Below are 144,179 nucleotides of genomic sequence, written 5' to 3'. Positions count from 1 at the left end.
TACTAGCCTCTGCTCCGGGGTGATGGCTTGCCGCATGCAGGTATCCTGCCTGCTAATATAAGGGATCAGCAAAGCCAGCAGATGGTGAAAAACGGGGTCCGTCATCCTGAGATAATTCCTGAAATCCTCAGGATTATTCTCACGAATCTCATGGAGCAAAGGCATATGTGAAAAATGCTCACGCTGGAGCAGCCAATTGTTCGTCCATGAACTCCTCCTCGCCCTGTTCATGGACTGGGCTCGGGTTAAAGTATGAACCCCAACACCAAGCCCCCTTACAGCACGAACTTGAGAACGAGTACGTCCACTCTCCATGGCTTCAAAATGGTCTGCTGGTCAAACAAGCTTAACCGAACGCACTGAAGAACAGAAAGACCTATGAAGAATGACCTGAAAAACAGGAATGAGCGGACCAGAAGCGCCTGAGAACAGGTACGAACTGAGCCACACGCACTGAAAAGCAGATACAAACCTCACGGGCACAGACTGAACCGCAGAAAATGAACAAATTAAGCTGAAGTCAGAAAAGCGCGAATTGTCTCTAAACAAACTTCTACTAACACGAGATTAGCAGAAGGAGCCCAAAGGGTGCCGTACTGGGTCTTGGACTTCCTTTTTCTAGTCCTGTCGTACGTGCTGGACGTCATCGCGTTAGCAATCGCCGGACTTTCGGAGTGTCCATGTGTGGCCAATTCCGTTTGTTAGAAAGTCCGCCGGACTATCCACCGGATTGTTTGCCGGACTAAGTCTGCCAGACAATTCGATCGCGTGTACGCGGCATTAGGGCTCCTTCACATGGACGTGTCCGTGTACGGAACCCGCTCTGCTCAGTGGGGGATCGCTCTGTCAATCCCCACTGAGTAGGAAGATGACAGGTCTGTCTCTGCAATGGACAGTGTATTTTTTCACACTGACCTGAAGATCTCTTCTCTCCTGCTGCTGGCATCACTCTGGAAACCTCTAGTCAGGATATGAAGTGTAGTGCAGTTAGTTAAATTTTGCATAGGACAGGAGCCAGCACTACAGAGCAGGCATCGGCTTTTGTGGCTCTTGCTCCCTACTACACCTCCAAATTAACAAGTAGTCCCTCTGCAATACACTCTGTTTGATGCTCTGGGATGGCTGGTCAGCAAGCCCAGACTGCGATCTATTGGTTGCTGACCCCCACCTTACATTGAATACGAAAATACATCCATCAATTTGAGACTTTTAAGATATCACATGTAAATTAGTACTGTATAAAAACGTAATTATTTTATTTTACAGGAGGTATATATAATAAATGAATGTACATCATTTTACACTGAAAAATATTTAGCAAAGAATCAATTTTTTACCAATAAATATTTAGGTGTTTACATATAATATTAATTTGTATTTTCCATGATAAACTCATTTGTATACATCTTAGTTCAAGATAACTTTGTTACAGTTTTGCTGGAAGACTGAATATTTAGCTACGCGTTTCGATTGTACAGATATGTGCAGTCCAATACATTAAAGTGAAGTTCCACCCAATTTTGAGAGGTGGTCTTAAACTAAAGACCACCTCTCCAACCCTCGTTTTTGGATATTTTAAAACAATGTTTTACTTTATAACTTACCTTTTTTTGGAAGTACTAAGAGTACTTCTGATCCAGCCAGGCCATGGCCGAGGACGTCACATCCTCTTCTGCGGCGAGCCCCCTGTTGTTTTCTGGGACATGTGTGTTTATCCCAGAATACAAGCTGGCCATTCACAAAGTGCTGCACCCGATCCGATGGCAGGACCGGCCTCGGGGGGCCAACATCGCGGGCTCCCTGGACAGGTAAGTGTCCTTATTTAAAGTCAGCAGCTACAGTGTTTGCAGCTGCTGACTTTAAATAAAAAATAAATTTCAGCTGCAACACCGCTTTAATGTACAACTGTTTAGTCGCAGGGCCTTTCTAAATAGACCATTTAGTCTATATCCAATCAGGTATTACCTTGCACTAAATAGTTGGTAACTTTATTAGAGAATGTACAATCAGCATGTAATATTTGAGGGTTGCCAACCTGTAGGTTATAAGGGAATGATACAGAAATTGGAAAAGCTTAATCGATATTTGTAGTTTGTGTGTGGTCTGATTTTTTTTTATTTACCTGTATTGTTTCATTAATGCCCAAATAATCCAAGTTATCAGTGTAACTTTCCATTCAGAATAATAATCATTTAAAAGTAGTAGGTTACCTTGCAATGGTGGGAAACAATTTCAATATACTGTGCAAAATTTGCTGGTGTACTGCACATAAAGATTGTATTACTATTTTCCACTAGATGGCAGTGTTGGATCCTTCATGAAAATGCATTTGACTGAGTACTAGTTTATCAATCCTTCAACATGAATTCAGCTCTGTTGATTTGGGTAATCATATTTTTGATACCAAGTGTTTTTACTGTAGGCACTTGACTTATTAAATGTTTTAATGCACTTGAATCAAAAATAAATCAATGCTCACAATGAGGCTTTTTATTTTTATTAAATTTTTTGCAGTGACTTGCATTAACTAGGCGAATGGTAATGTCTTTTAGGAGTGGATTTACACTTTTTTTGTGCATGTTTTTTATGTATTTTTACATGTGTTCAATAATTATGTTACCCGTGTACTGCTTTAGTCATCAATAGGCCTTATAATAGGCTAAGCCCATATTTTACAAAAAAAAAAAAAAAAAAAAATTCACATACATTTGAGACCAACATTTTTTTATTATTTTGTGGCAAATCAACCTGCAAAGTATTGCACTCACAATCATTACTTCACAGGTGCAATGCCAGGCTTCTGTAGACTGTTCCTTTCGTCTAATCAGTGTTGCCAACCTACCAAGCTGAAATTTACTGGCGCAACACCCATAAATTAATGGCATGGCCACGTTTTTACTGGCATTTCAAAAAGTTCCAAAATTGCAGTTTTAAGTGCTAATTTCGGTATTTAATCTACAAACGACTGTAATATAAAGTTAGTAATGTGATTTCAAGTAGATATGAAAGCAAACAAAACATGTTCTTAATATAGAAAGGCAGGTTATTATCATTTTTTTGTCACCTATGGGGGGAGAGAGAGACACACACAGACACAGCCTTTGCCCCCCTCCCCCAACAGAGACACAGCCTTTGCCCCCTTTACGGATAGACACAGCCTTTGCCCCTCACAGATAGAAACAGCCTTTGCCCCCAACAGCAAAAGACCCTCAGGCTGCAGTGCCCAGCAAACAGACTGCTACCCCCTCCCGGCTCAGGGAAGACAAGATATGGTCACATATGAAAACGACTGACTCTGACAGCACTGCAGCAGTTCAGCACAGATGACTTCCATGAAAGTGACAGTCACCAGGCAGACCTGGTCTCCAGCAGCCCACTCTTCCTGGCTCAGGGACAAGAGGGAAAGAATGAGCACACAATGACGCTGAATTTGATTTGCAGCAGGCAGCACAGATGATAAATAGATCACCTCCTACAGTCTCTCTCCACCTCGGCCCAGGGCTTTGTTTTGAACTGTGTCTCCACCTGAGAGCTTTGAGTCTGCAAGCTTGCCTTGCTTGTGTGCCTGGTCTGTTCATTGCCGTGGCTGGTCCGACAGTCTCCATCCCACAGACAGCATAATAGTCTGCCAGCTACTTACTGTCTCCACCGTTAAGTCCCCTCCGCTCTACCCACTCGGCTGATGGTGCAGGTAGGGGCACAGTGCTGTGGTGGTGTGAATCCCTGACTCCTCACAAGCTCTATCAGCCATAGTGTGGTGGGCCAGGTTTAGGTCTCCTGCCCACAGCCCGTTCCACGGATATACTGTCGAGACGTGCCGCCATCCACTCAAATATGGAGCCAGGTGGCGACATTATGTCACTTGCTCACTGCGCATGCGCCTGCCCAGCCGAAAAAGACTGATCGTTTACTATGCAGCCTTCAGAGCGGCGGAGCATACGCAGTATAATTGTTGGCCCACAGCTATGTTTTTTATGGGCACCACTGCCCGTAATGGGCAGCCCCAAAATGGGATGAAAATTATGGGCAGCCCGCAAATTAATGGGCGGTTGGCAACACTGAGTCTAATGTCTACACTGAGATATAGGCTTTCCATTTGAGAGCTGGAGGAACCATCAATGGATTATGGTGATCACAGCACTAATATTCCATTGCAAACTACCAGTCCATTTTCCACAGGGGAAGGTGAAGGCCTCTTGATTAGTGATGGCCGAACGGTTCGCCCGGCGGTCGTTTCGCGGCGAATTTCCGACATTCGCGGTCCGCACGTTCGAACGCCTTTTTCCGTCGTTCGCCGCGGCGGACTTACGTGTTTAATGTATACAAGAGCTTTAACCTTTGGTGACACGTTTATCATGTGATACAGGACAGCCAATTGAGACATGACAGCACATGGACACTTGTACATTCCCCCTAACCTATAAATACACCCGATCCGGTGGCCATTTTACATTCTTTCTTCTGTTAAGATAGGGACAGGTTCCTGTGTGGAGTAGGGAGAGATAAACCACTAGCTATTTGGTACACAAAAGTTCTTTTCAGGACTGGTATAGGTGTTAGGTGTTGATAGGTTTGCTGTGCTGCTGATTCTTGCAGCAGCCTGAGTGTCTTTTGTTAGTTTAGAGAAAGGGAAAGGACGGTGTATGCTACAGGGACAGCCAGATTAGTCTTTCATCATCATCATCATCATCATCATCATTAGCTGTTACTATCAAGGTCCACAAAAGAGCTGTTCCAGTAACCACTAATCGTTCTCTTTTTTTGCCAATTTGTATAGGGACAGGAAGGAAGCAGTGTTGTCAGGCAGTGAGGGTAATTTTAAAGACTTGCTGTTATTATTAGTTCCACAAAGGTTCTTTTCAGGACTGGTATCAGTGGTACAGTAATAGGCTTGTACATGTATAATATTCTTTCTTCCAAATATAGAAAGGATATTATACTTGACTGCTGCCCTTCTGCTGCAGTCTGCTAAACATTCACAACTCACTTGTTCCACAAAAGTTCTTATAAGGACTGGTAACTTGGTATAGGGTGCTACGGTACATAGGCTTGAGTGCGGTACAGTCTGCTGTTCTGTAAGGACCGCTATCGGTCCACAATAGATAGGGTTGACGTGCACCACTGCTGACCGCTGCCCTATACTGCAGCAGTCCTTCAGCGGTATAGGGACTGACGTACAGTCTGCTAATCACTAACACACAACCTGCTTGTTCCACAAAAGTTCTTATAAGGACTGGTAACTTGGTATAGGGTGCTACGGTACATAGGCTTGAGTGCGGTACAGTCTGCTGTTCTGTAAGGACCGCTATCGGTCCACAATAGATAGGGTTGACGTGCACCACTGCTGACCGCTGCCCTATACTGCAGCAGTCCTTCAGCGGTATAGGGACTGACGTACAGTCTGCTAAACACTAATACACAACCTGCTTGGTCCACAAAAGTTCTTATAAGGACTGGTAACTTGGTATAGGGTGCTACGGTACATAGGCTTGAGTGCGGTACAGTCTGCTGTTCTGTAAGGACCGCTATCGGTCCACAATAGATAGGGTTGACGTGCACCACTGCTGACCGCTGCCCTATACTGCAGCAGTCCTTCAGCGGTATAGGGACTGACGTACAGTCTGCTAAACACTAATACACAACCTGCTTGGTCCACAAAAGTTCTTATAAGGACTAGTAACTTGGTATAGGGTGCTACGGTACATAGGCTTGAGTGCGGTACAGTCTGCTGTTCTGTAAGGACCGCTATCGGTCCACAATAGATAGGGTTGACGTGCACCACTGCTGACCGCTCACCTATACTGCAGCAGTCCTTCAGCGGTATAGGGACTGACGTACAGTCTGCTAATCACTAACACACAACCTGCTTGTTCCACAAAAGTTCTTATAAGGACTGGTAACTTGGTATAGGGTGCTACGGTACATAGGCTTGAGTGCGGTACAGTCTGCTGTTCTGTAAGGACCGCTATCGGTCCACAATAGATAGGGTTGACGTGCACCACTGCTGACCGCTGCCCTATACTGCAGCAGTCCTTCAGCGGTATAGGGACTGACGTACAGTCTGCTAAACACTAATACACAACCTGCTTGGTCCACAAAAGTTCTTATAAGGACTGGTAACTTGGTATAGGGTGCTACGGTACATAGGCTTGAGTGCGGTACAGTCTGCTGTTCTGTAAGGACCGCTATCGGTCCACAATAGATAGGGTTGACGTGCACCACTGCTGACCGCTGCCCTATACTGCAGCAGTCTTTCAGCGGTATAGGGACTGACGTACAGTCTGCTAAACACTAATACACAACCTGCTTGGTCCACAAAAGTTCTTATAAGGACTGGTAACTTGGTATAGGGTGCTACGGTACATAGGCTTGAGTGCGATACAGTCTGCTGTTCTGTAAGGACCGCTATCGGTCCACAATAGATAGGGTTGACGTGCACCACTGCTGACCGCTCACCTATACTGCAGCAGTCCTTCAGCGGTATAGGGACTGACGTACAGTCTGCTAAACACTAATACACAACCTGCTTGGTCCACAAAAGTTCTTATAAGGACTGGTAACTTGGTATAGGGTGCTACGGTACATAGGCTTGAGTGCGGTACAGTCTGCTGTTCTGTAAGGACCGCTATAGGTCCACAATAGATAGGGTTGACGTGCACCACTGCTGACCGCTCACCTATACTGCAGCAGTCCTTCAGCGGTATAGGGACTAAGAGTTTTGTCACAGGGTCATTTAAAAAATGACATGCAGAGGAAGAGGCAGGCCCTTCCGCAGGGGTGGTAGGGGTAGGGCAGGAGCAACAGGCTTGAGCCAAAGTGGGAAGTTGCAGAAGGTGCGTTCAATTACTTTAAAGGATGCACCAGACTTGGTTGAGTGGCTCGCTCAGCCTTACTCTTCTGCACCCTCCTCATCCTCTCGATCTGCACCCTCTTCTTCACTCTCTGCTATGTGCACCCCCAAAGACACTACCACCAACAACACGACCACCACCACCACCACCACATACCTTCCGCTTGAGTCACTGGAATTATATTCCGATCCATATCAAGAGGACATTTCTGATGCGCAGCCACTCTTGGTATTGGATCAGGAAGAGGAGGTAGCAACAAGCGCTACTCAGCAGTCTGACGCCAGTACCCAGATCAGCCCAAGGAGGAGGTTGGTCCCCGGTGTTGCTGCCTACTCCGAGATCTCTACTTATAGCGGTGGGGAAGGTGACGTTGATGATGACGTGTCTAGTGATGTCACGTGGGTGCCCACAAGAGAGGAAGAGGAGGGGAGTTCAGAGGGAGATATGGACCAGCAGATAGGGAGGAGAAGCAGCAATGACTTACATTGCACAGCAGGGACAAAGCAGACTGCAAATGTATCAGGAGCGAGTCATCGACCATGTACGGTCACATCTGGCGCTCCCAGGACACCGGCACATGGCTCCGCAGTGTGGGCTTTTTTTAACGTGTCCGCTGCTGACAATAGCGTTGCCATCTGCAATCTTTGCAGTCAACGCGTTAGTCGCGGTAAGCCCAATACTCACCTAGGGACGACCGCCTTAAGAAGGCACATGAGCAGCCATCACCGAGCCCAGTGGGAGCAACGGAACACACAAAGCCACACTGCAGGCTCTCACCGTCCAGCCTCGTCTTCTACTTCTCCTTCTCCTCTCTCCTCACAATTGTCCTCCACTCCACCTTCCATCACGCCAAGCTCACATTTTTCTGCAAAAAGGCAGGCTTCCGTGGGCCTAATGTTTGAGCGTAAAAAAATGATGATGCCGGATAACCCTCTTGCCCAACGGTTGGCGGCTGGCTTGTCAGAACTCATAGCCCGCCAACTACTGCCATATAAACTGGTGGACTCGGAGGCCTTTCGCAAATTTGTGGCCATTGGAACACCACAATGGAAGGTCCCAGGAAGGAAGTATTTCTCAGAGAAGGGCATCCCAGAGCTATATGGCCATGTTCAGCGGCAAGTGAATGTATCTCTGGCACACAGTGTCGGTGCCAAGATACATCTGACCACAGACACGTGGTCTAGCAAACACGGGCAGGGAAGGTATATCAGTTTTACTGCCCACTGGGTGAACCTTCTGACGGCCGTCAAGCATGTAACCCGTGGCACCCGTGTAGATTTGGTTTTACCGCCACGGATTGCATGCAGGCCTGACTCTTCTTCTCCTCCTCCTACTCCATCCTCCTCCCTCTCCTCCTCAGCTGCCTCCTCCTTTTCCGCTGCTAGCGTCTCTTCCACTGCACCGCCCAAGCTCCCCAGAACCTATTCCACATGCCAGGTGAGACGTTGCCATGCCGTGCTGCGTCTGTTGTGCCTGGAAGCAAAGAGCCACACTGGCCCGGCACTCCTTTCAGCTTTGCGTTCACAGGCAGATGAGTGGCTAACACCGCTCAATTTGACAGTTGGTAAAGTGGTGTGTGACAACGGTGCCAATCTGCTTAGCGCATTGAAACAGGGCAAAATCACGCACGTGCCGTGCATGGCACACGTCTTAAACTTGGTCGTGCAGCGATTCCTTGTCAAATACCCTGGGGTCCAGGACATCTTGCGGCAGGCAAGGAAAATCTCGGCCCATTTCAGAAGATCTTACACGGCCATGGCTCGCCTTGCTGACATTCAGCGGCGACACCATCTGCCGGTCAGACGTCTTATTTGCGATTGCCCGACGCGATGGAACTCAACCTTCTATATGCTTGATAGGCTGCTCCAGCAGAAACGTGCAGTTAACGTCTACCTGTATGAACTCTGCGAAAGAAACGGTTCTGGGGAGCTGGGTTTTTTTTCACCGCGCCAGTGGCTGCTCATGCGCGACACATGCAGACTTCTGCGGCCATTTGAGGAGATCACCAAACTGGTCAGTCGCAGCCATGGCGCCATCAGTGACATGGTACCTTATGCCTTCTTTCTGGAGCGTGCATTGCGTCGTGTCATTGATCAGGCTGTGGAGGAGCAGGAGCGGGAAGATGAGGAAGTCGCAATGCTGGATGAATTCCCAGGGGGGGCTACTCTATCTGAGACAAGTCAACAACAGGAGTCTGATGAGGAGTCAGAGGAGGATGGTGCCGGGGCGGATGAGCAGGAGCAAGAAGAGCATGCTTTAAACCTTTCTGGGATCCCTGTTGTGCGAGGATGGGGAGAGGAGAATGAAGAGGACGACATTATCCTGGATGATGAGCAGGAGCCAGGCCACCACACCGCTTCCACTTTAGTGCAAATGGGGGCCTTCATGCTCCAGTGTTTTAATAGGGACCCCCGTATAAAAAGCATGAGGGTCAAGGACCAGTACTGGGTGGCAACGTACTTAGACCCCCGGTACAAACACAAAATGGCGGAAATGTTACCGCCGTCGCAGAGGGCTGTCAGAATGCAGCACTTCCAGGCCTTGCTTCGAGAAATGCTGCATTCTGCTTTTGCGTGCGCTGGCAGAGGAGCAATTCCCACTCCCAGAGAAGGATTTGCGGGTACCAATCCAACAGCGCCTGCAAGAAGAGGCCGGTTTGAAGATGTGTTGGTGACTTCGGATATGAGGTCATTCTTTCAGCCGACCCATCGACAGGTGTCATCCGGATCCAGCATCAGGGAACGCCTAGACCGTCAGGTGTCCGACTACATTGGGTTAACGGCCGATGTGGACGCTCTGAGGAGTGATGAACCCCTAGACTACTGGGTGGGCAGGCTTGACCTCTGGCCAGAGCTTGCCCAATTTGCAATCGAACTGTTGGCTTGCCCCTCATCCAGTGTCCTGTCCGAAAGGACGTTCAGCGCAGCAGGGGGGATTGTGACCGATAAGCGTACTCGCCTAGCTCACCACAGTGTTAACTACCTCACATTTCTAAAAATGAATGAGGCATGGATCTCGGAGGAATTCAACACATGTGACCAGTAGACCATGTATATGTCTATAAACTATTTTTTTAATCAAGCACACAGACCTTCTTAATTCATTTGGCTCACTTCCTTGACCCAAAAAAGCACACCGTACTATATGCCCCTACCCTCCTCTTTGAAGAGGTTGAGCGGTGTCATATTTCTACTGGGGCTGCTTATGATATCCCTGTGCTGTGCTGACTTCCTCCTGGGGGTTCTTATTATGAAGGGATCACACTATCCCTGTGCTGTGCTGACTTCCTCCTGGGGGTTCTTATTATGAGGGGATCACACCATCCCTGTGCTGTGCTGACTTCCTCCTGGGGCTGCTTACGGTGCTGCTGTCAGTGCTGTATGTCACGGTGCTGCTGTCAGCGCTGTATGTCACGGTGCTGCTGTCAGCGCTGTATGTCACGGTGCTGCTGTCAGCGCTGTATGTCACGGTGCTGCTGTCAGCGCTGTATGTCACGGTGCTGCTGTCAGCGCTGTATGTCACGGTGCTGCTGTCAGCGCTGTATGTCACGGTGCTGCTGTCAGCGCTGTATGTCACGGTGCTGCTGTCAGCGCTGTATGTCACGGTGCTGCTGTCAGCGCTGTATGTCACGGTGCTGCTGTCAGTGCTCTGTATTACGGTGCTGCTGTCAGATGCCTCTATCACGGTGCATGTGTCATTCCGGTATGTCACGCTGCTGGTGATCATCTCCTGCACCCTCTTCTTTGCCTACCCTGGTCCCTGACCTTCCCTCTCCTCCATTGCCTTCATTAACTCCATAGTCCTGAATTGTTAGAACAATTTCCCAAATAAAATAAAAATGCTTGTAGTTATCGATCCCAAATTCACCTCATACATGTATTATGTCATTGTCCAGATGGTGGGACTACGTTTTACCCCCTAATAATTACCACGTGGCCGCAAATTCGACATGAAGGTTTGCAAAGTTCGCCTCCCATTGAAGTCAATGGGGCCCGCGGCGAACGGTCGGTTTCGCGAACGTTTGGGTCCGTTCGCATTTCGCGTTCGCGAAACGTCCCGTCGGAAGTTCGTCCATCACTACTCTTGATACCCTCCCTAGGGAAAGAGAGCCTTGACTGATGGGGACCTGACAAGGGGAACGATTGGTTGGAACATGGGATGGGATGAGATGGGATGGGATGGGATGAGCCGGGGCTCAGGAAATCATGTGCCCCAGGGAATTCTGGGTCTTTCGGAAGAATCGTTGGAAGAGCTGCCCACTCTCCCACCTCCTTTTTTTCTATGTTATGGTATGTCACAGCTTGCTGCGGTTTTCTTGACCTTGCCAGTAGTTAAAGTTGCTGTAATGGGCTATGACCTTGATGGAAAATTGGAAGTAGGCGGTCTGTCTAGCACTTATGGTAAGGACAGGCCCCACTTCCCTCTTTTGGTTAAGTGCTCACAGTACGACTGTGACTGGCATGAGTTAAATATCTTCACATGTTATGTGTTGGAATTTAATGAAGCTATGGCCTTGCCCTTTCCAACCCAATGGTCGTATGTGTCTTATTTAATGGGGTGAAGGGCAAGGGTGGTGAGGGATTTGATCCCTTTGTGTTACGTAAATTGGGACCTAAGCCCATTGCGCCTCAGCAGTCATGAGACTTGTAGTTCATTCATTCACAGATCTTTGACTGCACAGCTTTACGAATTTCAAAAGAGACAGTGGTTGAGGGGGAAAAGAATTCTTGCATGCTGTCATGGGGTTGTGGGGGCTTTGGGGTTTTGCATTACACCCTAAATATCGGTATCCCATGGTTCAAAGAGTTTGAGTTAGACTTTGATGTTTCATCAACTGTATTACACAACAGAGGAATTATAAATGTTCTAAAAATCTGACACCACCTTGGTGCATCACTAAAGGAAGTAAATAGTAATATACTGCATGCATTATATAGAAAACATGTGGATTGTTTTAAGTGGCAAGGTAAAATAACAACAGACCATTCAACCTGTACATGCCATAGGTACTATTTGTTTGTTTTTTTGAACAGACTTGCTGTTCACATAATACGCCTCCCCATTTTATGTGCAACTGTTAATGTCAGCAATTTAGCAACAAAAGGTTTAATTTCATTAAATCCAGATGAAGAATATCAAATACAACCCGAGACTGCAATAAAATACAAAGTATGAACTGTTTTGTGCTGATACAGCTATTAATAAGAACAAATCTAGAAGAAGACATTAAGGGCCGGTTCACACAGGGGGCGACACGAGGTGACACGACTTGCCGTGCCGCGATCTGACAAGTCGCCCCTGTTCTGTACAATGGAACCGTTCTGAGAGGAGCGACTCGAGACGCTCCGACTCAGAAAAAAGGTTCCTGTACTACTTTTGGGCGACCTCGGGGCGACTTGCATTGACTTCTATACAGAAGTCATTTGCAAGTCGCCGCTGAGGTCGCGGCGAGGGAAAAGTCGGTGTCGCCTCGCATCGCCCCCTGTGTGAACCGGCCCTTAGAAAACAAAAGTGCAAAGTGTTCATTGGCTGTGGCGGAATGGACAGGACTAGCAAATCTTAATTATACACATTCACAGCAGCCACATATACAGCCCTCCCATCAGAAGTCATGATGCTCTCTCCCTACCAGACACAGCAATCAATGCATTCTTTTACCTGAATGCAGCCATGTATAGATAGATACAGACCTTTGCAATCAAATTAGCAAAATATATGTTCATAGGTCAGGCTGCCTGTCAGCAAAGTCTATTTAGCAGTTTTACAAGTTATTTGTGACCTGTGTGGCTGTAATACTAAGCAGCCAACTGAAACAGATTTGCACAGTTCTACATCAGAATAATCACTGGAGATGAGGCTGATTTTTAACTTGTAGCATCTGCACAATTTCATCTGAAATTTAAATACGGCTTTTTATTGCCATAGGTTCATCAGTCTAGTGTGGAACAATGTAAGCATGTATATGTAATTCCTAGCAGATCCCTGTGGAAGCTGAAAATCACTGTAGGAGGCACCACTACTGCATTGTATGCTGCCAGCTTCCAGGGTCAAGTGCTGAGCGGCTGCCTTGCTGCATAGTGATGCTTAACACTCACTGAAAATAAGGCAAAGCGTTCTGTGAATGGTGTCTGAGTCAAGCGAGTGAACCTCTGTGTTCACTATGCAGAAGCCGCTCGGCATAGGACCCAAAAACAAGTGGCTAACACTAGAGTAGCGGTGTCTATTACAGTGATTTGATTTCCAGCTTTCACAGCGATCGTTCAAGTATGCCACATACTGTACATACTTACATTGATCCAAGCTGGACCTAAACTTTGGGTCGAAGAAGTGACCAGGGGAAAGTTTTATTCTGTTTTAACAAACAAATTATAAATAGTAACAACAGATTGTAGCTACTTACGTATATGGTAACGTGTAAAGTGCAATAACTTTCATATACTGTTGGTAGTTGCTTGTGTTCAGTGGAACACTATAATAACTAAATAACAGATCAACTTGTCCAGGAATATGTCAGATTAAACAAAGTAGCCCGTAGTTCAAGAAGATTCTCACATCTTTTCTGTGCCACTTAGCACATGAAGAGAGAAGTGCTTTTTTATACTAGAAGACATAAAATAGATATTGCAGGATGGTGTAATAGCTTATTTAACCACTTCAATACAGGGCACTTAAACACCTTCCTGCCCAGACCAATTTTGAGCTTTCAGCGCTGTCGCACTTTGAATGACAATTACGCGGTCATGCTACACTGTACCCAAATGAAATTTTTATCATTTTTTTTCCACAAATAGAGCTTTCTTTTGGTGGTATTTGATCACCTCTACGGTTTTTATTTTTTGCGCTACAAATGTTTTTTTTTGTTTTCAGTTTCAAAACTTTGTAAATAAGTACGTTTTCTCCTTCACTGATGGGCACTGATGGGGCTACACTGATGGGCACTGATAAGGCAGCACTGATGGGCACCAATGTGGCACCAATGAAGTGGCACTGATATGTGGCACTGATGGGCGACACGGATAGGCGACACGGATGGGCGACACGGACGGACACTGATAGGTGGCACAAATTGGCACTGATAGCTGGCACGGATTGGCATGGATGGGCGGCACAGATGGGCATGGATAGGCGGCACAGATGGGCATGGATAGGCGGCACAGATGGGCATGGATAGGCGGCACAGGTGGGCACTGATAGGCGGCACAGGTGGGCACTCATAGGCGGCACAGGTGGGCACTCATAGGCGGCATTGGTGTTATACTATAGTAATGGATGCCAATCAGTGCCAAACAATAATGCATGCCAATCAGTGATGCCCATTGTGGGCACTGATTGGCATCCATTATGGGCACTGATTGGCACCCATTGTGCTGACTGGCATCCCTGGTGGTCTAGGGAGGATTACCTTTTCCCTGGTGGTCTATGGCGTCCCTGGTGGTCCAGTGTGGGCATCCTTGGGGGGGCTGTGCTGATAATCGATCAGCACAGACCCCCCCTGTCAGAGGAGCAGCCGATCGGCTCTCCTCTACTCGCGTCTGACAGATGCGAGTGAGGGAAAGCCGATCACCGGCTCTTCCCATTTACACTGTGATCAGCCGTGATTGGACACGGCTGATCATGTGGTAAAGAGTCTCCGTCGGAGACTCTTTACCGAGATCGTAGTTGCCGGGTGTCAGACTGACACCCCGCAACAACGATCGCCGCGATGTGCGCCCCCGGGGGCGCGCAGCGGCTCATAATCCTGATCACGTCATATGACGTCCGGTCAGGATTATGCAACCACTTTGCAGCCGTCAATTGCCTATAGGGCGGGCGGCAAGTGGTTAATACAAAATGGAAACTTTGAAATTCTACCGAGAAGCAAATCCCCTCAAAATGGCAGGACTTTTCAGGCATAGACTGTGAAACTTACAACACACGTGTAAAAAAAATATATAATCACTTTATTATAACAATTTATCAAAAATGTATACACTTAATAAAACAAAGTACAAAAATGTATTTGCCTCTAAACTTATTCAAAAAATCGAAAATAGTTCTTATCATGTATAAATGTGATCCATATAATCACATATGCACAAATAACTAGAACAGTACTCTGCATATGATGTGTCCTACCCGTTACGGAATTTTCTCCTTCTTCAGGGATCCATCATTTGTGCAGCTCTGTATTAATCAAAGATTTAATCTACAATAATAAATAAAAAATACATATGTACATGTATGTAGATCTTCTTGACATATATGGGGAAGAAAACCAACATAACAAAATTCGTAATATCATACAAAAATCCTGGCATCTCCTATCTATGGACTCCAGTTTGAGCAGATTCGTATCTGAAAAACCACTGATTACTTTCAAGCGGGCCACGGCGATAAAGAATCGCATTGTACAAAGTGAATTTGAGGGGGAAAATCACGGTGATCCTTGTAAAATCAAAGGCACGTACACATGTGGGGGTTGTACTTTTTGCCAATATATATATGTGGGCCCCACGTGCGTACTGCCAGATGGTGAAAGGTTTAAAGCAGCCCATTTTGCTAATTGCAAAACTAAGGGGGTAGTCAATTTATTGATGTGTGACTGTGGCTCATTTTATGTAGGAAAAACAAGGGTTGAACTACATTCACGCTTGTCCAAACATATTTGGAACATGAAAAAAGCCATCCCTGACCTCCCATTGGGCAGACATGTCCTATCATTACATAACAGCATTTTTCCCAAAATAAAATGCTTAGTCCTGGATCGAGTGCACCCAAGTAATAGAAGGGGGGGGGGACTGGAATAAGATTCTTTTGCAAAAATAATTAAAATGGATTTTCCAATTAAAAGCTACGGTTTTTCCAGGTCTCAATGAAGCTGTCAATTACAAACCTTTTCTGGAGGGTTTTGTATCTGGGGAATAGAGAAGTAACTCAATCATGTCTGCGGTAGGTTTCCCCTTCTCTCCCTTTTTTTTTTGTCATTTTTTTTAATAAGGACGCGATCCCGGCACGCAGGGGGGCCGATCTGTGCAGATGCTTTGCGTGGATGCGATCACTATAGACCCATGCGTCTTTCTGCCGGACCGGCCCCTTTTTTTTGGTAGCAGCCACGGTGTATCACTGGGAAGTACAACTGTTCCATCAAGGGTTAATTTGGTGGTTTGGAGGATCATCCACGGGTGACAACCCTGGGAGGGTGACCGGGGAGGTTTTTTTGTCGGTGATCTTTGGGAGTGAGTGGCAGGTGCCGGCCGTTCGTCCTTATCCGATTTGCATGGGGCACTATGGGGGATGTAGTTTGACAGACATGGCTCTCCCCCATATACATTCTGTGTGCGCTTTGGACGCCGAGGCTGCGCATGCGTGCCGGTGGGAGCGTGACGCATGATGTCACTCCTCCCGCACGGCCATTGACAGTGTGGGCGAGGGGGTGGCGAGGTGCGCCGCCCACTCGGGGGACCGCCCCTGTATATGTTAGGATCAACAGGTGGGAACAACAAGTGTTGCCCCCACCTGATGGGAGGGGTGGTGGTGATCATTTATAAATGGATGGCTGGACGTCAGAGATTAGGTGGTGTAGTGGGTAGGACTCTTGCCTAGCAGTAAAAAGGGTTTAAATCCCAACAATGACACTACCTGCCTGGAGTTTGCATGTTCTCTCTGTGCCTGCGTGGGTTTCCTCCAGGTACTCCGGTTTCCTCCACACTCCAAAGACATGCTGGTAGGTTAATTGGCTTCTGTGTAAATTGTATGAATGTGAGTTAGGGACCTTAGATTGTAAGCTCCTTGAGGGTAGGGACTGATGTGAATGTACAATGTATATGTAAAGTGCTGCATAAATTGATGGCGCTATGTAAGTACCTTAAATAATAATAAAGGAATGACAATAACATGCACCGCAGTAGAAAAAGTGCTCCCTAATGGAATCACCACAAACGAATAAATTAGCTCCTTACCAGCTGCTCTGATCCCACAAGGAGACCTTTAGACAAATGGCTGCATAGCAGCCATATGCACCACGATCTTGCATGCAAAGCTTCCATAATCTCCTAAACCAAAATAGACTCCATGGAGAAAATTTAAGTACAGAGGAAAATCCACAGTGTAGTAATTTACCAAGATTATGATAAAATCACATTTACAATTTTGAAGGAATTACACAGCATGTGTTACAAACAACTAAAGTGGTCAGGCCGACTAGTGGAATAACATCACGTGTGAGGCCCTTTCCATTGCGTTTCTCTGTAACCAGCATCATCTGGGGATATGAGGCTCTCAGTCTCATATCCCCAGAATATCTTGCCTTAGGAGATCATGGAACCTTTGCATGCAAGATCATGGTGTACATAGCTGCTATGCAGCAAGGTGTCTGAAGGCCTCCTTGTGGGATCAGAGCAGCTTTTAAGGAGCTCAGTTGTTTTTGCTGATTCCTTTTAAGAGCACGTTTTCTTCAGTGGTGCACTTTATCCTCATTCCTTAACTATTGATGTTTAGAAAATCTGAGCACCTATATATATATATATATATATATATATATATATATATATATATTTATACTGTATATGTATATATTTTGATAATGTCTTTTTTTGCACATTTTATATGGCCTTTATTTGCACAGATAGTTCATCATATGTTTAACACACTTTTATTGTGTCTCTTATGTGATTTATTAACTTGTACCTAGTGCAAGGATAGAACACTTTTAATTATTGTTTGGTTGGATCTACTCCACAGTGCCTGACCCCAGTGGCATTGGTCATGAGCGGCTGTGAGATGGAGTCAGACTGCACTATTCAAATGTTCTGAGTAAGAATGAGCTCCGGCGTGTTCACACAGCCCATGTGCAGAGCCTGCCAGCAAGTCGGCACTGCGCTGCGCTAATCACAGGCAGTGAGACATTGTCCCGATGTGCGGCTGCAGAGATCGGGAAATGTCTCACTGCCTGTGATTAGCGCAGCGCAGTTCCAACTTCCTGGCAGCCTCTGCATGTGGGTTGTGCGAACACGCCGGAGCACAGCCTTAGTTCTGAGTACAAGTATCCTTTGTGAGTGTATACATTTATTTGAAATGTTTTTCATTAATGCTACTACACTATGCAATGACTACTTCATGTTTTCTTTTATTCTGTTGCAGTGCTACTTTAAAGCAGCTGAGGGGGAATTTATGGATAAAGCTTCCCAATTATCATAAATCAGTCTCACTACTCCTGTGTGATAGAATTGATCAATGTTCTTGTGCAGTAGGTTGTGTGGTAATATATACAACAAATAAAAATGCGCAACCAATAAAACCAAAAAAACTCTGCATATATAAATGCAAATGTGTGCTGTGATTAAATGAAAACAATATTAAGCACTGCAGTCCAAAAAGTGCTTGACCCCATGCAAACAACAAGGATGAACTTCTCAGGAGAACAAACGATTTATCTGTTCATCAAAAAAGTAAGGCAAAACAGCGCAGCTTACCAGATGTGATGGATCTCAAATTATAGAAATCAGACAGTTACACACAGGAGGGATCACTTGGCCAAAGACGGTGTATCCACAGGCTCTTCCAATAGCGGGATCCTTCCTCCTATATCGGCTTTCCTCTCCTGTGATATTACTCACGGAGCCTTTAGCATGATATACTCCACCATGGGATATATTATGAAATGGAAAGAAGAAGCTTCATGGTGCAGTACTTGACTTAAAAGGTATTTATTCTTAAAAAATTGTAGGCACTGACATCCAAACAAAACGGTATTCAGTGTATTCAAACCAGCCGTGGCTCAAGCCAGCCAGCTGGTGCATGGTCACGTCAAGACCTATGATGAACAGAAAAATAGTTTGTTCTCATGAGAAGTTTGTCCTTGTTGTTTGCATCTGGTCAAGCACTTTTTGGACTACATTGTTTAACCACTTTCAGACCGGACCATTTTGCTGGTCAATGACCAGAGGTCTTTTTACAATTTGGCACTGCGCTGCTTTAACTGGTAATTGCGTGGTCATGCAATGTTGTACCCAAACAAAATTTGCGTCCTTTTTTCCCCACAGCTTTCTTTTAAAGGTATTTGACTGACTCTGCGATTTTTATTTTTTGCGATATAAATGTAAAAAGACCACAAATTTTGTAAAAAAATTATATTTTCTACTTTTTGTTATTAGAAAAATCCAATAAACTCAATTTTAGTCATACATTTAGGCCAAAATGTATTCAGCCACATGTCTTTGGTAAAAAAAAAGTCAATAACTGTATATTTATTGGTTTGCGCAAAAGTTGTCACATCTACAAACTAAGGTACGTTTTCTGGAATTTACGCAGCTTTTAGTTTATGACTGCCTATCTCATTTCTCGAGGTGCTAAAATGGCAGGGCAGTACAAAACCCCCCCCAAATGACCCCATTTTGGAAAGTAGACACCCTAAGGAAATTGATAAGAGGCATGTTGAGCCCATTGAATATTTTATTTTTTCGCCTTTAGCGATTGAATAATGACAAAAAATTTTTTTTTTTTTTACACAAAGTTGTCACTAAATGATATATTGCTCACACATGCCATGGTTATATGTGGAATTGTACCCCAAAATACATTCTGCTGCTTCTCCTGAGTACGGGGATACCACATGTGGTCGACTTTTTGGAAGCCTAGCCGCGTACGGGGCCCCAAAAACCAAGCACCGCCTTCAGGATTTCTAAGGGCGTACATTTGTAATTTCACTCCTCACTACCTATCACAGTTTTGAAGGCCATAAAATGCCAAGATGGCACAAAACACCCACAAATGACCCCATTTTAGAAAGTAGACACCCCAAGCTATTTGCTGAGAGGCATGTTGAGTCCATGGAATATTTTATATTTTGCCGCAAGTTGTGGGAAAATTACAAACTTTTATTTATTTTTATTTTTTTTCACAAAGTTGTCACTAAATGATATATTGCTCACACATGCTATGGGCATATGTGAAATGACACCCCAAAATAAATTCTGTTGCTTCTCCTGAGTACGGGGATACCACATGTGTGAGATTTTTTGGGAGCCTAGCTGCGTACGGGGCCCCGAAAGCCAAGAACCGCCTTCAGGCTTTCTAAGGGCGTACATTTTTGAGTTCACTCCTCACTACCTGTTACAGTTTTGAAGGCCATAAAATGCCAAGATGGCACAAAACCCCCACAAATGACCCCATTTTAGAAAGTAGACACCCCAAGCTATTTGCTGAGAGGCATGTTGAGTCCATGGAATATTTTATATTTTGCTGCAAGTTGCGGGAATATTACAAACTTTTTTTTTTTTTATTTATTTTTTCACAAAGTTGTCACTAAATGATATATTGTCCACGCATGCCATGGGCATATGTGAAATGACACCCCAAAATAAATTCTGCTGCTTCTCCTGAGTACGGGGATACCACATATGTGGGACTTTTTGGGAGCCTAGCTGCGTACGGGGCCCCGAAAACCAAGCACCGCCTTCAGGCTTTCTAAGGGCGTAAAATTTTGACTTCACTCCTCACTACCTATTACAGTTTTGAAGGCCATAAAATGCCAAGATGGCACAAACCCCCCCCAAATGACCCCATTTTGGAAAGTAGACACCCCTAAATTTAGGGGTACACTAGTGAGACTCACAGGTAAAAAAGCACCTAGGCTGTCAGCGACTGTATCAAAACGCTACAAAAAAAAACTGTTAGCGATCGCAGGGATCAGGCCTGACTCTGCGAACGCTGCAGTTATGTGTGTTGTGTTTTGTAAGTGACAGTGATCGATCGATACTGCACTTGGGTGGGCTGGTCTGGGCTTGGCGGAGGGGCTAAACGCAGGTGCTAGCAGGTATCTGGGCTGATCCCGCTAACAATGCGTTTTGGGAAACCTAAACTGCTGGCGACGCTAATATAGATCTGATCAGATACTATATTACTAAGGGAGGTGTATGCTTTGCGCGTGGGTGTTAGCGGCACTGGCACTAACCTGACGCTGCCTGGGGCGACGCAGACCTTATCTGACCCTCAAACTTATATCACCCGCCAGGTGATCAGGGGGTTAAACCTTTATTAGATAATAATGGCGGGTGCCCTGAAACTATAAAAAAATAACTAACCAACCAGCGTCACCTGTAACAGTTATATGGTGATCACTGGTGAAAGGGTTAACTAGGGGGCAATCAGGGGGCTTTATGCGGTAGTATATGGGGGTCCCTGGCGCTATAAAAAGCTGCGGCGAACCTAAATACCTACCTGCCTAACTAGCGTCACCTGTGACACTAATACAGCGATCAGAAAAAGGATCGCTTATTAGGCTGGGTTCACACTGGAGCGATGCGGGAACGCCACAAATCTGCGGCGGGTTCCCGCATCACACTGCCCTATGCGAACTGCTGGGAGTGTCAGTGAAATGTTAATGACACCCCCAGATCAGTTCGCATATCGCAGTGCGATCTGCAAACTCGGACAGAAATCGGATCGCATGGTGTGAACACCCATGCGATCCGATTCTGCTGCGGACCAAAAAAAGGGTCCTGTGCGAGTTTGCGGCGGGTGCGGCGGGTGCGACGCGAATTCAGCCATACTATCTGTATGGCTGAACTCGAATCGCACAGAGATCGGATGTGATTTGCACTGCAGTGCGGTGCGAATCACATCTGTTCTCATAAACCGCTGCAATGTGAACCCAGCCTTAGTGACACTGGTGACGGGGGGTGATCACGGGGTTAAACCTTTATTGGGGGGGTTAGGGGGGTACCTTAGAACTAAAGGGGGCTAACCCTAACTGCCCTAACAGTTATTACAGTCACAAATGACACCAATGCAAAAAAAAAATGCAATTGGTGTCACTGTGACTGGGGGTGCAGGGGTGATTGGGGGGGTGATCGGGGGGTGAAGGGGGGGTGAGAGTGTGCCTGGCATGTTCTACTGTATTGTGTAGTGTTGGTGCAACTCACCGATCCTCTCTCCTCGGTGCCGGAACGAAAAATATCGACACGGAGGAGAGATTACATCACTTCCTCTGCCTGTGTTTACATTACAGGAGAGGAAGTGATGTCACGCTTCACTTCCATTCGTCAGGAGCGATCGCGAGGGGGTGGCCATGAACGAATGGCCGCCCCCTCATCCCGGATCGCTCCTGAACGGATACCGACCGGGCCCCCCACCCGCGGGAAGGCAGGGACGTACATGTATGCCCATATGCCTGCCCGTGCCATTCTGTCGACGTACATCGTCGTGCGGCGGTCGGCAAGTGGTTAATATTGTTTTCCTTTAATCACAGCACACGTTTGCATTTATATATATGCAGAGTTTTTTTGGTTTTATTGGTTGCGCATTTTTGTTTGTTGTATACACTTATTAACCGAATATTCCGTTTTTTTTTAGATGCAGCACCAGGTTTTTCATATAAAATTCATAGATTTGGCTTTAGCGCAGATATTCTGCTATACATACTGTGTGATTTTATACCCATAGGTTACATGATGCAAAGTGTAGCGAAAGCCATGTCCCACTTCCCAACAATGCACATCAGTCGCCTGTCTGATTTAGGCTGCGGTATAGAGGAGCTCTCTTATTTATATAAACTGCTGTGTCTGACTCCTGTAATTCATGGTAATAATAGTTTGTAATTACAGTGGAGACCTGGGGCATGTTATGTAAAATTTAAATCTTCTATAATATTCCCCCTCTTTGCATGGGGTAAACACACATTTCTTTATCGTACATCATGGGACATAGAGCAGCCATAATAACTAACTGGGTTATACGCTACCTATTGGTGAATGGACACTGGTAAATCAATCAAGAAGTCCTTCCCTATATAACCCTATACGGAAGTACCTAGGTTTTTTTCGCCAGTGTCTGTTAGGTACATGGTCACTGATGTGGAGCATACCTGGAGGTCTGGACAGTTCATTTAGAATCATTGATTTCAAACAGGTCTATTTGAAAAAGCTATCAGCCAATATGGATGGTACCCAAGCCTCACTGGAAGGAGAGAAGATTCTTTCTGAGGTTTTGCCTGTAATGCAGCCTTATGGCGCTGGACCCTGTGTAATGGAAACCTGTGCAGTGTTTGTTCTGACCAAGGTGCTTTCCTGCAGGGTGTCTATACAGGTCTTGGGGAGTGGACCCCAGATTAAGGGGGACCCAGTCTCTGAAGGTCTTTTATGACAGAGCTTGCCGTGATGGGTGAAGATTGAACTGTTATGCTCAGAGTCCTGCAGCATGAATGGTAAGTCTACAAAAAAAAAAAGAGAGAGAGATCTGACTGTCTGTTCTCCCATTGGCCACTGGGGGAAATGTGCTGTTTAATCATGCTGTGTACTTTTTAAGCCTCGTACACAGGATCGGATTTTCGTCTGGGAATTGTGTGATGACGGACTGTTTGCCTAAAATCTGATCAGACAATTGTTGGCCAACTTTCCCCCAACGAATGTTGGATGGCAGGCTAGTAAATGTTCGGCGGACAATGGTCTGTTGTCAGATTTTGGTATCGTGTGTACGCAAGTCCGTCACACAAAAAGTCCAAAGTACAAACACGCATGCTCGGAAGCAAGGATAAGCCAAAGGTGGTCGGTCTTGTAAATTATCATTCGTAATAGAGAATTAACATTTGTGACACACCAAATTATGAAATCTCGAAATGCAGCACACAATTCTCTTCTTCTTTACTGGGATAATAATGAAGCTGCTTTGCTGGTGATACTGATGGGGTTATTGCAAACAAATTTTCAAAGGCTTTTTTTTTCTAGTGATATCAAGAATAATATTATTATGCTTGTTATTTATTTTTGGTGCAAGTTACCACAACACCATTATCCCATAGTTTTTAAGATCAAAGATACAACTATGTTGTTGTCCCTTGTTAATTTTACATTGTATTATTTAAAATGTAACTGCCTACTCCCAAATTGTCATTTGAAGTAAAACACATAGCCAAGTTGTCATTAACGGATGTGAAGGGTACTCATTGGAAAACATGGGGTGCGACTTGTCTGGTGACCTTGCAGTTCCAAGTCGCAGGACGGGTCGCACGGGTATGGAAGAGGCCTTAGGCTGTTGAAGCAGCATAGAGGCTGCATTGGATGCCTGTGTACTTGGCTAAACCTGACTATAACTAGTATGGGCCCAGGTGCGGTTGAGCATTTGCAGCTTAGTATACATGCTTACTTGCATAGAACACAAACCTGCATAGGCACATGCTCGCAGAGGGCCCTGCCCCATGACCCCCGTGCCCCCAAGTGGGTGGTGCTCAGCATTCAGCCCCCAAGGCTGAACGCGATGGTGCGTCTGTGTGGACGCATGTTGCATAAATGCAGGTTTTTCTAAGTATATGTTTGTATAGACGTGTGGGCATAAATGTGTATGCATGTTGCATAGATATACGTGTTTTGCTTGGATGCATGTTTGCAAAAGCACATGGTGCATAGACACATGTTTGCATAGATACATGTGGCATAATATAAGTTGCATAAACACGTTTCATAAATGCATGTTTGCTTTTTCTGTAAATGCAGGTCTCCATGGGCACATATTGAGTAAGTGTATGTTTGCATGGACACGTGCTTTAATGTTTTTGCCTAAACACATATTTGCTTAACCACTTGACCACTGGGCACTTAAACCCCCTTCCTAACCAGACCAATTTTCAGCTTTTGGTGCTCTCACATTTTGTAAAACAATTACTCAGTCATACAACACTGTAGCCAAATTAATTTTTTGTCCTTTTTTTCACATAAATGGAGCTTTCTTTTGGTGGTATTTAATCACCGTTGGGTTTTTTTTTTTTTGCGCTATAAAAGAAAAAAGACTGAAAATTCTGTAAAAAAAATTAATTTTTCTTTGTTTCTGTTAAACAAAATTAGCAAATTTGTAATTTTTCTTCATACATTTTGGCCAACATTTATACTGCTATATAACTTTGGTAAAAGTACCGTATATACTCGAGTATAAGCCGAGATTTTCAGCCTCTTTTTTGAGGCTGAAAGTGCCCCCCTCGGCTTATACTCGAGTCATCGCTGTCTGTCTGCCCGATCAGCGTGTCGAGCAGACAGACAGCGGCCATTCTAGGATTCAAAGGCCGCGCCTCCGTCGGTGATAGGCGGAACACTGAATTTCCCAGCAGTCTGTGTTCCGCCTATCACGGACATCCTCTCATCCTCGTCCGTAGTATGAGGATGAGCGGACGTCCATGATAGGCGGACCACTGACTGCTGGGAAATTGAGTGTTCCGCCTATCACGGACATCCGATAGGCGGAACACTCAATTTCCCAGCAGTCAGTGGGAAATTGAGTGTTCCGCCTATCACCGACGGAGGCGCGGCTTTTGAATCCTAGAATGGCCGCCGACGAAGAGCTGAAGGACGGAGGCTCGGCTCGGGACGGGCCGGGACGGGACGCAGGCTGGACGGGACGCAGGCTGGACGGGACGCAGGCTGGACGGGACACAGGCTGGACGGACGCAGGCTGGACGGACACAGGCTGGACGGACACAGGCAGGCTGGACACAGGTAGGCTGCACACACACACACACACACACACACACACACACACACACACGGATGCATGCACACACACACACACAGGGATGGATGGACACACACACACACGGATGCATGGACACACACACACACACACACACACACACACACACGGATGCATGGACACACACACACACACACACACGGATGCATGGACACACACACACACACACGGATGCATGGACACACACAGGGATGGATGGACCCACAGGGATGGACGGACACACAGGGATGGACAGGCATGTCTCACCCTCGGCTTATACACGAGTCAATAATTTTTTCCAGTTTTTTGGGGGTAAATTGGGGGCCTCGGCTTATATTCGGGTCGGCCTATACTCGAGTATATACGGTAAGTACAAATTGTTGTATATTATTTGTTATAGGGTCCACAAGCTATGGTGCCAATATCTGAAAATTTATCACACCTTAAGTACTGACGGCCTATCTCATTTCTTGAGACCCTAACATGCCAGAAAAGTACAAATACCCCCCAAATGACTCTTTTTTCGAAAGAAGACATTCCAAGGTATTTAGAAAGATGCATGGTGAGTTTTTTGAAGTTGTAATTTTTTCCCACAATTCTTTGAAAAATAAAGATAATTTTTTTAACAAAATGTTCATATTAGCAGGTTATTTCTCACACACAGCATATGCATACCACAAATTACCACCCAAAACACATTCTAATATTACTCCCAAGTATGGCGATACCACATGTGTGAGACTTTTACACAGGGTGGTCACATACAGAGGCCCAACATGCAGGGAGCACCTTCATGCATTCTGGAGCACCCAGGCCAATTCTGACATTTCTCTCCTACATGTAAAAATGATCATTTATTTTCTAGAAAATTACATAGAACCCCAATATATATATATATATATATATATATATATATATATATATATATATATAAAATATATTTTCTTTAGCAGAGACCCTAGAGCAGGGATATGCAATTAGCGGACCTCCAGCTGTTGCAGAACTACAAGTCCCATGAGGCATAGCAAGACTCTGACAGCCACAAGCATGACACCCAGAGGCATGATGGGACTTGTAGTTTTGCAACAGCTGGAGGTCCGCTAAATGCATATCCCTGCCCTAGAGAATACTATGGCGGTCATTGCAATTTTTTATCTCGCACGGTATTTGCACAGCAATTTTTCAAACATGTTTTTTTTTTGTAAAAAAAAAAAACAGTTTTGTGCTTTACAAGAAAACAAAACAGTAAAGTTAGCCCAATGTTTTGCATAATGTGAAAGATGAGTTTTGCTTCGTTTTTTAAAAGAAAGTATAAATATGCTACATATTTAAAATTTTAAAAATGATAGTTAGCCGTCAGTCACGGTTGAGTATAGACCTCATTGCATCCACAGTCTGTTCCGGTTTTGACTGATGGCTCACTATCAGAATGATTGCAGAGGAAATGGGATTTACCAAATCAATTGTTCATGAAATCGTGACTCAGCATCCAAAGAGCCACTACGCAGGCTCTAGTAGCCATCCCACTTGAAGACTTCCAGGGATGCTATGAAGAATGGGAAAAATGGCTGGGAGCGTGGTGCATACTCACAAGGAGTACTGATGTACACAATGTTTAATTGTAAAATTTTTCAATAAAATCATTTTTAAAATATCACACTTTTTGCTTTCTGGACACACCTCGTATTTACATTGCGATAAGCTATAGACCAATGTAAGTATGCAATTTAGTCTAGTCTTTAGTTTCTTTGTTTTTTTTTTTTTAAATCAGACTAATCTTTATTAGGATTTTTAAAACAGTTTACAATAATACAAAACAACACCCGATCTCACCCATCCATGGGTACACTGCACAGAAAGTTATAGTTTACTGCAAATAAAAATAGACTACAGCAAGACATACTGTATAAGACTTACAGGCTCAGACACTAGGTTTGCCATTCTTCTCTGAAGATATTGTGGGCTCCTACCGACAGTGGTGTGTTGGGAGAGGATATCTACTCAATAGCTATGGTAATATTAATTATATTAATTCATAATATCAATTAGCTGGTCTAATATTATATGTGGCGGTGCTAATACCTGAACCTTCAACTCTTTCCACAATCTCATACATTTTTGGGGTGGGCGCCCCTGCATTACTAAGTTAATTTTCTCTAAGTAACATGGAGTTAGCCTGTTCTACCCATAATTGTCTAGTCAGAGGGTGTGGGAATAACAAATTGTGTGTCACAAACTTACATGCTATAAATAATGGTCTAGACCAGGGGTCTCAAAACTTTCTAAAGAAAGGGGCCAGTTTATTGTTCTTCAGACTGTAGGGGAACAGGAATTTGACCAGCAGGGATGGAAATTTTCCTGGTGTCAGTGGGAGTAAACATCACCACATTTGGTATTGGGAAAGGAATAGTACACCATTGTTGATATCATTGGAAGCAATAGTGCCCCATTGTTGGTGTCAGCAGGAAAAATGGTACCTCATTGTTGAAGTCAGTTGGCAGAATGCCTCGTATCAGTGGGAGAAATAGTGCCCCAAATGCCAGAAAAAGGCAAGCAAAGGGCCGCATACGAACCCTGGCCACAGTTTGGAGACCACTGGTCTAGACAATGTAACAATGATGGCTGGCTGATATTGTTCCTCATCTAGCATCCCAAATATACATGGTAGAGGATCAAGAGGATGAATTCTATGAAAAATAGTTGACATGGGGGTTGATTTACTAAAACTAGAGGGAACAAAATCTGGTACAGATCAGGTGATATCGAACCAATACCTTGGTAATTTAGGAGAGCTCCACAACATATGGATAGTGGAGTTTTAAGGGGAAGCTTGGATTTGGGATGCTACACTTATTGGTTAACTAAATAGATTGTAGTGCAAGCTTTTGAGGCATGCCGATGTGCAGAGAAAGGCCAGAATGCCTCAAAAGCATGCACTGCAATCTATTTAGATAGCCAAAAAATTGTATCATCAGCCCAGATCCAAACGTTTGTCGATGGCTAAAATAGTACAACACTATGCTACTAATTTAATTAATTAAATCTTAATTTAATAATTCTGACCTTATACACATTTATACCTGTCCAAAATACTAATATGGCATACATGTTTGTCCTCATCTCAGCCTGAGACACAATGACTAGTGAGTCATTCCCCAGCCAGCCAGTAGAAAGCTGGTATTCGCTTCCTCTTTTGTGTACACACTTCCTACGTTTTCCTTAAAGACAATCTGTCTCATCAGAGCTTAAGCCCATGTGTGCCTAATTTCCTATTAGTCAGGCAATTGTTCAGCTGCCTTGTAGGGTAGCTATATTTAGACTTATGATTTATTTTCATTATATTTGTATAATTCATATGTTTGCTGGTTTTGATTCCAACCTAGGAGCATTCATGGGTCCTAAGACTAAAGAGAAAGCTGTGCGTAGACTATGCAAACTCAAAGGACAGATTGAGGCTGCCAGGAAAAGCCTGGCTGATCTGCTGATATACTCAGGAAAAAGGTGTTTCCTACAAAACTGCTGACTGTTCTGGCCAGTCTAACATGGCCAAGAGTAGCAATGGCCGTAACAATAATAGGAATGAGGGAAGTGCAGGGGTTTGATGGGACTTGGAGCTATCCTGTGTCTGTTCTTTGGATTACTTAGAAGCAAGCTGATCATTTTGTCGTGATGATGTTGACAGAGCTCCAATAATAACACTTAACAAATTGTCATTCTTTAGCATACTTTAGTTATTATTATTTTTTTTACAAGAAATACAAATAAAAAAGGTGGGTGCCCACATTATTCTTATCCATTGAACTCCAGGCAGATACAAAAGTACTATTTATTGCAGTTATGATACATTAAACAAATTATGGATTTTTGAAAAGTACAATAAGTACATGGATCTGGTCCATGTGGTCTTTGAATTGTTTGTCTGCATAATTTGTATTCTTGGGGGTGCCATATTTATTTAACAGAATGCTTGTTCTTACATTCTTGTACTTACATCCTTGTTTCATGTTTCCCCTTATTGTCAATAGTCTCCTGCCACCCAAGATAAAGATGCCAAAGCACACCTAACCTTTCACCCTGCCCTACCCTATGGTTACAAAGAAAAATTTAACTTGTTCTTGAGAGCTATTGACCATTCTATTGGATTTCTGTATGCTTCAAACACTCAGTTAGGTTACCAAACGTACATTTTTATTTCATTTATCCTTTAACCCGGTTTGTGATTTGATACAAACTAAGAAAATTACATCTATACTGAATTCAAAAGTTTTTTTCATTATTGATATATCATTTTAAACTCTAATTTAGTTGGAAAATTATAAAACCATCCTAGGCACTTAGAATGGGCAGTGTTATAAACAAGATAAAATATCTTGTATCCTCTCAGTCGTTTCACATATATTATATATATATATATATATATAGAATAACTGGTTTTGTTATCATAGAGTGCCACATTCCTATATAAGCAATACAGGTAATAAACTGGCTTTTAACCAATTAGCCTGCATAAGATTAACGAGCATCTCTCTGGTCTCAGATTGTAGTACATGAATCTGTCAATGACCTTGCCTTGTACTCAGGATTTAAATGTCCCATTGTATTCTTATCTCTCCTATCTTCAGGCCACATAACACAAATTCATAAATTTACTAGCAGCCATTCGTCAGCTCCTGACAAGGACACATTGGCTTATTCAGCCTAAATGCCCAAATAGCTAATCATTCCTGGAACCTTGTAGTGGGAAGCATTATACTCAGGAGCTAATACATGTTTTTGAACTATAAGACAAAAGTGTCTGCGTTGCCCATAGCCACAAATCACTCTCCAGCTGCCATTTTTCTAGCATTAGTTAGAAAAACTGGTTGGTGGGGGGGATTATGGTGTGGGGTTGTTTTTCAGGGGTTGGACTTGGCCCCTTAGCTCCTGTGAAGGGAAATCTTAAGCGTCAGAATACCAAGACATTCTGGACAATTTCATGCTCCCAACTTTGTGGGAACAGTTTGAGGATGGCCCTTCCTGTTCCAACATGACTGCGCACCAGTGCACAAAGCAAGGTCAATAAAGACAAGGATGAGCGAATTTGGGGTGGAGGAACTTGACTGGCCTGCACAGTCCTGATCTCAACCCGATAGAACACTTTTGGGATGAATTCAAGCAGAGACTGCGAGCCAGGACTTCTCATCCAACATCAGTGCCTGAATGTGACCACATATATGACATATAACTTTAGTATAAAATATTTATACTGCTTTAATTGAATTACAGTCCATAGAACAGGTACTGAACTACATATAATGAAATTTCCTTCATTGTTTACCCATTCAGAGTATGAGGCAAGTTCATACTACATACTATATTAACAATATTTATCGTAAATCATGGAACACAGAGCAACCATAATAATAACTATAGGAAAAGTAATAGTTTCGCTAACAATGAACCCACCAGTGAACAACCGGTGCATAAAAAATGTGATATAATTGCATAAATGTGACCAAAAATTAATCGCACAAAATTGATAAAGAGATTAAAAACGTGTAGTGACAAAATTTGAGTAAATGTGCAAATCAAAGAAGGATCACAAAATGTGAAAGTAAGGTCCAAAAAGTCTCTAATTTGTGATATGAACAATTATGGAAACTAATATAGGGGATAAATGTGCAGTCTTCCTTCACCAATAAGTGCTGTACACCGTAAAGATTTCACGCTTACCAGAAGGCAAGCAACAAAAGCTTGCGGCTAAATGCCCAGCCAGGGCCTTTATCCAGGGGGATCCGGGGTAAGCAAGTAGAGCGTCAGACATAGTAACACATGTCTCCTCCTCCTCGCCGGACGGAGACGCGTGTTCTTGTGTCTGACACAGGTATTTCCTTCTTTCCCATAATAATAACTATATGGATTATACGCCACCTACTGGTGAATGAACACTGGCAGATACTCCAACACTAAGTCCTCCCCTATATAACCCCTCCTACACAGAAAGGACCTCAGTTCTGCAACAAGTTGGGACAGGTTACGTCCGGTGCGAGGGTCCCACTGGCAATAGGGGTAGATGCACTGGTAGCGCCTTAAGGACCAGTTCTCCCTTATTTTACACTTTCCCTCTGTTTTTATTTCTGCCACATGTTTTGCGAATAATCCAGAAGGGGGTAACACTGATAATAATGTTAGCCAAATTAGCCCAGGAGGGCTTGGTACAGGTCCCTCCCATCTTTTTTTGGATATTCATTGCTTTGGTAAAAATCTGAGGTCCTTCCTATGTAGGAGGGGTTATATGGGGAGGACTTCCTGTTTGACTATCTGCCAGTGTCCATTCACCAGTAGGTGGCGTATAACCCATACAGTCATTATTATGGTTGCTCTGTGTCCTGTGATGTACTCCAAGAAAATGATTTTACAGGTAAGTATGACGAGAAAATCAGATTTTCATAAAGTATTCATTTATAGACCTTATTTTTAAAAATGGAGTGACACAATTTTAAAACATTTTGCTGACTACAGTGAGCCATTCCACTAATCCATGCCTGAGTAATGTTGATGAATGCCTAGGGCAGTACCCTAATGAATTAGAAGGTGCAACTGGCAGTGATCCTTGACTCCTCAACCACTGCATTGTTATTACTTTAAATAAGTCCTGTCAGGGATATTAATATTTTGAACTAGCATTAACCATTAAATGCCACCTTTTTCCCATTTGCTCAGAGATCCCTTGATTCTGGGCCCAGTAAACAGAGGTCCCAATTTCAGCAATGACTTGGAACTCTTGTTCTTTCATCATCAATAAACAATGAGTGTACCACAGTGGCAAATAATGTGTGCTTGTGTTGGTTTGTGGGATGAAGAGGCTTATACCTATTGGAATGAATATTCATCTTTGTAGCTAGTCAATCGTGAATGAGGTTACTGACAAGAACTCTCACATTTCACTGGTCTTTGTACAATTGCATTATTAGCTGGCAGTATACAGGATAACAAAACCCTGTGTGGAGGAAATATCAGAAGTACCATGGCTATCTTAAAGGGACTATGTCACCAAAATAAAACTGCACAAAAGTGGGTTCCCTGGAGGCGGACGGGTGCCTCCTTTTTTTTTTTTTTTACCACACTGTAGGATGTCCTTTCTAGTTCTGTTTGACATACACCTTATAGTGTAAAAATTGAGTATGGCATTGATGTGCTTTGCCCACATCGACACATCTTCTGGATAATAATATTTATTGTTATTATAGCATATGTGAACCCTTGCCTTGTAAAATAAACCATTCAGTTTGAAATAAAAATGAATGGCAAAACATTTCTATATAGATATAAAGAAAATGATATATACGTTTTTATTTTTTCTTGTTTTTTTTTTATAAGTGATCACTTGATCTCAGTTCTCGGGTACATAAGAGGCTCAGAGAGCTGGGGTGGAAATACAGCAGCACACTGATCTTCCCAGTGAATGGATGTGCAGGCGTGCATGTCAGCACAAGTCAGATCATTGAAGGACAGGCAGGATATGCTCACAGCACAGCCAGAAAACTGACCATAATGGGATGGATGTGCTCTCATGCCTAGCATGGTTAGCTTGAAATTGGAAAGCAGGGGGACTGGCAGGATCACCAGGGATTTCACAGGAAGGAAGAAACAAAAACAGAACAGGATACTTTTTAACATAGGTACATGGTACAATAGACACACATCAGGAATATGAAATGTTGTAATAATGTTGTCTAATATATATATTAGAGAAGCCATTCTCCTGGGGTTCCTCCAGGATGCTAGGGGTTCCTTGAGCTGTGGCTGATGAACCACCTATTTGATGATGCTTACAGAACATGATGCTAAATATCTTTTTAGCTGGCTTTAAGGGTGACATTTAGCTGAGCACCACTTTAAAGCGGGAGTCCGCCGGGACTCCGCGTTTTTTTTTTTTAAAAGCCAGCAGCTACAAATACTGCAGCTGCTCACTTTTAAAATAGTGACACTTGCCTGTCCAGCGCGCCCGCGATGTCGGCACCCGAAGCCGATCTCTCGATCGTCTTTCGGGTGCTGCTGCCGCCATCTTGGGTATGGGAATCAGGAAGTGGAGCCTTTCGGCTTCATTTCCCGGTTCCCTACTGCGCATGCGCGAGTCGCGCTGCGCAATAAGGATGGACCCGCTGCCTCTGGGATCTGTATGTTTCCCAGCAGGCAGCGGGGGGACTTTCGGAAAGGGGCGTAATCTACGCTCCTTTCCGCAGAGAGCTATCCAGGAAGTGGGTGCAGATACCTGTACTGTACAGGTACCTGCACCCCCTCCCCCCTGAAAGGTGCCAATTGTGGCGACGGAGGGGGGGAGGGTTCCGATGAGCGGAAGGTCCACTTTAGGGTGGACCTCCGCTTTAAGGGGGACATTCTTCCTATTGACCACCAATATAAGCATTGTTCCTATTGAGCCCTGATGAATTGGTTTTAGTAAGGGTTCCTAATTATTTTTGGGGTTAAAAGGTTGAGAAAGCCTGTATTAGAGAGAGAGAAAGAGAAAGAGATCCTTTGGTGTATCCACTCAAACCTATTTGCCTCAGAGATTGGTATTCTAGAGTGTGACATCAAAAGACATATCTTTACTTTTTTCAACAAGCTCTTCTGTCGTTTTTTAGAGAAATGAGTTCCCTTCTTTCTCATTATACACACTAAATAGCCTCTGTCTAATACACTTTTTTCTTATATCTTCTGTAGCTCTTGTCCTTTCTTCAGTATTTTTTTTTCTCATTGATTCCCTTTTTTTGTTGTGTGTGCTGATCCTTTTGAGGAAATTTGCCTAGAGCGAGAGAACCTGATCAGACTTTAAGGCCCCTTTCACACGGGCGGATCAGTAATGATCCGCCCCGTGATGATCCGCTCGCTCAGCGGGGATCGCTCCATTGTCACACTGTGCGGGGACCGCCCTGTCAGATCTCCGCTCTCCTCTATGGGGATCGGATGCGCACGGACCGTCTGTCCGTGTTCATCCGATCCGCTCTGCAGACGGATAGAAAAATAGGATTTTCCTCTGTCTGCAGAATCGGACAGTAGCGGAGGCGGACGAAATCAGGTGTCTGCGGATGTTCATCCGCAGACACCCGCTATCCCATAGGGATGAATGTATGCCCGTATTTCATCCGCAAACGGATGGATGAAATACGGACATATCGTCCGCATGTGTGAAAGGGGCCTTAGAGGTCATCCAGTGAAGGTGAGCGCGATGTTCCATGGGTAAAAGTGATCTTATTTATGATCAAGCACCAGTGATATAATTTCCATACACACGATTTGTACTCTATTCCACTGTATTTTTTGGTGGATGTGGTTTTAATTTGTAAAAGGGAAAGTCCTTCAGAATTACTCCATGATTTGAGATATCGCTATTGTACTGTATATCTTCATGAATATTATTTGTTGGCAGCATCTGAGTCTATTTTTTTTTTTATATGATATGGCTATTTACTTTATTTCATATATTACTTTGTGCAATTGGTTGGCTGAAATCACATTAGACAGAGCAGATAGACAGGGCTTGACTAAACCATTTTTTCCTCAGGAATACAGGAATACAGTACATGATTTGTTCCCTCCAGTTATTTTTGTTTTCACTGAAAGCTCCCCATTAATATTTATTTAATCAAAAGCTTATAAAATATTTTCAAATTTTGTAGAAAGTATAACCAGACATGTTATAGTGAGTTGGGCCAAAGGACCAAAAAGGCCCCCACAGAAGCAATGTGATGCACAGTAGAGTCTTCCTTAAACAGTAGGTATCAACATGTCTTAATTCCCTCACAAATATCAAACATAAGGTTGCGCCTTGTTTTAGTGCCGCAGATAAAAGCCAGATGGAAGGCATGTATATTGACAAATTCTACATTGATGGTAAATCTTATATTTGGAAAACCTACCCTTTTTTTTGAACATATCTGAAGCAGTGTTTTTTTTTTCTTCTTCTTCTTAAATCCATAAGAAGTAGAACATTCTCAGACAAGACCTACATCTTGCAGTATGGAGCATTGTTTGGTCCCATATACCGTATATGATGACAAAAACACATAAAAAATGTTTAAGTTGGTTCTACACACGCAATGTTCTCTTCACTGTATATTTATCAGTGAGCCATTTATGTTAAAGGTGCAATAAAAATACAGGTACCCTATATCATATATTCTGGACATACCCTGCTATATTTTCCTATTGGTATGACTTAAAGGCCTTGCTGTCATGATTGCTGGAATCTACTATATCCATTGGATCCCATCATTCACCTCTTAGGTCTCCCTCTGAAGGAAGTCCCTAAACACCATAGAAAACTGACACATACAGTGCCTTGAAAAATTATTCATACGCCTTGAAATTTCCTACATTTTGTCATGTTACAACCTGAAATGTAAATGTATTTTGTAGAGATTTCATGTGATAGACCAAAACAAAGTGGCACATAATTGTGAAGTGGAAGGAAAATAGATGGTTTTCAATTTTTTTTACAAATAAATATGAAAAGTGTGGCATGCATTTGTATTCAGCCCCCTTTACTCTGATACCCCTAACTAAAATCCAGTGGCACCAATTGCCTTCAGAAGTCGACTTAATTCATAAATAGAGTCCACCTGTGTGTAATTTAATCTCAGTATAAATACAGCTGTTCGGTGAAGCCCTTGGAGGTTTGTTGGAGAACCTTAGTAAACAAACAGCATCATGAAGGCCAAGGAACACTCCAGACAGGCCAGGGATAAAGTTGTGGAGATGTTTAAAGCAGGGTTAGGTTATAAAAAAATATCCCAAGCTTTGAACATCTCACCGGGTTCTGGTCAATCCATCATCTGAAAATGGAAAGAGTATGGCACAACTACAAACCTACCAAGATGTGGCCGTCCACCTAAACTGACAGGTCGGGCAAGCAAAGCATTAATCAGAGAAGCAGCCAAGAGGCCTATGGTAACTCTGGGGGAGTGGCAAGAAGAAAGCTATTGTTGAAAGAAAGCCATAATAAATCCTGTTTGCAATTAGCGCGAAGCCATGTGGGGGACACAGCAAACATGTGGAAGAAGGCGCTCTGGTCAGATGAGACCAAAATTTTATTTTTTATTTATGTGTGGTGGAAAACTAACACTACACATCACCCTAAACACACCATCCACACTGTGAAACATGGTGGTGGTAGCATCATGTTGTGGGAATGCTTTTCTTTAGCAGGGACAGGGAAGCTGGTCAGAGTTGATGGGAAGATGGATGGAGCCAAATACAGGACAATCTTAGAAGAAAACATGTTAAAGTCTGCAAAAGACTTGAGACTGGGGCGGAGGTTCCCCTTCCAGCAGGACAATGACCCTAAACATACAGTCAGAGCTAAAATGGAATGGTTTAGATCAAAGCATATTCCTGTGTTAGAATGGCCCAGTCAAAGTACAGACCTAAATCCGATTGAGAATCTGTGGCAAGATTTGAAAATTGCAGTTCAGACACTCTCCATCCACTCTGACAGAGCTTGAGCTATTTTGCAAAGAAGAATGGGCAAAAATGTGGTTCTTTTCACATATTTATTTGTAAAAAATGTTGAAACCGGTTTATCATTTTCCTTACACTTCACAACTATGTGTCACTTTGTGTTGATCTAACACATAAAATCTCAATAAAATACATTCACATTTTTGGTTTTAACATGACAAAATGTAGAAAATTTCAAGGGGTGTGAATACTTTTTCAAGGCACTGTATACTGACTGTGAGTGATTGCCTCATAGCTATAGATTGGAAATGTCCTGCTCCGCCTACGTTCTAGGAATTTTATGCTAGAATCAATGAGATCAAGCTGGCGGCTAGATAATATGCTTGATAAATATAATGAAATCTGGCTGCTCTGGAATACTCATACTGCTCAGAACTAATTAGCCATCAATAGGGCAGCCTTCCCCCTTACCTTTCCTTTCTCTATTTTGTGGAGGGGCATGCTGCTTTTTCTTTGGGACTGTAAGGCAGTTATCTGCTTTGAATTTTTTGCAAATATTTTGGACATGATGGGACGAGACCTAGCTATCGATTATGATTCCTTAGCTTAGTGTCGTGTGTCCTCCTGGGCTCTCTCTCTGGGTCTGCTGGCCAGCACTGCATAGTATCGCACAATATTGTATACCCTTGTTTTTGATAGGTATGCTGTATTTACAGTTCTTAATTATGTATGCTCTGCACCTTTGATATTTTGGATATTAGGAGAGCCTGGTGGGCTGAGTCAACCCCTTGCTTCTTGTTTTGGGAAACCCAACAGTGAGATTTCTCTTCCATAACTCCTTACTATAGACAACATTTTTTATATGTTCCTGTCCAACTTTTCATGCTCTTGTATTCTTCGGCAGATACATTTATCAGTGTAATAAACAAAGAAGCTCCTCAGCACTCTTACCCCTCAGTCAAGCATAATAGATGTAATTAACACCTAACACTAATAAAAGGTGCCTACAAACTAGGGGCCCAACACTCATCATGAGTATCAACACTGGCAGGGCCGTCTTTAATATAGATTGGACCCTGGGCAAAATTTTTCTTGCCCCCCCCCCCATGCAATTTTCCTCTCCACCTACCCTGAGACATACAATAAATAGCAGCTTGACTTAAAATCAGTTTTCCATATCAGATCAGGCAGCAATTGCGATTGGTTGCCAGCAGTTACAGAATATCATTACTGCTTACTGACTAGTTGCTAGAGATTACAGCACACATTACGGCTCACTGATTAGTTGCTAGAGGTTACAGCACATTACCTCCTCACAGCAGGGGAGCATGATATACATAGGAATGCCGCCTCTATTTACATATCAATGCCGCCAGCCGCAGCTATTTATTCAGTATTGTCCCTGCTATTTACATATGAATGACGGTTATTTACATGTAAACACAGGGTCTGCAGGTGAGTGACGGCTACAGCGCGGATCTCCTTTGCCGGGACTACGTCTATTGACGTAGTCCCGTGCACGAGCGGCCTGCGCGCCCCCTGAGGGACCCGATCCCGACCCCTTATCACGTGATCAGCTGTCAGCCAATGACAGCTGATCATGTGATATAACGGAGCCGGTAATCGGCTATTATTCCTGAGGAGAAAAAAAAAAGCCGATCACCGGCGGCCGTGATCGGGACATCAGTCCCGATCATGGCCAGCCCTGCCAGTGCCCACCTGACCCCTGCCAGTGCCCACCTGCCCCCTCATAACTATACATGATAAAAAATTAGTGCCCCCCGTCAGTGCCACCCAGCAGTGCCCATAGTGCCACCCAGCAGTGCCCACAGTGCCACCCAGCAGTGCCCACAGTGCCACCCAGCAGTGCCACCCAGCAGTGCCCACAGTGCCACCCAGCAGTGCCCACAATCTGCCTCAACAAAGGTTCTGCACCCCAGTGCCACATATCCGTGCCCATCAGTGTCATCTACCAGTGCCCATCAGTGCCCAGCAGTGCCGCCCATCAGTGCCCAGCAGTGCCACCTATCAGTGCCACCTATTAGTGCCCATCAGTCCCATCTATCAGTGGTACCTATCAGTGCCCATCCGTGCCACCCATCCGTGCCACCCATCTGTGCCACCCATCCGTGCCATCTTATCTGTGCCCATCTTTGCCCATCAGTGCCGCCTTATCTGTGCCCATCGGTGCCACCTTATCTGTGCCTATTAGTGCCGCCTTAACTATGCCTATCAGTGCCCACCAGTGCAGCCTATCAGTGCCCACCAATGCAGCCCATCAGTGCCCACCAGTGCAGCCTATCAGTGCCGCCTCATCAGCGCACTTCAATGAAGGAGAAAAATGACCTGTTTGCAAAATTTTATAACAAACTATTAAACATGATTTTTTTTTTTTTGCATCTTTTTTTGTTTGTTTAGCAAAAAATAAAACTCCCAGCTGTGATTAAATACCACCAAAAGAAAGCTCCATTTATGGGAAAAAAATTATAAAAATTTCATTTGGGTACAGTGTTGTATGCCCGCACAATTGTCATTCAAAGTGCATCAGCGCTGAAAGCTGAAAATTGGTCTGAGACTGAGGGGGGTTTAAGTGCCCAGTAAGCAAGTGGTTAAGGAGAATTTGTCTCCCATATACAGTATACTCACCTCTACCTTGCTCTCCTGTCATCACAAAATGCCTGGAGTTCCAGGTATGGGGGAGGGGAGGGGGGGCACAAGACAACTTGGCATGATGCAGTGCACAGTTCTTACCATAAAGTAGGTGAATATTCAAGATTTTGAGTTGTCCCTGGAACAGGAGGTGGATTTTAATCATTTTAAGAGGACATGTTTTCTGGGCACAAATATCTGAGAGGGCAATACTGTTTTATCTACAGAACAGGAGGCAAAAGGAAAATCTTCCAATTGAGACACAGGTAACTGTAAAACTTGGCAGGGATATTCATGTTTCCATACTATATCCTAAACTAAAAAATACCAAGTTTTAGCTTTACGTATACTTTAATTCTCCAGCATAAGTTCCTCAAAAATGATATTGTTTCCGAGTGGACATAGCATTTAAATAGGGGGATACCAACATGAAATATGTCAAACCCCATGCAAACTATTTTTTGAATTGCTGTGTACTTATATAAGTATAATTCAAATCTTTTTTAACATCTGTAAAACGGAATACCTTAGAAAGGAAATGCATCTTACACAACTATATCACAATACATGCACAAAAAACTTATCATCACCTTAGAATTTATTCATGTTGTTGTGTACTGGCATTTAGGTCTTTACTGCACTTCAGATCCTGTGTGTCATTGATCCCCCTCCCACTGTTGGGATTCAATGGCAGGAATTCTGCATCCCCTCCTATACTTCCTCAGGAAAAATATGAAGAAGGAACTTGATCCCAGGGTATTCAGTGTGGGACAGTGTACGGAAGAGACAACTCTGCTCCAAATATGGTTCAAGAGTTCCAGCACAACCTCTGCCTTCTCTATCCCAATGCTGTCTAGGATCTTGAGTTGGCTTTACATGAACAGGGACCATGCTCATTCACATCACAAAGCTGATGGTATTATTGTGGACTTGGCTACCTGGATTGAACTCTCAGAATCTGGATCCCAGTGGGAAAAATGTCTGTATATCTGATGGGTAAGCATTGATTACTACGTGGCCTCCACTTAATGTATGTTCCTGAACTGGTGCTTCATTCTAGGAAAATAAAACTCCAGCTAAATCTGCATTTCCGGGAAAACAGATACTTTGCACAGTCTTTGGTTTTTCATATGTGGAATAACTGAGCATTGCAGAGTGTTTAGTATAATTAAATGCTGCCGTTATATGTTTCAGAAGTAGACTTCATCCGCACTCATTACTGTAATTGCAAAGTATAATTGTCAGTACTTTTTCTAGTTATTACAAGAGTCATTATGACATGCACAAACTTCTCTTGGCCTTATGTAGGCATGTATCTTGAATCTTTATTTATAATCTGGATGAAAAAAAAAAAAAATCTAAGGACTTGAAAGATATGAAGCAACATACTTGAAGATTTTAAGGAGTGTATAGACTATCAAAATGGGGCTGTTGTATGTTTCAGATCCAGACATTGTCTGTGCTCATTATCTTTATATAATTGCCATGTATTATTGTTATTATGTCTGGTTATTTCAAGAGCCATTGTGAAATATGTAAGCTTCTCTTGACCGTATTTAAGTATCTTCTTTTGTCATTTGAATGATAGAACAAGAAAACTATTATTATTATTGTTTAACTACCTCAATACAGGGCACTTTCACCCCCTTCCTGCACAGACCATATTTTGCAAAAAAAAAAGACTGGAAATTCGGGGAAATTTTTTTTTTTTCTTCGTTTCTGTCGGTAAATTTTGTAAATTAGTATTAGTAAATTAGTAAAAGTAATTTTTCTCCTTCACTGATGTGTGCTGATGAGGCTGTACTGGTGGGCACTGATAGGCTGATAGGCTGCACTGATGGGCATTGATGGGCTTTATTGATGGGCAGCACTGACTGGCATCACTAATGGGCACTGATTGCTGGTACTGGTGGACACTGATTGCTGGCACTTCTGGTGCTTTACTGTAATCAGGGCACTGATCAGTGTCTTGATTACATCTCTTGCTGTCCCCTGCGAGGAGATGCCATTGATTGGCTCTCCTTGCCACTCACACTGTCATTGTGAGGCGATGAGAGACAATTACCGGCACTTCTGCATATACATGTGACTGGCTGTGATTGGACACAGGCGGTCACATGGTTAAAGAGCCACGTCAGCAACACAGTGCGGCTGCAAGCGCTGCCCTTTGCGCGCCTCTGGGGGCATGCGGTAGAGGCCATTCGGGTATGCCGTCATATAACATCCACCCAGAACAAGAGTCGCACCGTCCCTCTATCAGTTGACGTGGGCGGGCGGCAAATGGTTAAAGTACGACTAATAGCGAAACTTTTTAAAAAATTTTTTGGATAGGTAGGGTTATAACCCCTGTCAGTTCCTTTTTGCCATCTGTGTCACGTTAGAAAGATATCACTTTACTTCCTGTCCCAAAGTCAAAGCAGGAAGTAAGAGAAATCCCAAAAAATGAAGGAAAACCTTGGTTGTCAATAGGGCCACAAGAACTAGTGTCACTATTGGAAGATTTCCCTTCTAATACTATTTTGGTGACATCCCGAATTGGATTTTATTTCAGTTTCACTTTCGGTGATAACGGTTACCAGGACAAATAGGGAGGGTAAAACTCGCTAATGGGGACACTGCAAAAAAATTGAACAGGTGTTCTAATTTGCCTCCCCTCGTTATAAAACTAAAAGACGTTTTGCCTTTAGGTATAAAGTGAAAGGTGCTAATCATAAGAAGTATATTTTGAAATGATGCACCTCTTGTAAAATATTTATACAAGATATTGAAACCAAAAAACAAAAGTGTAATATATTGCAGCTTACCAATCCTTAAATGTGGTGGGTGGCTGCATATTTTTATTTTTTTTGAGACTTTTTTTTTTTAACCTATTAACACACTTCCTGTCTTAGGGTGACTCCTGTATCTATGGAGGAGCAATGGAGTCACCCTTGGACAGCAGCGATGTCTGGAGAGGGTAGTGTTAACGGGGATACAGACAGATTGAAATTCAGCTCTGCCCCGAGCCCCCCCCCCCCTTTTTCCAATTAGAGCCTCTGGGTTCTAAAAAAAATAAAATCCCCATTGGAATCCATTTGTCCAGCGTCCTGCATGTAGATTAGGAGCTGGGCACATGGATTAGGGGGGCGATGCCCCTGCGCCCTGTATGGACAGGCCGCCACTGCAGAGCACCCTTAGGTTAGATAAGTATACACAGCTTTCTTTTACAGGGCAGTTAGTATGGGGCTTCAAATGGGGTTGGGAGCAGGTTTAAAACTGAACTTCACCCAAAAGGGGAAGTTCTGCTTTTTTGCGTCCCCCCTCCCCCTTTAATTGGCTCTTTTCTGAGGAGTAGGGGGAGGTACCTGCTCCCACTTCCAGTCTGATTGCTACAGCAATCCATCTGGGTCAATGCAGAGAAGACAGTGATTATTGCTAGTGGCTATAGCAGCCACTGGTGATAATCGGAAGCAAATCCGTCAGACTGGTTGTACCCAAGCTTGGTGCTGGGAGCAACCAGAGCAAAAATGTATTATTTCTAGATAATAAACAGATAAATGAAATGAAAAGCAGTCTTAAACCAGAGGAAGAGCTTGACTTTTATCATGCAAAGTAAATGGACATTGGCCAAGTTAAGGGTCTTTTGAAAGTTTGTAGAAGGGCAATAAGTCTAAAAGTTGAGAATTGAAAATCAGATGTCGTAAGCTGTGCACAATATTCCTTGTTGCAGGAATAACTGGTTGCAGGCAAACTGTAATGTTTCCTGTGCAGAAGCACACACTCCCTTCCCTGCCTCAAGTGACAAGATAATTATGTTGAGTGTCCAGCTGGAGATGGGGCTTGGGCAAAGAATACCAAATATCAAACTCAGCTGTCATTGTGAATTCCTGGCTCACCTCCACCTTCCCTCTACACCTTTTTGTAGGCCACCGGCTATGATGGACATCATCACTGATGTCCATCATGGCTGACCAACAGGAAGGTGCAGAGGACTGGAGAAGATGGGCTAAAGAGTGACCACAGAAGCTGTGGTTGATATTTGCACAATAGAGTACTCAGGTTTCAGGAATACCCAGGTAACTCTGAAAGAGCATTTTGTGTGGACTTGGAAGGTAAGGTGAGCACTTTACAGCGGTTTATTGGAGAGCTTTTTTCTTCCTATTAGCTCAATAAAACATTTTCATAGTCCCCAAACCCTAGAAAGCCTCGTTTTCTATACCGTAAAATTGCCAAAAAAAAAGCCAACAGCTCTACGTAACCCGAAAAGAAATGGTTCTGTAATTTTAGTTTGCGTTGGTGGTATGAGTCATTGATTCTGGATACACAGTTGGCTACCAGTAGTATAATGAAATTGTTTGCGCAGCTATACCAACTATTGTAAAATTATACTTAAAGCCTTTAAATGTATGTTGACAGTAATGACATGTACTTTCTGTTTTAATAAGTCAATGCTGCATAAAACAATGGTAAAGGTCAAAGGGGGCAGAGATTTTAGCTACAGATGGAATGTTGCACAAAACTTTAAACATGGTGAGCAAAGGTTAATTTATTGCAGACTGGCATGTGCTTTCATTAGTATGTGGGGAATAGTTTACAGATGTGTGGGAGGTCTACAGCCAAACTTGTCCCCATCCAATCAAATAATACTTGTAGTTACTGTATACTTATTTATGTATGGTATAGCATAAACATAAGATGACTATAGAGATAAAAAGTGTCTAAAAAAAAAAAAATTCAGATCCTATAATAGTTGTTAAACGTGTGCATCTGGGTGTCAAAATCATATCTATTTTTTAAGGCTGAGCATAAATGTTTCCATTATGTTCAGTATCGGTGCCGATACAAAGCATTTGCACAAGTACTCCTACTTGTGCAAATGCTCCGCTACCTGAAACCGATACCTTTTTTGGTGCAATTTGAGGCCATAAAAAATCAATGGGTTTAAATGAAACTGCTAAGAATTGCATGCGATTTCAACAGAAATGCGTGCGATTCCTGTCCCAATCATTTACGGTTTACCTCACTGCTCCTGTGTGATCCCAGGCATGTCATAGTAACTTCAGCCTGGGTCCACCCAGGAGCGGTGTGGGAAAGCACTTGCGATGTGGACAGGAATTGTTCAAATTGCATGCGGTTCTTTGCAGTGATTTGAGCCCATTCATTTTGTATGGGCTTGAATCGCATTGCAAATGTATCGGTAATCAGTAGTCTCCATTGTTATGCATTCAGGAAAAGACTTTGCCAGCCCACCTGAAATATGAGCACCTCCTACATTAGTAAAAAAAAAGAAAAACTGTACTAAAATTACCACGACCAGTGATCTCAAAGAAACTCACAGGTGAAGTTACATAGCTAACTGCAAAATATTTCAGTCTATCCTTGCCTAATTTCTTGGTTGTTGTTGCATGCCTTTGCTACTGTGGAATACACAGGAGGAACAGGCATATTCAGGCGGAAAATCAACTGCTCCAGGCTTCTTATTGGTTTGGTACACTGTAGCTTGGTGGCATAATCTCAGCTCCCATAGTACTTCTCTATTTGGGGTACTACAACTACTCACTACCATCAATCTCCAACAGTTTTCTGATCACTCAACACATTTGCCTTCCTGCAGTCCACACCACAATATCTCCTTTGAATGACCTCTGTTTTTTAAGTCTTTGTAACCTCACCCAATCAAGGTGTAGGATTTTTCCTGAGCTGGAGTAATTCCTAAAAGAAGCATTCACCACACCATACCTGAATGTAACAGTGAACTCCAGCCCTTTATTAGACTGTTATAATTGGAATTACACAGCATGTAGGTAGACATTTTTACCATGTCATGGATTCATTTTATTACATAAAGTATTAATGAACTATGTGTGCTTATCTGAAATAAGGAGATGTTAAAATTGTTGTAATGGGTTACAGCTAAAGATGGAAAGGCCTGGAAAAAACCTGAAAAATTTGAAAAAAAACAAGGCATTTTTCCAAAGCTTTTTTTTGTTTTTTTACGACAAATAGAAAAAAATATAAAACATGTTCCTTTGCAGGGATCAGTAATATGTCTTTGACATGATAGCAAACTATATAACATATAAAGTCTTAACTTATTGCAAGCAAATCCTGGAATGCATTTCAATTAACACCGTACTTTCAGTTCTCAAACAAAATAAATATGCATTTCTGCCACTAGGGGGCGCTGCAAGGGAAAGGCTCCAGATTAGTTTTCTTGTTAGCTCCATTTTTTTACCACCTACAGTTCGGTGATTGTTCGGATACAGTAGATGATAGTTTCTGTCCTCTCATGCCTTTATTGACAGGTACGAGGGTACGGTTGTCTGAAAAATGTGTTTATCGTAATTAACCTTTAAATGATTCCTATTAATGTTCTCCAACATCACAGCATAATTTTTCCCTATAGTCTGGTCAGTAAATTGTTTCTTCTTTCCCCCCTTTCAGTAAAAAGGTGAGACCAACAGCTAGAGTTTGGAAACATTTCCACAGTGCAATTTCTGCTGAGAGCAAAGCTGCAATTTGCAAATTATTATTATTTATTTTATTTCAGGTGCTTATATAGCGCCATCAATTTACACAGCGCTTTACATGTACATTGAACATTCACATCAGTCCCTGCCCTCAAGGAGCTTACAACCTAAGGTCCCTAACACATTCATACATACTAGGTCCCATTTAGACAGGATCCGATTAACTTACCAGCATGTCTTTAGATTATTATACAGGAATTATATAGCGCCAACAGTTTGATTAGCACTTTACAAAATGACGGCAGACATTACAGTTAAAATACAATTTGATACAAGAGGAATCAGAGGGCCCTGCTCATTAGAGCTCACAATCTAATACATAGTGATACAAAAAGTAATAACTGTGGGGGGGGTGAGCCGATGAGCTGATGGAGAAAGTAAAAACAGTGTATTAGTTAGAAGCAGGATAGGCTTCTTTAAAGAGAATGGTTTTCAGGGATTGTCTAAAGATGGATAGATTAGGAGATATTTGGACAAATTGGGGTAGGGAGCTGCATAGGGTGGGAGAAGTTTGGGAGAAGTCCTGGAGGTGAGCATGGGAGGAGGATATTTGGATGATATTTTGAGACTAGGCTAGTGATGTAGCTGGGAGCAGAGTTGTGGATGGCTTTGTAAGTTGTTGTTAGTACTTTGAATTTTATTTGTTGGGTGAGCGTAAGCCAGTGGAGGGATTGGCAGAGAGGGGTAATAGACACTGAATGGTTAGGAAGGTGGATGAGTCTGGCAGCAGCATTCATTATGGACTGAAGGGGGGATAGTCTATGTAAAGGTAAGCCAATGAGGAGGGAGTTGCATTAGCCGAGGCGAGAGGTGACCAGGGAATGAATTAGAAGCGTTGTGGTATCATTGGTTAAAAAGGGACGTATTCTGGAGACATTGCCGAGGTTGAGGTAGCATATTTTGGACAGGGATTGGATGTGAGCCTGAAAGGACAGTTCTGAGTCCAGGGTTACCACTAGTACCCTGGCATGTGGGGACGGACTGATAGATGTGCCTTTTGATCTTGACAGAGAAGTCAGGGGAAGAGGCACGTGGGGGGAGGAAATATTATGAGCTTGGTTTAGGATAGATTGAGTTTGAAGAAGTGGTGTGACATCCGGTCTGATACGTCTGTTAGTAAATCAGTGATGCCTGATGATATTGTGAGAAGAAATATTATTTTCCAAATGCTACAAGGATGACAAAACACATCCTTGCATGCCAGAAGTGCCCTAAAGACACAAAAAAAATCATTTTTGGTATTATATGATGAGGGTCATAATGAAAGTGCGATCAGCTTTTCCCTTCAGAGTTCTTGATCCAAAAACACTCTTTCTGCTGCTTCTGGATCATCACAAAGTGTTTCTTCACCAGCATCTTCACAGTAAGGAAGTGTTACAAACCACACCCTCCCAAAAATACACAACCCCTTTATTTATAGATAAAATTACACCTAAAAATCAGGAGAAAATGATCAAGCACCTGCAAGAACAACATATACTTCTGGGTCAGCATTATCAAGAACTGGAAATGCATATTGGCAGGAAGGTTTTACATTATTATGAGGGAATTGGGTGGTTGTCTGTTCTCATGTATAGGTGAAATGTTCTTAACATAAACAATCCTTGTTATTCCATTTGTAATAAAAAAATATTTAAAAAGCAATTTACTTTATTTACTGAATAAGCTGAACTTTTATTTGAGCATAATGCTTTTTTATACATTGCATTTCACTTTCCCAGTGTGACAAAATGACTTTCAATTTGTAAAACTACCCCACACTGAATTATTTTTCAATTCTTCCAAAAATATAATTTTTTTTCAGAACAAAACAGGGAATCTTTATTTTATTTTTCCCCATGACTTAAACATTTCTGAAAATTTTACATCTCTAGTTACAGCTAGTACATTACTATTTCTCTTTAACTTGTTCAGATCCACGCTATAGCCGAATGACAGCTACAGCGCGGATCTGCTTTGCCGGGAGGCTGTCAAGCTGGCCACGCCCCCCTGAAGGGGGAGCGCACTGTGATCACCAAAGTCAATGAGACTGGGGTGATCACAGATCCGAGTAAGGGACCAATCCTGGCCCCTTACCACATGATCGTCAGCCAATGACAGTTGTTCACGTGATGTAAACAGAAGATCGGTAATCATTTCTATTTTCTTCTCACGCTGACAGAGTGATCGCTGGTTTCTGTTTGCAGGGACATCGGTCCCAAAGAAGAAAAGGCCAAGCTGCCTCATATGTGCCCACAAGTACCGCCTGCCAGTGGCACCTGCCAGTGCCAAAAATCAGTGCCCACAGTGCCCCCAATTAGTGCCCACAGTAGTAAGTGCTAGCAATCAGTGCCCACAAGTGCCACCTATCAATGCCCACCATTGGTGTCACAAATCAATGCCCCCAATTAGTGCCAATTAGCAGTGCTGCCTGTCAGTGTCACCTACCAGTGCCGATCGGTGCCCATCACTGCCACCCATCAGTGCCCATCACTGCCAGCTATCAGTGCCACCTATGCCCTTCAGTACCACCCATCAGTGCCCACCAATGCCACCCATCCGTTTTCATACATAAACATGCAATAACAAAAAATGGATGTAAATTGCCTTTCATTGGCGTGTGATGACATGCATTTTTATGCACCTTGGCATACATTTTAACCACTTGCCACCCTGCAACAGTGATTGTGCCTCTTCCAGGTTAGGAGCGCGCAGCACTCTCCTCTTCTGATCGCTGTGTCCAGGGGACACAGCTAATTACTATTAACACTAACCGGGTATCATGTGATTGCTATGAATAGTCATTGCGATCACATGATAACAATATAAACAACCTGTCATAAAAAGCTTTCCATTCTTGAACTGCTTTCTTATGCCCTATACACACTGTCAGACTTTCCGAAGGAAAATGTGCGATCGGACCATGTTGTCGGAAAATCAGATCGTGTGTGGGCTCGATCTGACTTTTTCCGTCTGAATTTCTGACACACAAAGTTTGAGAGCAGAATCTAAAATTTTCCGACAGCGAAATCCGATCATTTAAATTCCAATCGTGTATGGGGCATTATTGTTGTGATCTGTGATTGGCCCACAGCAATCACATGGCACCTGGCTACCTCTACCATGTGATTAGCTGTAGCAAATCATAGATCACAACTATAAGCAAGCTGTTTACTAATGCATTATAATTGGATGCGTGAAAGGAAAAAAAATTCTGTGGCCGGAACTTTGCTTTAAAGAGTACCTGAACAATATGGGAGAAGTCAAAGATCACTGGGCACAGTGTGGCCTCCTCACACCTGATTTAAACCTCTTACTGCCATACTAACATGTCACAATCATGTGCATTGCACAGCAATCATGGGTTTAAATCGGGTGATTAAGAGCCAACATATTGCCTCCTTTCCTCCTGCCAAACACACTTGGATCACTTTTTAAAGGAGCAGCAGTGTCGGCTGTACTTGTGAATAAGCCCTTAGTTGTATTCGACAGCGGCACCCTTAGCACTCACCTTGCGGTTGAGTCACGGTTTTACCGATTCCCCCCCCCCCCCATCCCCACCCCTCTTAGCTGCTGAGGCAGCAGTCAAAGGTGTACACATACCACAGCAGGACTTAAGCCCCCTTTTGCTTTTGGTGGGTGCTACTGCCTGCCAAACGCGACCCATTCAAGTTAATGGGGGCCACTCTACAAGCACCCCGCAACTGCATGCTTCTGCGGGGCCCAAGGAGTTAAAGCAGGTGGTGAGAAAGAAACAAAACACTGCCTGCTTTAATCCCTTGTTTGTTGTACTGTACAAGGTTGCAGGGCTCTTGCAGAGTGGCCTTATTCACTTAAATGGGTCATGCTTGGAGGGTGCTACATCTAACAACCAACAGGGCATATAACTCCTGCTGCGGCTGCGACATGTGTACACCCCTGGCCAGGGATTGTGTTTGGGATGAACTGAAGAAACTTTACCTAAGCTCAACTGGTCTGTTAACACATAGATTTCTGAGGGCTGGTGCTTATGGCTGGAGTGTGTGTTCCCAAGGCATCTATCCATAGAAAAAATTATCTGGCAAAACGGGACTTTACAAGTACCAAATTCTTTATTAGGTTACATTAAAAGCGGCACAAAATAGCTAACATGTTTTGGCCATGACAGCCTTCTTCAAAGTGGTTGGGGCAGGGGTGAACATGCCTTAACTATGGGGTTTTACCACCCCCCCTCCAAACTGAAAATGTAAATGGACCCTTACTGTTCTGAGTGCAGTGCACCTGCAACTTTCCTGGATTAGCTGTGCTTTTCCCTTTAGACTTCTATTATATCCTGCAGGTGTGGTGCACTTTCTGAAAGCCCATCAAAATTCCTGCTTTCAGAAAGTGCAGCACACCCACAGAACATAATAGAAGTCTATGGCTAAGCACAGCAAACCCGCAGGAAAGCAGCAGGTACACTGCACTGCATCCAGAGGTGTGGGGTTAACCATCAGTGTGAAAGCAGCCCTATATTATTATGCCCATTGTATTGCTTTACACTGACCTGAAGATCTCTTCTCTCCTGCGGCTGGCACCACTCTGGAAACCACTATCCAGGATAAGAGGTGAAGTGCAGTTGGTATCACTCCACATAGGACAGGAGCCAGCACTTAAAGAGGAGGCATCGGCTTATGCGACTCTTGCTCTCTACTACAGCTCCAACTTTACAAGTAGTCCCTCTGCATTGCATTGTTTGATGCTCTGGGATTGCGGGTCAGCAAACCCAGACTGCGATCTACCAATAACCTGTCATCTACAGGTTGTTGACCCCCACCCTGTATTATTGTCATAGTTTTAGAATAGAACTTCCAAAAAGCTCAGAAGTGTGTTCAGGTGTCTTTAATCTTTTAAGTCATATACATAGTGTACTTCAAAAATAATGTAGAAGATAAATAGAAAGAGGTAAATAGGAACAAAAAAATGATGATCATAATAATCCTATTTAGGTCATTTTCAGTACTCCAGTTTTATGCCGTCTCATAAAGTTATAGTACATTGTAGAGATAGCTGTTCTTTCTGTGACAGAAGCAGGGGTCAGATGAGTTAACAGTTGTTTAACAGACAATCAACTCAGATATAATTTTCAGGAACTGGCTCAGGACATACTTATTTAATTGGATTATTATCTGTAAAAGTATCAGACTGCCTTAAACAGGAAAACACAGAGGAAATATAAACACTGATAATCAGCTTCATGCTGAATACCCCAAAGAGCCATCGGGGTCAGTAAGAGTTCTACCTTCAATCTGACTTCATGTTGGTTTGTTTCATTCATGTTGGTGTGTGATTCTGAATGTATTGGAGCCAGAGACAGTCAGGCAACAAGCAATTTCAAAAGCAGATCAGTAATATTTTACCAAATATTTATTTTGGGTGTAATGGAGGTGAGGGCCAAAGAGCCCAACCTAATAGGTTGCATACAAAACATTTTTTTAAAATGTAAACCAGAGAGTTAGCAATTTAAATGAGTAAATGAGCTGGAAGAAACTGTCACAAGCAAAAAAAACTGGAATTCAAGAGTCTGTTTCCATTACTTGCAGGTGTATCCATAAAAGCAAGCTTAAAGTGGAGCTCCACCCAAATGGGGAAGCTCCGCTTGTATGTGTCCTCCCCCCCTCCAGTGCCACATTTGGCACCTTGTGGGGGGGGGGGAGCGGGTACCTGGTTTTGACAGGTACCCGCTACCACTTCCTGCTGAGTTTGCCGAGACAAACCCAACCAGAAGTCTGGTTCTCGTGGCAGCCAGCCCATTGAGAAAGCACAGCGCGATTCACACATATGCAGTAGGAAACCAGCTGTGAAGCCACAAGGCTTCACTGCCGGTTTCCATTACCCAAGATAGCAGCATCAGCACCCGAGAGCCGATTCAAGAATCGGCTTGGGAGAGGACACCGCAGGATGCCTGGACAGGTAAGTGTCCTCATAGTAAAAGTCAGCCACTACAGTATATGCTGACTTTTAATTTTTTGGTGGGGGGGATGAAGCTCTGCTTTAATGATATTCTCCTGCATACACAGTCCGAGTCTAGCAAGCAGTAACTATATGGGTTGGAAGAGACACAGGAAGGCAAAGGTCCTCTGACAAAGATGAATTAGAACACCTGTCAGGTTTTATTGCTCTCTGAACGCCTGTTAGGGAGATTCATCCTCTCTAGGGATGAGCCTGATGTTCGAGTCGAAAGAAAGATTTGGGGTGTTCGTGGCAAATTCGAAAGCTGCGGAACACCCTTTAAAAGTCTATTGGGGAAACTAAAAGTGCTAATTTTAAAGGCTTATATGCATGGTATTGTCATAAAAAGTGTTTGAGGACCTGGGTCCTGCCCAGGTCCCCAAACACAAATGTTTCAATGCAAAAAAAAGTTTTAAAAACAATTGTTTTTTTTGGGATTTTAATAATGCTTAAAGTGAAACAATAAAAGTGAAATTTAAATTTTGTACCTGGGGGTGTCTATAGTATGCCTGTAAAGTGGCACATGTTTCCCGTGTTTTGAACAGTCCCTGCACAAAATTACATTTCTATAGGAAAAAAAATCTTTTAAAACTACTCGTGTTTGTCAGTCCCGGCAATACAGATAAAAGAAGTCATTGAAAAAACAGCATCGGATTCCCCCAGTCCATTACCAGTCCCTGTGGGTCTGATATGAATATTAAGGGGAACCCCAAACCAAAAAAAAATACATGGGGGCCCCCCAAACCAGGCCCTTTAGGTCTAGTATGTATATTAAGGGGAACCCTGTGCCAATTTTTTTTTTTTAAATGGCGTGGGGTCCCCCTCAAAATCCATACCAGACCCTTATCCGAGCACGCAACCTGGCAGGCCGCAGGAAAAGAGCGGGGGACAAGAGAGTGGCCCCCCTCCTGAACCATACCAGGCCACATGCCCTCAACATGGGGAGGTTGCCTTTGGGTAGTCCCCCAAAGCACCTTGTCCCCATGTTGATGGGGATAAGGGCCTCAACCCCGCAACCCTTGCCCCGGTGGTTGTGGGGGTCTGTGGGTGGGGGGCTTATCGGAATCTGGAAGCCCCCTTTAACAAGGGAACTCCCAGATCCCGGCCTCCCCCCCATGTTAAATGGTAACGGGTACAAAAGTACCCCAAACATTTCACAAAAAAGTGTCAAAATGGTAAAAATTACAAGGCACGGCTTACAAAAAAATAAAAATGTCCCACAAAGTCGTCTTCTTTCTTCTTCTCTTGCTCCCCTGACGGACTGAAAAAGAAAGAAAACCCGCAATGACCTGCCTCCATGGGAAGCTCCCGCCGTATGATGCATCTTCGCTTTGACAGTTCTTTTATAACTGAGGGCAGGGCTGCATGTGACGTTCCCGGGTGACCCTATCCCCTCTGATGCACAGGGACTTCCCTATGGCTTTCCCGGGCCTCAGAGGGGTGCAGGGTCACCCGTTTACGTAAGTCTATTGTTCCCCCCCTCTTTTCCTGCAGCCTGCCAAGTTGCATGCTTGGATAAGGGTCTGGTATGGGTTTTTAGGGGGACCCCCATGCCATTTTTTTTACATTTTGGCGCAGGGTTCCCCTTAAAATCCATACCAGACCTGAAGGGCCTGGTATGGAGTTTGGGAGGACCCCAACGCATTTTTTTTTTAAATTTTGGTTCGTGTTTCCCCTTAATATTCATACCAGACCCAAAGGGACTGGTAATGGACTGGGGGGATCCCATGACTTTTTTTCAATGACTTATTTTATCTGCATTTCTGGGACTGACAATTCATTATAGCCGCGAGTAGTTTTAAATTACTTTTTTTCCTTTAGAAATTTAATTTTGTGCAGGGACTGTTGTAAACACGGGAAACATGTGCCACTTTACAGACATACTATAGACACTCCCAGGTATGAAATTTAAAGGAATATTTCACTTTTATTGTTTCACTTTAAGCATTAAAATCACTGCTCCGGAAAAAACATTTAAAACTTTTTTTTGCATTGATACATTTCTCCTGGGGCAGGATCCAGGTCCTCAAACACTTTTTATGAAAATAACTTGCATATAAGCCTTTAAAATGAGCACTTTTGATTATTCATGTTCGTGTCCCATAGACTTTAACAGTGTTCACGTGTTGGAACAAATTTTTGACTTATCCCTAATCCTCTCTATTTGTCCTGTTTACCATTATAAATGAAAGTGAAATTAAAAGGAAATCACAAATTTTGGGTTGTCCCCAGAAAAGTAGTAGAGGGGAAATCTTCCAATGGGAACACTAGTACTGGTAACCTGGGGAGCCCCAAGAGATTCCCTTAATTTGCAGGAATTTCTTCTCGCTTCCTGTTCTGTCCAGGACAGGAAATGAAATCTCCCCAATGGGACACAGATGGCAAAAAATAAACTGACAGGTGTTATGACCCTTCTTTAGGGCTTATGTACACTAGAGATTATAAACTTGAGTTTAGGAGCTTTTGGCATTTTTTTATGCTAAAGCTCCTAAACACAGCTCTATAAAAGCCTATGTATCCGTGTACACATAGGCTTTTACATGAGTTTAGAAGCTGCTGCAGTTAGGGGAGGTTCAACCTCCCTTAACTTCCCTCTCCTGAACGCAGAAGAATCATGTTCAAGATAGGAGCGTTTTGACCACCGACCTTGTTTTTTGCATTTTCCCATGGCTGGCGGTCAACCTAGTCTGTGTGTACCTGAGCCCTTTTTTGCCTATAGTTCAGCTTAAGGCTGGGTTCAGATTGGAGCACGGAGCGACTCACAGCAGGGGTCTGGTGCATCCCCATTCACCCGTTTCAGGTTCGAGTTCAGCCCAAATTTTTGGCTGAATTCAGACCTGAAACAGACCAAAAGACGCACAGGACTCCTGTACAAATTGCACCGGAGATATGTGAACTGACTCCATAGAGAGCCGGTCACAATCCCCTGCTATGCAAATTGGATGCAGTGAAACCCACATCCAATTCGCAACAGTGTGAACCCAGCCTTAAAGTGGGAACTTATTCAGGAGCATTACACAGACTTGTGGAATGGTTGATTTCATCAATTGTATTAGGTTATTTTATCAAGTCTAGCATTTTCATTGTCTATGTGTCTGGGGGGCACAAAGACAGGAGAAGAGATTGATTTAATAAGACTTGATTATATTCCTGCCTGGTTCAGCCTGATTTATGAATGCCTCCATAATAACGAAAGCTGCCCTTGTTAACCGTCTCAAAAAGCTATTTGCTCTGGCTGTAATGCTGATCCCGTTGCTCCAGTACTTTGAAGAGTCACAAACTTTAACCATGTATGTAGAGTAATAGCTCTGACCTATGTTTTTGCATAGTTACTTACTCTATGCCGCGTTACTTAGAATGCGTTGCATCAGAACGACGGCCATGTAACTAGCATTATCAGAAGAAGGTCAGCAATGGCATCTTGTATACTTGTCTCAGTGCAAAACTATTTTTTAAAATTCCTAGTCTGGTCACAGCGTGCAGTGTTCTGTATGTGGCATCTATGTGAGCACAGGACTTCTGAGAAAAGGGAAGTGAAGGCATATAGAAAGATGCTTATAATAGTGTTTAATAGAGCATCTTTCTTTTCCTTTGACTGGACTTTAGTTTCACCATTTTGTTTTGATGACATCCTGGAATTAATCTATTTCCTGCTTCTCCCTTCCCTTAGTGTCACCAAGGCCTTAGTGTGCTGCCCCGGCTGGAAACAGGAAGGGCGAGTGTGTACAGCTGGTAAGTAATGCAAATCTTAAAAAGTGAGCAGAATAATCTGAGAAGATAGGATGCCACTAGCAATGATGACAAGAAACAAATTGTTCTGGGCCACTGTGCACTCTCCAGTCAATCTCGGTGTTCTCTTTCAGAACAAAGTATGTTGATATGAACTAGTAATATACTGTATAGTTCAGTGGGATGTGAGTTTTAGTAATACCAGCAGATCTAAAGCTAATGCAATTGTCATCATAAAGGTGATGTCTTCATAAAAGAAAAATCCATCCAAAACCAGAAGGATGTGATCAAGCTGAATTATTTGCTATCTTCTCTTAGGAAGGTGGTAAAACCCTCTCCTATACCCAGTGAAGTGAACAGCCTCAGATGATACATGGAGGTGAAACAAATCTCCCTACATAAGTTTTACATGCATATCAGCTTTCTACACTCTTTAGAAAGTGCAGATCGTGTTACAAATCGTTCTTCCTCTTCCAGCAGTGGGTGTGGAGCCTGGGTTTACACTGTGTGAGAGCAGATTGGAGAAAGAGCGCCAACCCCCCCCCCCAAGGCATAGGAACAAAGGAACATGACGAGTTGCAGTGTGAATACTTAATTTTTAGCTGCTTTTATCTAATGTGCCAGAGAGCTTGTCAGAAGTTGTCATGCTGATAACTGAGGAACGAAGCAGCAGAAAGACAGAGCACTTACAGCTTTGGAGAGAGATAAGTAAACACTACAGATACAGTATATGTGCCTAGGTTAGATTTTTTTTTTTACTACCACTTTTAACTACAAAGTTCCTAGTTTTATCCTCTTGTCTATTCTGCTACAGTGTACATGAGATGTGATGCAGCAGTAGAAGTGAGAAAGTGAAACTCACTTACGGTAGCTTCATAAAGACTACATGGGAATGGGGGAGGACAAACTGGCCAAATATATGTTAACTTGTAAGTTATGTGCAGCTGAATTCCAGGCATAGATTTTCTTGCATAGCTATATTGGTCCATCTATGTACCTATGGGACCGCCGTGTAAGCAGGGAATAACTGTAGTAGTTACTGCTACTACAGTGATTGCAGCTGTCTTATGGTCCTGTACCCAGGCCCTTTCTTGTTGCATAGTAAATACAGGGGGTTGCTCACTCGGCAGGAGCCATTTACAGAATACCTTGCATTTTTCTTCATTAATGCAAAGAGTTCTTTGATTGGAGGAGGTATAGATGTTGACACTGCCTTGTCTCTTGGCCCTGTCCAATCAGAGAATGCCTTGCATTCCCAATGCTTTCTGTGAATAGCACCTGTGCCAAGCAAGCAAACCCCTGTTATTACTATGCAGCAGGCAGCCCCTGGGCACGGGACCCAGAAGACAGCAGTGACTACTGTAGTAGCGGTAACTACAGGAATACTACAGGTATGGCAAATGCATACTTACAATTCAATTCAACTTTAGCTCATAGGGGTTATAACCTTCCCTTGCTCTATCCTACTTTAAATGTTCTCCTTTACGAAGCATATTTCTGTTGCTGTATATTGATTAAAGCTCAACTTCAGCCAAAACCTTTTTTTTTTTTTTTGGTATAGAGTGGTGGATGGTTGAAAATGCTGTTATTACGGTCAATGATTTCACTGGAGGAGTGGAGGAACTTTTCTGTTACAGACAGTATCATCTTAACTAGTGGCCTAATATAGTCTGCCAGCAAGCATAAACTTAGTGCTAGGCTTTGTTTTACAAAGATTTTTATTGTTGTCCAGTTAAACCAACAGAGCCAACAATTGGACAGCTACAATGCAAAGTGATCATATGCAAGCTTGAAGGACATACTGTACATAACCAAGGAACAATGCCTTACGGTATTAAGAGAAAAAAAAAAGAGAAGAAAATACAAGCCAATGTAAAGATTTCAATAGCACAGAGACATCAAACCACATGTTAGGATATAAATTGGTAAAAGCAGACAATGCAATGCTCAAAATCAGTGTAGGTCCTTTGCAGGCTTGTAATAAAATCCACAATGGGTGCTCTGGCTCTGATGCTCCCTCTCTCACACTGGTACAGGCATAAATACAAAGAATAGACGTGGCAACTCCAAAGGTCTATGTTGCTGCTTTAATGGTGCATATAAAAAGTGAGTAAAAACGTACAGGGGCTCACTCGTTCTGGCTTACAGGTCTTTATCACAGCTGTGATCAAGGCTTATAAGCCGGAACACATGAGCCCCTGTATGTTTTTGCTCACTTTGTTATGCACCAATAAAGAAGCAACAAGGATCTTGCCAGCTCTATTGTTTGTAATTAGGATATATATTAACATAAACCATAAAGTATTAGACCTAAAGCATGCTCTATTGTCATAAATGAGAAATGCACATATCAGAACCGTCCAGACCAGGCCAAGGCCTGGCAGCCAGATAACCATTTTAGTTAAGCAATAAATAAGAAGGCAGAAGGAGGGGGGAAAAAAGAGGAAACAGGATAAAGAAAAGAAAGAGGGAGAAGGAAAGGAGAGGAGTCGTCCCAGGAATCTGCGACAAGGGACCACTAGATTGACAAAAGTGTATTGTTGAACCAAGATGGCTATGTGTGGGCAATCCAGGGTTGCCAAACCCAAATAAATTTCTCATGGGTATCTGATAATATGGCTGTCAATTTCTCATTGCCCATAGTGTCATTCATATGTTATTAGACAGCTTTGAAGCTAAGAGTTGAGATTTTCCAACCACTCACAATGGTCAATTTAGTTGCAGTAAAGAGGTGCAAGGCCAGTTGTCATTCAGGGCAAAGCAGTTCAGTGATCGGTTTGCAAAGAAGAGCTTTGTATGGATTAAGATCAGTGTGATACAAAGTGCGAAGAAATGCATAGACCATGACCCAAAGTCTGCACACCGTCTGGGAAGACTACCAAATGTGTGTCAACATTCCCACTTGTGAGCATCCTCAGAAATAAAGCCTGGGAATAGGCGAGAATAAAGCAAGCCAGCCTAGCCGGTATATAGTACCATCTGTATAGGATTGTGTAGGCATTTTTCAATATAAGTACATTCTTAGAGCTCTTAGATGGTGCCAAGATCATGATCTGTTAATCCTCTGGATCCAGCTGCACCCCCATTTCATTTTCCCACTGAAGATGGCATGGTCTCAGTGGGGGCCTTCTGAAAGATATTATTGAGGAATAATGAAATTAGGCCAGGAAACAACATCAGAGTCAATATCCTGAATAAAGTAGGAATATTAGTGTGGTAAAGTCCCTCATAGGTCAGGGGGAGCCGAATTCCCAAGTATGGCAGAGAATTGAGCCACTGGGAAGGAACGGCTCCCTTCAAATCAGCCAGTCTGGAAGGTGAAAGATTGACTGACATTGTCTCAGCCCTTGTACACACGGTCGGATATTCTGACGGAATGTGTCCTATCGGACCGTTTTGTCGGATATTCCGACTGTGTGTGGTCTCCATCGGACTGTTTCCATCGGAATATCCGACGGACCAACTTTTCCAACTTGCCGGTAAAATTTTCTGACAAAATGCTCCGATCGGACATACTCCGATTATGTGTAGCCTACTCCGACGGACAAAGTGCCATGCATGCTCAGATCAAATTCCTAGACCAAAGCTATTGGCTACTAGCCTGAACGTAGTCCCGTCGTAACGAAATAACGTCATCACGTTATGTACAATCGGACCGTGTGTATGCAACAGTTTCGGACAAAATCCGTCGGACAAAATCCATCGGACAAAATCCAACGGATTTCGTTGTCAGAATGTCCGACCGTGTGTACAAGGGCTTAGACTTGTCAGGATGAATGCAAAGTCCCAAGAGTGAAGCAAAAGTATCTAACAGGGATAGCAAATTTGGTAGGGAAACTCTTGGAGACGTCAGGGTCATGTCATCAGCAAAAAAAAAATATTTTATAAGAAGAGCCCGCTACGTCGATACCTGTGATGTCCAAATGAATACGAACTGGGTTCTAAGGCCAAGATAGATAAAAGCGGGGGAAGCAGAATGCCTTGTCAGATGCCCCTACGGATAGGAAAGATAGACAATTAAAAACCGTAATATTTAAATTTAGCTTGGGGAGGGTATCATATAACACCGCTATCCAGCTTAAAAAGGGGGACCCAAACCCATGATGATAGAGGTTTGTCATAAGACAAGGCCACCATAAAGTGTCAAGCGCCTTATTTATATCGAGTGATAGGAGCATCATATCTTGGGACAAAGCCAACCTGGTCTTTAAGTCAATGAGTAATGCAATAAGTAATGCGGTTGTTAACAATTTTGGGAGAATTTTAATGTCAATATTAATAAGAGAAATTGACCTAAAGTTGGCCCATGAAGAATGGTGGCGATCAGGTTTAGAAAGCATCACAATGTTGGTAGTCAATAAATTTGGGGTCAGCGGGACTGCTAGGCTTTCTAATTAGAAAGCTCACTCGGTAGCTTGTGGCTTCACACCCGGATGCCCACTGTGTATGTGCGAGCGGCGCTGTGGTCTGTGACCTGGCACAGAAGTCTTCTAGGATCTGTCATGTGTCCCAGAAGACTTCGGGAAGGAGAACTTCTGATCGCCTAGGTGACTGGAATGGAAGTGGGAGCAGGTACCTATCAAATTCGAGTACCTGCTTCCCCCCCCCCTCCCCAAAAGCTCTGTTTCACAAACAGGAGCTGGGTAGGAGGCCTTAAAGCAGAAGTTCCGCCTTTGGGTGGAACTCTGTTTTAACCATAAGCATACATACAAAGCCGAATACAGGGCAATCTTAGAAGAAAACCTGTTAGAGTCTGAAAAAGACTTGAGACTAGGGCAAAGGTTCACCTTCCAGCAGGACGATGACCCTAAACGTACAGCCAAAACTACAATGGAATGGTTTAGATAAAAGCAAATTCATGTTTTAGAATGGCCCAGTCAAAGTCCAGATCTGAATCCAATTAAGAATCTGTGGCAAGACTTGAAAATTGCTGTTCAGATGCTCTCCATCCAATCTGACAGAGCTTGAGATATTTTTCAAAGAAGAATGGGCAAAAATGTCACTCTCTAGATTTGCAAAGCTAGTAGAGACATACCCAAAAAGACTTGCAGCTGTAATTGCAGAGAAAGGTGGTTCTACAAAGTATTGACTGGGGGGGTGCTGAATACAAATGCATGCCACACTTTACACATATTTATTTGTAAAAAAATGTTGAAAACCATTAATGATTTTCCTTCCACTTCAAATTTATGCACCACTTTGTGTTGGTCTATCACATAAAAGCCCAATAAAATACATTTACCTTTTTAGGTTGTAACACAACAAAATGTAGAACATTTCAAGGGGTATGAATACTTTTTCAAGGGACTGTAGATGCACACTAGTATGGAAACAATTTGAGCATGTGATCTCAAAAGATTCTCTCTCTATTTACTTCCTCCCTCTGGGGTTTCTAACCCAGCCAGACAGAGACAGAAAGCGATATACATAAAAACCTCTGTGACATTAAGCAGCACAGCCACAGACAGCAGAAGACAGTAGATCAATACAAATATAGAATATCTCTTTATACCCTTGTCAACTTAATGTAGTGTTTTGAGTCTCTTAGGGCTGGCAGTAGGGAAATCTTTGCTCTTTAGAGTGCAGGCCTACCTAGTAGTAGAAAACAAGACTCCAAGGTTAGCTGGAACATAAGGTGCTATAGTGTGACCTAACACTGAAGTCCCAAGCAATAAAGTAAGCAGCTGACTCAGTCCACCAGATCCAATTTATAACTGTAAATGTCTTTGTGTTTTTTGATACTCAGTATTTTTAAAGAATGGAGGTTAAAATGAAAAGTAATAACCGAATTATAGACAGTAAGACATGTTTGTTTATTTGATTTATCATTTGTCTGCTATTTTGCTTTATATCACAGTATTGCTTATGCAGGAATGTGTTTATAATAATGTGTATTGCTTGCTCTTAGCTATCTGTGAGGGAGCGGATGAATGCAAGAAAGATGAAGTCTGTATTAGACCAGGAGTTTGTCGCTGTAAGCCAGGATTCTTCGGAGCTGATTGCAATTCACGTGAGTACAGCCACTTCCTTAAGAGGGAAGTTATAACGGGTTGGGACAATTTCTTTCTAATGTTTTTATGTTTGTTATAGTACATCTTTAATTACCTTATTTACATGAACGTTTTCTTACAAAATAACCTGCAGAGAGCACCCACGACACTGATGCACCGTGCATTATGTGTTGTCTACAGAAGTTGTTTGCTTTCAAACTGTCTCTCTCCAATTGAACTATTCAATGGAAGTGTACAGATCAAAGAAAGAAGGAACTGATACAGTCAGCTGAAAGGTAGAGATAAATCATTTAGCTCTCTGTGCAGTTTGCGTATGGAAAGACTGTTTTCAACAATGAAAATATAAACCAAATCTATATGTAAAAAGGTACAGAGATGCAGGTAGGTCATGGCAGACAATTAAGAGGAAACTGTGGTGATTAAAGTAAGCCTCTTTATGGAGAAACATGGAGTAAACAAAATAAAATAAAACACAAAAGAGCGCATAATAGGAATGGCCAAGCCTGAATAAATCTTCAGAAATCCATACATGTTATTTCAAGTCAATGAATGGTATCAGATGTCAATTAGATTGGAGGACATGGAGAACACCAGCAGCATCTGCATTTCTCATCCAGAAGCAGGATCTGGGCAACCCTTAACCCCTAACTTGGGGGATGTCTGCCACCTACTGGACAACTTGATATGCCATTGTGTACTCATTCCATGTAAGTGCATTTGTTTTTACCTTATATGTTGGTATATAAATAAATATAAAATCCATCGTTTTAATCAAAATAATACCTGGTTACCCAGCCCTGAAAGTACATGACGTTATTTGTGGAGCACTTCCCTGTCTTCCAGTTAAAGATCTCTTTAAAGCCACTTTTGCATAAGGAACTTGTGCAGATATAAAGAGCTCTGCAGCCACCTCCCAACCGTGTTCTCATAGCTGAAGCATAGGTAGTGTTGGAGCTCACCATTAAGCCCCCCACCCCTTATCAAAACAAACACACATTTCATCAGTGGGAAAGTCAGCCTCAATTGCAAAAAGGAATGTGCAGGAGGCAGAAAGAGATGGGCAAAATTTGGGACTATTGGGAGGTGCTAGAGCTTTGTCTATCAGAAAAGCTCCAAATTTGGCCATGACTGTTTAAATTGTTTACCATTTGCCCTTACATTAAGCCTGCTTTAAAGCCGAACTAAACTGTATCTGATCACGGCAAAGTGAAAATGCTATTTAATTCATTTTTAATAGATATTCAAAACAAACTCACCCATCAATCCACTGTTGAGAAATGACCTTACAAACCACACCCTAGCGTTTCTAACATTGGCCATCTTGAGTAAGGGCAGATGATTCATGTAGCATTTACTTCCTGGGATCTGTCTTACCTTAGCTCCGGCATGGAGGCAGGAGGTTGTGCTGAAGGAAAAAAAGTGCCCATGAAGATTCATGGGATGTATGACATAATTTTGGCCTAAGCCAGAAACCAGGAAGTAACTGAAGAAATTTAAAAAACAAGAGTTGAAACAAGTAAATATAATATCCCTTTCTATCTACAGTATTTACTAATGCTAGCAACATAAGCATTAAAAATTGTTAATATTGATTAAGAGAGTTTAGCTCTACTTTAATGTATGAAGATCAATTGACATGTTGTGAATGTGCCCTGAATCATATATTATTGGCTTTCTTTTTTATAAACCAATCACATCACTGTCGCATGAGGTACATACAGAATGCTTAGGAATAATGTAAAAGAGCTAAAACTGGCTCAGAGAAAATTTGAATCTAACAAATTATGTTTCCTTTGCACTGTTTGAAAGATGAAGTAAACTAGAATATCCACCATTATGAATTTGAGTATATAGTTAAGTCTAAAGCAGCACACAGAAATCAATAATTGTATGGCCATTTATAGGCCACTTTTACATAAATTGTGCTCAGTCTAAAAAATCTACTTTAAACAGTAGAACGCTTTACAACAATTTTTGAGCCCTCCATTCAATTATTAACCAACTGCACATTCTGCATGTCTCAGTGACAGTCGGGTAGGGAGTTGAGGTGCTTTCCCCTGCAAGAGAGCAAGTCCAGGTCTACATGCTAATGGAAGGAAAACCCATCACTTATATTTATTGTAAATGGCCCCTATGTCCAACAGGGCTTTGGTGCAGCTGCACAGCGAGCATAAATGGCATGCCTACCCCTGCTACAGTCTCCAAAAATTATAACTATACATACGTTTCAAGCCAAGTGGTTATGTTGCCCATCAGCAACATACATTTGTAGTAAAAATCACCTTGGTTATTTTCTATAAAGCTTTTACAAGCAGGGTCTCTCTAAGCCTCTTGTTTTATATTGTACTGTAACTGTAATTGGGATAGCTTTCCCTTTAATGTATAAAACTTGCTATACGTGCTATATAGATCCTGTATAGTAATACAAATAATTTGGCTATTATTAATTAAAAGTGAAAAAATAACGTCTTTCCTCTTCTTTTTTTTTTTTAGCTTGTCCTGACCAGTATTGGGGTTCAGACTGTAAAAAGAGGTGTTCCTGCTATCCCAATGGGAAATGTAATGGAGTGAACGGACAATGTATCTGCTATCCAAATCGCTGGGGTCTGGATTGTCAGCATACCTGCCACTGCAACCAACGGGGAACTTGTGACCCTGTCACTGGAACATGTCAATGTGAGCCAGGCTGGTGGGCCCAGCATTGCACTAAGCAATGTTTATGTAACTTGGAAAGTTCTCACTGTAACCAGACGAATGGTCAGTGTGTATGCAACAGCGGATGGTGGGGCCAGAGATGCAGTATAAAATGTAACTGCAACAAATCACCTTGTTTGCAAACCAAAGGAACCTGCAAATGTCGAGAAGGATGGCATGGTACCAGATGTGAATTCCCCTGTGACTGTGTGCATGGGAAATGCAGCCCAATCAATGGTGAATGTGATTGTTACATCGGCTACCAAGGAAAGAGGTGTGCAGAACCTTGCTCTCCTGGAACTTATGGACCTAAATGTGAAAAGAGGTGAGTCCTGTGAGTAAGCCTGAAGCACCACATAGACCTCCAAAAGAGCTGCGATGTTAGGTAGGAAAGATTCCACCTGATGCATAATTATATATTTGAAGCCCAGGAGTACACAGGATAGGCACCCACCAATTCCATCTCTTTACTGTGATGGTGAGCAATTGACTGTCAGAAATTTCCAACCAATGCATTTTAACCATCTTGATAGTGGCAGTCTGTTATATCTAAGGGAAGACATACTGCCTGTGCAGCCCGGGGCAATTGTTTTGAGGCTTGAAAAGGTAACAGGATTTTAAAGGAATTCTACTGGGCTCCTGCTAGAGTGAGACCCTCTTTTCCACCACTAATCATCTGGGATCTGTTCCAAGGAGGATGCTTTACAATTTAAAGCCTAGTTGAAGTTTGTTTTGGACAGAGTGAAAAGTTTAAAGCCTATGTCAGGTTTAATTGCTGTCTGTGTTGCCATTGATGAGCTTTTTCCTCACTTCCTGCCCCCGTCTCTCCAAAAAGAAATACAAAATCTCTCCAAAAAGAAATACAAACATCAATACGCATACTTTATTTCTTAGTAGAACAGGGAAACTCTGCCGGGTTTTCATTGATGTCTGTCTTACTACTGGGAGGCCTTCTTCTTGCTGCTGTCCCAATGACATAGGTAACAGGCTGTTAATGGGACAGGAATTCAAAAGAATGCTGTCCATTGAGTATACAGACTGTAGACTGGAGTTAGGCTTTTAAGAGCTGTGTCTTTGGCTTTGCTAGAGTGTTGGTGATGTCAGCTAGAGCAAATGGATTAATAATGACATGTAGCAAGCAAGGCTGCTCATAAGGCAGTACAGCCGGCCCTCTTGTAGTGGCCCAGCCCCCATCTGCTCAAAAAGGGGGGCCTGGGCACCTGCTGAGAAGGAAGGCCAGCTGTATTACCTTATTTCTGACACTTGCGGCTCTTTTGAATCCCACTCCAGTAATGCCGGCTTTTACTCCTCTTTCTCCCTCCAGCCGCCCTGCAAGAGGCATCAGTTCTTGGATCTGCTTCACCTTCCATCTGCTCTCTCCCCCCTATGTGCCCCTCTCCCCTGCAGTGTTGACAGCTTCCCTCCTCTCCTTTCTGTGGGACACAGGGTGATAAGAGCAGGTGAGGGACTGGCAAATATGTCATATTTACCTGTCGCTTCCTTTCCCAAATGAACACAGTGAGCGATTTGTACCAATCACTCTTGTGTTCCATCAGTGAAGCATAGTAAACCGTGTGTGATTAGGAAACCTCAGAGTGCTGCAGAAGCAGAGGTTGCAGAGAAAGGGAGGACTGATGAATCTATGTCCTCAGTCCCTTTCTCTGTACCAATCACTCTTGTGTTCCATCAGTGAAGCATAGTAAACCGTGTGTGATTAGGAAACCTCAGAGTGCTGCAGAAGCAGAGGTTGCAGAGAAAGGGAGGACTGATGAATCTATGTCCTCAGTCCCTTTCTCTGTCTCAAATGGGAGACATCAGGGTTCTGTTTATATCCCTGATATTTCACCAAAGACCCCCCCCCCCCCCCCCCAGCTCACTATGATTGTGGGTGCTTGCAGAGCAGCACTATTCAGTTGAATGAGTATTGATTGACAAGGGTATAAATTCTGCGATGCATAGCATTGTGGCCATGAAATTTAATATTATATATATCATTTGATATTTTCTGATGGCAGGGCGGCCCTGTCGGATAGGCTGTACAGTTCCCTGTGATTTATAAAAGTGGGCCTGGTGAAAAGCATCTATGTATGAAGATTGTACTTTAAGAGCCTTCGGAGTTTCTGGACTGGACAGACTTTTAGTGGCACACTTGTAAAGAGACATGCACTTACAATCGGTAACAAAACTAAGCTTAATGAAAGTGTAATGATTAGTTCCAAAATGAGAGTTACAGAAGACTCACTACACTCTGCAAAGTCAATTTTTAGGGTTACTGTCCACTTGTATTGATCAATTGTCACCTAACAAAGGTGTTAGCCTCTCAGAGATGTTTGGCAACCCTTGTTCATTTATATTCAGCCCTTGCTGTATCTGCCCCTGGTTGAGGTCACAGGTTAAAACTTTCTACAAAATAGTTATAATATGCCACAAAATGAGCAATTACATTTCCAAGAGCAATGTTGTAAGTAGAAAAGACATCAGAAAACAATATCTCCCGAAATATGCAAATGTATTAAATCTTTTCTTTAGTTGTGGAAGATGTAAACAAGGACAGACATGTTCCCCAATGGATGGCTCTTGCTCATCATGCGAACCTGGCTGGAATGGTACAAGATGTGATACGCCCTGTTTGCCTGGATATTATGGGGAGAACTGTGCACAGAGCTGCCCGAAATGCCAAGGAAATGAAGCGTGCAGCCCAGGGACAGGGACCTGTCAGAACTGTGATCCTGGGAAGATGGGACCCCGGTATGTCTTTTAACTGAACACAGCAACAGGTAACCTACTGTACTTATACAGCTCCAGAGGCATAAATGCAGATGATGGTCCCCCGTTTCAGAGTTATTATAGAACCCCTTGCAGGATTGCCTTACCAAATTCAAAATGCCAGGAATATAAAGGAGGGGCAAGAAGTGAGCATGGCTAATCTGAAATGGCATATTCCTAGTGGATGTGTCACATCTCAGCCATGACCCAAATTTAGGCTCCCTTGCCCTGAACAGCCAGAAGCATATTTTTACCACTGTGCCCAGCAGATGCATTCATTTGGCCTTCTAATTAACACCCCTCTGGTGGAATCACCTTTTCTGTATAAAACATTTACTTGCTTTTCTGGTCCTCACCCAGCTTAGAATATGGTGATAATGGAGTTGATTTACTTAAGGCAAGTAGGCTTTTCACTTTCCAAGAGAAAGAGCCTTAGTGAAAGAGACGAGGTTCTGATGACTTCTATAATCCAATCTTGCGCAAGCAATTTTTTTTTCTTGTATGTGATTGGGTATTGTTTCAAAATTGAATTTTCACCGCACTCGTTAAGCTAAGGAAAATTTCTCTTGCAGAAGTATTCTCTGCACATTTTCCAGTGATCCTTCATCTCCTATTTTCTTGTCCATGGAACTACATGCATTGCTCAAGTGGAAGAAAATGTGGTGGGCATGTTACCTTCTGAATCGTTGCCTCCTTACTTAGAGGTTGATGGCATGAATATGTACTGTTCTAGTGAGCCTGTAATAGACGACCAGCAGGCCTCTTCTGAGTGCACCCTGACAGTAAAATAAAAGGGCCGGGCTGTACCTTGGAACAATGATTCTTCTTCTTCTTGTTTACCCAGCTTCCTTGCTACAAAGGCTCGTGCTATTCGAAATCAGTAAAGCTGGCCATAAACCAGTAGAATTGTATTGTTTTGAAAATTAGTATTTTTTAAATGTTTGCGTTTCTAATGGTTAGCAAGGTCAAATAGATGATTGTTTACGACTATAACAATGAGAAAATTTGAAGCGGCAGGATGAAAATTTGTTTTCGTTTCTATTTTGAACAAACACAGTTTTAACCATGATTGTGATTTAAGCTATGGAAAAACTGTAGGCGCATGTGTGAGTCCAGGTGCAGAGAACAGAAATATATTGTAATTTGAAGTTCAGCAATACACAACAAGCCTGAAGGGAAGACAACAACTGGGAGCAATCACAAGGTGTAACAGCAAAGTGTCTGTAGCAGAAGATCACAGGTCTGCCGACAGCGAGGAGCTGAAGTGGTCTGTAGCTTCCAGGTAGGATAGAGTGTTTTGCACTTTTCCTACTCCTTAGGAACCCCTCCCTGATGCTAAGCACCATCTCTGACAGATGGATGACTTGTCACTACTCTAGCCACATGCGAAATGCACACCAAGCCCGGGAGCCAGGGTCCTAAATAGACTCTGCCTGACCCAAGATGGCTATTAGAGTCACATGGAGTGCCAGCATCCAACCAGATAGCTGCTCCCTGTGACCCAGGAAACCATAGAGGAACTAGATTCCTCTTGACTTCCTCACCCCCTGCAATGCTGCTGCGGTTGAGCACCACCTACAGTGGAGAAAATAGACTGCACCTACCTACACACATGCGGTAGGCAAAAAAGGAACCCATTTATTATGTCTGAGATTCCATTCAAGTAGCAGATCTGGATAAAGTTTTAAAGGCATTCAAACTAAATTAGTTGACCCAATCGTGACAAGATAAAATGCTCTGAAGAATATGCTTTCAGAATCTGGAACAAAACATCAAATGAAATTCTACTGGTGTATGACCTTCATACTGTATGGATAAATCATAATGTGTAATTATGCCTCTGAACAGACCATAATAGAGTTGTATAAATGTATAATAAATTCTGTATGTAAGAAAACTGGAGGACTATATTTTCATGAACACTTCATATAACTAGTATATTGGACCTCATTGATGCGAGGCATAATTGCTAATAAATTTAAAGTGCAGCGCTCATAAAGCAAAATCAAAACAATCTCTCCATGATGATATGGAAGTTTTCCACATCATGCACAGATTTATATGAAGATTATCTCACCTAGATTTTATGGTTGAGTTATATTTTTTGCATGGACATTTTAAGATAGCTATACAGACTGGGCTTTTCTTATCTTTGTTTTACTTTAGTTTTATGAGCACTACACTTTAATTTGGTTTATGTGTTTTTACAATTTTTGTATCTAATGGTGTGCTAGCTGATAGTTTTTAGATTTCACCCTTTAGTGCAATTTTTTAATAATTGCTAATCACTAAGCCACAATGCAACTAATAATTGCAGATGTCAAGTGTTTTTAAAGCAACACTCTTTTTTAATGACAATATTTGTCTAAAGGAATGTATAATAATTGCAGTGCATTTTAAAGGTGTGAATTCAGCTGCCCAGAGGGAAGTTATGGGGAGAGATGCCAGCATCTGTGTCCACTGTGCATTCATGGGAGCTGTGACCCAGTAACAGGGGACTGTGTCTGTGATTTGGGGCACTGGAGACAGAGGTAAGAGACCAATTGTTCATACAAATCAAGTTAGGATGTTTGTAGACAGGTACTGTTAGTCTTCCCACCTGTAGGTGCTATTATTGCATGGGAAGGGGAATTAGTCCCTTACAGTGTCTAGAGAAAGGAAGGAAGTCTGGCACTGAACTATCGAGACTTCTTGGGTGAGGGAACCTTTTAATTAAGGAACCCCACATAATTTTGTTGTGATTCTGGTGAGTGTATGGTAGGCAGAGGAACTCCCTTGTAAGTAGGGTTGCCACCTCATCCCTTTAAACTCAAACACATATGAATTACACAGGTTCTGTGGTTGATTTAACCTCCCTGGTGGTATGATTATGTCGGATTTTAGGTGCTGAAAGCGGTACAATTATTTTGCATGGAAATTTGGCGTTTTATATTGTAGGCCTGTAATTCTTAGGAATAACTCAATTAAATCTGTCCAAACTAGACATCCCGGGTATGATAAAGTTTGAAAAATGAAATCATAAATTATAATATAATAAATAACTATAAATAATTATACCAAATAATAATATAATAATAGTAAAAATTATTCAATAATGTAATCAAATCAAAAACACTGAAATTTACTCAGTTGCAGAATTGTCACTGTCATTACATGTCAGTGTCTGATGACGGATCTCCCCACAAATCACTATCTTTCAATTCTGCAAGTGATTCTAATTTATTATTGCTGTTTTCTAGCTGATCTAAAACCACTTTTGATGTAACGGGACAGTTTTGGTTGCTATGGACAATCTCCAGTTTCCAGGCAGAAAGAACAGTTTTTATAATATAAAACTACATGCAGGGCACTGGACAAACCACTAGGGACAAAAGGGATGTGAAATAATTTCACACAGCAATGTAATCTGTAAGATTACAGTGTACTGTATGTATTGTGTGTGTTTCACTTTTTGAATTTGGCGCCCTTTTCCGTTCCCATGCGTCGCAACGCTCGCAGGGAACGGAGCCAGGCTCCGCGATGAATCAAGCGGAGGACAAACAGCTCACACTGCGGGGATCGCAGGATCCAGGGGACAAGGTAAGTAAGCTCTTCTTGGATCCTGCGATGCGATCCCGAGTCTGACACAGGGTTACCGCTTTTGGTTCTGAAATTTCACCCTGAGCCAGACTCGGGAATACTGCCAGGGAGATTAAGGTGGAAATTAAACTAAGTGCCTTATCTGCATTAAATTAGCCTCCGAACCTGTGTAATTCAAATGTGTCCGGGTTTAAAGGGATGAGGTGGCAACCCTACCGGTGAGTGATAATGCTTAGAACAGGGCGGGTTCCAGACAAAGAGGGATAGCTCAGGGAAGGCTCCTTCAATTCATACAGTCCGCTGAGTGGTGTAGAGCCAGTGCAGCTTGCAGGAACATCTCTGCCTAGTCAAAGAAAGGGACCCTTCCCCCAGTAACAGAAGCCATCCCCTGGTAACATATACTGTAACCACTAACATTTTATATTATCTAAATTGCTTATATCGGTACTGAAGAAAAATTTATCTGTTGCTGCAACTAACTGTGCAAGATTTATATAAAATACATCAGTATGGTGCAAACTGTGCATAAGAATTTCCTCCCAATACAAGATTCCTATCTTGAGCCCCGCCTACACTTTTACAAGTTCTTGGCTTTATGTTTTGTTAATGCAGATCTCCAGGCAAATATAAAATGCACAAATTAATGAACTTCTGTTTTCATTAAAACATCAGTAATTTTTTGTTTCAAAATAATGCAGCATAATGACCTAAATTTTACTTGGTAGCATCCTCTTGTAATCCCTGTACAGCAGAAGGAGCCAGTCAATTGTGTTGCAGGGCAAATGCTCTAACAAAGGACATGCTGATAAGGAGAGATTAGAGTGGCAGAGAAATGATCAGCCTGCTGCTTCTCCTTTCACCGTTTAGTCACAGGCTGGTGAAAAGAGCAAGATCAGTAATGCCGCGTACACACAGTCACATTTTCTGAAATGTTCAATGGGAGCTTGTTGGCGGAAATTCCAACCGTGTGTAGGCTCCATCGGACATTTTCAGTTGGAATTTCCAACAAACAGAATTTGAGATCTGGATCTCAAAATTTCTGACAACAAAATCCATTGTCGGAAATTTTGATCATGTGTACACAATTCCGATGCACAAAGTTCCACACATACTCAGAATCAAGCAGAAGAGCCGCATTGGCTATTAAACTTCAATTTTCTCGTCTCATCGTACGTCATCACGTTCTTAACGTTCGGAATTTCCAACAATATTGTGTGACTGTGTGTTTGCAAGACAAGTTTGAGCCAACATCCGTCGGGAAAAAATCCCATGGATTTTGTTGTCGGAATATGCGATCGCGTGTACGCGGCATTAGAGTAACTTAATTACAGTAGTCGGGTCTCTTGCCCTGCCGGACATGGCAGTTCTGTGTAGAGGTGTGTAAATCTCAGGACTGGATAGACAAAATACAAATTCTTTTGGCCGATAAAACAGCTCACACATTTGTATCTATCTGCACTTGGCGATTTGGCCAAAATTTAGCTTTACCATAAAACCTTTTTTTTTACCTAAATACCACAATATTTCTGGTCATAAATGGGCACACAATATCAATTTTTTTTAGCCATTTTCACATTTTAACTATGGGCCCATTGATTTTCCAGTAACATTACTTATGACACAGAAGTGATACTTTTTGTTGTTTTTTTTTTTTTTGGACAAACAAAGCTTTTTGTTCTGTGCTTTTGTCTTCCAAAATGATTTACATTTGTATATTTCAGATGCAAAATTAATAATAATAAAAGAAAAGAAAAAAAAGAAAACGTGCTTTCTATCCAGTTTGAAGTGTGACAGTTTTGCAAAGTGTTACTATATAGATACAAGTGCAGCAGAGAATGAAATAAATAGCAAAACACTACCTGAGGACAGTAGTGAGAAGGCTTTCACAGAAAACGTGATTCTACTATCTTGGTTGATAGTGATGGACGAACTTCCGACGGGACGTTTCGCGAACGCGGACCGCGAACGCGGCCGATAGTTCGTGAACCGTAACGTTCGCGGCGGGCCCCATTGACTTCAATGGGAGGTGAACTTTGCAAACCTACAGGTCAAATTTGCAGCCACAAAATAATTACTAGCTGTGCAAACATAGTCCCACCACATGGCCAATGACATAACACATGTATGAGGTGAATCTGGGATCGACAACTACAAGCATTCTTTTTTTATATATGTGAAATTGTTGTGACAATTCAGGACTGTGGAGCGCATGAAGGCAATGGAGGAGAGGGAAGGTCAGGGTAGGCAAAGAAGAGGGTGCAGGAGATGATCACCAGCAGCGTGACATACAGCAATGACACCTGCACCGTGATAGAGTGATCTGACACCAGCACCGTGATAGAGAGCATTGACATCAGCAGCGTGATATACAGCACTGACACCAGCACCGTGATATACAGCACTGACACCTGCACCGTAAGCAGCCCCAGGAGGAAGTCAGCATAGCACAGGGATGGTTGGAGCCCCTCATAATGAGCATAGCAGAGGGATGGTGGGAGCCCCTCATAATATGCACAGCAGAGGTACAGCCCCAGGAGGAAGTCAGCACAGCACAGGGATGGTGGGAGCCCCTCATAATAAGCAACCCCAGGAGGAAGTCAGCACAGCACAGGGATGGTGGGAGCCCCTCATAATAAGCAGCCCCAGGAGGAAGTCAGCACAGCACAGGGATGGTGGGAGCCCATCATAATGAGCATAGCACAGGGATGATGGGAGCCCCTCATAATATGCACAGCAGAGGTACAGCCCCAGGAGGAAGTCAGCACAGCACAGGGATGGTGGTAGCCCCTCATAATAAGCAGCCCCAGGAGGAAGTCAGTACAGCACAGGGATGGTGGGAGCCCCTCATAATAAGCAGCCCCAGTAGAAATATGACACCGCTCAACCTCTTCAAACAGGAGGGTATGGGAATATAGTATGGTGTGCTTTTTTTGGACAAGGAAGTAAGCCAAATGAAGAAAGAAGGTCTGTGTGCTCGATTAAAAAAATTGTTTCTAGACATATACATGGTCTACTGGTCAAATGTGTTGAATTCCTCCGAGATCCATGCCTCATTCATTTTTAGAAATGTGAGGTAGTTAACACTGTCGTGAGCTAGGCGAGTACGCTTATCGGTCACGATCCCCCTTGCTGCGCTGAACGTCCTTTAAGACAGGACTCTGGACGAGGGGCAAGCCAACAGTACGATTGCAAATTGGGCAAGCTCTGGCCAGAGGTCAAGCCTGCCCACCCAGTAGTCCAGGGGTTCATCACTCCTCAGAGCGTCCACATCGGCCGTTAACCCGATGTAGTAGGACACCTGACGGTCTAGGCGTTCCCTGATGCTGGATCCGGATGACACCTGTCGATGGGTCGGCTGAAAGAATGACCTCATATCCGAAGTCACAAACACATCTTCAAACCGGCCTCTTCTTGCAGGCGCTGTTGGATTGGTACCCGCAACTCCTTCTCTGGGAGTGGGAATTGCTCCTCTGCCAGCGCACGCAAAAGCAGAATGCAGCATTTCTCGAAGCAAGGCCTGGAAGTGCTCCATTCTGCCAGCCCTCTATGACGGCGGTAACATTTCCACCATTTTGTGTTTGTACCGGGGGTCTAAGTACGTTGCCACCCAGTATTGGTCCTTGACCCTTATGCTTTTTATGCGGGGGTCCCTATTAAAACACTGGAGGCCCCCATTTGCACTAAACTGGAAGCAGTGTGGTGGCCTAGCTCCTGCTCATCATCCAGGATAATGTCATCCTCTTCATTCTCCTCTCTCCATCCACGCACAACAACAGGGATCCCAGAAAGGTTTAAAGCATGCTCTTCTTGCTCCTCCTCATCCGCCCCGGCACCATCCTCCTCTGACTCCTCTTCAGACTCCTGTTGTTTACTTGTCTGAGATAGAGTAGCCCCCCCTGGGAATTCATCCAGCATTGCGACTTCCTCATTTTCCCGCTCCTGCTCCTCCACAGCTTGATCAATGACACAACGCAATGCACGCTCCATAAAGAAGGCATAAGGTACCATGTCACTAATGGCGCCATGGCTGCGACTGACCAGTTTGGTGATCTCCTCAAATGGGCGCAGAAGTCTGCATGTGTCGCGCATGAGCAGCCACTGGCGCGGTGAAAAAAAACCCAGCTCCCCAGAACCTGTTCTGCCGCAGAGTTCATACAGGTAGACGTTAACTGCGCGTTTCTGCTGGAGCAGCCTATCAAGCATATAGAAGGTTGAGTTCCATCGTGTCAGGGCAATCGCAAATAAGACGTCTGACCGGCAGATGGTGTCGCTGCTGAATGTCAGCAAGGCGAGCCATGGCCGTGTAAGATCTTCTGAAATGGGCCGAGATTTTCCTTGCCTGTCGCAAAAGATGTCCTGGACCCCAGGGTATTTGGCAACGAATCGCTGCACGACCAAGTTTAAGACATGTGCCATGCATGGCACGTGCGTAATTTTGCCCTGTTTCAATGCCCTAAGCAGATTGGCACCGTTGTCACACACTACTTTACCAACTGTCAAATTGAGCGGCGTTAGCCACTGATCTGCCTGTGAACGCAAAGCTAAAAGGAGTGCCGGGCCAGTGTGGCTCTTGGCTTCCAGGCACAACAGACGCAGCACGGCATGGCAACGTCTCACCTGGCATGTCGAATAGGTTCTGGGGAGCTTGGGCGGCGCAGCGGAAGAGACGCTAGCAGCGGAAAAGGAGGAGTCAGCCGAGGAGGAGAGGGAGGAGGATGGAGTAGGAGGAGACGAAGAGACAGGCCTGCATGCAATCCATGGTGGTAAAACCAAATCTACACGGGTGCCACGGGTTACATGCTTGACGGCCGTCAGAAGGTTCACCCAGTGGGCAGTAAAAGTGATATACCTTCCCTGCCCGTGTTTGCTAGACCACGTGTCTGTGGTCAGATGTATCTTGGCACCGACACTGTGTGCCAGAGATACATTCACTTGCCGCTGAACATGGCCATATAGCTCTGGGATGCCCTTCTGTGAGAAATACTTCCTTCCTGGGACCTTCCATTGGGGTGTTCCAATGGCCACAAATTTGCGAAAGGCCTCCGAGTCCACCAGTTTATATGGCAGTAGTTGGCGGGCTATGAGTTCTGACAAGCCAGCCGTCAACAGTTGGGCAAGAGGGTTATCCGGCGTCATCATTTTTTTACGCTCGAACATTAGGCCCACGGAAGCCTGCCTTTTTGCAGAAAAACGTGAGCTTGGCGTGATGGAAGGTGGAGTGGAGGACAATTGTGAGGAGAGAGGAGAAGTAGAAGACGAGGCTGGACGGTGAGAGCCTGGAGTGTGGCTTTGTGTGTTCCGTTGCTCCCACTGGGCTCGGTGATGGCTGCTCATGTGCCTTCTTAAGGCGGTCGTTCCTAGGTGAGTGTTGGGCTTACCGCGACTAATGCATTGACTGCAAAGATTGCAGATGGCAACGCTATTGTCAGCAGCGGACGCGTTAAAAAAAGCCCACACTGCGGAGCCATGTGCCCTTGTCCTGGGAGCGCCAGATGTGACCGTACATGGTCGATGACTCGCTCCTGATATATTTTCAGTCTGCTTTGTCCCTCCTGTGCAATGTAAGTTATTCCTGCTTCTCCTCCCTATCTGCTGGTCCATATCTCCCTCTGAACTCCCCTCCTCTTCCTATCTTGTGGGCACCCACGTGACATCACTAGACACGCCATCATCAACGTCACCTTACCCACCGCTATAAGTAGAGATCTCGGAATAGGCAGCAACAGCGGGGACCAACCTCCTCCTTGGGCTGATCTGGGTACTGTCGTCAGACTGCTGAGTGGCGGTTGCTGCTACCTCCTCTTCCTGATCCAATACCAAGAGTGGCTGCGCATCAGAAATGTCTTGATATGGATCGGAAAATAATTCCTGTGACTCAAGCGGAAGGTATGTGGTGGTGGTGGTGTTGTTGGTGGTAGTGTCTTTGGGGGTGCACATAGCAGAGAGTGAAGAAGAGGGTGCAGATCGAGAGGATGTGGAGGGTGCAGAAGAGTAAGGCTGAGTGAGCCACTCAACCAAGTCTGGTGCGTCCTTTAACCACTTTCAGACCGGACCATTTTGCTGGTAAATGACCAGAGGTCTTTTTACAATTTGGCACTGCGCTGCTTTAACTGGTAATTGCGCGGTCATGCAATGTTGTACCCAAACAAAATTTGCGTCCTTTTCTTCCCACAAATAGAGCTTTCTTTTGATGGTATTTGATTGCCTCTGCGATTTTTATTTTTTGCGATATAAATGTAAAAAGACCGCAAATTTTGAAAAAAAATGATATTTTCTACTTTTTGTTATTAGAAAAATCCAATAAACTCAATTTTAGTCATACATTTAGGCCAAAATGTATTCAGCCACATGTCTTTGGTAAAAAAAAAGTCAATAATTGTATATTTATTGGTTTGCGCAAAAGTTGTCACATCTACAAACTAAGGTACGTTTTCTGGAATTTACGCAGCTTTTAGTTTACGACTGCCTATCTCATTTCTTGAGGTGCTAAAATGGCAGGGCAGTACAAAACCCCCCCAAATGACCCCATTTTGGAAAGTAGACACCCTAAGGAAATTGATAAGTGGCATGTTGAGCCCATTGAATATTTTATTTTTTTGCCTCAAGCGATTGAATAATGACAAAAAAAATTTTTTTTTTTTTTTTTACACAAAGTTGTCACTAAATGATATATTGCTCACACATGCTATGGGCATATGTGAAATGACACCCCAAAATAAATTCTGCTGCTTCTCCTGAGTACGGGGATACCACATATGTGGGACTTTTTGGGAGCCTAGCCGCGTACGGGGCCCTGAAAACCAAGCACCGCCTTCAGGCTTTCTAAGGGCGTAAATTTTTGATTTCACTTCTCACTACCTATTACAGTTTTGAAGGCCATAAAATGCCAAGATGGCACAAAACCCCCACAAATGACCCCATTTTAGAAAGTAGACACCCCAAGCTATTTGCTGAGAGGCATTTTGAGTCCATGGAATATTTTATATTTTGCCACAAGTTGCGGGAAAATTACAAACTTAAATTTTTTTTAATTTTTTTTTCACAAAGTTGTCACTAAATGATATATTGCTCACACATGCTATGGGCATATGTGAAATGACACCCCAAAATAAATTCTGCTGCTTCTCCTGAGTACGGGAATACCACATATGTGGGACTTTTTGGGAGCCTAGCCACGTACGGGGCCCCGAAAACCAAGCACCGCCTTCAGGCTTTCTAAGGGCGTTACAGTTTTGAAGGCCATAAAATGCCAAGATGGCATGACCCCATTTTGGAAAGTAGACACCCCTAAATTTAGGGGTACACTAGTGAGACTAGGTAATAAATGGTGGGTGCCCTGAAACTATAAAAAAATAACTAACCAGCCAGCGTCACCTGTAACAGTTATATGGTGATCACTGGTGAAAGGGTTAACTAGGGGGCAATCAGGGGGCTTTATGCGGTAGTATATGGGGGTCCCTGGCGCTATAAAAAGCTGCGGCGAACCTAAATACCTACCTGCCTAACTAGCGTCACCTGTGACACTAATACAGCGATCAGAAAAACGATCGCTTATTAGGCTGGGTTCACACTGGAGCGATGCGGGAACGCCATGAATCCGCGGCGGGTTCCCGCATTACATGCCTCCCGGCGGCAGTTCACACTGCCCTATGCGAACTGCTGGGAGTGTCAGTGAAATGTTAATGACACCCCCAGATCAGTTCGCATATCGCAGTGCGATCTGCAAACTCGGATCGCATGGTGTGAACACCCATGCGATCCGATTCTGCTGCGGACCAAAAAAAGGGTCCCGTGCGAGTTTGCGGCGGGTGCGGCGGGTGCGACACGAATTCAGCCATACTATCTGTATGGCTGAACTCGAATCGCACAGAGATCGGATGCGATTTGCACTGCAGTGCGGTGCGAATCACATCCGTTCTCATAAACCGCTGCAATGTGAACCCAGCCTTAGTGACACTGGCGACGGGGGGTGATCACGGGGTTAAACCTTTATTGGGGGAGTTAGGGGGGTACCTTAGAACTAAAGGGGGCTAACCCTAACTGCCCTAACAGTTATTACAGTCACAAATGACACCCGCCGGGTGATCAGGGGGTTAAACCTTTATTAGGTAATAAATGGCGGGTGCCCTGAAACTATAAAAAAATAACTAACCAACCAGCGTCACCTGTAACAGTTATATGGTGATCACTGGTGAAAGGGTTAACTAGGGGGCAATCAGGGGGCTTTATGCGATAGTATATGGGGGTCCCTGGCGCTATAAAAAGCTGCGGTGAACCTAAATACCTACCTGCCTAACTAGCGTCACCTGTGACACTAATACAGCGATCAGAAAAACGATCGCTTATTAGGCTGGGTTCACACTGGAGCGATGCGGGAACGCCACGAATCCGCGGCGGGTTCCCGCATCGCATGCCTCCCGGCGGCAGTTCACACTGCCCTATGCGAACTGCTGGGAGTGTCAGTGAAATGTTAATGACACCCCCAGATCAGTTCGCATATCGCAGTGCGATCTGCAAACTCGGATCGCATGGTGTGAACACCCATGCAATCCGATTCTGCTGCGGGCCAAAAAAAGGGTCCCGTGCGAATTTGCGGCGGGTGCGATGCGAATTTAGCCATACTATCTGTATGGCTGAACTCGAATCGCACAGAGATCGGATGTGATTTGCACTGCAGTGCGGTGCGAATCACATTCGTTCTCATAAACCACTGCAATGTGAACCCAGCCTTAGTGACACTGGCGACGGGGGGTGATCACGGGGTTAAACCTTTATTGGGGGGGTTAGGGGGGCACCCTAGAGCTAAAGGGGGCTAACCCTAACTGCCCTAACAGTTATTACAGTCACAAATGACACCAATGCAAAAAAAAAAAAAAAATGCAATTGGTGTCACTGTGACTGGGGGGGGCAGGGGTGATTGGGGGGTGATCGGGGGGGTGAAAAGTGTGCCTGGCGTGTTCTACTGTAAGTGTAGTGTTGGGTGCAACTCACCGATCCTCTCTCCTCCGTGCCGGAACGAAAAAGACCGACACGAGGAGAGATCACATCACTTCCTCTCCTGTGTTTACATTACAGGAGAGGAAGTGATGTCACGAAGGATTTCTATTCGTCGGGAGCGATCGCGAGGGGGTGGCCATGAATGAATGGCCGTCCCCTCGTCCGGGATCGCTCCCAAACGAATACCGACCGCCGCAGGCACCGGGCGGGGGCCCGATCGGGCCCCCGACCCGCGGGAAGGCACGGACGTACATGTACGCCAATATGCCTGCCCGTGCCATTCTGTCGACGTACATCGTCGTGCGGCGGTCGGTAAGTGGTTAAAGTAATTGCTGAAAAGTGTGCCTGGCGTGTTCTACTGTAAGTGTAGTGTTGGGTGCAACTCACCGATCCTCTCTCCTCCGTGCCGGAACGAAAAAGACCGACACGTGGAGAGATCACATCACTTCCTCTCCTGTGTTTACATTACAGGAGAGGAAGTGATGTCACGAAGGATTTCTATTCGTCGGGAGCGATCGCGAGGGGGTGGCCATGAATGAATGGCCGTCCCCTCGTCCGGGATCGCTCCCAAACGAATACCGACCGCCGCAGGCACCGGGCGGGGGCCCGATCGGGCCCCCGACCCGCGGGAAGGCACGGACGTACATGTACGCCAATATGCCTGCCCGTGCCATTCTGTCGACGTACATCGTCGTGCGGTGGTCGGTAAGTGGTTAAAGTAATTGAACGCACCTTCTGCAACTTCCCACTTTGGCTCAAGCCTGTTGCTACTGCCCTACCCCTACCACCCCTGCGGAAGGGCCTGCCTCTTCCTCTGCCTGTCATTATTTAAATGACCCTGTGACAAAACTCTCAGTCCCTATACTGATAAAGGACTGCTGCAGTATAGGGCAGCAGTCAGCAGTAGTGCACCTCAACCCTATGTATTGTGGACCTATACCAGTCCTTAAGGAATAGCAGACTGTACCTCACCCAACCCTATGTACTTTAGTACCCTATACCTTACCAGTCCTTATAAGGACCTTTGTAGAACAAGTAGGTTGTGAATGATTAGCAGACTGTACCTCAGTCCCTATACTGATAAAGGACTGCTGCAGCAGAAGGGCAGCAGTCAGCAGTAGTGCACCTCAACCCTATGTATTGTGGACCTATACCAGTCCTTAAGGAATAGCAGACTGTACCTCACCCAACCCTATGTACTGTAGTACCCTATACCTTACCAGTCCTTATAAGGACCTTTGTGGAACAAGTAGGTTGTGAATGATTAGCAGACTGTACCTCAGTCCCTATACTGATAAAGGACTACTGCAGCAGAAGGGCAGCAGTCAGCAGTAGTGCACCTCAACCCTATGTATTGTGGACCTATACCACTCCTTAAGGAATAGCAGACTGTACCTCACTCAACCCTATGTACTGTAGTACCCTATACCTTACCTGTCCTTATGAGGACCTTTGTGGAACAAGTAGGTTGTGAATGATTAGCAGACTGTACCTCAGTCCCTATAGTGATAAAGGACTGCTGCAGCAGAAGGGCAGCAGTCAGCACTAGTACACCTCAACCCTATGTATTGTGGACCTATACCAGTCCTTAAGGAATAGCAGACTGTACCTCACTCAACCCTATGTACTGTAGTACCCTATACCTTACCTGTCCTTATAAGGACCTTTGTGAAACAAGTAGGTTGTGAATGATTAGCAGACTGTACCTCAGTCCCTATACTGATAAAGGACTGCTGCAGTATAGGGCAGCAGTCAGCAGTAGTGCACCTCAACCCTATGTATTGTGGACCTATACCAGTCCTTAAGGAATAGCAGACTGTACCTCACTCAACCCTATGTACTGTAGTACCCTATACCTTACCAGTCCTTATAAGGACCTTTGTGGAACAAGTAGGTTGTGAATGATTAGCAGACTGTATCTCAGACCCTATACTGATAAAGGACTGCTGCAGCAGAAGGGCAGCAGTCAGCACTAGTGCACCTCAACCCTATGTATTGTGGACCTATACCAGTCCTTAAGGAATAGCAGACTGTACCTCACTCAACCCTATGTACTGTAGTATCCTATACCTTACCAGTCCTTATAAGGACCTTTGTGGAACAAGTAGGTTGTGAATGATTAGCAGACTGTACCTCAGTCCCTATACTGATAAAGGACTGCTGCAGTATAGGGCAGCAGTCAGCAGTAGTGCACCTCAACCCTATGTATTGTGGACCTATACCAGTCCTTAAGGAATAGCAGACTGTACCTCACTCAACCCTATGTACTGTAGTACCCTATACCTTACCAGTCCTTATAAGGACCTTTGTGGAACAAGTAGGTTGTGAATGATTAGCAGACTGTATCTCAGTCCCTATACTGATAAAGGACTGCTGCAGCAGAAGGGCAGCAGTCAGCACTAGTGCACCTCAACCCTATGTATTGTGGACCTATACCAGTCCTTAAGGAATAGCAGACTGTACCTCACTCAACCCTATGTACTGTAGTACCCTATACCTTACCAGTCCTTATAAGGACCTTTGTGGAACAAGTAGGTTGTGAATGATTAGCAGACTGTACCTCAGTCCCTATACTGATAAAGGACTGCTGCAGCAGAAGGGCAGCAGTCAGCACTAGTGCACCTCAACCCTATGTATTGTGGACCTATACCAGTCCTTAAGGAATAGCAGACTGTACCTCACTCAACCCTATGTACTGTAGTACCCTATACCTTACCAGTCCTTATAAGGACCTTTGTGGAACAAGTAGGTTGTGAATGATTAGCAGACTGTATCTCAGTCCCTATACTGATAAAGGACTGCTGCAGCAGAAGGGCAGCAGTCAGCACTAGTGCACCTCAACCCTATGTATTGTGGACCTATACCAGTCCTTAAGGAATAGCAGACTGTACCTCACTCAACCCTATGTACTGTAGTATCCTATACCTTACCAGTCCTTATAAGGACCTTTGTGGAACAAGTAGGTTGTGAATGATTAGCAGACTGTACCTCAGTCCCTATACTGATAAAGGACTGCTGCAGTATAGGGCAGCAGTCAGCAGTAGTGCACCTCAACCCTATGTATTGTGGACCTATACCAGTCCTTAAGGAATAGCAGACTGTACCTCACTCAACCCTATGTACTGTAGTACCCTATACCTTACCAGTCCTTATAAGGACCTTTGTGGAACAAGTAGGTTGTGAATGATTAGCAGACTGTACCTTAGTCCCTATACTGATAAAGGACTTCTGCAGCAGAAGGGCAGCAGTCAGCAGTAGTGCACCTCAACCCTATGTATTGTGGACCTATACCAGTCCTTAAGGAATAGCAGACTGTACCTCACTCAACCCTATGTACTGTAGTACCCTATACCTTACCAGTCCTTATAAGGACCTTTGTGGAACAAGTAGGTTGTGAATGATTAGCAGACTGTACCTTAGTCCCTATACTGATAAAGGACTGCTGCAGCAGAAGGGCAGCAGTCAGCAGTAGTGCACCTCAACCCTATGTATTGTGGACCTATACCAGTCCTTAAGGAATAGCAGACTGTACCTCACTCAACCCTATGTACTGTAGTACCCTATACCTTACCAGTCCTTATAAGGACCTTTGTGGAACAAGTAGGTTGTGAATGATTAGCAGACTGTACCTTAGTCCCTATACTGATAAAGGACTGCTGCAGCAGAAGGGCAGCAGTCAGCAGTAGTGCACCTCAACCCTATGTATTGTGGACCTATACCAGTCCTTAAGGAATAGCAGACTGTACCTCACTCAACCCTATGTACTGTAGTACCCTATACCTTACCAGTCCTTATAAGGACCTTTGTGGAACAAGTAGGTTGTGAATGATTAGCAGACTGTACCTCAGTCCCTATACTGATAAAGGACTGCTGCAGCAGAAGGGCAGCAGTCAGCACTAGTGCACCTCAACCCTATGTATTGTGGACCTATACCAGTCCTTAAGGAATAGCAGACTGTACCTCACTCAACCCTATGTACTGTAGTACCCTATACCTTACCAGTCCTTATAAGAACCTTTGTGGAACAAGTAGGTTGTGAATGATTAGCAGACTGTATCTCAGTCCCTATACTGATAAAGGACTGCTGCAGCAGAAGGGCAGCAGTCAGTACTAGTGCACCTCAACCCTATGTATTGTGGACCTATACCAGTCCTTAAGGAATAGCAGACTGTACCTCACTCAACCCTATGTACTGTAGTATCCTATACCTTACCAGTCCTTATAAGGACCTTTGTGGAACAAGTAGGTTGTGAATGATTAGCAGACTGTACCTCAGTCCCTATACTGATAAAGGACTGCTGCAGTATAGGGCAGCAGTCAGCAGTAGTGCACCTCAACCCTATGTATTGTGGACCTATACCAGTCCTTAAGGAATAGCAGACTGTACCTCACTCAACCCTATGTACTGTAGTACCCTATACCTTACCAGTCCTTATAAGGACCTTTGTGGAACAAGTAGGTTGTGAATGATTAGCAGACTGTACCTTAGTCCCTATACTGATAAAGGACTTCTGCAGCAGAAGGGCAGCAGTCAGCAGTAGTGCACCTCAACCCTATGTATTGTGGACCTATACCAGTCCTTAAGGAATAGCAGACTGTACCTCACTCAACCCTATGTACTGTAGTACCCTATACCTTACCAGTCCTTATAAGGACCTTTGTGGAACAAGTAGGTTGTGAATGATTAGCAGACTGTACCTTAGTCCCTATACTGATAAAGGACTGCTGCAGCAGAAGGGCAGCAGTCAGCAGTAGTGCACCTCAACCCTATGTATTGTGGACCTATACCAGTCCTTAAGGAATAGCAGACTGTACCTCACTCAACCCTATGTACTGTAGTACCCTATACCTTACCAGTCCTTATAAGGACCTTTGTGGAACAAGTAGGTTGTGAATGATTAGCAGACTGTACCTCAGTCCCTATACTGATAAAGGACTGCTGCAGCAGAAGGGCAGCAGTCAGTACTAGTGCACCTCAACCCTATGTATTGTGGACCTATACCAGTCCTTATGGAATAGCAGACTGTACCTCACTCAACCCTATGTACTGTAGTACCCTATACCTTACCAGTCCTTATAAGGACCTTTGTGGAACAAGTAGGTTGTGAATGATTAGCAGACTGTACCTCAGTCCCTATAGTGATAAAGGACTGCTGCAGCAGAAGGGCAGCAGTCAGCAGTAGTGCACCTCAACCCTATGTATTGTGGACCTATACCAGTCCTTAAGGAATAGCAGACTGTACCTCACTCAACCCTATGTACTGTAGTACCCTATACCTTACCAGTCCTTATAAGGATCTTTGTGGAACAAGTAGGTTGTGAATGATTAGCAGACTGTACCTCAGTCCCTATACTGATAAAGGACTGCTGCAGCAGAAGGGCAGCAGTCAGCAGTAGTGCACCTCAACCCTATGTATTGTGGACCTATACCAGTCCTTATGGAATAGCAGACTGTACCTCACTCAACCCTATGTACTGTAGTACCCTATACTTTACCAGTCCTTATAAGGACCTTTGTGGAACAAGTAGGTTGTGAATGATTAGCAGACTGTACCTCAGTCCCTATAGTGATAAAGGACTGCTGCAGTATAGGGCAGCAGTCAGCAGTAGTGCACCTCAACCCTATGTATTGTGGACCTATACCAGTCCTTAAGGAATAGCAGACTGTACCTCACTCAACCCTATGTACTGTAGTACCCTATACCTTACCAGTCCTTATAAGGACCTTTGTGGAACAAGTAGGTTGTGAATGATTAGCAGACTGTACCTCAGTCCCTATACTGATAAAGGACTGCTGCAGTATAGGGCAGCAGTCAGCAGTAGTGCACCTCAACCCTATGTATTGTGGACCTATACTAGTCCTTAAGGAATAGCAGACTGTCCCTCACTCAACCCTATGTACTGTAGTACCCTATACCTTACCAGTCCTTATAAGCACCTTTGTGGAACAAGTAGGTTGTGAATGATTAGCAGACTGTACCTCAGTCCCTATACTGATAAAGTACTGCTGCAGTATAGGGCAGCAGTCAGCAGTAGTGCACCTCAACCCTATGTATTGTGGACCTATACCAGTCCTTAAGGAATAGCAGACTGTACCGCACTCAACCCTATGTACTGTAGTACCCTATACCTTACCAGTCCTTATAAGGACCTTTGTGGGACAAGTAGGTTGTGAATGATTAGCAGACTGCACCTCAGTCCCTATACTGATAAAGGACTGCTGCAGTATAGGGCAGCAGTCAGCAGTAGTGCACCTCAACCCTATGTATTGTGGACCTATACTAGTCCTTAAGGAATAGCAGACTGTCCCTCACTCAACCCTATGTACTGTAGTACCCTATACCTTACCAGTCCTTATAAGCACCTTTGTGGAACAAGTAGGTTGTGAATGATTAGCAGACTGTACCTCAGTCCCTATACTGATAAAGTACTGCTGCAGTATAGGGCAGCAGTCAGCAGTAGTGCACCTCAACCCTATGTATTGTGGACCTATACCAGTCCTTAAGGAATAGCAGACTGTACCGCACTCAACCCTATGTACTGTAGTACCCTATACCTTACCAGTCCTTATAAGGACCTTTGTGGGACAAGTAGGTTGTGAATGATTAGCAGACTGCACCTCAGTCCCTATACTGATAAAGGACTGCTGCAGTATAGGGCAGCAGTCAGCAGTAGTGCACCTCAACCCTATGTATTGTGGACCTATACCAGTCCTTAACCACTTGCTTACTGGGCACTTAAACCCCCCTCAGTCCCAGACCAATTTTCAGCTTTCAGCGCTGATGCACTTTGAATGACAATTGCGCGGGCATACAACACTGTACCCAAATGAAATTTTTATCATTTTTTTCCCACAAATAGAGCTTTCTTTTGGTGGTATTTAGTTACAGCTCGGAGTTTTATTTTATGCTAAACGGGTCATTTTTCTCCTTCATTGAAGTGCGCTGATTAGGCGGCACTGATAGGCTGCATTGGTGGGCACTGATGGGCTGCATTGGTGGGCACTGATAGGCTGCATTGGTGGGCACTGATAGGCTGCACTGATGGGCACTGATAGGCATAGTTAAGGCGGCACTAATAGGCACAGATAAGGCGGCACTGATGGGCACAGATAAGGCGGCACTGATGGGCAAAGATGGGCACAGATAAGATGGCACGGATGGGTGGCACGGATAAGTGGCACGGATGGGTGGCACGGATGGGCACTGATAGGTACCACAGATAGATGGGACTGATGGGCACTGATAGGTGGCACTGATAGGTGGCTCTGATAGGTGGCACTGCTGGGCACTGATGGGCGGCACTGCTGGGCACTGATGGGCGGCACTGGGGTGCAGCACCTTTGAGGCAGATTGTGGGCACTGTGGGTGGCACTGTGGGTGGCACTGTGGGTGGCACTGTGGGTGGCACTGTGGGGTGGCACTGTGGGTGGCACTGTGGGCACTATGGGCACTGACGGGGGGCACTTACTTTTACTTTTACTTCAGGATGGCACTGCGGGAGGCAGGTGGGCACTGGCAGGTGGCAGGTGGTCCCTTGTATTGATGGCCGTGATGTCCCGATCACGGCCGCCGGTGATCGGCTTTTTTTTTTCTCCTCGCGCTGTCAGCGCGAGGAGGAATAATAGCCGATTACCGGCTCCGTTCTATCACATGATCAGCTGTCATTGGCTGACAGCTGATCACGTGATAAGGGGTCGGGATCGACCCCTTGCACGGATCGGTGATCAGGCGAGTCTGATGGACTCGCCGATCACAGAGCGCGCCGCGCGCGCCCCTCAGGGGGCGCGCAGGCCGCTCCTACGCGGGACGACGTCAATAGACGTAGTCCCGGAAATGTAGGTCCGCGCTAATGCCGTCATTTGGCAATAGCGCGGATCCCAAGTGGTTAAGGAATAGCAGACTGTACCTCACTCAACTCTATGTACTGTAGTACCCTATACCTTACCAGTCCTTATAAGGACCTTTGTGGAACAAGTAGGTTGTGAATGATTAGTAGACTGTACCTCAGTCCCTATACTGATAAAGGACTGCTGCAGTATAGGGCAGCAGTCAAGTATAATATTCTTTCTATATTTGGAAGAAAGAATATTATACGTGTACAAGCCTATTACCATACCAGTCCAGAAAAGAACCTTTGTGGACCTAATAGTAACAGCTACTGTTTAAACTGACTGTCCCTCACTGTCTCACACACAGCTTCCTGCCTGTCCCTATTTAAACTGACAAAACAGAGGCTGCTGGAACAATAACTTGAATAGCACTTTTGTGGACCTAATAGTAACAGCTAATGATTAAACCCTCGGGCACACAGCGTCCTGTCCCTTTCTTTACACTGACAAAAGACACTCAGGCTGCTGCAACAATCACTAGCACAGCACTAGCACAGCACTGCCTCAAACCTACATCCTGAACTACACCTAACACCTATACCATGATACCAGTCCTTAAAAGAACTTTTGTGGACCTAATAGCTAGCGATTTGGGTCACTGAAGTCTCTCCCTGCTCCACACAGCAACCTCTTCCTATAGTGACAGTAGAAAGAATGTACAATGGCCGCCGGATCGGGTCTATTTATAAGTTAGGGGGAATGTCCAAGTGTCCATGTGCTGTAATGTCTCAATTGGCTGTCCTGTACCCCATGATGGATGTGTCATCATAGGTCAAAGTTCTTTTACACAGTAAACACGGAAGTCCGCCGGGCGAACGGCGGCAATAGTCCGCCGATCGGGCGGACGGCGAACAGCCGAAATTTGCCGCGAAACGACCGCCGGGCGAACCGTTCGGCCATCCCTATTGGTTGATTTTTCAGCTCCTGTTTGCAAAAAAATAAATAAATTGGAATGCTCTGTTCCTGACAGGGGCATCTAACTACAATGTATCTATGTTTCTTTACACTTGGTTCACACTTCCACGACAGTTACGTCAAATTAACTGCAATGGAACCGTTCTAATCAGTGCAAATAAAGTCGCTCCGACTTAGAAAAAAAAATTCTGCACTACTTTGGGGCAACTTCAATACAACTTGCATTAACTTTTTTTAAAGAGGTCTATGCAATCCGCGATGAAGTCACACAGGGATGTCTCTTCAAAGTCGTGCAACTCAGAAGTCACGCTGGTGTGAACCAGCACTAAACCCTACAAGGCTATAATGTATTTTTATATATATATATATATATATATATATATATATATATATATATATATATATATATATATTCTTCAGAGCAGTCCTATGACATGCGAGGTCCTTTTCCACTTTAGTCCTCCCTCAAATATGGACAGCTTTCAAGATTTAAAGAGCGGTTCTAATGAGATGGTCTCAGACTCAGACTCAGACTCCCACACTCTGCATCAATATGCTATTGAGATGCAGGGTGCCGAATTGCATTCACAGCATGACATTACGAGCCATTCAACTCAGAAGACTGAGGACATTCTATAGCAGAAAATAAATAGTAGTAGTGTGGTAGGCAGCTCTGGATTGAAGGCGAGTATCAGCCAGAGATTCCTTTTTTCTTTTTTTTTTGTTTTAACACTGACTCTAACCAAAGCTCTGCTATGCAGATCAGGGTCTTGGCTGTCAAACTGACAGTAGGTCCCAGAGGCTATGCCCATAAACATGTGGCTGGTAGAGAAGGACTTACCTGGTATAATACATTCCCTATGTTAAATTATACCGTACTTTTTATTGCATGCATGCTTGAATGATTCTATAGCTAAAGCGGTTCTAGTTCAGTACTGTTGGGGCTTGACATAAAAAGAGGTCTTTAGGTCTTAATCCATTCACAGTTTTTCTCTTGGAAGCTCTGGTGAGATGCACTCACCGGAGCGCAGCAAATATTTTATACACATAGTGGCTTTTAAGCATACAGATTACAAATAGTGAACAGCACAATTAGAGAAACAGTGAGAGAAGACAGGACACAAAAAAGTGAAAACTCATGTAAGAGCTCATTCAGAAGGGTGGCTAGAGATAGCTGGATTGCAGCACTCCGGTGCAGCTAAACTCTGTATTTGGATGCAGCATCATTCTGTGTTGTGGCATACAAACTGGACAATTACCTGCATCCAGTTTGTGGGTGGCCAAAATGTCCCTGAATGCGAACTGTCTGTACCCAGGGCTGGTGGAAGCCCCAAATTGCATGATCAAATGAGTGGCTACATGTGAACAGCGGCAGTGCTGGCTATTGATTTGTACAGGGTGCAAATCTGCCTGCACCGCTGGTTGGTTGCGCCTGTTAACACACTGAGTGTGCATAGAGGTAGTTTCCCCAACAGTAAGAATTGCAGATTCTCATTGGTGTTAATCTTTGTGAATGGGCATGAAAAGAATAAAATGTAACTGAGAAAATTAAGAATGTGTATGTTTTTATTAAATGACTGACCCACAACAAGTATGCAGTAACATGACCTATGCACACCATGGTGCATTGAGGTAACACGTGCAAGGCAATGCGCTTTGCCATGTGTTGTGCTATGCTGCATTACTACAGGCCATTTATTTTAACTGGGCACCAAACACAAAATAATTGATCATGCTTTACATTTTTTCGCTGCAGAGAAACTTACACTATACTTTGGGTACATTTTAGCACAGGTGCATTCTGTAGATGCTTTGGGGTATACAGCACAGTACTGAGATTCATGTGTTGCTATGAGTTGTGCACATTACAATGTGTTAGAGCATCGTAATGGCGATACAGCACAAGAAGATTTCTCCTAATGATTTCTATGTGCATTCATTAATAACACAGATAGCAAAAGATTTCTTCATGTTTAATATATGAGAATGTCATGTCAAAGAGGTATATTTAAATTCTCAAAGACAGTATAATATCTTTGTTTTATGTATATTTTAGCTGCAATGAAACATGTCCACATGGCTTTTTTGGATTCAACTGCTCAAGTGCTTGTGAATGTGATGGCGGTCCTTGTAACCCACTGTATGGAACTTGTCTGCTCAGTGAGTCTTTTTTTCTGATATGTTATTTCTGTCTTTATAATTACAGTATATATGGGGTGCATCTTCTGTCATTTCTGAGTTCTTATAAGGAGTATGCATATATAGTGTAAAGTACAATTCTTTTAAAGTATACAGTATATTAACCATTACCTTGTAAAATAAGCCATTCCGTTTAAAATAGAAATGAAAGGCAAAGCATGTACTGTATATACAGCCCCAATTCCAAAAAAGTTGGGACGCTGTGTAAAATCTACAAAAAAACAGAATGCAATGATTTGCAAATCTCATAAACCCGTATTTTATTCACAATAGAAAAAAGAAAACATCAAATGTTTAAACTGAGAAAATTGAATAAGTTCCCCTTTTGGAACATGTTACATGTTCTACCCTTTTTAAAGTGGTTGTAAACCCCAGTCATGAAATCTGAGAAAAACACATACTTGTTTACTTGTCTCTCTCCAAAGCTCCAAGTGTCATTTCTCTCTGGTGCTTCGTTCCTACGATATCAGCATGAGTCACTTCTGAGAAGTTTTTCTGACACATGAGATAACATGAGCTAAAATTTGTGATGGGGAGGGAGATAAAGAACACAGCTTGTTTATTCAGAATACAGATCTGCATGTTCCTTTGTTTCTCTGCCTATGTGGAGGGGGGTCCCTTTCCTCCAATCAACTCTCACACAGTGTTCCAGAGCTATAGCTGCAGTTCTCCACTTCTCTGTACTAATCACAGATGCATAAGGATTTTAGCAATTTGAAGGGTTGTAGACAAGAGTAGACTGCAGTTGAACAAGTAAAACCTATATAGGAGGATTTCTTTTATCTCTGTGTGTCATCTGGGGCTATTCACTTTACTGGGTATATGTGACCACTTTAACAGGTTCCCGACCGCCTCCTGTACATATACTGGCACGGCTGGGCAAAGTAACGTACCCGTACCTTACTTTGAATCTCCCGCGCCTGCCGATAGCTCCGAGACAGTGGTCGCGGGTCCTGTGGACTCGATCGCCACGGAGATGCCCACGATCGTGTCACGGAGCTCAAGAACGGGGGGATGCCGATGTAAACAGCATCTCTCCATTCTGCCTAATGGCAGCACACTGATCGTCTGCTCCCTGTCATTGGGAGCAGCGATCAGTGTGGTGTCACACACAGCCACACCCCATACAGTTAGAAACACACCCCTAAGAACACTTAACCCTTACACTGCCACCTGGTGGTTAAGCCCTTCACTGCCAGTGACATTTTTACAGCAATCAATTCAATTTTATAGCATCTATCGCTGTATTAATGCCAGTGGTCCCAAAATGTGTCAAAATTGTCCGATGTGTCCGCCAAAGTGTCGCAGACGTGATAAAAAATTCGCTGAAAGCCACCATTACTAGTAAAAAATAAAATATTAGTAAAAATACCATAAAACTATCCCCTATTTTGCAGACGTTATAACTTTTGCGCAAACCAATCAATATTGCGATTTTTGGCAAAAATATGTAGATGAATGGCCTAAACTGAGGGAAAAAATGTTTTTTTATATATTTTTGGGGGATATTTATTATAGAAAAAGTAAAAAATTGTCGCTCTTTTTCTATTTGCGCAAAAAAACTAAACCGCAGAGGTGTTCAAATACCACCAAAAGAAAGTTCTATGTGTGAGAAAAAAAGGACGCCCGCTCCTTAACCACTTCAGCCCTTTAAAGCGGGGTTCCACCCTAAAGTGTAACTTCCGCTGATCAGAACCCTCCCCCCCTCCGGTGTCCCAATTGACACCTTTCAGGGGGGAGGGGGGTGCAGATACCTGTCAAAGACAGGTATTTACACCCACTTCCGGGCATAGACTCCCATGGGAGTCTACGCTTCTTCCTGTCCCTGTCTGCTGAGACACACACGGGTCCCAGAGACAGCGCGGACAATTCCTATTGCTCTGCGCGACTCGCGCATGCGCAGTAGGGAACCGGTAAGTGAAGCCGCTTTGCTTCACTTCCTGATTCCCTCACCTAGAATGGTGGCGGCAGCAGCCGAGAGCCGATCGATCGATCGGCCTTGGCTGCCGGCATCGCTGGACCCCGGGACAGGTGAGTGTCCATTTATTCAAAGTCAGCAGCTGCAGTATTTGTAGCTGCTGGCTTTTAATATTTTTTTCCGCAGTGCAGTCCCGCTTTAATGACCAGGCCATTTTTTGCAATACAGCACTGCGTCGCTTTAAGTGAAAATTGCACGGTCGTGCGACATTATACCCAAACACAATTGACGTCCTTTTTTCCCCCCACAAATAGAGCTTTATTTTAGTGGTATTTGCTCACAAACAAAAAAAGAGCGACAATTTTGAAAAAAAAACTATATTTTTTACTTTTTGTGATAATAAAGATCAAAAAACAACATTTTAAAAAACAAATTTCTTCATCAGTTTAGAACGATATATATTCTTGACATACTTTTGGTAAAAAGATCGCAATAGGCATATATTGATTGGTCTGCGCAAAAGTTATAGCTTCTACAAAATAGGAGATAGATTTATGACATCTTTATAATTTTTTTATTTTTTATTTTATTTTACTAGTAATGGCGGTAATCTGTGATTTTTAGCGAGACTGCAACATTGAGGTGGACACTTTTGACACATTTTGGGACCATTGACATTTATACAGTGATCAGTGCTATAAAAATGCACTGAACACTATGTAAATGTCACTGGCAGGGAAGGGGTTAACACTAGGTGGCGATCAAGAGGTTAAATGTGTTCCCTAGTTAGTGTTTCTAACTGTGGGGGGATGGGACTGACTGGGGGAGGAGACCTATCGCTGTTTGCAATTACTACAAACAGCAAATCTGTCTCTACTCCCTTGTCCTTTGTGTGTTAACATACACATATCTCCATTCTGGCTCTTGTGCCCATGATCGCGGGTGGCCGCTAGCAATCGTGACCACCGGTCACGCGTATCGGGTCCCCCGGTGTGTAGCGGGCGCACCTGCTAAGGCTCTTAAAGGAGCCACAATACATATATGGCAATTTGCGCAGGAGAGCCATGCACATTGCATTTTTGGTGTGGGTCCTTTAAAGTCTATTACATCCGAAACGCAATCTGCTGAGTGAAAAAAGTCCCTTTCCAAAGCTGCATAGATATGAACATATACCATAGAAAACCATGTGAAATGAACTCTAGTGTGTTTCTGCAAAATGCAGTAAAAAATGCATAGGTGTGAACCTAGCTTACGGAAACATTGGGGTGGATTTACTAAAGTCAAATAGACTGTGCACTTTGCAAGTGCAGTTGCAGTAGTTTTCCTTAGTAAATGTAATGTGGTAAAGTAACATTCTTTCTTGATGACTTTTCTGCCTGGCTACCCTACTTTCTTACATAGTTGGTGAGGTTGAAAAAAGACACAAGTCCAGTAAGTCCAACCTGTGTGTGTGCTTTTATGTTAATAGTACATTTTATATCCCTGCATGTTGTGGTTGTTTAGGTGCCCATCTAATAGTTTTTTGAAATTATCGATGTTCCCCGTTGAAACTACTGCTTGTGGAAGAGGAAGAACCCTCTACGCAGTTTAAAGTTAAACCGCTTCTCTTCTAATTTTAGTGAATGGTCATGTGTCTTTATTAATTTTTCCATGCACAGAAAAGTTTTATCTCTATTGTGGGGTCACCAGTACAGTATTTGTACATTGAAATCATATCCCCTCTCAAGTGTTTCTTCTCCAGAGAGAACAAGATCAATGCTTGCAGTCTTCCCCCCATAGCTGAGGTCCTCCAGTCCCTTTAATAGCTTTGTAGCCCCTCTCTGGACCCTCTCCAGATCCTGCACCTCCCTCCTGAGGACTGGTGCCCAGAACTGGATGGAATACTCCAGGTGCGGCCGGACCAGAGTCTTGTGGAGTGGGAGAATTATCGTTTTATCTCTGGAGGTAATCCCCTTTTTAATGCCAATATTCTGTTGGCTTTGCTTGCAGAAGCCTGGCATTGCATTCCATTACTGAGCTTGTCATCTACTAAGACCCCCAGGTCCTTTTCCATCCTAGATTCCCCCAGAAATTCTCCCCCTAGTGAGTAGATTGCATTCATATTTTTGGCACCAAAATGCATTCTTTTACATTTTTCAACACTGAACCTCATTTGCCATGTAACCATTTGCCCACCCCATTTATTTGTTTAGATCTTCTTGCAAGGTTTCCACATCCTGTATAGAAGTTATTGCCCTGCTTAGCTTAGTATTGTCCACAAATACTGAGATTGACCTGTTTATCCCATCCTCCAGATCGTTTATGAATAAATTAAATAGGATTTGTCCAAGGACAGAACCCTGGGGGACCCTGCTTTCCACACCAGATCATTCTGAGTGCTCCCTATTTATCACCATTCTCTAGACTCACCCGCCTTAGCCAGTTTTCAGTCCATGTACCCCCCTTTTTTCCATGCCGACAGAACTTAGTTTGTACAGTAAATGTTTATGGGGAACTGTATCGAATGCCTTTACAAAATCCAGATAGACCAAATCTACAGGCCTTCCTTTATCTAGATGGCAGCTCACCTCCTCATAGAAGGTTAATAGATTGGTCTAGCAAGAGCAATTCTTCACAAATCCATGCTGATTACTGCTAATAATACCTTTTTTATTACTAAAATCTTGTATCTAGTATCTTATAACCATCTCTAAGAGCTTGCAAACTATTGATGTTAGGCTAACTGGCCTGTAGTTCCCATGGATATATCTTGGCCCTTTTTTTAAATATTGGTGCTACATTGGCTTTTCTCCAATCAGCTGGTACCATTCCAGTCAGAGTACTGTTCATAAAAATTGGGAAAAATGGTCTGGCAAATAGTCAAATCGATATTCCTATTGCACGCGTTCCTGGTATCAATGACGTGTAGTGTTATGTATGACGTTATGTGTTTTTTTTATCGTAGGGGGGCATGGCCTGGCATGTGACATCACTGATCGTCCTTCCCTATAAAAGGAAGAGACAATTGTGACAGCCACACAGAGAAGCACGGGGAGAGGTTTGTTTACACAGACCTCTCCTTGTTCTTCAGCTCTGTGACCCGATCGCGGGACACCAGCGGCGATCGGGTCCGCTGGTCCCGCGGCCACGGTCACAGAGCACAGGACCGGCGGCACGCTCCCAACCCACAGAATGGCACAGCTGGGCACAATCACGTAGATGTACGTGATTCTTTAAGTGCCCAGCTGTGCCATTCTGCCGACGTACATTGGCATGAGGCGGTCCTTAAGTGGTTAAGGCAACAAAACTGCACTGCCGCCAACCAGCTGGAACGTGGGGGATTAGTGATTACAAACAATCCTCACCCAGAGAAGGGGACTGACGGAGCTTGGTGGGAAAAAACTTGTCAGGTGCAGATAAAAGGAACTGTGTTCTTAAAATCACTCACTGTTAGTAGATAGACTGGAAGACTAGGACGCCGCCGCTCTTAGCCTGTGGGAGGGGGGTTGTCCTGCTCCTGGATGTGTGTCCATATGATGGTTGGGGCTCTGGAAGGGAGATGCAGTGCACGCCGGGTAGCGTAGTTCGGAGTCGGACACAAGGTGGCGTCCGCCTGGCGTAAAGGGAGGCTTAGAGCGCAACGCACAAGCCCGACGTGTAATGCCGCTTGTTCGAGCGGCTGGTCATCACGTAGAGGGCTCTGTAGTGAGGGGGGTTGCCATGCCAACTGGCCTGCTTACATGTTTTGCGCACATGCGCTTTTTCAAAGCTGGTCTTTGGGAGATGTTAACAACATTTATTTTCTCCATCAGCCTATCCCCCACAGTTTTTTTATCTTGTATCTCTTGTATCTCTTGACGCTTCCTCTTAGATTGTAAGCTCTAATGAGCAAGGTGCTCTGATTCCTCCTTTATTAAATTGTATTGTAATTGTACTGTCTCCGCTTTGTTGTAAGACGCTGCATAAACTGTCGGCGCTATATAAATCCTGTATAATACAAAATAATAATGCTTCACTTTGTTGAGAATACCCGATTGGGAGCAAGAAAAAAAAAACAGCATTTTTGTTTGCACATGATTTTATGGTGGAGCCCTGGGGAAAATAAGTGCAACTGCACTTGCAAAGTAGGCAGTCTGTTTGCATGCACTAAATCCACCCTGATGTGTCACAGATTGCTGGATCGATGAGGAAAGTATCCTAGGAGGGCTGCAGTCAAGGGGTGTAGAGATTTTATTAAAGAACAATATCACAAAGCGTGTCACATTGTCCTTTAACCACTTGAAATACTTAGGCTGGATTTCTTGACGTAAAGTGGTTGCAGCTTCCCTCCTGTCTGATAAGGGCTTGTTCACACCATACGTGCATGAAAACTGATGGGGAAACCGACATCAGTTTCACATCAGTTTCATATCAGTTTCCATTAGTTTTCATATACGTCAATTATGTGCCCTTGTCACAGCAAGGTTGAGGTTATGTCATTTTTTTTCCTGTGCAGAAAAAATCCACACGCTGTAGTGTGAACAGGGCACATAGAAAACCTTTGTTTTTTTGAGCCCTTGCAGAACATGTGCAGAAAAACTGACGTCTCAGCACCATGGTGTAAACGAGACCTAAATAGAGTTGCCACCTGTCCAGGATTCACCCAGACAGTTCGGGTTTGGAATCATGCGTTCGGGTTTCAGACCACCTGCAACCCGGACACATTATTCAGACCAAACTTCTCAGCAAGGTTGCAGGCTGCAATTGTGTAAGCTGAGAGTGTCTGTTACAATCTCTTTCACACTGCCCAAAGCCAGCATTAACAATTAACCTTCCCCCACACAGACGGGAGAAGAGAGAGGGCTTGATCTGCTTCTCTTCCTCCCGCCCCTATCCCTCTTCATCTGCCCACACTTCAACCCCTGGCGCTGTGCCTCAGAGAAGGAAAATGGGGGCCAGAAATTTGAAGTCCAGCAGCCTCAGCTACATCTAGATGAGAAATGCTGACTGCCAAGGGGTGAGTGAGCTCACCATCCATCCCTGTCTGTGACTAAAGTCTCCCCCCCCCTTCTCTCTCCTGCCTCTGAGTGAGTACAATAAGATAAATCAGGGTTCTCAGAGCACCCCTTACATCAGAGTTCCCCTTTACACCGGAGGCCACACCTCACCCTTACATCAGAGTCCTCTCTGTACATCAGAGTTCTTAGTGTTCCCCCTTAGATCAGGGTTCCCAGATCATCCCTTATGTCAGAGTCCCCAGAGTTCTCCCTTACATCAGAGTCTGCAGAGTCTCCCCTTACAGTGAAAGGAACTCCATGAGTTCAGATGTAAAAGAAGAACTCTGTGGCCTCTGATGTAAAGGGGTACTCTTGTGAGTAACTTCATTTGATTAGAAATGTTATTTAATTGCTAAATATATGTATAGTCTATACTATAAAAAAAGATTGCTATGTGCCGCTAAAGTGTTCGGGTTTGACTTGAAGAAAAGGTGGCAACCCTAGACCTATAGCTGTTTTTTTTACATACACTTTGTTCGTTAAACTGAGTTGTGACATAGTAGCATGCATCGATTAACGAATATATCTGATTTTCCTGCACAGCATCCAGCCAGAAAGGGGCAATAATCGCTGGAGTTCTCATTCCCATATGCCTGCTGTTCATCCTCTGCTGCTGTTGCTGTTGTTGCTGCTGTGGGAACAATCAAATGGACAATAAACATAGGTAAAGTGTGTTCTACTTTCATAATAAAATTCTCTGACCGAGCACAAATCTTAGCAGGAAACCTCTTCACCAATTTCTGTGCTGACCTTATTTTTAGGCATGCTATAGACTGATCATATAGTTTAAGTACATTGGTACCTTGAATTGTGAGCATAATGAATTCCAGAGGAATGCTTATAATCCAAAGCACTCGTATATCAAAGCGAGCTTCTCCATAGAAGTCAATGGGAACTCAGATAATTTATTCCACAGTGACTTCTATTGTATGCAGTACCGCATGTGGCCAGAGGTGGGGGGGGGGGGAGGGGCGCCATCAAAACTTGGAAACCACTCGGATGCACTCAAACTGATATGTATGTGTGTGTATATATATATATATATATATATATATATATATATATATATATATATATATATATATATATATGTATATATATATACTTTACAAAAGAGTGCTATCAAAATAGCTAGGTAGGATCAAGGAAGGAGTGCACAAATTGCGAAAAAGTGTAGCGCTAAAAATAAAATATTGTGCATAAATCTGTGAGAACTATCTCATCCACGTATATAGCCACGTAGACTTTCCTATATTCCTATAACCTATGTTACATTAATTGACAAAAAAAGTGTTATACCACTTCCATATAAAAGTGTTCTTATTTATATCCCAATGTGCACATAAATGTAAATAATCAACATAAAAAAGAAAATCATGAAAAAAGAGTCCCCCTTTTTTTTTTTAAAGAAAAATTCAAGTCCCACGTGTGAGATTGAACATCAGGTGAGCCATCCAATCCTAGACGTACGGCATGCGAACATCCGTGTGCCAATACCACCACCTTAGCAGATGCAGGCTTACCGGATATTTCTGACCCAAAAGAATATATATTCCAAGGGTCATACACGCTTTTATGGTAACTGTAGGAAAATCAAACTCCTGCTGGAATACCAAGATCAACACAGAATGGTTAAAACAGGTTCTCTCCAATCGCATAAAAGGCCCAACTCCAAATGGTGAACATATAGAATGGAAAGATAAGGCCATATAGCGTAATTCCGTTTAAAAATAAATGTATAAAAAAATAGTAACAAACTCACATTTAAATAGTTTATCAAGCGTTTTCAATAAAAAATGGCAGCAGTGGAGTCCTACCGACGCGTTTCATCCTCATAGACATCGTCTGGGGTGTGACCTTAGGATCAAGGAAGGAAAGGGGGAAAAAAGGGGAGGAGGAGAGACAGAGAATAGAAGAAAATCAAGAAAGAAAAAGAAAAAACGAAAACAAGAAGGCTGTTCGAAAGTCCGCCTCAACCACCCGCACTCCTCAATCACCTGGAAGCACTGTGTGGTCATGCAATACTGTACCAAAATGAAATGTAATTTTTTTCACGCAAATAGAGCTTTCTTTTGGTGGTATTTGATCACCTCTGGGTTTTTCATTTTTTATTACTTAAATGAAAAAAAAGATCTTGGAAAAAAAACTATTTTTTACTTTCTGCTATAAAACATCCATTAAAAAAAAAAAATATGTTTCTTCATAAATTCAGGCAAAAATGTATTCTGCTACGCCTTTGGTAAAAACAAATATCCCAGTAAGTGTACATTGGCTGGTTTGTGTGAAAGTTATAGCATCTACAAACTATGGTGTATATATACTGGAAATTATTTTATAATAGTAATGATGGTGATCAGCAACTTATAATGGGACAGTGATAGTGCAGTGGGAAATCTGACACTAACTGACATTAGGTTAGAACTAACTAACTGACACTGACATCACCAGTCAGTTAACATCTCAGGGTAAACAAGGGGTTAAGTGTGTGCCTAACGTGTGTAATATGTGTTAACGTGTGTAATATGTGTTGCTCTTTACAAAAAAAAATGTGTTCCTTCTCCCTGCAATGATCAATGTTATCTGAGAGGGGGGAAGGCTCCCTGCCAGCAAAACACAAAAGCGCAGCCGGAGGGATCCTCCCATCAACACTGACTGTGTTGATGGGCAAATTGAGCAATAAGGGAAGTCCCCCAAGCCTTAAAGGGGCTGTAAACCCTCTAGGTTTTTCACCTTAATGCATTCTATACATTAAGGTGAAGAATCTCCTTTAGTATAGCAGCCCCCCGTGCCCCCATTTTACTTACCTGAACCCTGTCTTTCCTGCACCAGGAACAAGCACACCAGTTCCACCTGGTGTCTCGTGTCCTGATTGGATAGATTGATAGCAGTGCAGCCATTGGCTCCCGCTGCTGTCAATCAAATCCAATGATGCGGGGGGCAGGGCTGAGTGTGGAGTGTGGCTGATACATTTTTTCATAAATGATGCAGTGCCCCCTAGCCCCTCTACTTCTTGATACCAACGTCACTGGTCCTGGGAGTTCCTGACTGAAATCTGGGGGGGGGGGGGGCACAGCTTATCCCAGCAACCCCTAAATCGTTATCCTGTCACGGAAAGCCACATTTGTTCAGGAAAAAAAAAAGACCAACTTTATATACACACACGCGCACACATATTCCAAAAATCTGATTTTGATGATTTACTGCTCTCTTAATAGCTTTTTTATATTGTGTAACATAAGTAATGATGCTTTTTATGGAAAACATCAAAATGCACTTTTTAAAAATAGCTGTGAAGCAGAAATATTATTTGTAAAGCTACTGGTATTTTGCAATGGAACATATATTAGAAACATTTTCATATAAATAAATCATATCATCTGCATACCGATGGAAATATTGAAGTCTATGCATATTCATGCAGTGTGCAATAAGTTGACTTGATATTTGCTTATATCCAGTCTGTATAATTTGAGAGGACACTAAGATATCAGGCCTGTTTTTCTATTCATCTATTCATATCTTCCATAGGGGAGCCTGTACAAATCTGCGGTAGAATGTAAAATAGAGTAAATATGAAGTAGAAACAAATACTGAAAACAACAATTTAAGATGGTTCTGACCTTGTTATATCGCATATACATACCTCCCAACTTTTTAAGATGGGAACGAGGGACACCTATTAACAAAAGTATCTAGGCATAGGAAACGCCCCCCATGCCACGCCCTCTAAATTATAAAAAAAAAAGGCATACCGTATATACTCGAGTATAGGCCGACCCGAATATAAGCCGAGGCCCCCAATTTACCCCCAAAAAAACTGGCAAACTTATTGACTCGTGTATAAGCCGAGGGTGAGACATGCCTGTCCATCCCTGTGTGTGTGTCCGTCCATCCCTGTGTGTCCGTCCATCCCTGTGTGTCCGTCCATCCCTGTGTGTCCGTCCATCCATCCCTGTGTGTGTGTGTGTCCATCCATCCATCCATCCCTGTGTGTGTGTGTGTCCATCCATCCATCCATCCCTGTGTGTGTGTGTGTCCATCCATCCATCCATCCCTGTGTGTGTGTGTCTCCATCCATCCATCCATCCCTGTGTGTGTGTGTCTCCATCCATCCATCCCTGTGTGTGTGTGTCTCCATCCATCCATCCATCCCTGTGTGTGTGTGTATCCATCCATCCCTGTGTGTGTGTGTCTCCATCCATCCATCCCTGTGTGTGTGTGTCCATGTGTGTGTGTGTGTGTGTGTGTGTGTGTGTGTGTGTGTGTGTGTGTGTGTGTGTGTGTGTGTGTGTGTCCAGCCTACCTGTGTCCCGAGCCTGTGTCCCGAGCCTCCGTCCCGTGCCTTGCCTCCTTGCCTCCGTCCCGTGCCGTGCCTTGCCTCCGTCCCGTGTCGTGCCTTGCCTCCGTCCCGTCCCGTGCCGTGCCTTGCCTTGCCTCCGTCCCGTGCCTTGCCAGGATCGCCGCTCTTCGTCGGCGCCTCTGCGGCCATTGTAAAATTCAAAAGCCGCGCCTCCGCCTTCGCCTGTGATAGGCGGAACACTGAATTTCCCAGCAGCCTGTGTTCCGCCTATCACGGACATCGTCTCATCCTCGTCCGTAGTACGAGGATGAGACGATGTCCGTGATAGGCGGAACACAGGCTGCTGGGAAATTCAGTGTTCCGCCTATCACAGGCGAAGGCGGAGCCGGAGGCGCGGCTTTTGAATTATAGAATGGCCGCTGTCTGTCTGCTCGACACGCTGATCGAGCAGGCAGACAGCGATGACTCGAGTATAAGCCGAGGGGGGCACTTTCAGCCTCAAAAAAGAGGCTGAAAATCTCGGCTTATACTCGAGTATATACGGTAAGTGATTTTTTTTATTTTTTTTACCACTGTTATTCCTTTTATACAGACTTTTGACATTTACAAATGCAGCAGTTTAGAAATTGGATGAAAGGCTTAGCAACTAGGCAACGCTTTTATAAAGAGTGCAATTTATATACTACTATATAGATCAGACCAAAATGAGGGACAAACGAGGAGGAAAGAGGGACAGAGGGACTTTGTTCAATATCGAAGACAGTTGGGAGCTATGCATATACAGTAATAACTAGAGACCAGTTTTATTTCTCAAAAATGTCAGTTTCCAATGTGACAAAAACAAATCTAATTCTCCCATCGTACATTTGCCCAAATTGGAAGATAAGGGTTACACATTTTGAAAATTGTGTAAAACTGCCACCTAGTGGTAATTTAACAAACGACACCATTTACTAATAGGTAATCGATTAAGGTTTCAAAATTTTTGTTGAACAAGGTTGTATATAATTAACAATGAACACTGTGCTATTATCAAAAAACAGCCACAAAGCATTAATTACACACTTCCAAATGTCAACAAATAAGACAAAGAATGGATGTTTTTCAGATTCAACCCATCTTTTAGAACAAAGTGTAAGCACACTTTGATATACAGTCAGTTCCTGCTTGTTCTTGGGGCATTTTTCCTTCAGTCTTGTCTTCAGCAAGTGAAATGCATGCTCAATCGGAATTCAGGTCAGGTGATTGGCTAGGCCATTACATAACATTCCACTTCTTTCCTTTAAGAAACTCTTTGGTTGCTTATGCAGTATGCTTCGGGTCATTGTCCATCTGTACTGTGAAGCGCCGTCCAATGAATTCTGAAGCATTTTGCTGAATATGAGCAGATAATATTGTCCGACTACGTCCCTTGTCCCTGCTCCCCTCCTCCTTCCACCCTGCGTTCCTACATAGCAACTCTTCGTGAGGTCCTGGGCTGACCCTATACACCATACACCTATTGACCTGCTTGAGGAACGACATGGGTACATCCTCATAAATAGTCACTGGATTCCCCTCCCCCCCTTCACACCTATAACCTCCACACACCCTTCGGGACCTGCCACTGTGTTCCACTGGACCATCTCAACATGCTCTACGTTAAGCTACGCAGCACCCCCCCCCCCCCCCATTCACAGCAAGTTCCCGAAAGGGGTCAATGGTGGGCCTTGGACGGTCCCTATCAACACGGCCCCCTTTTATGTCCTGACTCATCAGTTTAACCTTTATACATACTAAGGTTATCCCCGGCCCCCTCAAAGACAGCAGCTCCTAACTTTACTATAAGATGGCTACCCCTTAACTTTTTACCACACCCTAGAATGATTCTCAATACAGGCTTATATAGCAACGTTTGTACATCCCTAGTCAATGCTCTTCAGGTTTATCTTATTTCTTATTTCTATGTGTTCCACTCGCATTAGACTGGACGTTTATGGTAATGCGAAGCATGTATCTTAAGACTGTTTTCATTTATGTACTGATTTGCCTATCTCTGATACGCTGTCAACCTGTTAAAACTCAATAAAATATTACTTAAAAAAAAAAAAGTGAAAGTTTGATGGATGATTGTTAATCTGTCACATTACTTTTAGTCCCTTAAAAAGTGGGAGGCACATATACAAACTGTTGTAATTCCTATACCGTTCACCTGATTTGGATGTAAATACCCTCAAAAGAAAGCTAAAAGTCTGTACTTAAATGACATCTAGTTTGTTTCATTTCAAATCCATTGTGGTGGTGTAAAGAGCCAAAAAGATTAGAATTGTGTCGATATCCCAATATTTATGGACCTAACTGTAGGTCAGATAACATGCTTTGAAGCATCACTTTGGAGAGTCTTTTGGAAGTATATTTTATTGGAGAAATAAGAAAATATGACATGCAACACCATTACATTATTTTTTCTGTTGACAACAAGCAAATGTTTAGTTTAGCAGAACCTAACATTTCTTCGTTTTGACTAAAATTGACCCAGTATGTAATGGATTTGTCCATCAACAGCAACAAGAGAATGTTAGAAATCCAGACATCCAGCATCCTCACCAAATTTTTGGAGCACGTACGGTAGACTTGAAGAAGTGGTATAAGAACCTCACATACATTGATAAAGTCCTTCTATGACTGTATATTCTATTTCAGCTTATGGTATGTCTTGGTCACAATTGTCAGGAAAACATACAATGCCTGTCAAAACTAGGTACCCACTCGACAGCCCACCCCCCCCCCCCCCCCCAATGTGGCAGGGAGGAGGACTTAAAGGAGAACTTTCTCTTTTGAGTGGAGTTCCTCTTTAAGTATTGGGCCATCATGTGGCAGCCAAAACCACACAGTCTTGGCACCAAGAACAAGCGAAAATGGATGATTGTATGGAAAGTAAAAGATGTAAAAATATGGTTATCCTTGATATGGAAATTCTCAGTGGTACTTACCCATATCCTTATTTTAAACCCTCCAACACAAGTCTTGCCCCCTCATTGAAGTATAACATGTCTCTAACACACCCAATCAATATTATGCATATTCACACAAGCATCTAATATGTTATATTCTATTATGATTTGTTGTGTTTTCGAAAATTTATGAATTTACTGACGCCCAGAGGTATACTTATTAGTATCTGTTTTTCACTATAGAGTGTCTAATGGAGATGAAGGGTGTTTGTCAAGAATGAAGCACAATTTCCAGGGTGCCTTAGTGAACATAAGCTCCCTCTTGCCGTGCTGTTCTGTTGGGAACAAAGTTTCCTGGGTTACTGGTAAGAAAATCTCAACAGTACCTTATTGTTGATCATTTTAGTTTGTGACAACCATATTTATTAAAATGTAATAAATCAAGCAATGTTTATTTTTGTCTTAGTGTGAAAAAGAAGTTGAGTTATGCTTTTTCAGCTCATGCTGTTTTTTTTTTTTTATTTCAGTTTCTCACCATGATACAGAACTTCCTTTCAACCACAGTTTCATTGAATCCCCCTCCACTGGCTGGATATCTGAGAACTCATTTTCTTCATTTGAGTCAGATGAGGAAGACCCAATCTACTGTGTTCCTCCCAGAGAAGGTGATATAGAAGTTTCTCGAATTAGAGATAGAAGCACAATACTAAACAATACTTTCAGCATATTGTGGAGATGTTTAAAATAGATACACAAAAAAAATGACTGACTCTGGGGTTGGTAATTGATTTGCCTTGCAAACGTATTGGTATATGGTATATGGTATGCCAAGGTTGCTCTCCCGATAGTCAACATACCACAAGCCTTAAAGTGGTAATAAACTGTGCTTTGTCACTTTTACCTACAAGTACACTCATAATAAAGCTTACCTGTAGGTAAACTTAATATCTCCTAAGCATGCACCATTTAGGAGATATTTCCATGTTTTGCAGCTGGTGACATCATTGATGCATGCACACTGCACTCTGAATCAAGGGCACACTGAATGTGCCATCAATCCAGAGTGGTGTGCCACAACTGTGACTCTTGTGCATGGAACATCATTGCGGTTTGGCTATTCAAACAGCCGGAGCCTGCTAACCCGCAAGGAAGGTGAAGATGGAAGCCCTGACAGTGGCAACAGCACAGCACTGGAGGAATTAGTTTAACAGGTAAGTCTTTCATAATGTGCTAGTATGCAATGCATACTAGTACATTATGTCATTAATTTTCAGGCGGACCGGAATTATATTTTACCAGTAACTACCACTTTAAAAAGGGAGTAAACTTCCTCTGCATACATTTACCTATAGGTAAGCCTATAATAAGGGTTACCTATAGGTAGTGTAAATATCTCTTAAACATGTACAGTTTAGGAGATATTTACATTACATGCGCATGCGCTCTGAAGGAACAGCCACGAGTGCTGTTCCTTCCGAGTCCTGTGCCATGAACGGCGGTTCCTGTGCGCCGGATTCCGCGAACCCAGAAGAAACGCCAGGGAAGGTGTCAGCTGTCTCAGCGTGTGCATGCGCTGCTGTGAGGGTTCATTCTAAGAGAAGTATGCAATGCTAATTATATGAAAATTCTCGAACAACAGAGGCTTTTTTTGTTTATTGTTTCTGATCATATACAATCTTTCGTATCTGAATTTTGGAGTTTGTCCCTTAAGAAATTTTTGTTTGGAAAGTCTGAATCGGATGTCGAAAATTGTGTACACACTATTCGAAAACTGAACGATTGTGCAGAGTACAGAATTTTTTTTCCAATTTTTTTATAGTGTGTACTCCACTTTAGGGAAGTCTCTAGACCTGGACACAGCGTTCTACATAAGGTCTTATTAAAGCTTTACATAGTGAAATCAGGGTCCCCTTCCTGCAGTAATCCCTTAAGGCTCGGTTCACACTCATGCAACTTGGGATCCAACTCGTGAGACCCAAAGTCTCAGGACATGTGAAATGTCATGCATCTCTATGAGAGCCGTTCCAATTGACACTACTGATGTCGCTGCAACTTCAGAAAAGGTTCTCGCACTACTTTGATCCGACTTTGACATGGCTTTAGACCCCTTTCATACTGAGGGCATTTTGCAGGCGCTATACCTTTAAAAATAGCACCTGCAAAACACCCTAAAACATCTGCTCTATGCACTCCAGTGTGAAAGCCCAAGGGCTTTTACACTGGAGTGGTGCGCTGGCAGGGCATCAAAAAAAGTAGTGCCAGCAGCTTCTTTGGAGCGGGGAAGGAGCGGTGGACTCACCACTCCTCCACCACTGCTCCCCATTGAAATCACCGCTGCGATACCACTCCGGCGGTGTTTTGCGGGTAGATTTAACCCCTTTTCAGGCGCTAGTGGGGGATTAAAACTGCCCCGCTAGTGGCTGAATAGTGCCGCTAAAACTACGGTAAAGCGGCGCTAAAAATAGCGCTGCTTTACCACTGACACCCTAAGCGGCTCGGTGTGAAAGGGCTCTTAATGTCAGAGAGTATAAAAGTCTTATTAAAGTCACTTCAAAGTCGGACTCCAAGTTGCACTGAAAATGATGCAACTTTGAAGTCAGCTAGTGTAAACCGAACCTTAAGCCTGGTACACACTATGAGGTTTTTCTTATTTTTTTCAATCAACCCAGTGGGATGAACGAAAAAAAAAACTGTCAGCTCCGGTGGAAACCGCTGTACTAACTATCCGAAGTAAGCACAGTGATCTCCCCCGCTGAGCTTTTGTGCTCTGACAAGGGGTTGGCCCAACCCCCCCCCTCCCCCAGAACAATCCAGTCAGCGCTGATTGGGAGCTGGTCGACTGCTAGTTTTCCAGCATGCTGATCTGACAGTTGTTCCAGCATACGCACGGACCAAATGTGGGTCTTTTTTTTTTTGGGCAAAGAGCTCTGATGTATACGGGTCTAATGCTGCGTACACACGATCGGAAGCTCAAGCTGTCTTGCCTACACACGGTCACATCAAATTCCGATCGTTTATAACGCGGTGACGTACAACACGTACGACGTGACTAGAAGAAGGAAGTTCAATAGCCAGTAGCCAATAGCTTCTGTCTTGTAGTTGAATCTGAGCATGCGTGATTTTTGGCGTGTCGGAATTGCATACACACGATCGGAATTACCGATAGAAAGTTTTTCCGTTGGGAAATTGAGAACATGCTATCAATTTTTTGCTGGAGAAAATTCGGACAGCTAAATTCTGGTGGAGAATACACACGGTAGCATTTTCCAATGAAAAGCTCTCATCTGTCTTTTTCTGGCCGGAATTCCGATCGTGTGTACAGGGCATTAAGTGATGCACTCCAGAATTCAGTGTGCTTTCTCTGTTGCTTGCCCACACTGTTTGCTCATTTTGCAATCATGCAAAACACCCCCCCCCCCCCAATTTATGTATGCAATTTGGAATAAATGGCTCTATAATATTACACTGTATCGGTGCTATAACCCAGAGTTTATGGATTCACCGTTGGACCAGGGACATAAAGAAATTATACTTGTAAAGTACCTTTGTTAATCCTTTTCTGTGCACCCAGGGGACTAAGAAGTCCCAGCCAGATGTATTTGTTGTTTGTTTCATCCAACAATTTTTGAACAACGTGGGTGATACTTTGTTTCAATGGGGATGAGGCTTAACTCAAAGTCAAGATGGAAGATCAAGTCTATGTACAGTGGAATAGAGAGAGATGGAAACTCAAAGATTGGTTTTTCATTTTTGAAAAGTTTGTTTTTGCAGGGAGCTATGGGAATTAAATTAAAAATTACTTGAGATTATACTTTAGGTATTTAAAAATGCATTTAATGATTTTTATGAATAAATAACTGTATGAAGCTGTGCAATTATAGCTGCCTGGAGTTCCACTTAAAGCTGGACCTAGGTTGCCACTGATTCTAATAAAAGTTTGATTAAAACTCCACTTTTTTCACTCTGTGCTTGATTACATCAGTGCTTAAACCAGACATGTGTACAGGTTTCCGAAATAGATATTTAATTTAAAAAGTGTCAATGTGGTACTGCTGTGAATGCATCACAAATAAATTATGCTTCTTCATTATCCCTTAATATTGTTTAGTTAATCCAGTAATCAGTCTCTTTGATGTGCACAGCTGCAGTTGTATTATTTATAACTAAGGCAGTGAAATAAACCAATGGGGGGGCAGCATTTTAAGTGCAGAGCTCAATCAAAGAAGTATAATAATGGAAAAGGATCGAGTGGCTGCACTTCATGGGTGTGTTCATGGTTTATAAAGGAAATCAGTAATAGAAGCGATATACTTTGAAATTTCACTTTTCAAGCAAAAAGGACCATATATTCTGTTGTTTCTTCGGTAATATGTTTCTAACATAAAGCTTAAGCTAACACCACCCATATTTTTTCATTTTAGATGACAAAAAGTTACATTTACTTCCATGTTTATATTTCAGTCTGTAACCTATGTGAGATATTTTTCTCACTTTCTTTTCATCTGACATTAATGCAGAAAATGGGGGGATAGGGTGTCACCAGCATAGGAAACCATAGAAGCGAAAAAACACTGACATCGGGAGCCAATCAGTGGGTACCGTGGACATGATGTCCACCAGCACCCACCGATCGTTCAGCTACACAGGCAGAACAGCAGTTTTGCAATGTATACAAGGCATGGATCCTGTGTTCCTGCAAAGCAGGGACATGGATCCATGCCTTCACCTCCCACACAGTACACAAACATTGACTAGGAACACAGTTAACCCTTTGATCGCCCCTGATGTTAACCCCTTCCCAGCCAGTGTTATTAGTACAGTGACAGTGCATATTTTTTAACAGTGATCACTGTATTGGTGTCACTGGTTTTCAAAAAAGTGTCAAGTGTCAGTTAGTGTCCATTTTGTTCGCTGCAATATCGCAGTTCTGCTACAAGTCACTGATCGCCACCATTACTAGTAAAATAAATAAAAATTCTATAAATATATCCCATAGTTTGTAGATAGTATAACTTGTAGAACTCTACAAAGAGAGTACTTGATCTGCCAGCCATCCCCAGTGATACTTTTTGTCCCCCTAAAAATACTGTTTGAGCATGAGCCAATATTCTTAGCATAAACTGTTAAGAGTGCAGGAGGACCTTGTCTTCAACCACCAAACAGAAAAGATTGTCTGAGATAAGTCTCACCTTTCCTCTTTGTGGCAATGGTATGGTGTAATAATACTAGCTTACCATGTATGTGAGACACTACAGTTTTTTAATTAAGGCCCTGATTTATTATAAATGCTAAGATATTCATTTAAAAGAAAACACATGGGAGACCATAGATGAATTCAGACTTTTTAGCAAATCCTCTACCTGCGTCAGAGAAAGTAAAGCAAATGCCCATGAAAAAACAGCTACAGAATTTAACAGAACCAGTCTGACATAAGGATAAATGTAGTCAACTTGAAGAACCTGAGGCAACAAACATCCCTAAAATTCCTTTATATATACTTGTTAAAATAAGACTGCATTTGCCTTATTGTTTTATATTTTATTTTTTTGTATTAAAATTGTCCTTTCCCTAATAATTTTCTTGCCTCTAGTTTGCTAATGGATAAAGAAATGTTTTATATTGGATATTTTTGCACTATGTATGTATTAGGTTAGGGGTACATTCCTAATACCCCAAGCTATACCTTGGAAGAATGCCTGGACATTTTAAATAATGATGACTCTTCTTCTGTCATACAGGGTTATCTGTTGCTGACCTTGATGGATTTCAAGAGATAAGTTCTAAATGTAATGTGTTTCCTGAAGCAATGGCTCTCGGTGCAGAAGAGGTCTGCCTTCCATTTTCTATTCCCAGGACATCAAGCATTGCCAAAGCGAAAAGACCATCTGTGTCATTTGCTGAAGGGACTAAATTTGAAAGTAGAAGATCTTCCACAACTGACACACCTAACCTTACCAGGAAACCAAAACTAGCCATGAGCCTCCCAAAACTGCCATCTATACAGTCTCAGACGCTTAAAGGAAATGATTCACAGCAGTATGATGATGGCACTGATAATTATGACAACGTAAGCCCTAATACAGAACCAGAAGATCATCCCAAGCTTCAGAGGTGTGCTCCAGCTGGGAGACTAAGGTCAATGTCTAATGCTCAAAAGCCAATCTTTAAAGCTGAGTCAACAGATTCTGGATTAAAAGATTTAAGTGCAGAAACAAAAAAGAAAAGTCATAACCTTACAACTGTTTATGTGAGTGTTGGTCCTCCTCGAAAGTCTTACAAGCCTCGAAGAAGGTCAGAGGGCAATATGGATGGGGCAGTCCAGGCTGTTCTGAAACGCTTTGGCAGTTTTCAGAAAGGGATTCCCAAACCTGTTAGAAAAAGCTTGTTGCAGCATTCAAATGCCAGACTTTCACAGATAAAGACCACTTGTGAGGAAGATTTAAAAGTCACAAATAAAGGTTCTCCTGTTAGTAAGTTGCTGGACAATGCAAATAAGAATCCAGTTATTCAAACATCCTCCATTCTAAAGAAAAACGATCCTGAAGATGGATCTGAGCGGACTGGTAGCTCTGGGAAGCTGGAGAACATGTATTCTAACTTGCAGGAACCATTAATCCTGCAACAAGCTCCAAATAGTGAACACATTTACCAAAGTCCAGATGAAAGGGAAGATTTAGAGCCAAAGTATGAAAATATTACCATATCTAAAAGTTTTGAGGACAATGAACAGGACCCATCTTCTCTATACGAAGATGCTCAAATGACATGTGAGACTTCCAGCTCTTAACAGTTTGTTGTATATAACAAACAGTAATTAGATATTATTATTTGTGGTTTTATATCAACAAAAAGTTATGTGACCTATTTTCTCTTTTTTTTTTTTCTTTTTTTTTTTTAAACAAAAACTGATAATAAAATGCTCTTGATCCCTTGGTGGGGCCTTTTTGTGAAATATGTAGACTTGTATTTACAAATCAATATTATCACAATTCACCAGCGCTAGGATCTATTACACATATACGAACTGCTGTATTACAACACCCAAACTTAGTGTCAAACAATATTGATTACCACATTTACAGTACTGTACCAATATCCCTTCCAGGAGTACTGTGTGGGATGATGTCACTTCCTGCTGCCTCCGGTGCGTTTCCTCACCCGGCTGTTCTCAAGCACACACTGGACTGTGGAGCTGGCATCCCACAGAATGTCTTAGTTTAATGCTTAGTTCACACACATTTGATTTTGGTGAATGGCGGTGAGATTGATAACGTGATTTATTGCAACTCTGAGGGTCCCTTAAAGCTCCTTTGGGTAGAGAAATAATGTAACAGTACCTATTTTGAGTTTTCATAGGAATAATAAATTGGCAGCATGGATTCAAAAAAACAAGACTCATTCTAAAACCAAAACTTTATTGTTGGTTTGGGGGGGGGGTTAAGCTAGAACCCTGAAAGAAGAACATATACATTTTGGGGAACTATGCCTTTTTTGGTAGATTCAAATTAATGTGGAACCTTAGTGTTAGAAAATTGCTGGTAGGTAGGCTTTTATTGCAGAAGAGACTGTAGAGAAGAGACACTGTATATGCTTCTTACCTGCTTGCCAATAATGTTTCTTCTCAGCATGCCATGGGTTCTGGGATGAATGAACTCCTGTACACATATGTGGGAGTAATGTCTTCCTGGCTGGCCAACTAAGATGCTTGAAAACACAAAATCTGAAAGAAGACTAGCAGCAGGGAGGGAGATTGCAGACATCTCATCTCTGTAGGGGAGTTGATTTTAGGGGACTTTATTCCCCATTAAAAGTGTAACTATGGCCAAAAGATTAAATTACATATTAGGTAGGCTGCCTATGTTTGTGAGACTGGGGAATCCTTTTTTCTAAGTACCTCTTGGAATATAGGTAAATACTTGCTTCCAGGAGAACCTTTGGAAGGCACTTCATTAATATGATAACAACACTCATTATTGTACTGCTGCAGCATCACCCTTTAAAGGCTTAGCCCACCTTTGGTATCTATTTTTATGGTGTAACATGAAAGATTATCACATTCCCCAACCCCCACCTTCAAATTGCACCCCCCCCCCACACACACACACACACTAAACTGAATCGCAGGGTGCTTCTCCCTGGAGTGCCCAGTTGTTGTTTCAGTTATGTATGGCTATGGCTCTAGGGCTCACACAGCCATCTCATCCATTTACAGATTCATTCACAGGGATCTGTGAATGTAAAGACTACAAGTCCTCTTTTCCACTGCAGCAGAGGGACTTATGAAATCATGCCAGCACAAGTGTGATGACATCACCGCATTTGTATTCTATTGTTTTTTTTAACAGATTTTTATTGAACAAATCAGCAGTACAAAACACATGCCAACAGGCATACATCAAATTACATGACAAAAATGATTGACAGTGAGGTTTTTCCTTATGGTGAGGTTAAACGCCTAAATATACACCATACAAAATATAATTCCAATGTGTTGTTTCAGCTAGTATTAACCACTTACAGACCAGACCATTTTGCTGGTCAAAGACCAGACCACTTTTTTGCAATTCGGCACTGCATCGCTTTAACTGACAATTTCGCGGTCGTGTGACGTGGCTCCCAAACAAAATTGACTATTTTTTTTTTCCCCCACAAATATAGCTTTCTTTTGGTGGTATTTGATCACCCCTGCGGTTTTTATTTTTTGCGCTATAAACAAAAATAGAGCGACAATTTTGAAAAAAATGCATTATTTTTTACTTTTTGTTATAATAAATATCCCCCAAAAATATATAAAAAAACATTTTTTCCCTCAGTTTAGGCCGATACGTATTCTTCTACATATTTTTGGTTAGAAAAATCGCAATAAACGATTATTGATTGGTTTGAGCAAAAGTTATAGCGTTTACAAAATAGGGATAGTTTTATGGCATTTTTATTAATAATTTTTTATTATTTTTTTTACTAGTAATGGCAGAGATCAGCGATTTTTATTGTGACTGCGACATTGCGGCAGACACATCGGACATTTTTGACACATTTTTGGGACCATTGTCATTTATACAGCAATCACTGCTAGTGAAGGGGTTAACCAGTGGGTGGCAGTGTAGGGGTTAAGTGTTCCTAGGGGTGTGTTACTAACTGTGGGGGGGCTGGGCTTTCATTTAGTGAACACATGTGATTGGAGCAGAGATCAGCATCACTAGTTGCTAGGCAGAATGGGGAAATGCTGTTTACAAGGCATTTCCTCCATTCAGCCGCCCCGTGAGACGATCGAGTTCGCGGGACCCGCGACCGGACTCACGGGAGAAGATTGGACGTACCTGTACGCCAATATGCCTGCCCGTGCCATTCTGCCGACGTACGTCGGCGTGCGCCGGTCGGGAACCAGTTAATCAGCACTCTATACCGCTTTAGATTCTGTTGTTACTTCCTTCAATCCTATATCTGAAGATCTGTATCTCTGTAAGGACCTGTGGCTGGGATATAACAATGGAGGAGGCCTGTGCTTTGCACCCATTGCAGTGCTCTGTAGGCTTCAATGCAGAAATTTAATTGATTCACTTTTTTAAATTTTTTATTAATGTATGTGCATCTACTGCATTTTTGCAAAAGGTGGACTATGCCTTTAAGTAACATTTCATTTTCCAAACTAAGTATACTTTTTATCTTGCTACTCAATCAATGTTCTGTAACATTTTGTTTTGTTGACATTGCCATGCAAATACGTGGGAGAAATAACCCAAAGACTGATCTGAAACCGTTAACAATATCTGCAACAATGTCAACAAAACAAAATCCTTTGATGTCATGCAACAGAATTGCACAAGTTTCTACTATGCTTTGAAAAAAAAAGTACAAAATTATTTACTTTCTAATTCTCAAATACCCCACATCTCTTACTTGGTTCACTAACCTGTACAGATATGTAGATGGAGGTTACAGACCAATGTGCCACTAACACTTACTTGGGTTTACTTTAGGTGTAAAATAAAACAGGTGTATACTTGCCTCTTCTGTGCAGAGAAATTGCACAGACAGGGCCGGTGCTGCCACTAGGCGAACAAGGCAGCCGCCTAGAGTGCAGCCATGACCATTACTACATTCGTCTCCTGTCACCTCTTCATCCCTGGTGGATGTCACCTCTAGAGCCACCGTCCCTCCCCCACACACATCAGTGCACCTGCACACAGTGAAAGTGAGCTAAGATCCTGGCAAGGTCAAGGTCATCCACTGGATGATGGGATCACTCGCTGCAGTCCTAAGCCTCCAATCACTGCCTGACATCACCCACCAGCAATGGAGCTTGGGGTAGAGATGCTAGTGTGGCTGGTCTGCAAGAGTGTATCAGAGGAGGAGAGGGAATGTCCACTACGGGGGACCGTGCATGTGCTGCAAGCCGAGATGAAGGAGTTCAGGCACAGGGTGGAGAGGCAGCTGGAGGATGTGCTGCGCCATGACAGGGCCCGGTCTCGTTACCAACCTGCAGTGTGAGAAGCGGAAGCTGCAGGAGCAGGTGGTGGACAAGCTCTGCTGACAGGTGGGAGCACTAAGCTGGGTGGCGGGACTGATCGGGGACTGACAGACGAGGTACTCCTACCATGCTCTGCTCACTGTGTCAGGCAAGGCAGGTGAGGTCAGTTCAATGAGGGGGCAACACACATCATAGGGGGTATAGTCTATACAGGGCAGTGCATGCTGGAGGGGGGACAGTTAATGCGGGAAGGGGATGTAGGGTTAAAGGGGGGTAGAGTATACAGGAAGGGTGGTGTAGGGTTAAACTGGGAAGTGTATACAGGAAGAGGGATGTAGGGTTAAAGGGGGGCAGTGTGTGCAGGAAGGGGGGTGAAGGGTTAAAGGGGGGAAGTGTGTATAGGAGGGGAAGTGTAGGGTTAAAGGGGGCTAGTGTGTTTAGGAAGGTAGGTGTAGCGTTTAAGGGGGGTAGTGTGTATAGGGAGGGGGGGTGTAGAGTTAAAGGGGATGGTGTATACAGGTAGGTGGTGAAATAATAAATGGGGCAGTGTATGCAGGAAGGGTGTGTAGCAGTAAAGGAGGGTGGTGTGTGCAGGAAGGGGGTATAGGGAGATGGTACTACCTATTACAGAGGCCACTGAGTAAACAGGAGATTCCCCTGTATGTAATCTGATAGCACTCATCCCGCCCCCTCCCTGTCCCTTCCGAGGAATGATAAATGCAGTATATTTGTTGGGGGCCACAAAAGATATATATATCCAAATTACCAGTGGGGTCGTATGATACCATAAGACAGGCCGCAATTGGCCCAGGGGCTGGAGTTTGGACATGCCTGATCAAGGCCATGGGTAGGTCAGATAGTAAGAAAATCTCTTTGGTTAAACTATGCAATATAGTTTACCAATCTGATCAACAAAATAATAAATATTAAAGTTGCTCTTGATCAAATCTTATTAAAAATATGCCCTGCAACCCTTAGGCCTCATGCAGATTTGGTGTTTAGCCACACATGGGGCAAATCTCTTTTTTTGTGTGTGCCTGGGAGGCACAAATGCAGTGTCCGGCCCTAGCAAGCTGTCAAAATCTATGACAGTCTGAAATACTTGGTGGCTGGATGCTGTGTTCTGTGCATACGCCCCTTTTGTATACAGCCCTAATGAGCCACTTGGTACAGTGCCCAGTCTTGCCCAGCCTGTCATAGATTTTGACAGACTGCTGACAGTCGGGATGGACGTTGCACCTGTGCCACCTAGGGAATGGGAATGCCAGGATTTGAAGCATGCGACTAAATGTCCAGTGTACATGTAGCCTTAACTAATAGTACATCTGCCCTTGCAGTTTTCTCTCCCTGCAAAGTGCCACAAATACCTGTTGAACCTGCCAGTGAAGTCCACCTAATCCTAATGCAGCTTCCTGTGATGGTGTGGCAATGAAGCTGCACCAAATCAACCAAATGCTTACATAAGCCATTCTTAAGCCCCATACACACGGTCGGACTTGTACAAACTTTTCCGTGGACTTTTGTACAAAGTGTGTTGTCCACAAGTTTGTATTGCATACACACGGTCGGACTTTTTGACAACAAACACGAACGTGGTGACGTCACAACGTACGGACGCCACTTCAAAAGAGGACGTTCAATGACTCCAGCGCCACCTTTGGTCAACTTCTGTATTGTAGTCTGATCGTTTGCAATGGTTCTGAGCATGCGTGTTTGTACCTTGTACAAAAGTCCGATGCTTTTGCATACACACGGTCGGACTTTGCTCCATCGGACTTCTGTTGTCAAAAAGTTTGTCCGTTCGCAGAGCCAACAAAAGTCCGATGAAAACAGAAAAAGTTTGTCCGATGGAGCGTACACACAGTCGGATGTTGCTCCAAAACAGCTAATTTGCATGTTTGTTGTCAAAAAGTCCGACCGTGTGTACGGGCCTTTATAGTGTCTGCTTGCACTGCAGTGGGGTGAAAAAATGTTGGAGGAGGAAGCATGGCTATCAGCATTGTCAGTGCTGATTTACAATCATGTAGCTTGTCAATCAGCACCTGGCCACACCTAGGCCTGCTCACTGCTTTCTAGATTGACAGCACCTCCCCTGTTATGGAAACTCTCCCACTCTGAACTGCAGTGTCTGGAAGGGGGATACATGTAAAGAAGAATTTGGCACAGTCCAGAAGTTTAAATTAAGTTTTTGTTTTCTTCATGAGGCTTGTGCATCACACAGTAACTGGATTTGGTATTTGTTTAGGTTATCATACAGGAGCCTTTGCGTGTACTTTCATCTATACTTTAATTTACAATTTCATGTAACATATTTTTACCCTTGAACAAAGAGAAGGGTAAATTGTTGTCATCTATAGTATGAACGTTAAAAATTTTAATCCACGTACAGTTTTAACCACTTCAGCCCTGGAAGGATTTACCCACTTCCTGACCAGGCCATTTTTTGCGATACGGCACTGCGTCGCTTTAACTAACAATTGCGCGATCGTGCCACGTTGTACCCAAACAAAAACAATGTCCTTTTTTCCCCACAAATGGAGCTTTCTTTTGGTGGTATTTGAACACCTCTGCGGTTTTTATTTTGTGCGCTATAAACAAAAAAAAGAGCGACAATTTTGAAAAAAAAACACAATATTTTTTACTTTATGTTATAATAAATAAATATCGAAAAAAAAAATGTCTTCATCAGTTTAGGCCAATATGTATTCTTCTACATAATTTTGGTAAAAAAAATCACAATAAGCGTATATTTATATTGAAAAGTTATAGCATCTACAAAATAGGGGATATATTTATGCCATTTTTATTATTTTTTTGTTTTACTAGTAATAGCAGTGATCAGTGATTTTGACTGCAACATTGTGGCAAACAGATCGGACACTTTTGACACTTTTTTTTGGAACCATTGACATAGCAGCAATTAGAGCTAAAAATAGCCACTGATTACTGTATAAATGTCACTGGCAGGGAATGGGTTAACACTAGGGGGCGATCAAGGGGTTAAATGTGTTCCCTAAGGAGGTGTTTCTAACTGTGGGGGGGGAGGGTACTGAGATCGCTGTTCCTGATCAATAGGAACAGCAGATCCCTCTCTATTTCCCTGTCAGAACGGGATCTGTTTGTTTATATACACAGATCCCCATTCTGGCTCTCTATGGAGTGGTCGCGGGTAGTCAGCAGACATCGTGCCTGCCGGCCATGCGAATCGGCTCCGGTGTCACACCCCCTATACCTCTTAAATCAGCTGACGTACACCTACAGCGTTTTGTGCAGCCGTGCCAACCTACTGCCGTACAACGACTGCGGCTGGTCGGCAAGAGGTTAAAATATAAGCTCTGGTGTTCCCTAGGGATGAGCCGAACACCCCCCGGTTCGGTTTGTACCAGAACTTTCGAACGGACCGAAAATTCGTACGAACTTTAGAACCCCATTGAAGTCTATGGGACTCGAACGTTCAAAATAAAAAGTGCTAATTTTAATGGCTAATATGCAAGATATTGTCCTAAAAAGGGTTTGAGGACCCGGCTCCTGCCCCAGGGGACATGGGTCAATACCAATTATTTTTTTTTAAAACTGCTGTTTTTTCAGGAGCACTGATTTTAATGTCGATTAAAGTGAAAAAAAAGTGAAATATTCCTTTAAATATTGTGCCTGGGGGTGTCTATAGTATGCCTGTGAAGTGCCACGTGTTTCCCGTGTTTAGAACAGTCCCTGCACAAAATGACATTTAACGGAAAAAAAAGTCATTTAAAACTGCTTGCGGTTTTAATGTAATGTCTTGTTCCGGCAATATGGATGAAAATCATTGAGAAAAAAAATGGCATGGGTAGCCCCCCTGCCCATTACCAGCCCCTTTGGGTCTTGTACGGATATTAAGGGGAACCCCGTACCCCAGGCCCTATATACTCAGAACAGCAGTATACAGGCGGTGCAAACAAGACAGGGACTGTGTAGGTTTGTTGTGTTAAGTAGAATATGTTTGTAATTTTGAACTGGTACATTTTTAAAGTGTAGCTCCAGTCAAAAAATCTATTTTTAAGCTTTTTGGAAAATTTAGGGAAGGGTTATCACCCCTGTATAATTTTTTGGGCCGTCCGTCTTTTTTCATCTCACTTTCTGTTGTCTCCTTCTGTTTACAAGCAGGAGACGTTTGTAAGTTGGATGTTTGAAAGTAGGGGCCTGCCCTATATGCTCTGCAGAAATGTGGGCCTAAGGTGTTGGTGTTGCCAGAACACTCTAAGCCCTCAAAGTGACTCTTGGTGGGTGCTGGAGTGCCCTGCTGTGAACGATTATATCAAGAATTGTAATTACATATTGTTGAACAGTGGTAGAAAAATTGGGCCTTTGGTGGTTGTGGTGGTGGTGGTGCTGGTGCCACAACACTATAAGTCCTCACAGTTACTCATGGTGGGTTCAGGAACGGGCCCTGCTGTGAAATATTATATCAAGAATTGTTAAACAAGGGCTGAAAAATTGGGCCTTAGGCACTGGTGCTGGTACTATGACACTGCAACCTCTCCCAGATACTCTAGTTCGAGTGCAGGAATGAGCCCTGCTGCAAAGCATTGCATCAAAAATAGTAATTATATACCCCTTGTGAGGGGTTTGCTCGGTAGCGGGTGTGTGTGACCCCCTGGATGGGTTCACAACACAAAGCCAGGCACAGCAGACAGCGGTGTAGGTGCAAAAAACAAAAGATGCGGTTTATTTATGCTACATGCAATGATACATATAACAGCCAAACAAAATAAAACAAGAAAATAAATCCTGGTCAGCTTGACCTCTAACTACACACGTAGACTCCCTGTCTAACAACTGGGTGCAGCCTTGTGCTGCCCCAATCCCTGTCTCTATTGTAGGGGTTTGCCACACAGGCGTTAACTCACCGCACAGAACAGATCTCAGACTCCCCAGTCTATACACACAAAACTGGTTCCAGGATGGAGCATCTCCCTATGCATGCTGGGGTTTTTTGTAGAGGTCTTAATGAGCCCACTTACTTCAGCTGGGCTCATTAACTCTTCCCCTCTAATTGTAGAAGTCTGCATAAAGCCTGAATCTAGGACACACATATTTCCCATCCTGAATACAACCAGGTGATTTTACCTGCGTGCTGCCACATACCCCCCCCCCCCTCTTGTTTCAACCTTGGGGTTGTAACACAAGCAGCCAGACACGCATGTATCCGAGACAAAGCATCCACATTCCCCATTTTAACACCAGGGCGATGCTTAACTGTAAAGTTAAATTCCTGTAGGGCCATGAACCACCTATTTACCCTTCTATTGGTCTCCTTGTTTTGAGCCATCCACTTTAAAGGAGCGTGATCAGTCACCAGGTCAAAGTGCCTACCTAGCAGATAGTACCGAAGGGAATCTAGAGCCCACTTCACTGCTAAACATTCCTTCTCAATCGTGGAGTAATTTACCTCATGGGACTTCAACTTCCTGCTGAGGTAAATGACTGGGTGCTCTTCCCCGTTCCAGACCTGGGATAACACTGCTCCTAACCCAACGTCTGATGCATCAGTTTGTACAACAAAGTCCTTAGAGAAGTCTGGTGAGTACAACACTGGCTGGCTACATAAGGCTGTTTTTAAGGACTGAAATGCTTCCTCAGCCTCTGGGGACCATTTAACCATAACCGACTCTTTCCCTTTTGTCAGGTTGGTGAGGGGCACAGCCTGAGAAGCAAAATGGGGAATGAATCGTCGATAATAGCCAGCGATTCCCAGAAAGGCTCGTACCTGTTTCTTGCTGTTGGGACGTGGCCAACTCTGTATGGCCTCGACTTTATTGACTTGGGGTTTTATCACCCCCCTCCCAATAGTGTACCCAAGATATTTAGCCTCCTCCTGTACAATGGTACACTTCTTTGGATTGGCCGTAAACCCAGCTTCCCGGATAGAGTCTAGGACTGCTTGTACTTTTGGCAAATGTGAGACCCAGTCTGTGCTATGGATAATCACATCATCCAGGTAAGCTGCAGCATATTTATGATGGGGCCTCAGAATCTTATCCATTTTCCACTGGAATGTTGCCGGTGCATTCTGTAACCCAAACGGCATTCTCTTATATTGGCATGCCCCATCTGGGGTTACAAACGCAGTTTTCTCCTTGGCCGACTCGGCCAGGGGAATTTGCCAATACCCTTTGGTGAGATCAAGAGTTGTCATATATCGGGCTGTTCCCAGCCGGTCAACCAACTCATCTATACGTGGCATGGGGTAGGTGTCAAATTTTGTAACTTTATTTAATTGTCTAAAATCGTTACAAAACCGCCAGCTCCCATCAGGTTTGGGCACTAGTACAATAGGACTGGACCAGTCACTCTGGGACTCCTCTATCACACCCAATTCCAGCATCCTTTGAACCTCCCCACGTATTGCCTCCCGTCGGGCCTCTGGTATTCTATAAGGTTTTAGTTTTACCCTTTCTCCTGGCGGGGTGATAATGTCATGCTCTACGCCAGATGTTTGTCCCGGAAGCTCAGAGAAAATCTCTTTGTTACGAAGTACAAACTCTTTAACCTCCTGTTGTTGGGGTTTCGATAAGGTGTCTGCTATTCCAACCTCAGGAACTAAGCAATCAGGCTGTACTTGTGACAAAGTCTCTGCGACTAGGGATTCCCTATCCCTCCAGGCTTTCAGCAGATTGACGTGATAGATCTGCTCCGGCTTTCGCCTTCCTGGCTGTCTAACCCTGTAGTTCACCTCACTAATTTTTTCAATTACTTCATATGGACCTTGCCATTTGGCCAGAAATTTGCTTTCAACCGTAGGGACTAGCACCAAGACCCTATCCCCCGGGGAAAAAGTACGTGTCTTGGCCCCACGGTTTTACACTCTCTGCTGTGCTAACTGCGCTTGGGTTAAATGTTCCTTTACAATTGGCATTACCTGTGCAATTCTATCTTGCATCAGGGCGACATGCTCAATCACACTCCTGTGAGGAGAACTCTCATTATCCCAAGTTTCCTTGGCGATATCCAGCAGCCCTCTTGGGTGTCTCCCATAGAGCAACTCGAAGGGTGAGAAACCCGTAGAGGATTGGGGTACCTCCCTAATGGCAAACATCAGATAGGGTATTAGACAATCCCAATTCTTTCCATCTCTATCCACCACCTTCTTTAACATTTGTTTTAGGGTTTTGTTGAATCTTTCAACCAACCCATCTGTTTGGGGGTGATACACAGATGTACGCAATTGCTTCACTTTGTACAACTTGCATAATTCTTTCATAACCCGGGACATAAAGGGTGTACCTTGGTCCGTAAGCAGTTCCTTACAAATACCCACGCGGCTAAAAACAAGGGATAGCTCTTTGGCTATGGTTTTGGCCGAGGTATTTCGGAGAGGAATTGCTTCCGGATAACGGGTGGCATAGTCCAATATAACCAAAATGTACTGATGCCCCCTAGCAGACTTCATTATCGGACCTACCAAATCCATTGCGATCCTCTCAAAGGGGACCTCAATGATAGGAAGAGGTACCAGTGGGTTACGGAAATGTGGCATAGGTGCCGACTTCTGACACACAGGGCAGGAGGAACAATAATTTTCTATTTCCTTCATGACCCCAGGCCAATAGAATCTCTGCAATACCCTCTCTCTGGTTTTCTCTGTCCCCAGATGACCTCCCAGAATGTGTCCATGAGCCAATTCTAACACCAACTTCCTGTAAGGTTTGGGCACTACAAGTTGCTCAATGGTTTCTTCTGCCCTTTGAGCCACTCGATATAGCAGGTCCCTTTCCATAGTGAAGGAAGGATAAGGGCAAGTCTTATCTGGGTTCACTAACTCGCCATCTACTTTCACCACATTTTCCCGTGCCTTTATTAGGGTGGGATCTTTTAACTGTTCTGTGGCAAAATTTTCCCTGTGAACCTCAAGATCCGAAAACTCCACAGACGGCATGTTTTCATCTGAGGATGTTGGCTCCTCCCCAGTTTCTCGAGTTTCCCCCGCCAATACCGACAAGGGAAATTCAGGAGAGTCCTCACCACTCCCAGAGGAATTCTGGTCATCTTCCTGGTTTATAGGGGCACCAATGGGGGCCTCAGGACAATCCCAGAGTTACCAGAATTTTGGAAAATCCCTTCCCACAATAGCATCATGTGGTAACTGAGACACTAACCCCACCTGATGAGAGAGGTTACCTTTGGGGGTCTCAAAAAACACTGAAGTTACAGGATACTCTCGGGTGTCCCCATGCACACAAATAACAGCCACCCTGTTCTTCCCAGAGACCTCTGTAGTAACTAATTCAGCTTTTATCAATGTTACCAGGCTACCTGAATCTAGCAACACATCAACATGTCTACCATTAATACACATTTTACATAAATGTTTCTCAGGTCCCCGAATGGCCGTACATGCAACTGTCGCAAACAGCGACTGACGTCTCTCCCTTATAAAGTCACATTGCATAGGCTCATCCACAACTGGGCAATTGGCTGCAATATGTCCCTCTTGCCGGCAGCGGTAGCAAATAATCTTTTTCGCTGCCTCTTGCAGCATGGGCTTCCTGGGCTGCTCCCGCCAGACCTTAGGTAGAACTCCCACCCTCTCACTCTCTCCACCCTCACCCCTTGGAGTCATCTTACCCGCCACTGGGGATGATCTGGTCTTAGGGGGGAAAGTCCGTGAGTCCCTGGAAGAGGTGGTCAAGTTCTCTGTAGCCAAGTACCTCTCAACCAGATCCACAAGTTTATCTGCATTTTCTGGGTCTCCATGGCTTACCCATTTTTTGATGGCAGTAGGAAGAGCTCTCAGGAAACGATCCATAACCACACGTTCCACAATGTTTGGTGCGGTCAAAATCTCTGGCTGCAGCCACTTCCTGCTCAGGTGAATGAGATCATACATTTGAGACCTGGGAGGTTTTCCAACCTGAAAAGTCCAGTTATGCACACGCTGAGCCCGGACTGCCAGGGTGACACCCAGCCGTGCCAATATTTCTGCTTTTAGCACCACATAGTCTTTTGCTTGGTCAGGCTCTAGGTCATAATAAGCTTTCTGCGATTCCCCAGTTAACAGAGGGGCCACCAGTCCAGCCCATTGCTCCTTAGGCCACTTTTCCCTTTCAGCAGTCCTTTCAAATGTGGTCAAAAACACCTCCGGATCATCCTCTCCAGTCATTTTTGTCAGTAAACGGCTCACACCAAAGGATGCGGTATTATTGTACCCACTTGCTTCATTGGTCTGCGGACGTTGCTGTATCAATGTCTCTATTTGCTGTTGAAAATTCTGCTCTTGCTTCTGCAACAGGTCTATGAAGCGGGCTTCAGATTGCTGCTGGGCTTGTTGCTGAGCTTCCAAACTCTGCTGCAAAGTTGCATTTGTCTGCTGCTGATTTGCATTTGCCTGCTGCTGGGCTTGTTGTTGAGCTGCAAGGCTCTTTTGTAAAGCCGCATTTGTTTGCTGCTGATTTGCATTTGCTTGCTGCTGATTTGCATTTGCTAGAGCCAGCTGTCTCAGTATCTCCTCCATGCTGGCCTTTTAAAAAAAAATTGAAAAAAAAACTGCCCGCATTCTCCACCAACTGTGAGGGGTTTGCTCGGTAGCGGGTGTGTGTGACCCCCTGGATGGGTTCACAACACAAAGTCAGGCACAGCAGACAGCGGTGTAGGTGCAAAAAACAAAAGATGCGGTTTATTTATGCTACATGCAATGATACATATAACAGCCAAACAAAATAAAACAAGAAAATAAATCCTGGTCAGCTTGACCTCTAACTACACACGTAGACTCCCTGTCTAACAACTGGGTGCAGCCTTGTGCTGCCCCAATCCCTGTCTCTATTGTAGGGGTTTGCCACACAGGCGTTAACTCACCGCACAGAACAGATCTCAGACTCCCCAGTCTATACACACAAAACTGGTTCCAGGATGGAGCATCTCCCTATGCATGCTGGTTTTTTTTGTAGAGGTCTTAATGAGCCCACTTACTTCAGCTGGGCTCATTAACTCTTCCCCTCTAATTGTAGAAGTCTGCATAAAGCCTGAATCTAGGACACACATATTTCCCATCCTGAATACAACCAGGTGATTTTACCTGCGTGCTGCCACACCCTGTTAAACAGGGGCTGAAAAATTGGGCCTTAGGCACTGGTGCTGGTGCCACGACACTGCAACCTCTCCCAGATACTCGAGTTCGAGCGCAGGAATGAGCCCTGCTGCAAAGCATTGCATCAAAAATTGTAATTACATGCCCCTGTTAAACAGGGGCTGAAAAATTGGGCCTTAGCCACTGGTGGCATCACCCAGAATCAAAAATGTTCTTCCAAGCTAGGATCATTGAGGAGGAAGAGGATAGTCAGTCAACATAACAGGATAGTCACTCAGCATCAGCATAGTCTTGAAGGGATGTGACATTTCAAAAAAAATTATTCGGTTACATCAGCTTCGGGTGCTTGGTAGCTGGTGATGATCCAAGACTGATTCATCTTTATGAAGGTCAGTCGATCAACCGAGTCGGTGGACAGGCGCACCCTGTGATCGGTTACAAAGCCTCCAGAAGGTGCGTTTTGAAAGAACGCTGGATGCAGGACAGGCCAGTAGCTCAATTGCATACTGTGCAAGCTCTGGCCAGTGATCCATCCTCAAGACCCAGTAAGCCAGAGGATTTTCAGTGGGAAAGGTGTCTAAGTCTGACCTTGCCCCTAGGTATTCCTGCACCATATAAACCAGACGCTGGCGATGGTTGCTGCAACCGATCACACCTTGGGGCTGCGGACTAAAAAATTGTCTGAACGCATCAGTCAGATGGCCACCTTCTCCAACGCTCCTTCTGTGACTGACCGAAGCCTCAGCAACACGTTGTCCGGGACCAGGAGTTTGTAACCTCCCAGTCTCTGGGAACGCATTGCACAGACCTTTCTGCAAGGCCTCCCGGAGATGTCTCATCCTCTGCTGCCTCTGCGACGACAAGATAAGGTCCGCAAACTTACCCTTGTACGATGGATCAAGGAGAGTGGCCAGCCAGTAATGTTCTGCCTCAAGTGCCCTGTCCATTATTCCACGCAGCGTATGCTCCAGCAGGTGGACAAGAGGTACAGTGTCACTGATGCATGCAATGTCACTGCTCACCATCCTCGTGGCCTCCTCAAATGGTGACAGCACAGTGCATGCATCCCTGATCAAGCCCCACTGGCGTGGTGAAAAAAAACCGAGCTCCCCTGACCCTGTCCTGGTGCTGTAGTCGCACAGTATTACAGAACACCAGGAATAAAGGGTAGCTTCAGGTGTATATTGTGCTGGAGGCACACAACACCCACTTTAATTGCTGCAGATGCCTGTATTACAGAACACCAGCAATAAGGGGTATCTTCAGGTGTATACTGTGCTGGAGGCACACAACACCCACTTTAACTGCTGCAGATGCCTGTATTACAGAACACCAGCAATAAGGGGTATCTTCAGGTGTATACTGTGCTGGAGGCACACAACACCCACTTTAACTGCTGCAGATGCCTGTATTACAGAACACCAGTAATAAAGGGTAGCTTCAGGTGTATATTGTGCTAGAGGCACACAACACCCACTTTAACTGCTGCAGATGCCTGTATTACAGAACACCAGTAATAAAGGGTATCTTCAGGTGTATACTGTGCTGGAGGCACACAACACCCACTTTAACTGCTGCAGATGCCTGTATTATAGAACACCAGCAATAAAGGGTAGTTTCAGGTGTATACTGTGCTGGAGGCACACAACACCCACTTTTACAGCGCTAGGTTCACAAGAAAAGAACACACTGTCCCTGCCTATCCTGCTCTCTCCCTGAACGCCGCAACACACTACACAAGGCCGCCGCGCTGGCGGCCTTATATAGTGTGGGGCGTATACTGAACCCCCTGAGCTATAATTGGCCAGAGGCATCCTGCCTGTGGCCAATTATGGCTCTCCTCGCTGCCGGCGCTGTGATTGGCCAAGCATGTGGGGTCACAGTGCATGCTTGGCCAATCATGAGCCAGCAATACGATGGCGCAGTGCATTGTAGGCCATGAGCGCCACACAAAAATAGCGCGAATGGCCCACAGAGTTCTGGCTTTGCCGAACGGGCAAAGAGCCGGCGTTCGAGTTGAACATGCGTTCGACTCGAACACCGAGCTCATCCCTAGTGTTCCCCAATGTACAAGAAACTGATGTCCTATCGACAAATGGCAAGTGACATTATTTTGCAGAAATTTCCAATAATTATTACACCTGTCCATGAAAACCCCAACACGTTTCGATTATAATGATCAAACTCTTCCCCAGGGGGATGAGGACATCTTCAAAAAGTAAGGGGATTGTTTGAGTCTCAACCAGAACAAAATCTAAGTTTAAAAATGTCAAGCTGCCTCTTGATTGTCCATGACAAATAGGTAGCAAGGGTTCACCTGTGGCTCACAGGGGAGCAGATGGGTAATGCTGGGAGGACGCGAAGGGCAAAGAAGTATAGGCTGTCCATCCTTCCTAAGATTAAAGGGAGATCCATCTGAAGTATTGGTCAGATGATATTATAAGGGGATCCATCCAAGATGACAATAAAGGGATGTTGTGGTATATATGGGAAGGATATCCTGTATTGAATTATAGTGCAGGGCTTACAATTATCATCTCATGGATAGAGCTGCCTTGTTTGCAGTTTGATCAAAAAAATATCAGGTGGTGACACCAATTATGAATGTGTGGAGTTGTTTTCAGGAGAGATGTAAATGTGTATATAGAGTAGCTTTCTCTCTCTCTCTTTATTCTAAAGACAGAGTATCTCCTCCATGGACTGCCAGAAACCTCAAGTGCAGAGTAACAAGATCCTAATGCCACATCAGACAAAACCAGAATGAGTTGTCATCTATTCATCTGATCAGTTAGGAATAGGCAGGTTTAGAAGGGATGATGATGACGACATGGCTATTTTTAGTTCGGTGGTCATAGCTGCCCATAACTTGCCACTTGCCAAAATATGTTTCCTAATCATAAATTGCCATTTTCCATAATATACTGTATTTTATGATCACTTTATGTTCATTTTTGAGGTTATGCATGTGAGCCAGGTGCAGCGTCCAAGCTTGGCTAAGGCAATATATTGTAGAAAAGTTCATCACAGTACAAACAGGCCCAGCAGGAAGGCACACACGTCTGGATCCACTTACAACCTGAGGTGAAACAGCGGTCTGAAGACTTCCAGATGCCGACGGTGTCTGCCACGAGGACCGGAAAGTGGCCTGGTCAGTCCACACTCAAACGAGAGGCTTCCTGAGAGGGGGTAGTGTAGTCCCTGCACTTTCCCTACTCCTCTGGAACCTCTCCTTGCCACTATGCACTGTCCCTGACAAATGGAGAACCTGTCCTTACATTAACTACTCGAACAATGCACACCAAAGCAGGGAACCCTAAATAGGCTCTGCCCTCACACAAGATGGAGGCCAAATTCACCTGGGGTATCAGCATCCAATCGGATAGCTGTCTCCCTGTGACTGCAGGAAATCATAGAGGAACCAAGTTCCTCACAACTACCTTCTCCTCCGGCATGTGGTTGAGCATCACCTGCAGAGGAGAATACAGACTGCACCTGCCCACATGCATGACTGTGGCTATGACAAAGGAAAGGGCTTCTGATATTAAAATATGTAATAAACAGAAGGTTTATTAATAACTTTGGTGCAATGTACAGTAAACTAAATATTAAAAAAAGGTACAAGTCATCCTTATATTAATGGGTCAGTGTTAAGAGTTAAAGGGGTTGTAAAGGTAATTTTTTTATTTTCTACATAGGTTCCTTTGAGCTAGTGCATTGTTGGTTCACTTACCTTTTCCTTTGATTTCCCTTCTAAATGTTTTTTTGCTTTGTCTGAATATCTCACTTCCTGTTTCTCCTCAGTAAACTTCTCACCATCATTCGAGCTGGTGGTTAGTCAGCCAGAACAGCTTACTGAACAGCTTACTGAGGAGGAACAGGAAGTGAGAAATTCAGACAAAGAAAACAAAGAAAAAAAAACATTTAGAAGGGAAATCGAAGGAAAAGATAAGTGAACCAACAATGCACTAGCTTAAAGGAAGCTATGTAGAAAATAAAAAATTTACCTTTACAACCCCTTTAAGCCCCATACACACTATCAGATTTTCTTCTGATTTTTGTCTTCAGATTTACCGAAACTGTGTAGTGAAAGTCCTAAGGTTTGACCTTGTATTATATGGTTTTGGTAAATCCGAAGACAAAAATCAGCAGAAAATCTGATCGTGTGTATGGGGCTTTAGGCAGGCCATAGATCACGGGTCTTCAAACTATGGCCCTCCAGTTGTTCAGGAACTACAATTCCCATCATGCCTAGTCATGTCTGTGAATGTTAGAGTTTTACAATGCCTCATGGGATGTGTAGTTCCGCAACAGCTGGAGGGCCATAGTTTGAGGATCCCTGCCATAGATGGTGCAATGAGAAAATTTCACAATTCACAGTCAGTGTTGATGTGGGATTCCCGTTAGACAGGTATAGCCGCTGGCAATAATCTCATGTAAATATCCGACATGTTGGTTGTACCCAAGTTGATTGATAGATTGTCTTAGATACAATTAGCCTGCCCATACATGAATCGAATCTTGGTTGGTCCCTGCTGAACTGGCTGAGATTCAAACCATCTATGGCCGGCTTTAAATCTAGAGTCTTATAACAGGGATTTTACTAAGAAAAATAGAGATTCATTTAAATGATCAGACATAGTTTTATTTTTTAGGCTATTTTTTCTTTATTTTCACCTATTAATTTCTCCAGTAAATCCAGTCTATCTACAGTGCCTTGCGAAAGTATTCAGCCCCCTTGAACTTTTCAACCTTTTGCCACATTTCAGGCTTCAAACATAAAGATATAAAATTTAAAATTTTTGTGAAGAATCACCAACAAGTGGGACACAATTGTGAAGTGGAACGAAATCTATTGGATAATTTAAACTTTTTTAGCAAATAAAAAACTGAAAAGTGGTGCGTGCAAAATTATTCGGCCCCTTTACTTTCAGTGCAGCAAACTCACTCCAGAAGTTCAGCGAGGATCTCTGAATGATCCTATTTTGTCCTAAATGACTGATGATGATAAATAGAATCCACCTGTGTGTAATCAAGTCTCTGTATAAATGCACCTGCTCTGTGATAGTCTCAGGGTTCTGTTGAAAGCGCAGAGAGCATCATGAAGACCAAGGAACACACCAGGCAGGTCCGTAATACTGTTGTGGAGAAGTTTAAAGCTGGATTTGGATACAAAAAGATTTCCCAAGCTTTAAACATCCCAAGGAGCACTGTGCAAGCGATCATTTTGAAATGGAAGGAGTATCAGACCACTGCAAATCTACCAAGACCTGGCCGTCCCTCTAAACTTTCAGCTCAGACAAGAAGACTGATCAGAGATGCAGCCAAGAGGCCCATGATCACTCTGGATGAACTGCAGAGAACTACAGCTGAGGTGGGAGAGTCTGTCCATAGGACAACAATCAGTTGTACACTGCACAAATCTGGCCTTTATGAAAGAGTGGCAAGAAAGCCACTTCTCAAAGATATCCATAAAAAGTCTCATCTAAAGTTTGCCACAAGCCACCTGGGAGACACACCAAACATGTGGAAGAAGGTGCTCTGGTCAGATGAAACCAAAATCCAACTTTTTGCCCACAATGCAAAATGATATGTTTGGCGTAAAAGCAACACAGCTCATCACCCTCAACACATCATCCCCACTGTCAAACATGGTGGTGGCAGCATCATGGTTTGGGCCTTCTTTTCTTCAGCAGGGACAGGGAAGATGGTTAAAATTGAGGGGAAGATGGATGCAGCCAAATACAGGACCATTCTGGATGAAAACCTGTTGGAGTCTGCAAAAGACCTGAAACTGGGACAGAGATTTATCTTCCAACAAGACAATGATCCCAAACATACAGCAAAATCTACAAAGGAATGTTTCACAAATAAACGTATCCAGGTGTTAGAATGGCCAAGTCAAAGTCCAGACCTGAATCCAATCGAGAATCTGTGGAAAGAGCTGAAAACTGCTGTTCACAAACGCTCTCCATCCAACCTCACTGAGCTCGAGCTGTTTTGCAAGGAAGAATGGGCAAGAATTTCAGTCTCTCGATGTGCAAAACTGATAGAGACATACCCCAAGCGACTTGCAGCTGTAATCGCAGCAAAAGGTGGCTCTACAAAGTATTAACGCAAGGGGGCCGAATAAAAAAGTTTCAAAAATCCAATAGATTTCGTTCCACTTCACAATTGTGTCCCACTTGTTGGTGATTCTTCACAAAAAATAAAAATGTTATATCTTTATGTTTGAAGCCTGAAATGTGGCAAAAGGTTGAAAAGTTCAAGGGGGCCGAATACTTTCGCAAGGCACTGCAAATGTGATAGATCTAATGCAACCCTCTCCCCAGATTGACAATGATTCTTTACTGAATGTCTATGTTGCTTCTCCATCCAGAATGAAGACACGCTAAGGCCCCTTGCACACAGAACTGATGTTTGAGCTTTAGGATTTTTGGAGACATTTTCTGGTGTTTATGTTAGGGGTATTTGCGGTCACGTATTGATGACAAATACTGACTGTGAACTCAGATTTTTAGTGTGCATTTTAGATCAGTAAAAAAAACAAAAAACGTTGTACTGAGCTTTTTCAAGCTTCAGTGTGCAAAGAGGCCTAAAGAGGCCATAGATGGATGAAATATCAGCAGCCTTCCTCAGGGACCTGCCGAATTTCCATCCTTGTGTGGCTGTCCCAGCTCAACAGAAGTCAATTGTTAGATTGATTTCTATTGAATGAGAATATTGGAAAGCTTTTCTCAATCCGTACCTGCAGCCAATCAGCTACAGTGACTCATCAGTGTATTTTGAAAGCGTCCCACTGTCAGAATACAATGTCCCAGCGGGGTGATTCCTCCATCCATCTTGCAACTATGACCAGCTGTAGACAGAAAATGTGTTACTAAGTGAAAATTAGGGGAAAAAGTCTAACATTGACAATCACATGATAATCCTCAAACTAAAAATTAAAATTGATCTTGTGGGCAAATCTATTTAACCACTTGCTTGCTGGGCACTTAAACCCCCCTCCTGCCCAGACCAATTTTCAGCTTTCAGCGCTGATGCACTTTGAATGACAATTGCGCGGCCATACAACACTGTACCCAAATGAAATTTTTATAATTTTTTTCCCACAAGTAGAGCTTTCTTTTGGTGGTATTTAATTACAGCTGGGAGTTTTATTTTTTGCTAAACAAACAAAAAAAGAAGCAAAAAAAAATAAAAAATCATGTTTAATAGTTTGTTATAACATTTTGCAAACAGGTCATTTTTCTCCTTCATTGAAATGCTCTGATGAGGCGGCACTGGTGGGCACTGATAGGCGGAACTGGTGGGCACTGATAGGCTGCACTGGTGGGCACTGATAGGCACAGTTAAGGCGACACTAATAGGCACAGATAAGGTGGCACCGATAGGCACAGATAAGGCAGTACTGATGGGCACAGATAAGGCGGCACTGATGGGCAAAGATGGGCACCTGATAGGTGGCACTGATGGGTGGCATGGATGGGTGGCACTAAGGGGCACTGATAGGTACCACTGATAGATGGGACTGATGGGCACTGATAGGTGGCACTGATAGGTGGCTCTGATAGGTGGCACTGATGGGCACTGGTAGATGACACTGATGGGCACGGATATGTGGCACTGAGGTGCAGCACTGTTGTTGAGGCAGATTGTGGGCACTGATAGGTGGCACTGTGGGCATTGATAGGTGGCACTGTGGGCACTGATGTATGGCACTATTGACACTGATGGGTGGCACTGCTGGCTGGCACTTTTATTAATAACTGGCTGGTACTGGCAGGGGGCAAGTGGGCACTGATAAGTTGGCCGTGATCGGGACTGATGTCCCGATCACGGGTGCCGGTGATCGGATTTTTTTTTCTGATCACGTGGTAAGGGGTCGGGATCGACCCCTTGCTCGGATCCGTGATCAGGCGAGTCTCATAGACTCGCCGATCACAGAGCACGCCGCGCGCCCCTCTGGGGGCGCGCAGGCCGCCCGTGCACGGGACGACGTCAATAGACGTAATCCCGGCAAAGCAGGTCCACACTGTAACCGTCATTCGGCTATAGCGCAGATCTCTAGTGGTTAATGATGCATTAATACTTGGAAACTGCCCAATGAAAATAAGATAGGTGTAAAAAAATACTGCGCTGTGAAAAGATGTGTTCTACCCAGCTGCCAACACTACTGAAGACTACACAGTAACATACAAAAATTAAAACAAAAAAGTGTGGCGCTTAGGTGGCAACAAACCACATGAACCAGTAAGGCACTAATTCAAGCAAAGAAAATTACATACACTTAAAAAAAAAGAGAAATTATGTGTAAATTCCGTTGTATATTAAGAGATCTTACTCCCAGGTGGAAGAGTGCATGAACCTCATGCACACAAAACGTTAAGGTAAATAAAATTAATTTAACATATACAGTCCATCAAGTGAACGTCTAACAGTCCTTGAAATGTGTAATATCAATCACAATTCCAAACTTGAGGTGACGTGAAAAAAGGTGAAATTCAACTTCTGATGTGTAGAATAATACCACCACCACCGTGATAAAGAAGGGGAGAGGAGGCTTACCAAATGACGTGGACTCAGAGGAAGGCTTACGCCTCTCGAGTCATATGGGCCTGTAGGTTAGCAAACCAGATAATCATACATCTAGTATGTAATCTCCCGCAAGTCTTCAGGTCATGAAATCATCCGTAGCGATCCTCCTATAGTGCTCATCCCACGAAAATAGGGGGCTCAGGTATCAAAGACCATGGAAGTAGAAAACTAGCATAGCGTGATACCGTTTTAACATCCAATTTATTAAAAAATAATAATAAAATTACACTCACATTTGGTTCAATCGTAATAACATAGTCAGAAAGTAGCGATGTCTGTAAGGGGGTCCACCCGACGCGTTTCAACTAAACAGCCGTCCTCTGGGGTGTGGACCCCCCCAAACAGCATCGCTTATAAGTACAAAATGACCCCAAAATAACCAATGACCCCGGAAGCACTTGGTACTTCCGGTCACATGTTCCGGAAGTGTATATATTAAAAACTCCTCCATGTATATTTATTATCCTTACATATAGCATCATCCCCATCAGAGATGCCCGCCAAATATCCAAAATATAAGCGAGACTGTGAATATTTGGATATAAAAGATTTTCCACATCTTGGGCATAAATTAGCATCCGTCCTGTGTCATAACCAAGCCTCGTTCTGATCACGAGGCCTGGCCATCCAAACAGCAGCATGCAGCATAGTCAAGCCTCGCTCTAATTATGAGGCCAGGCCTCATATTAGCATCCATCCTGTGTCGTAACCAAGCCTCATTCTGATCACAAGGCCTGGCCATCCAAACAACAGTATGCAGCGTATTCAAGCCTCGTTCTGATTATGAGGCCAGGCCTCATATTAGCATCCATCCTGTGTCGTAACCAAGCCTCGTTCTGATCACGAGGCCTGGCCTTCCAAACAGCATGCAGCATATTCAAGCCTCGTTCTGAAAACCAAGCCCCGCCCTGATTATGAGGCCAGGCCTCATATTAGCATCCATCCTGTGTCGTAACCAAGCCTCGTTCTGATCACGAGGCCTGGCCATCCAAACAACAGCATGCAGCATATTCAAGCCTCATTCTGAAAACCAAGCCCTGCTCTTAGAACGTTTAGCCAGCAAACACTTCCCAGGACCAAGCCTCGCTCTCAGAACGAGGCCCAACCCACGGACTGGCTGCAACAATCATTATCTAGCCGCATACTGACCGCTTGTGTGTATATGAACCCGCCCCACATAACCTCCCCATAGGGGGCGTCAAGCAACTCCATAGCAACAGGGCGATGCCATACATATCACATACAGCGTCTGCCGGAGTCATGGTCTTAAGGGGGGCATCAATATAAACTTTACACATATTTAGTAGATATACAAAGTATATATATATATATATATATACAGATATTCACATGAACATATTCACCATAAGGGGAAGAAAAAAAAAATAAAAATAAAAAGGAGGAGAAAAGGGGAGATAAAACATTTACTCCACCTCAATAGGGGTCATTAATTTCTCCAAAAAAACACGCTACTAAAACAAATTAAAACAATTGGCCACCAATCAAATAGTATTCCCACCAATTACCATTTGTAGTGAGTACATCATGCGATCACTACAAATTAAATAGTTCGACTGAATAACAATCGATTTTAATGCAAATGTAGATCAATCAGGGGAGGGCCAATGAATAACTAAAAAGATATTATAAAAAAAATAAAAAGTTGTTATTTTGTCCTTATGCTTGATTAATAAATGCATTTATGTCTAGCTCCACGTTCATTCCAAAAGGATGATAAGTCTGTAGCTCATAGATCCAGAATGTTTCAAGTCTTGAAACACCCCTGGTGTTAGCTCCGCCCCTCCATGGTGCAATATATCTGTCTATGACCAGATACTGAGTTCCCATAGGATTTCGAGCATGGTGTTGTTGATAGTGACGCGGAACAGTATGTTTCAGGCTCCCAAGTTTTATTAAGTTAATGTGTTCAGACACACGAGTGGTGAATGATCTTATAGTTCTACCTACATACTGTTTGCCACAAGGACAAGTCAGTAGATATACTACGTTTATTGTGGCACAGGTGCAGAACTGTTTGATCTTATAAGTGCGGCCCGTTACGGTAGATTTAAATTCCTTAGTGCTGCCGCGTCCACTGCTATTATGATGACAAACCGTACACCTTTTGCATGGATAGTAACCTGTCCAATTGTGAAAGAACATGGGTTTTACAGGGGGGTTGATGATAGAGGGGGCAATCTTACTTTTCAATGCAGGTAAACCCCGGTAGACCACCTTGGGTCTTTCCGGTATGAGAGGTCCAAGGACTTTATCGTTCCTTAGGATGCTCCAATGTCTTTCAAAAATATTCTTAATTTGTTTGTGCTGTGTAGAGAACCGTGTTAGGAAGGACCATTTATAGTGGCCATAATCCTCCCTACGAGGCCTCTCCCCCAGCAAAGAAGTTCGATCAATAACCAAAACCTTCTGCAATTCTCTATCGATATCAACCCCACTATCTAGACTTCAAGACATCAGCCTGTATTTTAAACGTGTTGATATCAGTACAATTCCTGCGAAGTCGCAGGAATTGACTCTTAGGAACAGAGTTCAGCCATGTTCTGTGGTGGCAACTATCCACAGGTATAAACCCGTTTCTATCTGTTGGTTTAAAATGTGTGCTCATCACGAACTGATGTCCTGAAATTTCTATTCCCAAGTCTAAAAAATTAATCCTAGACATACTAGATTCATATGATAGGACTATCCCTCTATCATTCCCATTAAGGACAGAAAAAAATTCTTTTAATGCTGCCCAATGAAAATAAGATAGAAATGATTAAAATCAAAGCCTTCTAGTTTAATGAGTTTTCATATCTGACTTTTAATCATTCCTCCAACATTCTGATGTAATGCAACATTTTAGAACTTTCTACTGTGCACATTTTTGCAAGTGCAAGTGTACGAGCACTGGCGAAACTGGTCAGGCAGCAGTCCTTAGGCCCAGTTCACACTGGTGCAACATGCTCTCTGACTTTGAGAGCGCAAGTCACATGACAAGTTGCACCCCATTAAGGGCCAGTTCACACTGGTCTGACATGCGCTCTGACTTCCAGAGCAAAGTCACATGAGTCAAAACGAGTGGTTCCATATGAGAGCTGTCTTAACTGGTCTGACTTGTGTCGGTCCGACTTTGAAAATGCTCCCTATTCTACTTGGGTCTGGCTTCGGCATGATTTCAGCCCGTTGATTTGAATGTAAGTCGCATCCAAGTCGGATCATCGTCTTAACTGATCCGACTTGTGGCATGTGACTTGTGCTCTCAGGATCTTGAAGGGGAACCCCACGCCTCCCCACAACCCCTCCTAGACCAAACCAGGCCACATGCCCTTAACATGGGGGGTGGGTGCATGTTGATGGGCACAAGGGCCTCTTCCCGACAACCCTGGGCGGTGGTTGTGAGGGTCTGCAGGCAGGGGGCTTATCAGAATCTGGAAGCCCCCTTTAACTGCTTCTCAACCAACCACCGCAGTTATACTGCGGCAGGTTGACTCCCCTGCGCGACCCGACGTAGCTATATGTCTATAAAAATGTAAATACCGCGCTAAACTTAAAAAACGAAAAAAACAAACAAAGCAGCTGCTAGAGGTGAGATACACATGAAAACAAGTAGAGAAAAAAATGTAGCAGTGCTAACAAACAATTGAAGACCAAGGTGTTAATTAGAAACCATAAAGTTTACACAGTGTAGTAACACAGTGATCAATAATGGGTTAAAAATTATATTAAATAACAAATAAATAAATTGATCTAAGTATTATTGCACATAAATGAATCGATCTACTGTAAGTAATAGTGCAAAATCAATACCATCAAGGTGTGTATCCATAGGGTCAATGGAACTAAATCAGTGTCATAGAGGTGTATACCAAATATAAAGTGCTATAAACAATAAATCATATACGTGAAACAATTGAATTGCCTTAAAATATACAAAGTCCAAATAATAACGTCCCTCCGCAGCAGTAATTAAAATTAATAGATCAAAAGTTCATAGAAGAAAGACCAGATTATTTTGGAAAAATAAAATAAAACAAAAGTGTTGATAATCCGTGACAGATCCACCACCAATGTGATCACCATAATGAAGGCTTACCAGCTAGCAAGCAAGTAGAGCTTTTGATCTAAACCCGGGTGGGGCCTTTATGTTGAAAGGTATAGCGGGTGCCTCCTATTCTGGGCTCCTATCTCAAAGGCAGGGCAGATATCACCAAGAATCCCCACTCCACCGAAAGGAAAGGATTCAGCAGGCTCTCCAGAGCAAAAAACTCCAGGGGTGGTCAAGGGCAACCCAAAAAAGAAAGACTCACCATGGTGTAATAACGTCTAAACATTTTAATAGAAAATTTTAAAAGTATTGCACTTACAAATTCAAAACTTCAAAATAGCAAAATAGCGGGCCGGCTGTGTATGAACGCCCATTCAAGAGACCAGGTATGTGGAGACGTCAGCATGTCAAACAGTAGCTATACGTCTGCTTGCGGGGTCGGGATAGCAGACGTGTGCACGTACTCCCGCTGCACAACGGGGGTGCCGATGCTCGTGGCCGATGGTTGCGATGACCACCGTCCACGAGCAATTGTGACCAGGAGAGACAGAACAGGGGACGAGTGTGTGTAAACTTCCCTGTTCTGTTCTGACAGGAGTGACAGATTGTGTGTTCCTATTAGCTAGGAACCATGATCCGTCACTTCCTCTAGTCAGTCCCCTCCCCCTTCAGTTATAATCACCTCCCAGGGAACACAGTTAACCCCTAGATCGCCCCCTAGTTTTAACCCCTTCACTACCAGTGATGATTTTACAGTAATCAATGCATTTTTATAGCATTGATCGCATTATTAATGGCAATGGTCCCAAAAATGTGTCAAAATTGTCCGATGTGTCCGCCATAATGTCGCAGTCACAATAAAAATTTCAAATTGCCGTCATTACTAGTAAAAAATAAATAAGAATGCTATAAAATGATCTCCTATTTTGTAGATGCTATAACTTTTGTGCAAACCAATCAATATGCGCTTGTTGCATTTTTTTTTTTTTTTACCAAAAATATGTAGAATACATATCGGCCTAAACTGAGAAAAAAAATAGCTTTTTTTAAAAAAAAAATGGGGATATTTATTATAGCAAAAATGTACAAAATAATGCGTTTTGTTTTTTTTCAAAATTGTTGCTCTTTTTTTGTTTATAGCACAAAAAATAAAAACCGCAGAAGCGATCAAAAACCATCAAAAGAAAGCTCTATTTGTGGGAAAAAAAGGATTTATTGTGTAAAGGGGAAGAGAAGGAGGAAAACTACAGGGACACTATATATGTATAAAAAATATTTAACAATATAATTTAATTTTAATGACGAAAATACAAAAACATTAAACAAATAGAGACAATATGACATAAACAAAAGTTGATACAATGGGTACTAATTGATGATTAAATATTTTTTTAGGATAGAAAAATCCCAAAATTAGAAGGGGCTAACATAGCCTCAATTACTTACAATTATATAAGAAAATCCATTTTGAAGCAAAAAAGGGACCTCAATTTTTTTTGGGTACAACGTCACACGACCATGCAATTGTCAGTTAAACGACGCAGTGCCGAATTGCAAAAAGTGCTCTGGTCAGGAAGGGGATAAATTCTTCTGGGGCTGAAGTGGTTAACAAGCAGGCCCCCAGATCCCAGCCCCCCATGTGAATGAGTATGGCCTACCCATTCACCAAAAAAGTGTAAAAAATAAATAAAAACAATACACAGGTTTTTGACAAAGTCCTTTATTAAAAATGAAGAAAGTCTCCCGTCATAACTCCAACGTGCCTTCTCCCTCATCCGGTTCTTTTCCCTCCGCTGCCGATGTCTTCTTCCTCTGGTTCTTCTCTGTCCTTTGCTGATGTCTTCCTCCTCCGGTTCTTCTCCCTCTGCTGCTGATAATTTCTTCCATTGGTTCTTCTGCTGATTCTTCTTCTGACGCTAGCTCCCGCAGTTGTGCCAGCTCTGTTCTCTGCCGGTTCTTATATAGACATGGGGTGTGGCCATCTGGTGATGTCATCAGGAGACCCCCACAATCACCGCCCAGGGTTGTTGGGAAGAGACCCTTGTCCCCATCAACATGGAAACAAGGTGCTTTGGGGTGGGGGCCACAGAGCCTGATGCTGACCTTTTTTGGTCATGGCCCTTCGACAAAAGCCAGGTGAACAGCTTGCTTCTGTCAGACTGGCTGCTGTACACACAGGCCAAATGTGATAGTTGGGGTCCCCCAAGGTTCTATTCTTGGACCTTTTTTATTTTCAATCTACATGTCTTCCCTGGGTCAGCTGATAGCCTCTCCCGGCTTTCAATATCATTCCTACATTGACGACATATCTATCTCTCCACAATTCAACTCACTCCATCAGTCTCCTCACGCATCACTAACTTACTAACAGACATATCTGTATGCATGTGACACCACTTCCTCAAACTCAACTTGTCCAATATTTCCTCCCCCACGTGCCTCTTCCCCTGACTTATCTGTCAAGAGGAATGGCACAACCATCCACCCATCCCCACATGTCAGCATGCTAGGTGTTATCCTAGACTCTGAACTCTACTTTCGGCCCTACATCCAATCACTTTCCAAAACTTGCTGCCTCAACCTCCTAACATCTCTAACCTCCATCCCTTTCTAACCAATGAAACCACAAAGCTCCTGATTCATTCCCTGGTTATCTCTCGCCTTGACTACTACAACTCCCTCCTCATTGGCTTACCTTTAAATAGACTATCCCCCCTTCAGTCCATCATGAATGTTGCTGCTAGACTGATCCACCTTACAAAACGCACAGTGTCTGCTACCCCTCTCTGCCAATCCCTCCATTGGCTGCCACTTGCCCAACAAATTAAATTCAAAATACTAAAAATAAGTTACAAAGACATCCACAACTCTGCCCCCAGCTACATCACTAGCCTAGTCTCAAAATACCAACCTAATCACCCTCTTCGTTCCTCCCAAGACCTCCTGCTCTCTAGCTCCCTCATCACCTCGTCCCATATCCGTCTCCAGGACTTCTCCCGAGCCTCACCCATCCTCTGGAATTTGCTACCCCAATCCGTCAGACTGTCTCCAAATTTATCCTCTTTTAGGCGAGCCCTGAAAACTTTCCTCTTCAGAGAAGCCTATCCTGCCTCCATCTAACAACTGCACTATTTTCTCCCTCCCTCCTAGATTGTAAGCTCTAATGAGCAGGGCTCTCTGATTCCCCCCCTGTGTCCAATTGTATTGTAATTGTACTGTCTGCCCTAATGTTGTAAAGTGCTGCGTAAACTGTCAGCGCTATATAAATCCTGTATAATAATAATAATAATAGAAACCTGCCAATGCCACCTGATATTCGGCCTGTGTGTACTGGGCTTTAGACAAAGGCATTAAGTTATTGATTTAAATCTTTGCAAGACAGAAAATGGATGGGCAATTTATTAAAGGGGTTGTAAACCCTTGTGTTTTTCCACCTTAAAGTGGTGTTGCACATAAAAAAAAAAAAAATTCATCAAAATTCCTAAACAAAAAAAAAATGTGGATTTTTTTTTTAACTCACCTCTAAATGCCTGTTGCTAGGGGGTCCCTCGTAGTCTGCCTCCTTCAGTGCCTGGACATCACTTCCCCTCAGCGCAGGATGGGCTCAGCTCAGCCCCCTCCCTCCTGTCAGTCATCTGGGACACGTGACAGGTCCCAGGTGACTGTGCGGCCAATCACGGCGCGCGGTGCCGCTCGCGCATGCGCAGTGGGTGCCCGGTTGTGAAGCCACAGCCGGGTGCCCACAGTTAGAATGCTGGCGCCGCCGAGCAGAGGGGGGAACGAGCGGGGCTTCGTTCTCCCGTATCGCTGGACCCTGGGACAGGTAAGTGTCCAATTATTAAAAGTCGGCAGCTGCAGTATTTATAGCTGCAGCTGCAGCTATAAATAGGGGAACTCCTCTTTAATGCATCCTATGCAATAAGGTGAAAAAACACCTGGCAGTTACTGGCCCCCCAGCCCCCCATTTTACTTACCTGAGCCCCTTCATCTCTTCGGCGGGGGACACTCTGTCTCTCTCTCCACGGGGTCCCGGCTCTTGATTGGATAGATTGATAGCAGCGCAGCCATTGGCTCCATTCACCCCCACCACAATGAACATACAGTACTTTTTTACAGCAAAGCACGGATCATTGCATGCCGTCCGAACTTTATGAAAAGTTACTATTTATTTAAAAATCAAATAAAGGGTGCTGAGATCAGGGAATCAACACTGCTCTGGTCGGCCTACACTGTACGGCCGCGTACACACGGGCGGACTGTACTTAGTCCGTCGAAACACATTTCAGCGGACAGTCCGCTCGTGTGTGGGCTTCAGCGGACTTTTTCAGCGTGCAGTCTGGCGTACTAAGTATTTCGGATTTTTCGAAATTCTGTCCGTCATACTTTGGTTTCAGCGGACAATCCGCTCGTCAGTAGGCTAGTTCGACGGACTAAGAATGGCGCATGCTCAGAAAGGATTTACACGGCGAAAGGTTGCATTGTTGTGTATTGGACTTCCTATTTCTAGTCCCGTCGTACGTGCTACACACGTCATCGCGCAAGCTTTCGACGGACTGTTTGTGCATCCGTGTGTGATCAAGTCCGTTCATTCGAAAGTATGACGGACTGTCCGTCGGATTGTATGACGGACTAAGTAGGCCATACAGTCCGCCCGTGTGTACGCGGCCTAACACATTCCAGTCACTGTGTAGTAATGCACCAACTGGTGTGAATGGACCCTATTGGTCATTTGGAGCGACAAAATCTTTATTGTATATTTTTTAAGGCATCATTTATGTACAGCAGATAAGTAGTACTTCAGGCTAAGCCTAATTTTTAACCCATGTTAAAATCATACTTAATGCTTATGGAATTATATTCCAGTCAGTTTTTTGATGAAAATAATGTTATATTGTATGACAATTTTTTTTAGCAAAAAAAAAAAAGATCTGCTCTATCACCAATACATTCTGTCTTTCCCAAAATACACAACCCAAGTGGACTAAACAGAGCTGTTACTGCTATGTAAGTGGTGACTTTTTTCAAAAGTCAATTGCGAAAACTATCTGTAGCACACCCCCTGGATGCTGACAAATGCACATAATAGTAACACATGAGTATCATAAAAGGGCAAAGGTGTCAAATGCGGCCTTTCAGCTTGGCTTCAGGTTCTCTATGCAGTGAAAGAAGGAAGATGGCAACACCCAATGGAGAAATGACAAGGTCTTGAGGAAGGGACTGGATTTTTTTTGTTCACCGCATGCTGTGCTTTTTACAAATTGAATATCTGGCAGCAATTTCTGTAGACGCTGTTAAGAAAAAGTTGTCTTGCCTTGCTTTTCCCAGATTGTTTCTATGTTTTAGTGCATTTTCTAACATGCATTTACATGCATTTTCATTACTCTATTGGGCATCAAAGTGAATAACAATGCACAGCAGAGACATTCATAATTTTTCAAACCAAAGCCTTGGTTCATAAAGCAAAACTAAAGTTCAGCTTTCACAAACTGCAAGTAGGCATGTTCTTTGTTGCAGACTAGACATGCAATGTGTCTTTTGCATTAAAATACACCTACCTGCCGGCTTGCAACAATCTCCAGCATGTAAGCTGAACTGCACATGCACAGCTCAGCTTTCATTGCTGGCATGCTCAATGTGTGTCGGGATGACAACCCCTATGCATTAGCAGGAATTCTGCCATCTGGCACCAGCCAATGAAGGTGCCCGAGTGCTTTCACGCTGGAGCGGTGCACTTGCGGGACATTAAATAAAGTCCCACAAGCAGCATCTTTGGGGCGGTTTACACCACTCCTAAAACGCCCTGCCCATTGAAATCAAACTTTGCAAGCTCTTTGGCTTTATTAACCCCTTCTTCAGCCGCTAGCAGGGGTTCAGCCAAAAAGGGCCGCTAAAATGACTGTAAAGCGCAGATAAAACTAGTAAGTGTACTAATTAGTACACTTACACTTTCTAACCTTTTATCGCCCTGTTTCGTTTACCTTTTCCCTTTTTTATTTCTAAGTCTTTGCATTTTATGTTGTTTTGTGACTACTTACAAAACATGGTCCTGACCACTGTTCATGGTTTTAGTTAGATGTGACTCTTGCATTTCCTTAGGATATCCTGTTGACTCTTGATAATGGAGTGCCTTACAGCCTGCTATCTAAACATTCTGCATCATTTAAAAAAAGAAAAGCCTCTAGTT

At 43.5% G+C, this 144,179-nt stretch overlaps 1 protein-coding gene across 1 annotated transcript; it reads left to right on the top strand.

Moving 5' to 3' along the window:
• The first annotated feature begins 40,159 nt into the window (after positions 1–40,159).
• Positions 40,160–111,748, top strand: SCARF1 (scavenger receptor class F member 1). Its single transcript, XM_077480558.1, has 11 exons — positions 40,160–40,406; positions 55,539–55,600; positions 61,506–61,607; positions 64,102–64,627; positions 66,832–67,050; positions 69,471–69,599; positions 90,507–90,610; positions 98,126–98,246; positions 105,059–105,180; positions 105,343–105,480; positions 110,554–111,748. Exons 1-11 carry the CDS (start codon positions 40,300–40,302, stop codon positions 111,600–111,602), a joined length of 2,679 nt encoding a protein of 892 aa, XP_077336684.1. The 5' UTR covers positions 40,160–40,299; the 3' UTR covers positions 111,603–111,748.
• Positions 111,749–144,179: the final 32,431 nt, after the last annotated feature.

This window comes from Lithobates pipiens, unplaced genomic scaffold (assembly GCF_037356315.1).
Source record: "Lithobates pipiens isolate NorthernLeopardFrog02 unplaced genomic scaffold, aLitPip1_a1.2 Scaffold_16, whole genome shotgun sequence".
Taxonomy (NCBI): domain Eukaryota; kingdom Metazoa; phylum Chordata; class Amphibia; order Anura; family Ranidae; genus Lithobates; species Lithobates pipiens.
Note: the sequence above shows the minus strand (reverse complement) of the source record. Positions and strands in the feature narration are given on the sequence as shown.

Bases quoted from the DNA above. Each gene is read 5' to 3' on its own strand.
- SCARF1 (XM_077480558.1), top strand. From the start codon at position 40,300: ATGCTCATTCACATCACAAAGCTGATGGTATTATTGTGGACTTGGCTA. The intron at 55,601-61,505 runs GTAAGTAATGCA...GCTTGCTCTTAG, and splicing joins AGGGCGAGTGTGTACAGCTG to CTATCTGTGAGGGAGCGGAT. The intron at 61,608-64,101 runs GTGAGTACAGCC...TTTTTTTTTTAG, and splicing joins CGGAGCTGATTGCAATTCAC to CTTGTCCTGACCAGTATTGG.